This window comes from Paramormyrops kingsleyae, chromosome 1 (assembly GCF_048594095.1).
Source record: "Paramormyrops kingsleyae isolate MSU_618 chromosome 1, PKINGS_0.4, whole genome shotgun sequence".
In the NCBI taxonomy this organism is placed as follows: Eukaryota; Metazoa; Chordata; class Actinopteri; order Osteoglossiformes; family Mormyridae; genus Paramormyrops; species Paramormyrops kingsleyae.
The window spans coordinates 14,625,183-14,762,836 of record NC_132797.1 but is presented as its reverse complement, the minus strand read 5'-3'; the positions used below and the strand labels follow the sequence as shown (position 1 = coordinate 14,762,836).

At 42.1% G+C, this 137,654-nt stretch overlaps 6 protein-coding genes and 1 long non-coding RNA gene across 15 annotated transcripts; 4 read left to right on the top strand and 3 right to left on the bottom strand.

The window, feature by feature from the left end:
- Positions 1–7,285: 7,285 nt before the first annotated feature.
- On the bottom strand, positions 7,286–28,014 carry caps2 (calcyphosine 2). Of its 6 annotated transcripts, none has more exons than XM_023836800.2 (17): positions 27,634–27,890; positions 26,704–26,747; positions 25,055–25,094; positions 24,166–24,258; positions 23,797–23,967; positions 22,527–22,625; positions 18,278–18,345; positions 18,087–18,197; positions 17,902–17,976; positions 17,219–17,314; positions 17,053–17,146; positions 15,646–15,761; positions 15,119–15,183; positions 13,329–13,483; positions 12,444–12,563; positions 9,163–9,259; positions 7,286–7,893 (listed from the first exon to the last, which is right to left on the bottom strand). In XM_023836800.2, the coding sequence occupies exons 1-17, from the start codon at positions 27,691–27,693 to the stop codon at positions 7,718–7,720; spliced, it is 1,680 nt and encodes a 559-aa protein (XP_023692568.1). In that variant the 5' UTR covers positions 27,694–27,890; the 3' UTR covers positions 7,286–7,717. The 6 variants fall into 6 exon arrangements, with proteins under 6 accessions (XP_023692568.1, XP_023692569.1, XP_023692570.1 ...); XM_072710204.1 differs by having other exon boundaries at positions 7,801–7,935; positions 27,634–28,014; XM_023836801.2 differs by lacking the exon at positions 17,219–17,314 and having other exon boundaries at positions 27,634–27,891.
- Positions 28,015–39,006: 10,992 nt separating this feature from the next.
- On the bottom strand, positions 39,007–45,654 carry LOC111856661 (uncharacterized). Its single transcript, XM_023836798.2, has 6 exons — positions 45,311–45,654; positions 44,794–45,005; positions 42,823–42,895; positions 42,630–42,720; positions 41,099–41,208; positions 39,007–40,035 (listed from the first exon to the last, which is right to left on the bottom strand). Exons 1-6 carry the CDS (start codon positions 45,447–45,449, stop codon positions 39,749–39,751), a joined length of 912 nt encoding a protein of 303 aa, XP_023692566.1. The 5' UTR covers positions 45,450–45,654; the 3' UTR covers positions 39,007–39,748.
- On the top strand, positions 43,584–81,966 carry cmah (cytidine monophospho-N-acetylneuraminic acid hydroxylase). 3 transcript variants are annotated; one of them, XM_023836796.2, is made up of 15 exons: positions 43,584–43,657; positions 64,533–64,735; positions 65,081–65,172; positions 67,476–67,582; positions 67,665–67,855; positions 70,935–71,015; positions 71,108–71,174; positions 71,687–71,768; positions 73,746–73,883; positions 74,700–74,835; positions 76,765–76,908; positions 77,059–77,233; positions 78,676–78,792; positions 80,092–80,207; positions 80,431–81,966. In XM_023836796.2, exons 2-15 carry the CDS (start codon positions 64,533–64,535, stop codon positions 80,549–80,551), a joined length of 1,770 nt encoding a protein of 589 aa, XP_023692564.2. In that variant the 5' UTR covers positions 43,584–43,657; the 3' UTR covers positions 80,552–81,966. The 3 variants fall into 3 exon arrangements, with proteins under 3 accessions (XP_023692564.2, XP_023692562.2, XP_023692563.2); XM_023836794.2 differs by having other exon boundaries at positions 77,056–77,233; XM_023836795.2 differs by lacking the exon at positions 43,584–43,657 and adding an exon at positions 54,246–54,312 and having other exon boundaries at positions 77,056–77,233.
- Positions 81,967–85,336: 3,370 nt separating this feature from the next.
- On the top strand, positions 85,337–90,016 carry glipr1a (GLI pathogenesis-related 1a). The gene is made up of 5 exons (XM_072700294.1): positions 85,337–85,557; positions 85,647–85,759; positions 86,390–86,475; positions 88,146–88,172; positions 88,269–90,016. The coding sequence occupies exons 1-5, from the start codon at positions 85,435–85,437 to the stop codon at positions 88,379–88,381; spliced, it is 462 nt and encodes a 153-aa protein (XP_072556395.1). The 5' UTR covers positions 85,337–85,434; the 3' UTR covers positions 88,382–90,016.
- A 332-nt stretch (positions 90,017–90,348) lies between these two features.
- krr1 (KRR1 small subunit processome component homolog) lies at positions 90,349–96,974 on the bottom strand. The gene is made up of 10 exons (XM_023836762.2): positions 96,866–96,974; positions 96,420–96,616; positions 96,011–96,145; positions 95,695–95,820; positions 93,935–94,018; positions 93,679–93,735; positions 92,649–92,819; positions 92,164–92,241; positions 91,811–91,907; positions 90,349–91,561 (listed from the first exon to the last, which is right to left on the bottom strand). The coding sequence occupies exons 1-10, from the start codon at positions 96,939–96,941 to the stop codon at positions 91,419–91,421; spliced, it is 1,164 nt and encodes a 387-aa protein (XP_023692530.1). The 5' UTR covers positions 96,942–96,974; the 3' UTR covers positions 90,349–91,418.
- Positions 96,944–98,364, top strand: LOC111856647 (uncharacterized). Its single transcript, XR_002841183.2, has 2 exons — positions 96,944–97,056; positions 97,709–98,364. It is a non-coding gene; the product is annotated as an uncharacterized lncRNA (long non-coding RNA).
- Positions 98,365–104,787: 6,423 nt separating this feature from the next.
- LOC111856645 (crystal protein) lies at positions 104,788–123,891 on the top strand. Of its 2 annotated transcripts, none has more exons than XM_023836760.2 (9): positions 104,788–104,908; positions 110,064–110,736; positions 112,486–112,687; positions 112,984–113,117; positions 115,470–115,597; positions 116,146–116,264; positions 117,117–117,257; positions 118,981–119,153; positions 122,935–123,891. In XM_023836760.2, the coding sequence occupies exons 2-9, from the start codon at positions 110,293–110,295 to the stop codon at positions 123,385–123,387; spliced, it is 1,794 nt and encodes a 597-aa protein (XP_023692528.2). In that variant the 5' UTR covers positions 104,788–104,908; positions 110,064–110,292; the 3' UTR covers positions 123,388–123,891. The 2 variants fall into 2 exon arrangements, with proteins under 2 accessions (XP_023692528.2, XP_023692529.2); XM_023836761.2 differs by lacking the exon at positions 104,788–104,908 and adding an exon at positions 105,334–105,552.
- The last annotated feature ends 13,763 nt before the right edge of the window (positions 123,892–137,654 follow it).

Here is a 137,654-nt window from a genome sequence, read left to right as displayed (position 1 = left end):
TATGTACATACATAACGAGACTCAACGGCAGTCGCACTTTTACATAGGCTATTTAAACACTTTGCCGTCATTTACCCAGCGAAGAGATCATAAATCAGGCTAATTCTTAAGTACAAATTCCCAGGTGTAGCAAAACCATAGACCGCTGTAATCAAACGGTCTAATTATCCCGTGATCACCGTATGTAAAGGGATGACTTATTTAGGGCACGGTGCTTTCGTTTATGCTACTATGGGGTTATAAAGTTACATTGGAAATAAAAAGTTAAACGTAGGATACCGCCTCTGGAACAATTGTAATTAAACATGCTAAAATTCGTCATTATGTGCTATATGCCACAAGCCAGACAGCACATTAGTCTGGCTGCTCAATCTTATAGCAATAAAATGACTTAAAATTTGGACATATGTGTCGGGAGAATCGCACAGCTACTAAAAACTGAGATTACAACCCGCAGCCACCGCAAGTATCTTTGCCAAATATTAATGTCGTGATTCATCACGTCGAAGGTGGCAGTTTGCGCCACCCGAAGCTTCGCGGGTCTCTCCTGGAACAGGTAGGTGTGGACCGCTGACGGCACACCACCACCACCACCACGGTGAGCCAGTTGTCAGCCCACCCCAGACACACACACACACACACACACACACACACACACAGCTCCAGCACTAAAAATAGACCAACAGAGACACCGCGTCAGCCCTGTTGATCTTCACGGGGATCTGAAACAAACAATTACAAGAAAACACAGAGGGAAGCTTTCTTCCAAGGAATTCGCCAGCACTGATATGAAATACAATAAAAATTGCATCAGACGACCTGCTCATTTTCTGAATGCCCCCCGTGGTAATTTAGAATTTTAGATTAGCCCACGTGGAGATTCTATATTTGGATATGTCTGTTTGAGGTGTATTTGGTGAGTGTGAGACAGGTAGCAAGGATGCAGCATAGACATGCAATTTATTTCGGAACTAGGACTCTTACATATACCCGTGCCGATAAGGATACGTCACACATAGAAACCTATGATCCAGTGCGGGGTTTGCTTTAAAGAACAGGAATCTCTCAAAGACAAACAGTACAGGTTTGCATCCCAGTTAAAAGTTGCATATAAATAGAGTGGTGTTTTTAAATCGCCCTTGGTGTGTGATTGTGGGTGTCTGTGTGCTCTGCAATGGCCTGGCGCCAATGCCTGACCATGCCCTATATATTAGCCCCCCCCAGCAGCAACCCTGCCCAGCGTGTAGACATATTTATATTGTTTGGCTCTATTGCAGTTTTGATTTCACAGCAAAGCTTAAGCTGCAATTTGAAATCAGAGAATGCAAGTGGATGTCTGGGGTTATTAGTTTGTTTATTCTTAGGCTGAGATGCATATTACCTACAATGGACCTTCTGGCAAAGTTCAGCGCGATTTACGTGTTCCAGCAGTCTGCTCCTTGGAGCCGGTTCTAACAGAACTTCTTTCCACACGCTCTTCATCAGCGGATCTCCTCCAGCATCACCCTGACATTTAAGGCATTCCACGACAAAGCAATTTCACGTCCATTTTTGTTCTGCAGAGGTGCAGCCACATGGTCTTGTTATGTTGGGGTGATTCCATTGCTGACAGCCAATGAAATTTAGAGCAAACAAACACCAACAGCCAATGAGCTGTGAGCCAGTGTATGGGTAATACATTTAATGAAATTACAGAATGCTTAAAGGCTGAAATATCCCAATGAAAAGGTTAGTCATACCTGTAGTATTTTTTAAAATACTGTACTGTTTCTGGTATTGGTTCAGTTCCTTTTAATTACAAAATTACTAAATTAAAAATTTGCAGGGTCACAGAGAGTCTGCGTCAGGAAGCATAGGACAGCGGAGAATGCACTGGATGTGATGTCACACCATAGCGGGGGTCCTCACAAGCTGGCACCAATTTAGAGACACCAATCCACGCAAACCCACGGAGGAAAGCGGAGCAGCTCGAGGAAGCCCACACGACAGAGCTGGGGGCGGCAAATGGAGCCTGCCATCCTGGAAGCATGAGGCTGCCATGCTACCCGCTGGGCCGGCCACCGCCCCCCCCCCCCCCCCCAAATTATCGTGACAAAGAATTATAACATAGACAGGCGTGTACCTATACATTCCTTGCCCCCCCACCACCACCCAATTTTACATATTCAAGGGCCCCCCTGCACATAGATGCGATTAAGTGCACAAACACAGAGACCAACCTATAATTGTCCTTTGTGTAAATGTCATCGCTAATGCAGTCTGCACACAGGGTACCGCAGTGTATTTACCTAAGCTATTGCGTACTCACGCAACATATAAGAGCAATACCAGTAATTTAGGATACAGTCATTTTACCAAGACTTAACGTGGCTGAAAAAGAGGCATAGAAAGAATAATGCTACCAGTCTTCTTTCAGAAAGAGGTCTATTTATTGAAGGATGCATTAATGCCTGAGGCAGACCTGCATTCTAGTCATTTCTATTCATACATGTTCCATAGACTTTAGTGGGATAGTGAATGTGTCTGCCCTAACCCTACTGACCTCAGTGTTTTACTTTATAGTTACCTTACAATTTCAGCCATCTGCCTAGCTTACTCGTGAGCATGTTCTTGGCGAGGGGAGGGGGGTACGTGTCCCACCTTTTTTCCAATCCAATCCAATCCAGCTTTATTTATAAAGCACTTTAAACAACCTGTACAGGACCAAAGTGCTGTACAGTAAATAAATTAAGAAAAATAGATAAAACAAAACAGAAACATAAAAAATAAGAACAAAAATAAAACACATAATAAATAACAGATCTATAGTAAAAACAATATAAAAGAACATATAACTAACTAAAACAATCAAAAATAAAAGGCTAAAGCAAACATCTCATAAGGTGTCAAAGGCCAAGGTATAGAGATGGGTTTTCAGAAGTGATTTAAAAACAGACAGAGAAGAGGCCTGTCTGATCTCTAAAGGCAGATCGGTCCACAGTTTGGGAGCTGCTCCAGCAAAAGCAGGGTCTCCTGTAAGTTTACACTTAGTCCTGGGTACATTCAGGAGCAGCTGATCGGCTGACCTGAGAGAGCAGGTGGGTGTATAAGGCAGTAGCAGCTCAGAGAGGTAGGATGGGGCAAGGCCATGGAGGGCTTTAAAAGCAAACAAAAGAATTTTCAAATGAATCTTAAAAGAAATGGGCAGCCAGTGGAGTGAAGCTAAAATGGGGGAAATGTGCTCAAACGTCCGAGTGCCAGTTAAAAGACAAGCGGCAGCATTTTGCATCCTCTGGAGGTGAACGATAGATGAAGCACTGACCCCGATATAAAGTGCATTACAGTAATCCAGCCGGGTGATCACAAAGGCATGGATTACGGTCTCAAAATGTTGCCGAGACAGAATTGGCTTTATTTTAGCCAGCTGCCTCAGCTGGAAGAAGCTCGATTTTACAACTGCCTTAATTTAACTGTCAAACTTGAGCTCAGCGTCCACGTTAACCCCGAGGTTCCTGACAACTTGCTTTTTATACTGGTCCAAGGAATCTAAGTACACACTCGGGGTCCCAGTAGGGTTACCAAAAACCATCACCTCAGTCTTCTTATCATTAAATTTTAAAACGTTAAGAGCCATCCAGGCTTTAATGTCATCGAGACACTGAAGTAAGGGCTGCACAGAGTATGTGTCTTTTTTCTTTAGAGGAACATAGATCTGACAATCATCAGCATAAAAATGAAATGCAATGCCATGTTTTCTCAGTATAAAACCAAGAGGGAGTAGATACAACGGGAAGAGGAGGGGGCCTAGAGCTGAGCCCTGTGGGACCCCAAACAGTAGAGGAGCGGAGTGGGACACATGGTCACCGAGACTGACACAAAAGGTTCGCTCTGCCAAATAGGACCTGAACCAGTCCAGTGCTGTGCCTATGAGGCCCACCCACTGCTCCAAACGAGAAAGTAAAACGGCATGATCCACTGTATCAAACGCAGCTGTCAGATCTAATAACAAAAGAACAACACAGTCGCCAGAGTCAGTAGCTAAGAATATGTCATTTAAAACTTTTAAAAGGGCTGATTCAGTGCTGTGTAAGGATTTAAAACCAGATGGAAAACCTCAAAAACATTTTCCCTTTCCAAAAAGGTTATCAATTGACTGTGAACTATCTTTTCAATAATTTTAGAAAGAAAAGGCAGTTTGGAGATAGGCCTGTAATTTCGGAGATAGGCCTGTAATTTGCAAGAACTGTGGGATCAAGAGCAGGTTTTTTAATCAGCGGTTTGACTACTGCATGTTTAAAATCCACAGGGACCACACCTGACAACAAACTGTGATTGATCAGTTTAAGAACCAAAGGTCCAACTGTGGGCAAAGCCTGTTTAAAGAATTTAGGAGGGACAGCATCGTTTGGAGACCCAGCAGGCTTCAAACGACCAACAATCTCCTCTAAATAGGACAACGTCACAGGCTCAAACCTGTCAAACACGGCGGGGCAGGGAACAGAGACTGAGGGGTCAAAGGTAAAAGGAGAGATTTGAGCCCTAGTGAAGGAGACCTTCTCAAGAAAAAAGCGTAAAAAAATTCTCACATGCTACAGGGGAGGGCTCAATACAATCTGTCTGGGGTGCATTAAGAACAAAGTCAATGGTCTTAAATAAAACACGAGGATTGTGACAATATGACAGAATTAAGTCAGAGAAGTGTTTCCTTTTGGCATCTTTTACAATCGATTGATAATGGCGCCAACAGTCCTTTAACATCTGAATTTTTTGGATATTAATGTCCATAAATGGTTATAGATGCATATGTCCTCCCACCGCGACTCACCCTAATGCGTCCCGATGAGGCTTCTTTCTTGTTAAAGACGCAGAAGGTGTAGGGGCTTAGTTAGTGGGTTGATCTTTGGGTAATTATATGCAAATGCTTCAGTTTCCGTTTTATAGCTCCTTTGAAACTTCCTGAGTCCCCTAACACCAGTTTGATGCGAGCTCACCCCCCACAAAGAATATATAGGATTTATGTAGGATTTGTTTGAGACCAGGAATCAAAAAATAACAATGTATGCAATTTACCATGAATTAATGTTTGTGATCTGAAACAGACCAATAAATCTAAAGGTGAAATCCCAGCTCTGTCTTCTTACATGGAGGTATTGGTACATTTTCTGATTCGTAAGTCGTTTAAATTGCAAGATGTTGCTCGCTACAGACCAAGGAGTCATGATATATTGGTTTGTGAATCATTAATAAAATCAACATCCAGCTTATTATGGTCTTAATTAGTCGAGCAATTCTTCTGTACCTGGAACGAAGCCAAAACATATCCTTAAAAAAAGTCAAAGCTTGACTCTTATAATGCATTATACTCTTAATAAAGAACCAGCTGCTCCATTTGGATCCCATATTGCATCCTCAGCTAATCACAGCTGGTGCCAGCAGAGGGCACCAGAGAGCAACCACGATCAGTCACTTTCTGGAAAGTTCCAGCTTGGTGCTTCAGCCCACAGCATTGCCTGGGGAGAATTACTTGCTTATTAGGAAGGTGGCTGAGTTTGCTGGGTTTCTCTTTCTCTACTCTTTCATCAAGGTCCTTCGACTCCATGCTTTGCAGTATGAGGAGCTCCTGTACTGGCTGCCTCTTAGTAACCCGTGAAGTTTCTGAGTTCTCTATTAAAAGTCGGGAATTAATTTTGAGGTTTTGTGGTTTTCTGCATGTGTATTCTTGTGATACTCCATCCATTCATCCTTACATCCATCCAACAATCTTCCATGGCTTCTTATCCAATTCTGGGCTGCAGTGAACGGAAAGCCCCTTCCAGGAGGCACAGGGAATACCCTATTTGTGATGTCAGCTCCTATAGTATTAACATGGACTAATATGACAAGAAGAGATGAACTTTATTCATCCGAGAGGGGAATTCTGGAATAAGCACATACTACCAGTGAGGCATGAACCCACAACCACGGCATGGTTCCGCCAGACATGGCCAGTAAGTTGCAGTCCGCTGAACAACTGCACCACAGGAGTCTGACATACACACACAACCACATACTAATGGCAATTTGAAGCCATCAACTGATCGGAATGAACAAAATACATACAAGATACATAGATTATATTTCAATAGTCTAAAATCATCAGCAACAACTTATTATAGACTTATCTGGGTTCACATATGAAGCAGTTTTAAGAGATCAATTTAGCCACAACCCACTATTCATTCATTAACATTCTCAAGAGTATATTCTAATAGCCCAGTGTTTCCCAACCCAGTCCTCAGGGAACCCTGGACAGTCCACGTTTTTGTTTCCTCTCAGCCGCCAGCACACCTGTACCAGGTATTTGGTGTTCCTGATTGGCTGGGAGGGAGCAAAAACGTGGACTGGTTTGGGAAACACTGTAATAGCCACATATATTGTCTGTGGCTTTTTATTGCTTTTAAAATAGTCCCTAACCAGAGATGGGTAGTTCAGATCCAAGCAGTTGAATACTCTTGGTCTGGATTTATACTCTCTGTACCTGAATTACCCACCACTGTCTCTGTACCTGAATTACCCACCACTGTCACTGTACCTGAATTACCCACCACTGTCACTGTACCTGAATTACCCACCACTGTCTCTGTACCTGAATTACCCACCACTGTCACTGTACCTGAATTACCCACCACTGTCTCTGTACCTGAATTACCCACCACTGTCACTGTACCTGAATTACCCACCACTGTCACTGTACCTGAATTACCCACCACTGTCTCTGTACCTGAATTACCCACCACTCTCACTGTACCTGAATTACCCACCACTGTCACTGTACCTGAATTACCCACCACTGTCTCTGTACCTGAATTACCCACCACTGTCACTGTACCTGAATTACCCACCACTGTCACTGTACCTGAATTACCCACCACTGTCTCTGTACCTGAATTACCCACCACTGTCTCTGTACCTGAATTACCCACCACTGTCTCTGTACCTGAATTACCCACCACTGTCACTGTACCTGAATTACCCACCACTGTCACTGTACCTGAATTACCCACCACTGTCTCTGTACCTGAATTACCCACCACTGTCTCTGTACCTGAATTACCCACCACTGTCACTGTACCTGAATTACCCACCACTGTCACTGTACCTGAATTACCCACCACTGTCACTAACCTAAAAAGACCTTCAGCGCCAACCAGCTGATACTTGATTAACAAGCGCATATTCCGAACGACTCAAGCTGGGTTGTAAACGTAGCCAGCTGGTCATGAATTACTTTTCATTACATATGCAGAATAAGAACAAAACAAGAATGTTAACAACTGCTGCATGTATGAAGTTTGTATTAGATAATGGCAAATGTGCCACACAGAAGCAAAAAAAAAAAAAAAAAAAGATGGATGATGGTGAAAATATTTTGGTTTTGGCTCCATCTGCTGGCAATATTGAAAACATCTTTGTGAGACTAACTTTTTTTTTTTTATTAAAGATTTAATTTTATTCTGGCTACAGACAGAAAGAATCGAAAAACTATCATTTATGGCTATTCTTTAACAAAAATATCTTGCTCCTTATTCTTAAACTGCTTGTCTAGATCTTCAGTTTCATGAATGGCCACATGTTTGCATTCTGTATGGCTTAGTAATAATTTGAATTCATTTATTGTCCCATGTGTTCACTATCATTGTCCCTGGGATGCAGCCTGTCAGTTATTCAGAGAAGCTCTCACAGTGACAGCACACAGAGCTCAAATGCCCCATGAGCTCTTCAAAACACTGGCAAAGTCCAGGTCGTCAGCTATCTTGATGCTCAGGCCCTCGTAGTAGTCCTCAAACGTGCCGTACGAGAGCGTCTTCAGGTCAGTGCAAGCACACTGCAGGGTCTCCATGAAGCCAGCATGCAGCTCCTCCTCTGTGGCCTCCCCTGAGGACAGTAATCAGGGTACGGGCTGCTCAGTGGTGCCATCTTATGGATAAAGCAGACAGGACCAGCCAAAAGGAATTATAACCAACATTTAGGTGTGTATTAGAGCCTTGCGCGGGACTATTTTTTAAATCCAGCTCCCGTCAGTAGATCAAGAACAGAATAAATAAAAACAAATTCAACAAAAATTTGAGATTCACCGATCCCACTTTTACTGTCCCGATTCCAATACGATACCTCAGCTTTGGATATCGCTAAAGTTTGTTGTTGCGGTCTTTCTCTGCTAGCATTAGCAAATTCCGTGTACTCTGCACTATGGTGCGTCATTTGATCAAATTGCTCGTGTTAATTCAGTGGCGTGCTGTCCCTTCCTCCTCTTCACACTTTAGCAGAACAAGCCTTACAGTCTGAAAAAATACCGCAGCTTTGAGTTTTAGCGTAATGTTGCAATTAAGTGGTATCGGTCCTTGATATCGGACATTTTTTACGAGTACGAGTATCAGTGTATGAGTGCAGTATCGGCCCGATGCCGGTATCAGTATCGGTGCATCCCTAACAAAAATCTCTCAGCTTTGAATTACAAATACACATACAAACTGAGGCGAAAAACTAATCAGCTGTGCAAATATCCGCGCAGAAAACCCTGAGACACATTTCACAGAAATACATTCAAACTTGCTGAACATCACAACTTAATACTATGGTTCAGAACAAACGCGAACATACAGTATAACACAAAATAAATTTTAAAGCTTTTCCAAATATCTGATTTTCTACTATTTTCTTTAGTTTTATACTCTCCAGCCTTAATTTTGTTGCCAACATCCATCCTGCCAACAATCTTGGGACCCACTGTCTATTTTTAGCCGCCCGCTCCCGTCTGGGGCAACCTTAAAACCGCCCGCTCCCGTCTGGGGCAACCTTAAAACCGCCCGCTCCCGTCTGGGGCAACCTTAAAACCGCACGCTCCCGTCTGGGGCAACCTTAAAACCGCCCGCTCCTGCGAGATTTGCGTTGGGTCCCGCAGGACCCCAGTCCCAATGCGGGGCTCTAGTGTGTACTATAGGAACAATTCACAGGCGACTACATCGCCCGTCTAGTATAGAATTAATAAGAGTCATTCATTGTCATCCCATCACCATTGTATTCTGGGAAGTGGTAATTGTCCAACACCAGCATCCGCCAGTTCACCTAGCAGATATACGTATGAGGTGATCAAGGCATTGAACAATTCTTTTCGTGTATGGACTGATCACCCCATCTTCTTACCTGAGATGACCTTTGGGTGACCTTTAGTACAGTAGAACTTCTCAATATCAGTCATGAGTACGTGGCCAGACTTGGTGGGATCAAGCTTCATGTAAGCCTAAAGACCAGCAGAAATATTATTTCATTTTTATAAGAACCACAAGCACAACATACATACCTTTTTCATTAAATTTCCTTCCTTATCTGTCTTCCTTCCTACCTACTGCCATCAGGCACCCCAACACCTGCTCCCAATACTGCCTACAAATGAGTGTGATAGTATCGCATCACATGACCTGGCCACCTGACCTAAACACAGTAGAAATGCTTTGGGGGGAGTTTGGCCAGAGAGTGATGGAAAAGCTGCCGATTAGAGCTCAAGATATATGTGGGACCTCCGTCAGGACAGCTGGAAAAGCATCACAGGAGGCCACCTCACGAAAATGGTGTAGAGGAGAATGTAGGTCAGCCAGTCCCTGGAGCAATTGGGGTTAAGGGCCTTGCTCAGAGGCCCAATGGAGGGATCATTCGGCAGATCATGGGATTTGATCCGACAACCTTTTGAGTTCCCACTCACGGAGCTGCCGCCCCAAACCCCCACCACCACCAAATAAATTATCATTTTTTTGTTTAATACTTTCTTGGCCAGTGCATAATGGCATGTGTTTTATGGTTTTGGTGTCTCTATAATTATTCTAAAATGTATAGAATAATGCAAACCTTTCTATGGGTGTGTCCAAACCTTTGACTGGTACTGCATATCTATTTGTTTACTTTGTTTACGTTCTTTTTCAGGGTGTTATGTCTGTGTACTGTTTCATGTTATTTGCACTATGTTTATTTGTCTACATTACATGTAGGGTCTTGCATTTTGTCTTGTTTTGTATTTTATGTTTCTTTGCCTGTACTCACACACATTGCTGCTTTATGCAAAATAATTTCCCCCTAGCATCAACAAAACTCATCTTTCATTTCATTTTGTCAGCACGTTAGAGCCCTGTTATTTTACTTTTAGCTGAGCTCTGTTACTTTAGCTTTCCCTATTCTGTCATTCCCGCTACTCCTAATTACTCTGTTCCCAGCTGTGTTACCCTAACCCTGTCTTTCAGGTAAAACATTCCAAGGTTCTGATAAATCCAAGATGGTTGCAAAATTTGAACCTTCCGTATCACCTAGGGAACCAGTTAGATTTCTGTTTTAATCCCACAGGCTTGATTGTAAACAAGGTTATAATATCAGTATATTGAACGTTCACAATAAACTACTTTGAGAGATCACCCATGTTTCCATGCCGATAGTGAAACTGCAGGTTTGCAACCCGCTCTAATTAAGGCTAGGCAGTGCCCCACCCCCCCGGCCTGAGCGTTTAGCTGCCAGCCCTCCTGTTGGTGTTGCCCTCATTCTGACACCCCCAGTAACACCTTCATCTTTCCTATTAAATGAACAGTACATGTAATACACACTCAAAGCACGGGGAGTGGCAAATTCTCAGAAGAGTTCATTCTAAGAGAATGCTAATCCTTGCTCTAAGGATGTACTGTAGGGCTTCAGACATGCAAAGTAAAGTACCATATCTCCTTTGTCCTGCCAATCCTATTAGCAGACAAATAAATTCCTGGTACTTGCCCAATGTACCAAATAAGTTTTGAAGAAAAAAAACTGTAGGATTATCCATCCCCCAAATATATCAACCCAACCTGGATCATTAGTTAGATTCAATGACACTGTTTAGTTTTATGCATTTTAGTTTCAGTTCCAGTTAGTTATTCTTAGGGATAGACTGAAGGTTGCAAAGCTATTTTATACGTGTTTGATCTTCAGAGAATCCTGCCTGAATACACAGTGCACATTATGTGCTAATGTCCTCAGAGCGGGCAAAATGTGTACCAGGTGTTATTAAATGTCATTTAAGACAAAGAAATCTTACTTTAAAATAATATTAAAAATAATAGCAGAAAGTGTTTGACATTTGTTTTTATTTCAGTTAGTTTTAGCAGAAATATTTATAGTTTTCATGTAGTTTTAGCTTCGCATTTTATTTTCGTGTCTTATTTAAGTTTATGATAATGATAATGCTTTTTATAGTGTTAATGAAACTAACAACAATAACCCTATCACAAACACCAGAGGCTAAATGCACTGACATTTTTAAGAAGTGTTTTTGTGTTTTTATTTTGTAGTTATATATTCAGCCAAATGCAATGTAGAGTACATACCATACACACTCAAAGGACAGGGAGTGACAAATTCTCAGAATTGTTCATTCCAAAAGACTGCTGATCCCTGCTGAGACGGTGTAGCGCTTCAGACATGCAATGTTAGGTTAAGTCTCCCCAACCCCAACAGGCCTAGTAACACCTTCTTTCCTATATATAAACATAAGTTGAATTGAATTGTTAATCTACATGGTGCGTTCTTTTCTATATCTGTCATCACCAGCAGTCAGAATCTCTCCGAATGATTAACATCCATGACCTGGACAGTTAAACTCCTGTTTAGCCTGATCATCTTCTTTGACCTCATTTCCTGTTGAGGTGCTTGTTTTGCGAGTCTACCAGCGGAAATTCTGCATCAGCATGGTGATCTTTTATTGGGCATTGTCACACTTTCACACTAATATTCAGCCACCCTAAATATCACCAACTGTTGGGTTTGTCAACATATCCCTATCTCCTTCTCAGCTAGTCTTCTGATGATAGAGATGCCATCTATAAAGTTAGTGTACTGCTTTTTGAAGGGAACAGCTAATTTTGAGAAATGGTGCATCTCTGTAGACTTATCTGTCTCCCAAGCATATCGGATTATTCCTGATCTGGCTCATTAATTAGATTCATTGCGGTGAAAGTGATTATGAAACCATAACCAACTGAATCCATTGTGCAGAATATGCTAAAGTGCAATTTTCTCCTGAATTTTTTTAATACATTCAACTATCTTCCTGTCAGAAGTGACTCTCCTACACAAGATAAGTAAACAGGTGTGGGTAACATTAGGGTAAGGTTCAGCTTTAAGTAAATAGGTTGGAGTATTGGTTTAGGGTCAGGTATACAGATATGGGTGATGTTTTAGTGTTAGGTAAACAAGTTAGATTAGGTGGTTAGGATCTGGGTGAACAGATTAGGGTAGTGAAGTGTAATAGGCATTTAGGGTATACAAGTTAGTTTAATGGTTTAGGGTCGGGTATACAAGTCGTGGATGTGGATTAATAGTTTCGAACACAAGTTAGGGTAGTGGACTAAGAGTCATGAATACGGGGTTGGGTAGTGTTATAGGTTCACATACACCATGTCGAACTATTTTACCTTTCGGACAAAAGATTTCCGGAACTCATTCATTTCTCCAATGACACCTCGAATGAACTCACTGCAATCCACACAACCATCACCATCTTCATCCAGGATACGCCAGATATCATCGAGCTCCTTAAAAAGGTGGGGGATGGGAGACATACATATTGCAAAGACAACGTACTGAATCAAAAGTGAAATGATAAAAAACATCAGCGATGCGCACAAACCAGTGTTAAGTTTTCTTTTTTAAATTTAGTGTTTATTTTCATATTATTTTCAATTTTTAATTGAAATTCAGCTTAGTTGTAGTTTTCAGAGAGGTTTTACTAGTTTTCATTTTAAATATTTCTATTTGGTTTTTGTGTATTTTAGTTTCAGTTCAATTTTCAATTATTTTATTTCTAGGGATAGACTAGAAATACTATTAGTATTAAAAAACAGTAACAGAAAATGTTTGACTTTTGTGCTTATTTAACTTCTGCTAGTTTTGAAGTAACATTTATAGTTTTCCCCTTAGTTGCAGTTATTTTATTTTCATGTCTTATGAAAAATTACAAAAAATGTTTTCTTATAGTGTGAGTTTCATTAACGATAATAACCCTGTCCCAAACCAAACAAAACTGAGGCTAAACGTATTGACATTTTTAAGTAAGGAGTTTGTGATTGCTGGCATCTACTAAAGCTATCCATCCATCCATCCATCTTCCATACTTGCTTGTCCTATTCAGGGTCTGGAGCTAATCTGGGAGACTACAGACACATTTATTTATTACGAAATTCATTAATTAGGCCATAAGCAACGAACAACACGTATAACACGCACCCAAAGGTCAGGGAGTGATACATTCTCCTAATTGTTTAGTTTGTGAGAATGTTTAGCGCTGCCAAAAGGCTCACCTTGTCAGACAAGCTGAGCCGGTATTCCTCTAGAACCCTCCAGGCCTCATCCCTTGTCAGCAACCCGTCGCCGTTTCTCTCTTTCATCTGGAGGTGCTGCCCCAGACTCACGAGGGTGCGAATACCTCTCTCCTTCAGCTTCTCCCGCACCCTCCCTGAATGACATTAAAGCCAGAACTACCAGACTTAGGCACAGTTTTTACCCCAATGTGGTAACCACATACTATACACTGATCAGCCATAACATTAAAACCACCTGCTAAATATTGTGTAGGCCCCCCTTGTGCCGTCAAAAGCTCTGACCCATTGAGGCAGATAACCCATTTGTTATGGCTGATGACCTCGAAAGGTGTCCTGTGGTATCTGGCACCAAGACATTAGCAGCAGATCCTTTTAGTCCAGTAAGTTACAAGGTGTGGGTCTCCATGGATCGGATGTGATTGTCCTGAACATCCCGAGACTGAGATCTGAAAAATTTGGAGGCCAAGTCAACACCTTGAACTCTTGTTCATGTTCCTCAAACCATTTCTGAACAATTCATGGCGTACTGTCCTGTTGAAAGAGGCCACTACCATTGGGGCATACCATTACCATGAAGGGGTATACTTTGTCTGTAACAATGTTAGGTAGGTAGTACTTGTCAAAGTAACATGCCAGGACCCATGGTGTCCCAGAGCATCACATTGCCTCCGCCAGTTTGCCGCCTTCCCATAGTGCATCCTGGTGCCATCCCTTCTCCAGGTAAATGACACACATGTACATCCACATGATGTAACAAAAAACGTGACTCATCAGATAAGGCCACCTTCTCCCATTACTCCATGGTCCAGTTCTAACACTTACGTGGCCGTTGTAGGAACTCTCTGTGGTGGGCAGGGGTCAGCATGGGCATTCTAACCAGTCTACGGGCACACAGCCCCACCCATAGCAAGCTACGTTGCACTGTGTGTTCTGAACCTTGTTGGATTGGACCAACCTTGACCCCCCCACAAGCATCAATGAGCCTTGGGTGTCACCAGTTCACTGCTTGGTCTTCCTTGGACCACTTTTGGTAGGTACTGACCACTGCATACCAGGCAAACCCCACAAGAGACACTGTGACCCAGTCACATCACAATTTGGCCCTAGTCAAAGTCACTCAGATCCTTACACTTGCCCACTTCTCCACTTCCAACACATAAATTTCAGGAACTGACTGTTTACTTGCTTAATATATAAGTGCACCCTTAACAGAGGCTGTTGAAATAAGATCAGAATCATAATCGAGTTTATTGCCAAGTACGTTCACATATACAGGGAATTTGCTTTGGTGGTTGGTGCCAGACTTCGAGAGATGAGGTGGTTAATATATAAATATATATACATGGAGTATGTTCAGGTACTAATATAAATATAAATAGTTAGTGTATGTGAAATATGATACAGCAGTGGACAGTGCATGCTTGTGCTAGGATGGAGAAATAGAATTTGAGTGAGTGTTCCTGGCATTATTGATGAGGCGGGCCGCGGTGGGGAAGAAACTGGTCCTATGATAATCAATATCAATATGATAATAATAGATAATCAATGTTATTCACTCCACCTGTCAATGGTTTTGTTATGGCTCATCCGTATATATGAAATTTGTACTTGAGCATATTAATTGGGTATTTTGTACATATTTTTCACGTACTGCATGTCTTGTGACATTGCACTGCTTACAGAGTTGCTAAGCCAATCGCGCTGTGCTGACGTGTATGATGACACCAATGATTAAAGAATTTAAATAATAATATTAAATAAATATTTACCTTGAATGACTTTCAGGGTGTTCCTGTCTTCAAGTTCGTCCTGCTTACCGTCTCCAACTGAGCACCTGCAAGCAAATTATAAACCACATTCCTTCCAAACTGTAAATATCTACTCTGTTGTAATAGTTATGTAGTAGTCTTGTTGTATTTATGAAACATTGCTAATCGAAATATTCCACTAATTCTAAAATTGGTTTAAATGAATTGTATCATTAAATTAAGTATAATTAAAACCAAAATTCAGATTCATTCAAATTTGTCTCTTCCTGACATTTGCATCACATTTTTATTCGTTAATAAGCATCAATATATTTCATCAGCGTTCTTGGCATCATAGATTCATTTTAATTTTATTATCGTCTCATTTTTGTCAATGAAAAAATCTTCATCGTCTAATAATTTTAGTTTTAGTTTTCGATAAAATTAACATTGATATGAACTGAAGCCTATGAGGAACTGATATTGGGTAAGTTGTTACAATGCTAACTTTGTTAACAGTTTAACTAAACCGATGTGCGTGCACTCACAGCAGCTTGTTCTTAGTCAGCTCGTCCACGTCAGTGATTCGGACCCACAGCCAAGGTCTCTGCCTCACACACTCTGGCAGGTTCTGTCCGCTTGTGGAGAACAGCAAGCTGGCCCCCTTTTATGATTCAGAGACCGGTAGCGACAAATCCCAAAAATAAGAGAAAGTGTTGCCGCAGGAATGGCAGCCATGTTGATAGACTTCAGCCTTGAAATTATCAGTCATATCACCTGCAGTTCAGCCTAAGTACACCATCTGAAGCTAAGCAGGTGTTAGCATGGCTAGTACTTGCATGCGAGACCAACTATGAAAGCTAGGTTGCTGCTGGAAGAGGTGTGGGTGTGGCCAACAGGGAAGCCCATCCTGTGGGCAGTGTGGATCCCAGTGTCCCAGTGCAGTGATGGTGACACTGTGACCAACAGTGGAGCCCATCCTGTGATCTGTGTGGGTACTGATGCTTCAGTGCAGTGATGGGGACACTGAGTTGGCTGAAATGGCACCATCCTTTGGATGATATGTAAAACCAAGGTCCTGACTCTCTGAGGTCATAAAAGATCCCTGGGGATCTTTTGAAAGAGTAGGGGTGGTACCCTGATGTGCTAGCTAAAACTACCCAGTGACCCTATCAAATTTGGCCTCCTAATCATCCCCTATATCCAGTGTGCGAAATACGGGGGGTCCAGGGGGGTCTGACACCCCCTGAAAGCCTCAAAAGCAAAATTTTAAGTGGGTCTCAAGATCGGTAACAATAGGGAGATGGGGACCTCCCTCGAATATTGACGGGTATTTCGCACACTGCCTATATCTGGTGAATTCTCTCCTGTCCCATCACCACCTTAGCTACTGTGTGGTGAGTGCACTGGCATACAGTGCCTACTGCCTCATCGTCCAGTTTGGTGCTACACCGTGCTCGTGGTTATGTTGAGAGAATCCCAATCTCTCTGCTGCAAGTGCTATGAAGATCAGACAGCTGCAAATCCCAAGGGTAGAACCTTTTCTTACTACTACCCACGCAGTTAAATGTACCCTGACATGCATAGTATTTTTTATTTTTTTTGACTAGAAGGCGGGTTAGTGTTCACCATTTTGTACTTGGCCTTCTTCTAAACTGATTAGGTGAACTTAATTTCCAGCCCTGGCTGAGCACAGGGATCCAAAACGCTCCACACAGGGGGAATGTGAGCATTAGTAATACTGCCTACTGCTGAGGCTAATCTGAAATGCTAGGAAGCTAATCTGAAATGCTAGGAAGCTAATCTGAAATGCTAGGAAGCTAATCTGAAATGCTAGTCCAGGAGGCACACAGTTGGGGTTTGTCATGACAGACATTATGTACAGAATCTGCATACTTGACACCAGTCACAGATAGCTGGATGGTTGGACCATACCACCATGGCCCCGGGCTTACCACGCAGATGTCATGGATGCTGTACGGACTGCCCTTCCTCCTGCCACACTGATGCCGGTAGCTCCCCTTGGGAATGAACGGAAGCGCGTTGGTCCTGGGAGAAAAAACATGGTGAGGATGACGGCTCAAAATCACACAAGCCAAAAAAAAAGTGTTTTTTTTTTACCTGTTTTTTCCAAAGTGGCGGTACTCATATATGGTCAACGTATCGTCATAAGTGAAGAAAAATCCAACCAGCTCTCTGCTAGCGTCACGGCCGTTCCTCAGAACGAAATGCAAAAGAGTTTATCACAGTCCTGCTTGGGGATGGTTGCAGACTTATTATTCGGGGTAGATCCGGGCCATTTCATTACAACAGTTAGCTGCCTACCTTCCTCAACACTTATGATGATCTTTTTAGTGTCCTCAGACTAAAAACACATTTACCATAAAATAACCATATTACTTGTTACAAAATGTGAACAGAAGACATTCTTCTGAGTTTTTATTGTAATACTCTTAATTTGCATATGTTCATTTGTTAGTTTAAAAATGTTCATTTTAATGGTCATTTATGGGTGTTTTTTCTGAGCAAATGTAAACCCAGAAAAATAACTATAAATATTTTGTTTGACTGCCTAAAATATTTGCAGAGTAGGTCTACTGCATAATGTGAAGTGCTTCCACACGACTGTGGCTTTCACTCTTCTTGTGGACCCTCATCCGTTTTGCAAATTTTAGTTGCGTTTGAGGAAACTGGAGGACCTGAAGGAAACCCGTGTGAATGCTGGGTAAACACGCAAACTCCACAGTGCCCCTGCCCCCCCGACCCACATAGGCATTATTCCTGTTGACCACATACAACGCTACCTTGAAAGCAGACGAGCAACGAAACGCAGCTTGTTGGACAGTAAATGCTCCGTCATCGTCGAGCTGGTTTTCACTCTGAGGAAATCAAGGAACAGCTAATTAGCCACAAACCCGTGGTGCAACTTTACTTCTTTAACTCATTTTTAACTAGACATCAAACTCTCTCTCCCATAGCAAACACTCACTTTGTCTCATGCAGTGTTCTTTTCTTGAATCGCAAAGGCACATATCCAAATGCAGCAGACGGGATTCGCTCCAGAGCAGATGAGTTCTGATCAGGGTCACTTATGACGGCCCTAAGATGTCGAAACACGTCACCTAAGCACAGGCTCATAAAACTACTCCAGAAGCATAGGTGTCACTAACACCTGCTTACCGGGAGAGCTGGTCCACCATGACCTGCTCCACCACAGCTTGCGTTCTCTTTTCCATGGCAACATCCTCCTGCAAGACCAATATCCCTGCCGCTGTCATTCACGCAACTCTCATTGCGGCAAGACACCCCGTCATGATTTTAAAAAATGGAGCTTGGCTTATTAAACATGAATTAATTATGTATGAAATAATAAAATTATATCCATCCATCCATCCATAACCACTCAGTCCAGCACAGAGTTACAATGAGTCTGCTGCCTATGGCAGGAAGCACAGGGAACAAAGCAGAGGATACTGAAACAGAATGTAATTATCTAGGGTGACCAGATAATCCATGTCAGGGAGGACACTTTGAGCTACTTCGGGTTTTACAAACTACTTTTTAATTGAAAGGCTCCTGTGCTCGGCTAAATAGTTCAGCTCTTCTTGTGCTTTGACTGGTTTGTTTCCTTGACTGAAAGACTCATCCAGCTGTTTCACATTAGCATTAGTGACACATGCATGATTATAGGAGACTGACCAATCAGCACACAGCAAGAGCTCATTGCTCAAGTGAAATTCGGGTCCTTTTAATTGAAATGGTAATTTACAATTCCTGTCCTAGCTCAGAGTGTCCTCCCTGACATGGATTATCTGGTCACCCTAAATTATCAAATTATTAATTAAACTTAGTCATTCTCCTGACTGAACAGGAGTGAGACTAATTCAATTTCTTTAACCCACGACTAGAGGGAAGGAGGGGGGGGGGGCACACATTTCGTAAGAATTCCTAGCTTCACTAGTCCTGTTTATACAGCAGACATTCCTCTCCGGGATGCGCATCCCAAAAGTGATCGATCTTAGCGAATAACGGACAAGATAACGAACGATGTAGGAAAAGAACGAGTGAGATCCACAAGTGTTTCCCAAAACCCTTTGTTATTCCAGAATTAATTAACAAATTTTAAGTAGTACTTCGGTGGCTCCGCCCTAGCCTCTGCGTAAAAAAAGCACCGACGGTCAATAACAGGAACATCGATGCCACGTATTTCAATGGTGAAATATGTTATATGACTGTCACAGCAGCCATATGCAAACGTAAATAAAAATAAAAAGTAGAAAATCAATAAAAACAAACCAAGGCAACCAAGATTAAGACCAAAATATATAAGCCTATTTGTTGAAAAATTTTAAATGGCCTCAAAATGTGATGCTGCTGCCTTATTAAAAAGAGCAATGAAGAGTAGTGTTACGTGCGTGCAGGCAGGCGAGCGGGGAAGCAGGCGAGTAGAGCCGTTAATACGGACAAACGGGGTTTATTCACTGGACAGGAGGCACACCAGGCAAAACGAGCACTAAACATCACAAATGACAGATCTAGGCAAACTCACGCAGACGCGGACTAAATACACAAGACAGGTTGAACTGAACAAGCAACAGGTGATTACAATCGGGGTAGTACACGTAGGTAATGAGGGGCGTGGCACACACGAGGATCGTACGAGCCGGACGTGACAAGTAGCAGTAGGAAAAGGAAGTAACACTCAAAAAAAGCCTTTAAACAGCTTATTGAGAAGGTGGTTAAAAATATATATTTTAATAAAATAATTACTGCAATGTTACCAACGTACTGTAACACGTACAAGAATAACAGCACAGCAGCTTTCAGCAAGAAATCTTATCGCTCCCAGGAAGGTGTGCAGGCACCAGAATCACATCGTCCATATGCCCAAAGCACATGGATTCAACACTGGAGTTAACAGGTACTCGCTAAGAGGGGCCTGATGTCTCTCAATAACCAGCCACCAGCAAATGTACCATCCTTTGCCATCTGCATTGTAGGTGCAGGTGGGATTCAAGGGGCTGCAAATATAAATAGGGTTGATGGTTCCATCCGATGCACCTAAAATTCCAGGTATGGCTGCAATGGCATGGAAACCAATTTTAGTGTCATGCAAGGCATCCTCTCCTGTTGGAAAATGTATGTAGTTGTGTGCACAGTGCAGTGATGCAGTGATCCACACATGCAGGGATGCAGGACACAGCAGCCTTCCTGAGGCCATGTGCATCTAGGTCAGCAGGTATCCACCGGTGGTGTAGAAGCAGAGAGCTGTCAGAAGCTACACAATGAACTGAGAGCAAAATTCTGCTGTGTTCCTCTTTTCAATTTATCCTGCACCAGACCAGGAAGCTCATTATTTCACCCCATGCCAGCCTGTGTTTCTCAATGAATTGTTAATTACCAGAGGTGGAGATTTCTGGTCCAGAGAGTACAAATCCAGACCAAGATTTTGTTTCAACCAACCAGTTGAGTCACACTGTGACTGAGACTCTTTATACTCAACTGGTTGGTTGAAACAAAATGCTGGTCTGGATTTGTACTCTCTGGACCAGAAATCTCCACCTCTGTTCATTACTGAAATCGTCCAAGGTGCTAATGGCCACCCGCAGAACAGCATTTAGACAAACAACTTGGCTTCCTGGATACTGCTGTATCAAACGCCGTCTTCAGCTCACTTATACAATTCCCTGCCATTTCTGGTCGTGAGGGGTGATTCACCTTCCCAATTCAAAGGATGTGACTGAACACATAGCAAGTGTACCTGCTTATCTCATTATGTAGCCTACCAGGGTTGTTCAGTATTTATGAATTGTGCCCCATTCCATTCATGAATTGGAATTTGAACTGAATTGGACACACCATGTAAAATGTTGAATTCTTTTCATTCCAAAGCAATTCAATTTAATCATACAACACAACAATGCCACTTAATCTAGTGCAACATAAATAATTACATAATAGATTTACTTTCATGATAGTAAATGTAAATATTTAACTTATACATGTACTAATGAAAGTAGGGAACTTTATATTTGAGTGATTGTAAGATAAAAATCATGTAACTGTTTTAGCCTATTCTAACAATACGTATTTGGTTTATATCGGCCCTCAAAGTCCTCCTCTATGAGCATGTATTTATTGATATTTGCATATTAACCTATTCATGTGCATAAGTGGGTGGCACAGTGGCCTCACACCTCTGGGACCAGGGTTCCAGTCTCTGCCAGGGTTCCACATATGTGGATTTTGAATGTTCTCCCCGCATCCTTATGCGGTTTCCTCTGGGTACTCCAGTTTCCGCCCCCCCCCCCCCCCAAGCTGAGGTTAACTGGAGTTACCAAATTGCTCATAGGTATGCATGTGTGAGTGACTGGTGTATGAGTGTGCCCTGTGATTGGTTAGCGCCCCATGATGTATGAGTGTGCCCTGTGGTGGGTTGGTGCCCCATCCCGCGTTGTTCCCTGCATTGACCCCTGCAGCCTCTGGGATAGGCTCTGGACCCCCCACGGCCCTGAATAGGATAAGCGGTTACAGGAAATGGATGGATGTGTATTGCCAGGAGTCTGCAGTGTGAGGAGTCTGCAGTGTGAGGAGTCTGCAGTGTGAGGAGTCTGCAGCAGCTTTTCCTGTGAGTGTCCGTAGGTTGTCAGGTGAATGGGCTTATGATACGGCTGCATGTGTGACTGTATTAAGTGCTCTTCCACCATGGCACACAAAATGACAGCTAAATTATTTAATTAAGGAGTCAACTCAAGTGTGGTATTCTTTCATTCTGAATAACAGTGACATGCGCAGACTTTTCAGATGACCGTACTGCGGGGGTAGAGGAGGCTCTTGGGTGCTCGAACAGGAGGGCAAGACTGTATTGTTACAGCTGCATCTACACTATTTATATGAATTTATGTGAAATCAGTTCCATTTTAATTGTACTTCCTTATATTCAAAGTTGAATTGTGATTTTGCACCGTGTTTCAACCAATTTTATTAATTTTATTTGATCTTCAGGGTCATTTTCAAGTTAATTCTAAATGGTGCACAACCCTGTTATGTATTCAAATTGCATACAGGTGATACAACAACAAGCCTCATTTGCGCTAATTTATAGTCAACATTATAGTTTTATGTTGTAATATTGACCTTGAATTATTTCATCGGCATTATTTTGTTGTCCAAAAAGGAGCGTCGCTGTGTCAGAACAGCAGGCAAAAGTTCAAATAAAGAATGACATAGAAAATAACAAGTGAGACAGAGCACTCGTACATTTAAAAGCAAGATTACAAACTACTTTAGTTACGATGGGATTCGAGAAACACTCGTTAACTAACATTTGATCTTAAGTGGTAGATAATGAACTACTTAGCTTTACAAAACTTTCGGGAAACGCACCCCTGACAGGTGAGAGTTTCGGGGAGTCAGTCTCCACTCTCACCTCCTCCATCTTCCTCATGCTCGGCTGCATGGTGAAGTAGCACTGCTGCCCAAGAGCCTCTTCTTCCTCCACACCACGATCGTCTGCGCAGACAGCCAGCTGTGGGCACACAGGAGTACCGGTAACACAATCATACATTCGTGATCCTTCAAATACTAGAAGCTGTCGGAACAGGCCTGACTACTTCATCACCCACCCCCCATCTAACTCGTACTCCTTCCACACCCCTACACTAGGCTTAGGTGGTATTTCATTTTTCATACCATTATACTGTCCACACATTGTATTTTCACAGTATGTTGAAAAGTAACTCTAGTCCATAATGTGAAATCTTGCCAGAGGGATCCCCACTAGAAAATATGCTGAAAGACAATACCGCGGTATACTGAAACTATTACCAAACAACTCTCTTCACTTCTCCCAAAAAATCTTTATGAAAAGCCCAATACATGTACTTGCCCAATACTACAGTCACTGTCCTTTCATGTGTCACCACTGACCTGGACTAGGGCTAAGGTGACATGTTAAATTCCCCCATGATAAAATTTTCCAAATGGGGAGGGGGGTTTTCATGATAAATTTCACTGATCTGTTAGTTGGTACTTATAAATTTCACTAGACTGCATAAAAAAAAAATTACACGTTTTTTTAACACATTTAGAAAATCATCTTACGTTCCCCCGTGCTACAGTGTGGCATTGCTTTCATTTTAGTGCCATTTGTGAAAATTTGACCACTTCCAGATCATCACCCATACAATGTCGCTGCATAGTTTGGAAAAAATCCATCAAATACTTTTAGTGTTACTGTGTTCACAAGATCATGTATGTTCTACAGCTGCCCTTTCCTTCCTTTGCTGCCACTTAGCACTCCTGCTTCAGTTTCAGGGTGATTTGTCTCAAAATAAAATCAGGTGTAGACCAAGATCCATCAAATACACTTTGACTTATTAAATTCACAAGGTCAAATGTCATCTGCAGGCACCCTTCCCTTTGCTGCCACTAAGCGGTGTTGCTTCAATTTGGGGACATTTGGTATCCAAATCTGACTAGATCCAGTTCTTTACCCACTCAAATACTTTCTGAGTTATTGTGGTAGCGGGATCAAGTGTCAAAACTGCCCTTTTCTTTTCTAGCACTATGTGGCACTGCTTCAGTTTTGTCTCAAAATATATCGGTTACTATCTTCATCTTTATCATTTTCAGCAAAGTTTGAAAAAGATCCATTAAATGATTTTTGAGTTATTATATGGGATCCACAGGCACCGTACCCCCCATGGTGGTTCAGCGGTTGCCGTTCCCCGCCTGCTGATCTCCCTCTGGGAGTCAGGCTTCCAGCTCTCCTTCAGTTCCGCTTCATGCCGCTCATAGCGCATCCTGTATCTCTCAGAGGGTGGGGGGAGATCACTGGGCACCATCATCTCTTCACCCCATGGGCTGGACTGACAGATATTGACAGCTTATCACCAATGTTGTGCCTTCATAAAAGCACCAGATAGACCTCTGGATGTTTAGGATAAAAGCACATGATAACTGGAGAATTATACAACTGTAAACGAAAAATGCTAAACATGCTATGCTGATGGTGCATTTAACTGAAGGGGCATTCCAATGAGGAGGAAATTACATTATCAACTGACTTGGTAACGTGGAATGGAGGCGGGAGGACTCCAGCTCAGGGCAGACGAGGAGTCGGGAGGACTGATGTGACATGCGGGATTATATGTGACATCCTGTGCAACAGCAACATGAACAATGACAAAGCACAACAACAATGGCTGTCAAATGTATATACATGCAGACATGGGGTGAGGAGTGAAAAAGACAGATATACAACATAAACAGGGATTTGGAGATGAAATACATCCAACTTCCTCTGTCTGCTAGTGTTTAACATCCAACTGACCAAGGAAAAGATGTTTTATGATGTCATCAATTTAACTAATATTTATGTTTGTGCTAGCTAATATTTGTATTCATGATGACCGTTTGGATGGATTACTTTATATAACTAATTTAAACTATTTAACATTGATAGCTAGATAGCTAGCTAATAATCATTATTGTTAATTATGAATATAAAGTGAGATTAGTGTATATCTTGTTGACACTGACATATTTGCCTTGGTGACAACAATCCATGTAAGTGTATTTAAATATTAAATTGCTCGCTGACAGTTATGTAAAGTTAGGCTAATGTTTGTGGTGCTATGGGTGTCTCATTGCATTATTTAATTTCTGAGAAAGTGCATTTTTCATGCTCCTGAAACAATGGATTTTTGGAGATGTGTGCATTCAATTAGACAACAACAAAATGTAGCTATAAGTGGTGAGACAATTACAAAAACAGCTACAAAGGTGACACTGTTATAGATCACTGACAATCAGCAAATTACCAAGATCACCAAAATTCCAACAATGACAAATTTCTAAAGATGCCAGAGTCCATGTCCTAAACAGACTGCTGCAAATGCTTGCTTAGAGCCCTGAAAAGTGATTAACATAATAATGAATGATTAAATCATTTACCTCATCCTCAAACAGTTCATGTAGATTCAATGCAGGAACTCTGCAACAAGTAAGAGACATTAATAACATATTTCATACTTTCCAACAGCCTGTTCTGTCACCTTAAGCCCCCAATTTAAGGTTACCCAACTGAGGCTAGGGTTAGGATTACAAAGGTTATGGATTTTTCAGACATCGAAATATGTTTTTATGACAGGGCAACTGTATAATCAAAGTTTGGCTTGATTTAATATATATCCAGGTTTTCAGTAAAAATGTACTGGGCCTTTGCTTGCTTAATCTATTCAAAGTTGGAAAATTGTTTTGGACATACAGCTAGCTAGGAATACTGAGTACCAATCTGGGCTGAATTCATTTATTAGAAAAGTGTAATTCTCAGCTTCTTGGGAGCAAGATGAGCTACTTTAAACTGCTATGTGGATTTAAACAGTAATGAAGAAACCAACAAAATGGTATGAACAAAGTACTTTTCACATACTGTATATAGCATGATTATTAATATTGGCCACTAGCTATAAACCATGTACCCACCTCCCTGGCAAGGAAAACACAACAGCGCCTCCACTTTCTCCATCACCTGAGAAGAGTAAGCCTTCCTCCCCCAGTCCTAATGACATTCTATGGGGGCATAATAGGGTACATCCTGACCAGATACATCACTCTCTGGTATGGGAGCTACAAAACCTCAAAACTCAGTTCCCTGCAGAGAGTAGTGAGGACATCATCACAACCTCTCTACCATCCATCCATCCATCCATCCATCCAAGAAATCTACAAAAAGCTGCATCTGCAAGGCCACAAGCATTCTCCATGACCCCTTTCGCCCCTCCTATGTGCTCTTCAACCAGAACCCATCTGTAAGGAGACTCCAGAGTATTTGGAATAGCTTCTTTCCCAATGTCATCAGATTCCCCAACAAACTTCCCCCTCAGCACTCCTGCTTGGAATTCTATTCAACAACTTAAATTCACAACTGTTTAATAAACCATCTGCATTAGTCATTTTATGCATCACTTGCACATAACAAACAGAACTGCCCTACACTGTACTTTATACAGTATTTAAACCATTTTTCACTTTGCTATACATGTGTAAAGTCATTTTTAAAGTTTTGCTATTTGATTTCACCACATGCATGTATATATTGCAATACTGAAATGACGATAATGTTTGACTTGATTTACTTTTGTCCAAAGTGATGTACAAGTGAAGCAAAAAGCAAGTGGATCAGGCCTAAGTGCAGCTAGATTAGGCCTAAATGCATCTAAACTGAACATCCACTGAATGCCCAGGTGAAGGTGTAAGCAATACTGGAGCTTACTGGAGCTTGATCTTTCAAACAAAGCACGAAAAAAATGAGACTACTATTCAAATCAGCAAAGTGCAACACTAATAGCATTCGGTTAACACGGTGTAATGCAGGCTAATAAAGGTGTTCCTGGAACAAATGGTTCTTGAGGCACTTCTTCAACACCTCAGATAACAGGAAAGCGGACAATGTGACACTTGTGACATACTGTATATAACATACAATATAAGTTTTGCATTATAACTTGACAATGAAAGTACACACTGATGCCGCAATAAACCAGAATCGCATCGGCTTTCAACGTTTCTGCAGATTAAAATGCAACTTCGGGGAAGCTTACTCGTCCGGACGAGAACAAATGACGGCCGGTTTCCCATTACCACCCTGTGTAAACAAGAAGATCATTATCAGAACGACTGGCGTGCTTTCTCTGAAATACGATCCCTTACGAAAATTAACCATGGTTTTACTATGATTAAATAAACATGGTTTACAATGGTTTGCCGTTTTTCATGGTTTTTTGGGTAACTATGGAAACCATGACTATGGTTTTATCACGGTTTCGCTACAGATAAACCCTAGTATAATCTTGGTCATAAACCATGGTTTTTGTTTTACCATGGTCTTTCCAAACCATGGTAGTACTATGGATAGTACCAAAGTACTGTACCATGAAGTACCATAGTAAAAACTATGGTTACTGCATAAAAACCATAGGAAACCATAGTGAATTTTCATAAGGGATTGTTATGCATCCCTTAACGTCCTAACGTTCGACCGCATAAACCTTTAGGTCTCCCAGAAGGTTAAAATAGAGTTAATAAATCCTGATTAGATAACGGAACATAATGCACCATGTGTAGCCCGTGTAAACACAGCGACTGCTCTCACGGCGCTATACATATCTACCTTATAATACACATAATAATGGTCAGCGATTATAAACATCTGAGTTACTCATTTAAGTATTTACTGTTATTCTTATCATTATTTTTATGTATACTCTCCCTCTCTTATATTAAGTATCTTCCCTATTTAGGCAGCACAGGTACAGTATAGGTGCAGCCGTTTAGGTTTGTAAAGTCTACATGATGTTTGCATAACATCCAAATCGCGTAAGGACTTATTGGACAGAACGTAATCCGGACGCTAAGCGAAGCATACCTGTAATAACACAGTATTATAAAAATTTAATCACACAGAAAATACTTGATAGTTCATTAGCGCTTTAATGGTGTTTTAGGCCGCCGACCAGTTTGCGCTGGTTTACCGTTTTCCTCGGAGATATCGACTCTCGTCTTGAAGTGACTGATATTTTTTTTAAATCCATATCTGTTAGATTTCCCTGTGTCGTGAAATGAACTTGTTTCTCGATCGGAGTTGTCCTTGGCCCCGCCTCTGAAGCCTGTTGCTATAGTTTCACAAACACTGTACAATAGACTGGCTTCCATCAGCAGTACCATTGTTTCCGCTGGTAACATTTTCCCGTGGAGGTCCGCCAGGCCAAAAAAAAAACACGTAAATCCTGCAAATCAGTCCTGACGACCCCGCTGCTAGTGCACGCCTTATATTATATTGCCATTTTGAAAATGCTCTTAAGTTCTAATAAAAATAGCTTACTTAGGTATTGTCCAAGGAAAAGTAAAACAGACGAGGTAGGTATACAGGGCAGGCATTTAGTTGGGGGGTTGGGGGGGCGACGCATCTCTCTCTCCTCGTTCTCTTGTACCCCATTCACAAACACACTGAAATCCGCGTATTAATCGCTATTTTAACGTTATGGTTGTTAGAAGTGGCAGGCTCTGACACACGTGGTTTACTACTTGCCTTAGTTTAATAGAACTCTCGCTCACAGGCATTCAGCGGAAAGTTCTGCTTTTCAACAGTACTAGAACTTTCTGTAGGACCCCTCCAAGCCCACCAGTGCCATCAACTTGCCACTACTTTCAAGAGGTTTATTCGTCACATACACATGTAGTGAAATGTAACCCTGGTCACTCCGAGCAGCTGTTCATAACAGAGTAACAAAATATAGAAAAAATAAAGAAAAATAATAAGAAAAAAAATATATGAAATGTTTAGCTGTATATAATTTATACATGTGATAGGTAAAATGTATTGTGCTGTGCAATATAAGTGCAATGTCCAAGAGGCCCTTTGATATGTACAGTGAGGGAAATAATTATTTAACCTCCTGCTGAATTCTTAAGTTGACCCATTAATTAATTAATTAAGTTTGTAATTTCACAGGTAGGTTTATTTCAACAGTAAAAGATAGATTATTAACAAAACAAGCAAGTAAACATTATTCTTGGGTCACTAACCTGTCAACATCTTCAACCTTACCACCATGGGAAATACCAAAGAGCTGTCTAAGGAAATCAGAGACAAGATAGTTGACCTTCACAAAGGTGGAATGGGCTACATGACCATCAGCAAGCAGCTTGGTGAGAAAGTGACAACTGTTGGTGCAATTATTCACATATGGAAGGCACAGGCTCCATATATTTGATCATGTGATCTTAAGAATAAGCAATGCAATCATAATGAAATCTGGCAGGAAGTTTTGTTGCAGTTGTAGTTCTGGTGGATTTTATGGTTGCCGAAGCTAGGACAGGGTTTCCAATCCAAACAGGGCTTGGGTGATCCTCTTGATGGGTAGTGGTGGCCTAATGGCTAGGGAAGTGCACTTGTAATTGAAAGATTGTGGGTTCAAATCCCCAACCAGTAAGATACTACTGAAATAACCTGAGCAAAGTACTACCCCCAAGCAGTGCTCCCCAGCTGCTGCCCCTTGCTATGTCATGATATCACATATGGCTTAAATGCAGAGGACACATTTTGCTGTGGTGTGTCAACACTGATCGCCTAATTCTAGATCTTGAACAGGTACAGGAATTCCCAATAATGAACCTATTGTGAACGTGTGTTTATTTCTTTAATTTTTTCGCAAAAAGAGTCTTTTGTGTCTTGTGAAAGGACAGGAGGAAGTGTCATGCCCCGATCGTATGAGGGGCCGTTTGGGACTTCAGAAATACCATGCATATACATATATGAAACCAAGCATAAACATATATGAAACCAAAATCCTTCACATAGTACACTGAAAATTGCACACACTTATGGTAGAAAAATTATAAATCCTGTCATATAACAACCAATGAAGCCTCTTAGAATAAAACCCTGGACCTCTCAGTTTGTGAACAAAGTTATCTCTTTTATTCCAGCAATCAAACAACAACAACAAACAAATTTATTTTTGTATAGCGCATTATCACAACATTACATTGTCCCAAAGCGCTTTACAGCATCCCCACCCAAAGCCCCCAGTGAGTAAGCCATAGGCGACGTGGCAAGGAAAAACTCCCTAGAAGGAAGAAACCTTGGGAGGGACCAGACTCAAAGGGGGAGCCCATCCTCCAGGGGCCGGCAGGGAGAGTCAAATACAGTTAAATCTGAGACACAAACAGGGAGCAGGGGGGAGATGACAAGCCGGTGCCAACGCTCCCTCCAATCGCCAGGCAGCCAGAAGACAGGGAGCGTTTCATACAAGGAAGATGACACAGGCAGAACGGTGAGCTGGATGCACGGACCTCATTGGTAGTGGCGACATCACATGTTGCAGGGTGTGCTGGATATATTGATAGATTGAGGTCTCCAGGCAGCTCCCACCAGGAGAAGTAGGGGAAATAATTATAATAATCCAGCAAAGCGCTCCCATCACACTCTAGCACCAGGTACCCTGAGCACATGGATCACCCAGTTCACAAACCATAATTCTCAATTCCAGATAAGGACTTCTAAGTCCTGATTGGTCACAAAACAGTAACAAACCAGGCTAAAACATATTACAAACACAATTCTCTCGCTCTATTGATGCACCTTGGCAGCAAGGTAAAATCCACCCATTTTGCTCAATTTACCAGAACATGTCTCGACTGCCAGGCTCCTACTTGAGATATGAATATAGATATTGATTATATGACATTGAATCACTGTAAATATTTGGTTGTCCTTTGATTAATGATTGACATATTGCCGTTGAATCACTGCAAATACATGGTTAACATATGATTAACGTAACAATTACTTATACTTTTGCACTACCGCATAACACATTGTGTATGGCCTACTGTGACTACTTTATAACTACAACTCTTTATGCACCAGTTGGGGCAGCTTCGAGTGTCCCCCTGCAGGTGGTTTCTCCCCCCCCCCCCCCCATTGCTCCGCTGTTCATCTCTCCAAGGTCTGATCTCTCTTCAGTGTCTGTGGAAATAACCGCAGGCAGCTATCATGAGGTGAGGACACACAGTATTCAAAACAATCTCTTCTCACCTAAGGCCTAAGACATAACAGACCTACTATGCCTCCCCTCCCTGGCCTACCAATGTCCAATTTTCTTTCCACACGCTTACAAGTGAAAGCATTTACATATACTACTGAAAGACTCTTGTGGAAGTAAAATTGGACATTAGTAGGCCTGGGAGGGGAGGCATATTGGGTCTGTTATGTCTTAGGCCTTAGGCCAGAAGAGATTGTTTTGAATACTATGTGACCTCACTTTGTGATAGCTGCCTGCAGTTGGCTCCGCAGAAGCTCGGACCTTGGAGAGGCAGACAATGGAGCAAAGGGGGGAGAAACCACTTGCAGGAAGAGACTCGAAGCCACCCCAACTGGTGCACAAAGAGTTATAGCTTATTGAAGTAGTTGTAGTAGTCAATATATAATATGTTACACAATTGATCACATTATGTTAATCATACTAATCATGTGTTAGCCATGTATTTTCAATGATTCAGTAGAGCCTGATGGGACCAGATCCAAATGAGATTAAGAATTGACCCAGTCCCTCGTCGAGGAACAACGGAGATCACGCTGTCCCAGACCTGAACATTCCTGAGACTGATTTGGCCGGACCTGTTTTGGTGAGATGAAGACTTCTCTGTTTATTCATTCTTGCTGCTGCTTTGCTTGTTGCTGAAGGTTATGTGTTTGGTAGTGTCTGAGTGTGTTATGTGAAAGTCTGCCGTGACTGAGGGGATCCAAGCACGGGGAAGCGCTGACCACGGTTAGGAAGGCCGGTGGGAGAGCGCTCATCCACCTGTGATAGGGAAAGGGTGCTGTCCAAGTGGAGACCAGAGTGACCTATTACGTGGAAGAGGTGGATGCACGGACCTTGGGAAAGTCCGTAAATTTTTGTGGCGCCACTGTATATTGTGCGACGGGGCACAAGGAAGGCGGCAGGAAAGCCGTCACCCGCAGGGGGTCCAGACACGACGGTGATAAGGCTTGGTGCAGCAGGGGCGGAGGGCAGGGCGGTGTGTGCTCTGCCTGGTGCGGCATTGTTGGTAAAGGCTGGACAGTGAATGCATTGCATGCGGTAGCACAGCACTGCGTAACAGGCCAAGGACGGGTAAGATTCCTGTGTGAGGACAGGAACAACCTAAGACAGGCGCTGTCAGAGACCCCTGGCACTGGGCTGAGGCACTGTTCGGGGTTTGGCCCACTCTCGGTCCCACGGGAGTATAAAGGTGTATGTTGATAGGGTGTGTGGGTTTTGGAGAATGTGTATGTGGTAAAGGGTGTGGGGTCTCCCAGGTGCAGTATCCTTTTTGTTTATAGGACATTAAATGTTTGGAATAACACTTAGTTCTTTATGGTTCTTTCGTCACCCGGTAACAAGGTGTCTTGTTTAGTTTAGTGACCACTCAGCAGCTGCATGCTTTGTACAGACAGCAGCTGCCTTGAGAAGGGGAGTTTGTAGGATATCAGGGTCAGAACAGATATTGTATAGGTCCTGTGTTCAACACCATTTGTTAAAGCATAGACAATGAGGAAATGTAGTAAAGGGGATAAGGGAAAACCATCCCCAAGGCAGATAATGGAACGGGTGACTGGCCTGAGACTAAAGAAGGCTTGTAACACATCGTCAGACTGGGGGTAGATGGCCAAAGGAGGGCACTCTAAACATACTGGAAATAGAATGTTGTGAAACAATGCTGGAAAGCAGGGGAAATTGTTGTTGTGTAAGGGAATGTGCAGGCCAGAATATTACTATCAGCGGTAGTCTGTGGCCTTGAAGAGAGATAGGAAAGCTAGAGTGGAGCAGCAGAGAGGTAAAGTTAGCAGAGAGGAAAAGGGGGCTGATCTGACTGCTGCTGTTTCTCCGCCTGAAGCTGGTGCTGAGGAGAGGAAAAAGCCTAATTCAGATATCTGGTCCTGCCTGAAGTGTCTCCTCCACCACTGTCACCTGCACCTCGTCCTCCTGCCTATGTTCCTCCTCCTTTGGGGAGAGCTGAGCCTTCTGCCCCTGATGCTGAATAAGGGGGGCAGTGGGACTGATGCCACAGCCTTCTGTGAAACAGGAAGAGTTTCTCCACACCAAGGATGAAGGTGGAAATGGGGGAAGACGGTTTCACAGTGACCTCAGAGGCTTTGGGACTGTTTTGCTTATCCGAGAAAGATAACTTTGCCACTTGGTGGTTAGTGGATGACACAATCCTGAGAGACTGTATCCCTGAAGGACAAGAGCAGCCTGGCAGATTGCATTGCACTGCTCAGTTTTCTGGACAAGGAGGATTTTGAGACTGTTGTGCTTGATTACCTCTTTGTGGCAGAAGACAGGTCTGCTGCATCTGTCCGTTTGTCAGCTGACCAGGAGCAGTGGTATGTGGGAGGTTCGGCCCCCCGTGTATCATATGGGAAAAAGGGGTCACTAGAATGGAAGGATGTAGGACCCTGGTTTGCAGAGTCTGAGAAAGTGAGTGAGTGGTGTAGATACAGAGAAAGGGGGATGCAGTAGAAGATAAGGAGAAAGGTGTTGATCCTCTGCCAGACTGGTTAGGGGAGGTACCAGATTGCTTGTGGGCAAAAGGGAAAAATTATTTTGGACGAGTAGTGTCAGCTGAGCCTTTGGTGGTCCACCCCAAGTCTGACTTTCGGCCTCACAAGGTCCAGTATCCCTTATCTAGAGAAGCAGAGGGAGTGAGAGAAGTACATGCAGATCTGGTGAAAAGGGGGGCTATTAAGGAAATAGCCTATTCTCCAGTTAATTCTCCTATCTTACCTGTGAAAAAGGCAAATGGTACTTGGAGGTTTGTACCAGATTTGAGGGGTGTAAATGCAGCCATACACCCCAGAGCTCCTATTGAACCTAATACAAATACGATTATGGCTTCCATACCAGCGGAGGCTAAATGGTTTTCTGTCATTGACTTGGCTAATGCTTTCTTTTCTATCCCAGTAGATCCAGATTCCCTGTACTGGTTTGCCTTCACCTTTCAGGGGAAGAGGTGGACTTGGACAGTGATGCCCCAGGGCTACACAGAGTCACCTAGCATGTATGGACAGGAGCTGGCAAAAAATTTGGAGGGGTTTACTGCGCCTGGGGGTAGCACACTGGTACAGTATGTGGATGATTTGTTGCTTTGCTCTCACACTCGTGAGTCCTGTAAACAGGACACCATAGCTATGTTAGACTTCCTGGCAAAAAAAATGTGCACAAAGCCTACAAAGCATAACAGCAGCTGGTGTCACAAAGGGTTAAATACCTTGGACACGTGTTAACAAGCTAGGGAAGGTCATTAGGACCAGACCGAGTGGCATCCATACAGGAGATGCCCAAACCAGAGACTAAACAGCAATTGTTTTCAGTCCTAGGCATGACTGGCTATTGCAGGCCTTGGATTCAGGACTATGCACAGAGATCACAGCCCTTGGTTGATTTGACAATTGGGCTAGGATGGACAGACAGACTGACGTGGACGCCCGAAGCTGATTGATTTAAAACAGGCGTTAATGTCAGCCCCAGCTTTGGGGGTACCTGATTATAGAAAACTATTTGTGCAATATGTTCATGACCTGGATCATGTGTCTCGTGACAGGATGGTGGCAGCCGTGACTCGGGTGTGGCATGCCCCTGGGTTTGCCGCAGCTGCTGGCCAATTCTGCGGGAAGTGTATGATGTGCATGAAATTCAATGTGGGGAAGGGCATTCCAACCAACCCGGCAGTGACCCCGAATCCCCAAAGTCCGTTCGATCACCTGCAGATGGATTTCATTGAGCTAACGCCGTGCAGGGGATACAAGTATTGTTTGGTGATTGTAGATCTGTTTTCCAGATGGGTGGAGGCATTCCCTTGCCGTCGCCCTGATGCTCTGAGCGTGGCTAAATGTCTGCTAAAGGAGGTGATTCCTCGGTGGGGCATCACATCTAAAATCACCACAGACAATGGTCCCGCGTTTGTTGCAGAGACCCTGGCAAAATTGTCCCATTGGATGCAAATTGATTTGAAACATTATTGCGCCTATCACCCCTCGAGTGGGGGGATGGTGGAGAGCCTGCCCTGCCCTGGGTTGATGCCCCGCCCCTGGCTTTGTTATTCATGCGAGCCAGGACACACCACCAAACAGGGTTGGCTCCATTTGAAGAGTTGACTGGGAGGCCAATGCGTGTTTTGTCTCCCTCGCGATATGTCACACTGGAAACTGTGGATGGGGATTTGCTGACTTATCTTACAGGTTTGAGGCAAGCGATAGGTGCAGCCTGGGACCGGGTTCGTTCCAATTGGAGGACTCCTGAGGGAGAACCACTACGAGCTGTGACACCGCTTGACCCAGGGAGCTGGGTGTTGGTTCGTGACCTGAGGAGGAAGAGATGGAACACGCCGAGATGGAGGGGACCACACGAGGTGCTGATGGTGACCCCTCACGCAGTGAAAGTGGAGGGAATCGACCCTGGGTCCATCGGGTCCACTGCAGACGCGTGTCCGACCCTGGTGGTTCTTTCAAGAACCACCAGAGTCAAGCACTTATTTATTATTTTTCTATAACACTCTCAAATAAACAACTGAAAATGTATTAATGGATTTCATGGTTGCTGAATCTAGGACTAACCTCCCAGTTTTAGTTTTACTAATTAGAATGTTTTCATTAGTACAAATCAATAAACTAAAGTCTTATCCTGTTAAAAGACAACTTTGCTTGCCATAGGAGAAATGGCATTGCAAATATCTGAAATTTAGTTGTTACTAAAAGAAATTCAAATTCAAGATGTGTTATTTCTGTGACTAAAATATAATTCCAGATATATGTAATTACATTTTTACTAGTAAAAACTGAATTATGGATATGTGGACCTGGATTTTTGACCAGTTAAAATTAAAATGTAGATATCTGTAATATGAGTTTTACTGGCAAGCCAAATTGTTTATTAACAGTATAAGGCTTAGACATTATAACTTGATTTCTACTAGTAGAAATAACATTCTAACTAGTAAAAATTTAATCTAAACTAGTTATGAATTCCAGATGTCTTTAATTCAGTTTTGACTAGTACAAATCACCATTTCCACTAGTAAGAACTAGAACATAAGAACAGAAGAAATTTACAAAAGAGGAGGCCATTCAGCCCATCAAGCTTGTTTGGGGAGAACTCAACTAATAACTCAGAGGTGTTAATATCTTATCTAGCTCTGATTTAAGGGAACCCAGGGTTTAAGCTTGCACTACATTACCAGGAAGACTATTCCGTACTCTAACTCAGGGGTATCCAACTCATGTCCCAATGAGACATTGTGCATCTAATAACTACCCGCTGCTTCCTATCTGTGAAGTAGTTTTCAATCCAAACTGCTACATTTCCTAAAATCCCTGCTGCTTTGAGCTTAAGTACGAGCTGTTTGTGGGGGACAACATCAAAGGCCTTCTGGAAATCAAAGTAAATCACATTGTAGGCCTTTTTATTATCAATTTCCCTTGTAGCTTCTTCAAAGAAAAAAGCAGATTTGTTAAACAGGATCTACCTCTCCTAAAACAATGCTGGTTATCCTGCAGAATGTTATTCTTTGGTTCTCGTTTTGTACTTATTATATTATATATGTTATATTCTGTATTAGCCTTGTATTCCTATTGTTAGATTAGTGTTTCTAGTTTGTTAACCTTCCTAGTTAAGTCATTGTCCCTGTTCATTAGTTGCACCTCTTGCTTGTACTCAGTGTTCAATCTGATTGGTTGTCTGGTTAATGTTTCTCTCCTGCATCCGTATTAGCTCAGTTTGATTTGTGCATTTAAGTTCCTGCCTTAGGTCATTTCCCTAGTTAGCCATTGTATGCAGTTGTCAATGTATGGTGTGTTTGATGCTTTGCGCATTTCTCAAGTCTTGTTCCCAGTATTTTCTTGGTTCCCTAGTTGTGTTTAGTTCATAGTCATTAATTTGTTTCTTATTTATTTTAGGCCCGTTGTGGTCCTTTTATTTTGTGCCTTCCCTGTTGTGTGCAGTGTTAGTAATAAACCCCTGTGGTCGCGGAGCCGCACTACGGATCATCACCTTCTTTCTGCACTAGAGTTACCTGAGTAATTTCAATGGGTGTGTAGAGTGAAGCCATTACCTTTGGTTTTGCAGTTCTGCAGCTCCCATCATGAAGTACATGAGAAATATATCCCCTCACCGACTATTACATTTGCACTGACCCCAGCATGAAGCACGTTTTAATACAATTTGGAGTGTCATCTGAGCTACGTGGTGCAACACTATTTACAATATTTGAGCCATATATATACACACACACAAACAGACACACACACACACACTATTTTAGCCATGGGTTAGAATGAGACCCAGACATTTTATTAAGATTGACATTTTTTTTTTTTTTGTGAAAAGTAGTGTTACTGTGCATCTGATACACACTTGTAATGTAACAAGCGCTTTATTGCTGTGTTGATGTGAATCGATGTGAACAGGCGTTTGACAGCCTAAGTAACAAACCGTTTTCAGATCCGCGACTTATTTTATTAGTTTTATGTTGTATATCTGTACTTTAACAAAATACAATGTCGTATGATGTGTTACATACGTTTTATGAGTTTACATACACAGAAACGATCATTTACGCGAGTTACAAAAGAGAGCTCTCGCTGTTTTCAGTGGTGCGCGCTCCCGAGACAGGCCTGAATTCTACGGCAGGGATGCCTTTTTCGGAATGACACCTGTTAACACTGGGATCTCCCCCTTCCCTTATACTAAACTTAGCATTGCATGCGGGCAGGGGATGAGCTGGCCAGGCTCACCCCTTCCCTCAGGCAATATGTTCTCAAATTCCCACTTTTGTCCGAGTGATGGTGCATTCGAAATGTATTAGCAATAATAAGATAATTCCCCTAAGACACTGCACAATGCCTCCAAGCCCTCCTGAAGACTACGTAAGCATTCTGCATACCAACCCTCCACTTTCTCCCGAAAGCAAGATAAGCATTCCACATGCCGATCTAATGGACCAGATAAGCATCCTGCCTTCTTTTATGAAACACAAGTTATTTGTGAATCACCTGAATTGTGGCAAGTACTGTACAACATTCTTTTTACAAAGTGGGAGCATACAGTAAAATTTCTGTGACTATATATGACATAGTAAATCAATGCTTTTCCAACAGCATATACTTTCGCGCAATAGAGCAAAATCACTAAAGAGCAGTATGTAAGACCTACCTATTCTCCTCTCTAAAGGTTCGTGTTACAGAGACGACCGTGAAGTGGCTCAACTTTGGCTGTACTTGTTGCCCAGCTTCCCTCATTGACATCCCATGGACAAGGAGATGGTCGACAAAAGTGGCACTAATTTCATCTGACACTACTTGTCTCCTTGGCCATTCTCTTCTTTGTCCTCCTCCTCTTCCTCCCCTCTGTTGTCCGCATCTTCTTTCCTTCTTTCTAGATCCATTGTTATAAAACTAGGGGCGCTTTTTTACCACACCAAGTAAGGTACTTTTGGTACTTTCGCTTTTCCACTGACTTCCGTTCCAGCACCAGTACCAGAAGTCCCAGTACCGAAAGTGCCAAACCAGCTGGGGTACTACTTTGGGGTGGGACTTGAAACACTCTTTCTTTTGCCGCTGAAACACAATACAAACGCCGCCTTGAAAAGAGTTGCAAACTCAGAAAACAATGATAAGACAATCAATTGTAATTCATCTGATCACTTTGATAACATTCTGGAATATATGCAAATTGCCATCATAAAAACTGAGGCAGCAGACTTTGTGAAAATTAATATTTGTGTCATTCGCAAAACTTTTGCCCATGGCTGTACTGTCACACCCACACGGGCGGGACCAAGCGGGGATACGGCAGTATGCCTGATTAGGGGCTGTACAAAAGACACCGGCAGTCTAGGACTCGTCGCGAAGTATTGTGCCAAATGAGTTTGAGCTGTGCCGAGCGTTTTGCTGCCCTTTGTCTGCCCCATTTCCCTGTCCTATTCCGTCTGCCTGGTGTCACGCCTTCACCCCGCTTCCATTCCCTCTCCAGCCCAGCTCCAGTGCCTGACCCGCTTCCTTTGCCAAGTCCTGCTCGTCCCGTCTCCCTTTCCCAGTGTGACCGTGTCCTGTGCTTGCCTGTCGGATGGATTTCCTGGCTTCTGACCCACGCGCCTGTTTCCCGACCTCGTTTTCGGATCACCCCTGTCTGTACCTCTACGAAAGCACTGCTAATAACGCCATCAGTACCCCGCATCGCTGGGTCCGTGTCTCTCTGCCCGGGCAATCGCCACAGTACTAATACAGCACACAATAGGAGCCTTTTTTGCCCCATAAAACAGCCTGAGTCTGTCACTGATACAATTCACCACTTTTACATGCAGGATTCAAGATTGTTAAAATACCTTTCAGACATTTTAAAATTTATTATAAGGCATTGAGTATTCATTTCATCATTGCATAAAAGGATGCACACAAATCTTTATAACATTGAAACGGGCAATGCATAATAGACTATTTAAATAAAAACAAATAATTACACTTTATTCACTGTGCTGATCAAGACACCATTATTCCCCATTATCCTATCTAACATCTTTTCAGCAGCAGGATGAGAAAAACAAATCACCATGCTTCATGACCTATGCACTGATTTGGGATCAGTTTGTAGTTATGTCTTCTATTTAAGCCCAGGACCCAGCAAACAGACACAGATATGTCTCTGAATTTTAAGGCTTGCATTCTGTTCAAGTCACTTTGACTAACATTTGCAGGTAATATGTAGCCTAGCTAACCCTCCAAGACCTAATTTAACTGACCAGCGCATGCAAAACGTGCTGTGAAGCATACATGTAAAAACGGAAACCATTTCACAGATAAAGACAGTAGTGGCAAAAAGCAGAACTGTTTTGCACATATATTTCTTTATAAAGAACTGTAAAAGTGCTTTTTGATGGGCACTTGCCGTTTACTGCATCAAAGCCTCTGGGCTGCCATTTTTCAATTTTGCAAAACAGTAACATCTTTATTTCTTCATATGCAAAGCTGCTCCACGAGAAGCACCTGCAAGCAGCCAGTAGTCACAATACAGTTAAACAGTCTGAATGATATAATTCACAAAGCAGCCTTCATTCAGGTCTGTTACGTCTTCTCAGCCCGACCACTGAGTCTGCTTTTGGGTCTCTGCTGGTGGTGACTTCGTCCACTGCATTCGTTCCACAGGTAGCTTCCCAAGAGGACACTGTACTTTTATGTCCCTCTTCACCCTCAAACTCCGATCCATCCAGATGGCCATCTTCTGCTGTCCCCTCTTCCAGGAGCCTCTCCTGCCCTTCTGATAGAGATCCTGATAGATGGTCCTCCTCAGCTGCCAGGGAATCAATGACATCTTCCAAGTTCTTCTCACATGGGAACTCTGCAAGGTGTGCACAAAGTATTGAAGGTCACATACCTAAAAATGCCTCAGTTTGTTTACATATCCCAAATGAATAGTTCACCAAGTCACATTTGATTTACTTTTCTTCAGCAAGAACAGTAAATCATACACCGCTTCAGAAAACTCACTACCATCTGCTTTGGAAAATTTAAGACACCATAACACAACAGAATCTCTCACCCAGTATTTCATAAGGTTGGAGCTTATCTTTTCTGCAGTGGGCATGTGAGAATGAATTCCATCAACAGTTGCAATTCCCTAAAGTTGCATTTTTTTGGACAGTGGGAGGGAACTAGAGTACTCGGCATAAATCCACGCAGGCATGGGGTAAACATGCAAACTATGCAAACTCAAAATATGCATGAGCTGTGCATGCATTCTCTGAGCCAATCATGATCATTCTCATTCTTGCTTTTTGACTGGATAGTAGATAATGTGGTGCATTTGTGAGGAAACTTAACAAAAATGACTGATGAGGACAAAAGCAAAAAAGAACTGATTATGAAAAGATTCGTCTCCCTCTGTATGGAAACATTTTGGATTCCATAAGGATGATATTGAGCAAAAACAAGTGATTTGTCCGCACTGCTTTGTGTGTGAGATCTGCTGCCCCACATGCCGGCCAATAAAAATCAAAGTGATGCCAGAGACAAGCTAGGCTATTCTGAGAGGTTAAATGGCATGTATCTAGCAAACCTCGCGTTATTGGGTGAGTCCGTCAAATCCGGAAATCTCGTTTAAGATTAATTTGCATTGCTGTCGTGCAGTAGTGATATTTAAGATCTGCTTTGCAATGCTGACAAAAGACTGCATGTTCATTCACTTGCACAATGTAAAGTGCTTCCAAACAACTGAGGCTTTCACTCTTTATTTAGACCTTATTTGCACAATATTCCATCTGCCACACTACCAAGTAATCAAGAAAGCACATCTTAATCAATGCCATTTTTTTTCTAATCGTGTAATTGAGTTTAATCAGGTAATCGTGACAGCTCTATCCATCAATCACAGCAGCATTATACTTAGAAATGGAAGACAGTACCTTCAGCCATCATTAGTGGGCAGTCCATGCCTCTCTTCTTCATCAGATGTCGGATGGACTGAAGCTGGGACATGATTTCATTCTTCTGTTCGGATGCCACAGATTTAACGCTGATTTGGGAAATTGAAGGGGATGATACTCATTAAAAACTACAGCATTTGACAATGTCTTCTTTTCAACTGCCAACAAGTATATCCAATCATGCTTCAACCACTTATCCTGATCAGGGTCACAGGTAGCTTGCAGCCTCAAGGCAACACAGGCCACAAAAGGGGCTACGACCCTGGACAGGATGCTAGTCCATCACAGGCCACAAAAAGGGCTACGACCCTGGACAGGAAGCTAGTCCATCACAGGCCACAAAAAGGGCTACGACCCTGGACAGGATGCTAGTCCATCACAGGCCACAAAAAGGGCTACGACCCTGGACAGGATGCTAGTCCATCACAGGTCACAAAAAGGGCTACGACCCTGGACAGGACGCTAGTCCATCACAGGTCACAAAAAGGGCTACGACCCTGGACAGGACGCTAGTCCATCACAGGCCACAAAAAGGGCCACGACCCTGGACAGGACGCTAGTCCATCACAGGCCACAAAAAGGGCTACGACCCTGGACAGGACGCTAGTCCATCACAGGCCACAAAAAGGGCTACGATCCTCGACAGGGCGCTAGTCCATCACAGGCCACAAAAAGGGCTACGACCCTGGACAGGACGCTAGTCCATCACAGGCCACAAAAAGGTCTACGACCCTGGACAGGACGCTAGTCCATCACAGGCCACAAAAAGGGCTATGAGCCTGGACAGGATGCTAGTCCATCACAGGCCACAAAAAGGGCTACGACCCTGGACAGGATGCTAGTCCATCACAGGCCACAAAAAGGGCTACGACCCTGGACAGGATGCTAGTCCATCACAGGCCACAAAATGGGCCACGACCCTGGACAGGATGCTAGTCCATCACAGGCCACAAAAAGGGCTACGACCCTGGACAGGATGCTAGTCCATCACAGGCCACAAAAAGGGCCACGACCCTGGACAGGATGCTAGTCCATCACAGGCCACAAAAAGGGCTACGACCCTGGACAGGATGCTAGTCCATCACAGGCCACAAAAAGGGCTACGACCCTGGACAGGATGCTAGTCCATCACACGCCACATGCACAAGCACACACACAATCAGGCACCGCAGACAATTTAAAGACAGCATTTAACTTCACTGCATGACTTTAGACTACGAGAGAAAACCTGCATGATACAGTTCAGACTCAAATTAAATAAAAATGTAGAATATAGAGTGGAAATCATAAATCTGCACAGCCTTACTGAATTTCCAGTTTGTGTTTTAAAGTAAAAGCTTAAATGAAGGCAATATGCAAGCCCAGGGATGTCGCTAGAAATTCTGGGCCTCCCGCCTTACATCAACAAAAGTGGGCGGTTTCAGACAGCATGTGCAAACCTCCGATCCCATATGCGGCTGGCTCTACGGGGTGTGCCAAGTACTGTAGAAGGCTCAAAAGGCTCGCTCACCAGTTAGTCAGTGGGTCCAGCTGAGTGAGTATTGAATTCAGCATCTTCTCCGTTTGCGCTAAACGCTGCTCGAGTTCATTCAGCTGATTTTCTGTCAAAAGCCAAAATCGATGCCAATAACTAAACAGGAATGTGGAAGACAAGCAAATGAAAGCCCATCACAAAATGATAACGTGCATTATTAAGAAAGTACCCGTCTCTGCAGACTTCTTCACCCCGTTCACTGTCTTATCCTTCTCAATCTTGGCGTCATCTTTAGATTTGATCTGCAGACAAGGCAAGATCAAAAATGCATCTTCGCAAAAAAGGTATCCAGCATTTTTTTGTATAGCAATATAGCAAATTTTTTAAAAATTATAATATTCTGCAAATAGTTCTCCAGGAAAACTTAGCTTCTTAGGTCAATGGTATCAGTTTCATTTCTGTTTCATGTTTCATTTCTGCTTCTGTGACTTCTGGTGGCAAATCTGTACTATAAATATACAATAACTTGTGATTATCTAATATAAGTCATGTACATAAAGTGTGAATTACCAGATGTAAAATGGGGGCATCCTGTGTGATAACAATATAAAGTGCCTGTATGTATGCATGCCGTGAAGTGTCATCATTTAGTATAGAAGAATAAATTTGTTATAAGTTTCTCGATCTTTAGCTTGCACAAAATTTACATGGATAGAATACATCAAGCAATTTTTTTTTTTTAGCATAAATTGCCCTAAAATCTGTAGCTTTTTCCCACAGCATTTAAAATGTACTTCACCTCTGTTTAATCTAATTGATCAGCATTACAGAACTGTTTAAATGTCCGTATTGCAATATCAAGCGATTCAGGATGGCAAACCTGCTTCCTGAAGTCTAGGAATTTGGGTTTTACAATAGGGGTTGGTCCTGTATTCTGTTGTGGGATCTTAAACAGGAAATGATCATCTAAAAATCGCTTGCATGAGCACGCTCAGCTGTCATTTTTAAAACGAGGAGCACGCCGAACAGGATTCCATCTGCTCCCATTATTCACCATATAACTGGTAAGCTGATAATTATTCAATCATAAATAAACAAAATATACAAAATATACTGTTAAATATAAATATATTTACCAGCTAAACAATTTTCAAACATATTGAAATTGATGTTTTATGATGGATGAAGTGATGTTTCATTTAAAAAAATGTAAAATAAATAAATTGACAGCATAAAATATAACAAAATATAAAGGCACCAATGTGAGTTACAGAGTGTAAAATGATTAAGTCCTGACATAGTGTGGTAACACTATAAAGTGCTCGTATGTACACCGTTAAGCGTTATCATTTAACATGAAATAAGTTTCTCGATCTTTAGCTTGGACAAACTGTATATGGATAGGCTCCACTAAGCAATTCTTTCAGCATAAATTGCCCGAAAATCTGTAGGTTTTTTCCACAGCACTTAAAATGTGCTTTACCTCTGTTTAATCCTTTCAGAATAGACAAGACGCCGTTGTAAGATTTGACAATAAAAAAGGTGATTTTCTGAAATGCAAGCACACCGCTGTAGAGAAGCTCCGACTGCTCAGTCCAGTCATATTGTTGGGCCATCAGTGTTGTCATCATGCATTTAGGTCTCAAACAGTATAAAGGTTAGTTTTGCCCAGAAGCTCTTGCAAATTACGTAGGAATAATGTTAACGGCTGTTTTTATGGCGTTTACATGAGTTAATTTGTTTTGCCGTTTCATTACATTATCGGCTTTACATGCATCAGTTTCCACTAGCAGAAAAAACAACAGGAAGACTCATATACAGCACTAATTATATATTCTTGTTTTTCATCCTAGCTAATTTCAAACACTGCTGAACTTATGAAATTAAAGGGGAGGGGGGTGTGTGGAGACTGTTCCATATATTACGCGATCATCCCGTATAGAAAAGTAAATTGAAATATTTTCTTTGAACTTATACCGGACGCGACTTATCCTGTGGTCTAGTAAGGCAAATAAACGTGCTTCTATTTTCATTGCATGTGAGAATTTTGGGGTAAAAAGACACATAAATTATGAGTTTTAGAAATTATTTTGAATTCCCCCGGTATTTTGTTAAGCTGAATTAAAAACCATGCCCCCCTCATACACACAACAGAAAAAGCACAACTTTTCATATCAATAATAAAGAATTAAAAATCTACCTTTATAAACTTGTATACAGCAAAGACACCAACTCCGATAGCATACAGTGGCATCAAGGTGAACACGTAGCCCTTGCTATTTGATTTATATTTATCGCTCTTCAGCTCTTTCTCCATCATCTTTCTCACTTGCTGCATATTTTCAAATGTCTGCGCCTTTGAATCTGCTGAATTCAAGTTGAACTGGTGCGGTCTTGCTGTACCCGGACCCACTGAAACACACACAGGATAACATGCATGCGGTGAATATTAGTGAGCAATGTTTCTGTACTTGGGCATTAAAAAATACATTGTATGTGTGTGTGTCTACATATATTACATTAACAATTCGATACTAATTATGTTGCTGAAACTAAAGAAAAAAAGCAAACTTCACTCGTATCATTTTGCCATTTGATCACATTCACTTAGATAACACACCACAGAGCACAGTATACAATACAATAACCTAGCTAACAAGTAGACGAAGAGCTTGCTAAGTGTGGGGGAAATTGTTTAGCATCAAAACAACGGCTACCTTTCCTATTAACACGCGGATCAAACCCTTTTGATTCTTTCGAGCCGGATCCACTATTGAAGATTCTGGGTAAAACGACGAAAACAAGTAGCACAGCTGTCAGTGCTACCACCAGCTGCTGAGACGATGAAAGGACCATGTTTTATGTTTCACGGTAGTTACAAAAGCTTTCCTGCTATATCAGAGACAAAACGAAAACATTAGAGGACCTAGTTTTTTCGTTAATATTAAACTGTGAATTAATCGTCGCAACAAACTTATAGATGCTTTTCTAGTAGGATTTGCTGCATGATGCGCTTACTAGTACATTTTACTTCCTGGTTTACGAACCAATCGTCTACTACCATCCAAGAGGAGGAACTTACGTCATGTACGGAGCCGAACGTCCCGCCGAGAATAGCCGAAAGGAACCCAGTTCTGATCAGTGTTGCCAACTTAGCGACTTTGTCGCTATATTTAGCGAGTTATAGACCCCTCTATCGACTTTTTCTGGTGTTACTGGAGACTTTTGGAGACTCTGACGTGAAAACACGTATCGTCCTTACTCTTCTCACCGGGCAGCTATCTTAAGCACTCACAGGTGGCCAGTCCGAGTGCAGCAGCCCCGCCCAGCTGCAGTCAAAGCAGGAGATGTGCATCATTTTCTCACATTGCCATTGACAGTTTTTTTCAATTGTCCGTTTTTGATCCGTTTAGATTGTTAATGTAGATTTTATACAAAAAAATGTTATGGTTAAAAATATTAACGGTTCACTTGTTTACTGCAAACCTAAAAAAGTAACTGTGCCAGAGTGTTTCTTTGGGGTCACTTTTGCCGGTGATATAAACGTATCTATGGAAAAGCACTTTTTGTCTCTCCCACGACATTATTCCTCTCTCCTACAGCGTCCATTACAATTACATTCACATTATGCAAATGAGGCGATGGCGTCATTTAGCGACTTCTAGCGACGTTTGGGACAGCCAATAGCGAGTTTCCTTGCTGAGGAGTTGGCAACAGTGATTCTGATGAGCTATGGCCGAAACAATAGCAGTTGCCAATTAATTTGGATTTTGAAACTTAGAACTGGCTTTAACTCACCCTGCTACTAGAGATTTTAGGTCTCAAGTAGCAAAGTTATAGTTCTGCCCAGAAGCTCTTGCGAATTACGCAGGTATAAAGTTAAGGGCTACATTATCGACTTTACATGTATCAGGTTCTACTAGCGAAAAAGACAAGAATACTCATATACAGCACATTTCCTTGTTTTTCATCCTAGCTAATTTATAACACTACTGAACTTATTAAAGAAAAACATAGAAAAATAAAATGCTATATCCTCTTTCAACCCATACCGGACGCGTCTTATCCTGTGGTCTAATAAACGTGCTTCTATTTTCATTGCATGCGAGTCTTACTATTTTGGCGGAAAAAAAATAGAGTTCCACATAAATAATGAGTTATAGAAATTATTTTGAATTTCCGGATATCTTGTTAAACTGAATTAAACACCCTGCCCCCCCCTCAAATTTCTCTCCCTCTCTCTCTCGCGCTCTCTTTCACACCCAGACACACAACAGAAAAAAGCACAACTTTTCATATCAATAATAAAGAATAAAAAATCTACCTTTATAAACTTGTATACAGCAAAGACACCAACTCTGATAGCATACAGTGGCATCAAGGTGAACACGTAGCCCTTGCTGTTTGATTTATATTTATCGCTCTTCAGCTCTAACTTCATCATCTTTCTCACTTGCTGCATATTTTCAAATGTCTGCGCCTTTGAATCTGCTGAATTCAAGTTGAACTGGTGCGGTCTTGCTGTACCCGGACCCACTGAAACACACACAGGATAACATGCATGCTGTGAATTTTAGCAGTGAGCAAAGTTTCTGTACTTGGCCATTAAAAAATGCATTGTGTATCTGTGTTTGTGTGTATACATACACTATATTGCAAAAAGTATTGGGACACCTGCCTTTACACACACATGAACTTTTACATAGGCTTTAATATGGAGTTGGCCCATCCTTTGAAGCTATAACAGCTTCAACTCTTATGGGATGGCTGTCCACAAGGTTTAGGAGTGTGTTTATGGGAATTTTTCACCATTCTTATAATCTCAAGGCCAATGAGCTATAAGGCTGAGCAAACTTTCACTTCACTTAAAATCATTATGGATAAACTGTGAAATTTTGTATCTCCGAGTCATAAATGTATATCGACTGCTTCAGTTCTAATTAAAATTAAAAACAATCACGTAAGCAGACTTCAGTGCAGGGATGCCCAACCCTGCCCCTGGAGATGATCCACCCTGCAGAGCTTAGTTACAGCCCTAATTTAACACACCTGATACAAATAATCAGGCACTTCAGTTATATCTCAGTATTAGAGTCAGCTATGCTGACGTTAAGCTGGTTCTCCCTTGATCCACACCCATAGATAAGTTTGTCAATCATCTCTTTTACTGTTTGGTTCCCTCGGCTGAACATCATTGTGGCACGACAATCTCTGGTTGTTGTTTTTTTTTTTAAATACCCAGCCATGAACTTTTGATGAACTCAGGCAAATCCTTTCCTTCAGTATAGCAAACCTTGGCAACTTCAGCTTGTTGCACATTGTCTGGCTAGAGGGTTAATAATATACAGATAGGGAAATAATTATTTGACACCTTGTTGAATTACTAACTAGACCCATTTATAAAAAATTTTTTTAAATGAGTAGTCTGTAATTTCACTGGTAGGTTTATTTTAACACCAGAAGATAGATTTTAAGATAGATTTAGGAGGCAGAGTGTGGCTCAGTGGGCTGTGCCTGTAATCAGAAGATTGTTGGTTCAAACCCAGCCTCTGCAGGTCCTTGAGCAAGCTCACTGGGTGCCCCAACAGGTGGCTGTTCTTTGTGGACAGCTTGCTCTACAAAGAGCAAGTTTGAGGGAGGCATTAAAAAGAATTTCCCCAAAGGGACAATAAAGGCTCTATTATTATTATTAAGCCAGGAAGAATTTAGGTCAAGTACATTTGCACTAACACAACACAAGTAGTACTTATTAACAGATACCAAACCAGCATTGCCATTTAATGGCATTACTTTGTTAAACAGTATTCTTGGGTCACTAACCTGTCTACATCTTCAACTTTATCACCATGGGAAATAACAAGAGCTGTCTAAGGACATCAGAGACAAGATTGTTCACCTTCACAAAGGTGGAATGGGCTACATGACCACCAGCAAGCAGCTTGGTGAGAAAGTGACAACTGTTGGTGCAATTATTCACAAATGGAAGAAAGACAAAACAACTGTCAATTACCCTCGATCTGGGGCCCCAAGGAAGATCTCATCTCATGTGGCATCAATGATCTTAAGGACGGTGAGGGCTAACCACAGAACTACATGGGAGGAGCTTGTTAATGATCTCAAAGCAGCAGGGACCACAGTCAACAAGAAAACCATCAGTAACACATGGGCGAGAACCTCCTTCCTTCAGCCAGGGCACAGAAAATGCATTGTGGGTGGATCTTCCAGCAAGACAACGACCCTAAGCATACGGCTAAGGAAACAAAGGAGTGATTCAAGAAGAAGAACTTTAAGGTCACGGGGTGCCTTAGCCTGTCTCCGGACTTTAATCCCATAGAAAACCTATGGAGGGAACTCAAGCTTCGTCTATCCAAGCAACAGCCTAAAAACCTTAAAGATTTGAAGGAGGTCTGCAAAGAGGAGTGGATGAAAATTCCTGATGATCTGCATGCAATCCTGGCGACCAACTACAAGAAACGTCAGACAGTTCTGCTTCCAAACAATGGTTATTCCACCAAGTACTAAAGCATGTGTTCCAAGGGATTAAATACTTATTTCTTGAAATGAATGACAGATTGGTTTGTAACTGTTACATGATGATATTTTCTTGCTTGTTTTGTTGATAATCAATCTTTTGTTGTTAAAATAAACCTACCAGTGAAATTATAGATTTGTCATTTATTTATTAATGGGTCAACTTAAGAATTCAGCAGGGGGTCAAATAATTATTTCCCTCACTGTATTTGTCCTTTAACATAGTGATAAGCTGCAGCACTAATAAAGTACATATTCATACATCGAAATAGCTAACAGATACAGAAACTTCCAAGCCAACACAAGGTGCTAATTCATACTTGTTTTCATCACATTGTGCACAGCAGTAATTGGTCTGCATTCTCTGAAGGTTACAAAGTCACTTTCTACACAGTTTACATCAGCGTCTTATAGAGTCCTAATGATCACATTCTCTATGCGTTACGTAGTGCTAAATAATATCCCATAGTGGCTGTACCACACTATGGTGTATGAGCGTCTTAGTTATCTGTAGGTAAGTGATCGTGGTTCTAAGGTAGCCTGAAGTGGCCAAAATTAGCCTTGTGTTTCTATGCTCTTAAGCCAGAATGCTCTTCAACATATTCATTACACAATATACATTAACTATACTAAAAACGCAGTCGTAATTTTTCCAATGTATTGAACACATGAAGAAATGGAGGTGCAAAAAGGCACCAAAAGTCAAGACACCAGCTGAAATCTATCAGCAATCAGAAAGCAATCCTGCCCCTTTTCAGTGCAAATTAATATCAGCTGGTTCAGTCCCAACTGATGAAACATCTCATGATGGGTGAAAGCAAAGAAATCTGTCAAGACCTTCACAACCTTATTGTTGCAAAACATACTGATGTCATTGGTTACAGAAGGATTTCTAAACTTCTGAATGTTCCAGTGAGCACTGTTGGGGCCCGACATCTAGTGAAAATTCCATGTCAGTAGCACCTTTAGAAATATATTTACTGAGAAAAATGGTGACGTGTTCAATACTTATTTTACCCGCTGTATATCAAATCTATGGGAAGTACCACCTACAGGTTTTACAGAGCTGTTATTATCATAAAGCAGGGGTGGCCAATCTTATCCGCAAAGGGCCGCTGTGTATGCGGGTTTTCGCTGCAACTCCCTAATTAGATTACTAATTAGAGGACTGATTGGCTGAAGAGTCCTCACACCTGGGTTTGAACAGCTGACCTAAAGGCTATCCCAAAAACCTGCATACACACCGGCCCTTTGCGGATAAGATTGGGCACCCCTGTCATAAAGAGTTCTGATGGCTGCAGAAAAGTAACCTCCTAAATGTATCAAAAATGAATTGGTGTTCTACAGAGTGAAGCACCTTATAAATCAACAAAAAGAATAATAATAATAATTAGTAATAATTAATAAGTTCTTGGCAAAGTAAGAGGCCAAGACCAATCTTATATTATTTGGTATATGTCTGTTCTCTATGAAGCCAGATTATTGAATTCAGAGTTAATTTAAGCCTTCCAGCTAATATCAGTGTCAATATCTTCTAGTCAATATTTAATAAGGAAACTGGATGTCAGTTTGTCTTTCTTTTGTTTGTGAATCAGTGTAATCAGTCCTTGTGTTAAAGTTGTTGGAAGATGCAGTTCCTTAACGCTTTCTGTGAAAACCTTCAATAAAAAATGAACCCGTTATTTAGAGAACCAATTATAAAATTCTCCAGTTAAACCATCTATCCCAGGAGATTTTTTAGAGATGGCTGAATTACCTGCACCTCTTCAGAGGTAATATATCTTTCACATAGTTCCCAATCGCCTTTATCAATGGATTTAACACGAAGAGAGTTTAAAAAGACCTCAGCAGCTACGTTTGATTAATTGGAGGTGCATAGCTACTTATAAAAATCACAAGTGGCCGTTTACCTTTAATTTGTTAATAGAATTATTTTTGAGGCGATATCGTTCTAAATGAAATAAACAGCGTGAATTCATCTCCCCGTGTTCCCCAGGTCGCTGAAGGGGCTAAGTGTGCTGCTCAGCAACTGTGATACAGTACTCACAGAAAGTTTTGGGACACTTGCTTAATTCTGTAACAGTGTTGCAAATGTATTGGTTTCATAACAAATGTTCAGTGTTTAACATATCTGCAGATATTTTTCGCACAGGCATTTTTTAGTCATTTTTTACTGACAGTTTGTGTAATAAGACCTGTTCCAGTTGGCACAGCTGTTTGACTGCTGACACACAGAATGTAAGGTTTAAATTATTATAAGTCTAACCATAGAATTATGGCTTCGGGAGACATTGCTACTGACTTGTTCATTTGTTCATTTGTTGCCATTTTGCTATTAATTGCCATTGCAATTACTGCCTCCCAAAGTGGAACTAAATAATTTTTTCCGTTTTATATTATTGCAAATGTGCTATTAATTAAAAAGCACATAACGAGACTGATTGTCAATGATTTTTTTTACTCACAGTTGCTCTTTTATAACTATAATCTGGGTTTCAATTATTACTTCAAATAAATGCTGCACCTACTTAAAACTACTGATTGTAGCCGCATGTTTGTGTAATTGTGAATACTTACTGTATTCCCAAATGGCATGTATGCCTTTGACTGTGCATTAAGTGAATCCGACCAAATCCTCGCGTGTCTTTAGCCGTTGTATAAATTACCTATCGTACGTGCACCTTATTATCCGCCAATATGGAGCTAAATTAGGGCCAAAAGTTTCGTTAATTTGAAAAAAAAATCTGAAACTGAAAGTTCAAGTTTTGCTGTTGAACTTTAAAAAGTACAACGATGTATTCAAAATAAAAAGACGTGTTTGAAAGTTTTTTTTGGCTTAAAAATTATTTTGATTCAGTGCTGGATTTTTCTTAAATAAATGTTTTATTTTCATGTTTCACTTTAATATATATATATCAATATTTTAGGTCTTATGTTTTTCAGTTGCAGATTTTTTGTTTTCAGATTCAGGTTTTTTTTTTCAGTTTCATGTCTTTTTTTTCGGATTCGGATCTCCTTTTCAGTTTCGGACTTTTGGGACTGATTTGGCGTAGGGGCGTGGTGTCAGCTGAGAGGGGCGTAGAATGATGAGTGACAGCCTAACGTAGTAACGTAATGGACGGCCTCCGTGCCATCGGCATATATAGTACCCGCCTGCAGCGGCTATCCGTGGGGAAGTTGTTGAAGATGGCATCCGATTCACGTGGAGCACCTGTTGGCGCCAGCAAGACATGTTTCCTACCTTTTTAACAAATACTCGACTAAAAATTGTGCCCACGTTTTACTCCAGCGGTATACATAAATCGTGCTACGTAGGCTATTTACCGTACTTTTAATCGCCCCTCTCTATATAATAAAATATAAAATAAAACTCAATTTAACTGCCTCGATCTGTCCATACCAGCAGATACCTAAACGAAAGTGGTGCATTAGGCTGTGTAGTGAAACGTATACAGTGGGAAAATAATTAATAAAGCGTAATCACGAATTGGTAAAACGTGGCCACCATATATAAAATGCAATTTCATCGTCATCAGCGGGGCAGGGGGTGTCTGTAGGTGGGGAATTTGCCATAGCGGGAAATTAAGCATAGCATTAGCATTAACTACCTTTATGATATTACCGAGTGTTCTTGAAATTTTACACTTGCTGTGTTCAGCTCACGATTATGCCTTTAAATGTGTATTGTCTTCGTTAATATCTGTTTGCCAGAGTGTCGACTGTAATTCGACAGTGTCTGTGTTGTGTGACCAGCCTTGTGCGTCTTTGACGATAAGCATAGACATTTACTTTCACAGTGTCATTAATAGTCCAAGTTCAATGACGAACTATTTGAATTTACCTATAGGCTAACATTGCATGATACAGCATTTGAGCTTGGACTTGGGCAGAGGTGGGCACTGCCCTGCTACCTGCAGACTAATGCAGGCACACACTAGAATGCTTATTAAAGCCTTCAAAGGAAAGCTGCTTTATGAATCGGTGTTCTAATAGACACCACCTGAACAACACACCATCCTCAACTAGCATGATAGTCCTATCCTGACACGTCACCAATATGTGAGGTAAAATTGAGTTTTATTTTATATTTTATTATATAGAGAGGGGCGATTAAAAGTACGGTAAATAGCCTACGTAGCACGATTTATGTATACCGCTGTAGTAAAACGTGGGCACAATTTTTAGTTGAGTATTTGTTAAAAAGGTAGGAAACATGTCTTGCTGGCGCCAACAAGTGCTCCACGTGAATCGGATGCCATCTTCAACAACTTCCCCACGGATAGCCACTGCAGGCGGGTACTATATATGCCGATGGCACGGAGGCCGTCCATTACGTTACTACGTTAGGCTGTCACTCATCATTCCACGCCCCTCTCAGCTGACACCACGCCCCTACGCCAAATCAGTCCCAAAAGTCCGAAACTGAAAAGGAGATCCGAATCCGAAAAAAAAGACATGAAACTGAAAAAAAAAAACCTGAATCTGAAAACAAAAAATCTGCAACTGAAAAACATAAGACCTAAAATATTGATATATATATATTAAAGTGAAACATGAAAATAAAACATTTATTTAAGAAAAATCCAGCACTGAATCAAAATAATTTTTAAGCCAAAAAAAATTTTCAAACACGTCTTTTTATTTTGAATACATCGTTGTACTTTTTAAAGTTCAACAGCAAAACTTGAACTTTCAGTTTCAGATTTTTTTTTCAAATTAACGAAACTTTTGGCCCTAATTTAGCCCCATACTGCCAACCGCCCTCTCCGCTTTTTCTCGTTTCTAGTTTATAGCTCCGTTAGTCTTTTTATGGCTTAATAAAAGAGTATTCATTTTCTGTTTAAAAAAAACTTGCTGGTTTCTTTCACAGTATCTTCACCGAAAAGTATGTTTTATCATAAAACATGTGCTTAGTTATTTTTAAAGAAGATTGTCTGTCTTTTAATTAACGTGTCTGGATTGTCGGTTTCTTTGGATTGTAAAGAAAACAACGCTGTTCTGAAAGAGCGCGGCATCTCCCTGTAATATGACGTAGATCAGCTGTGCACATCTGTGCAAGCAGAGTTTTTTAGAGCGCGAAGAGCCTAGTCGACTCTTGCATTAATACTCCGACCGGTCAATGAAAGTTAGAGAAAATTATCCTGGTGCTGCCGTGTTGAGGACACTGCTGAAAACGTCCTAAGAGAAGGTAATGGGATTTTGGCATTTTCTGGCCCTTGATGAAGGGCTGATATAATGCAGTTAATTTCCCAAAACAGGGAAAGGTTACTAATTGATAACTTTTCACGCCCTCTTCCATACACCTGCTATACGACACAGCTCAACACAAAACAGGTCTTACTTTGAATTTTTTTATGAATTCAGTCATGCTGTTTTCGGTGTGTTCTTGTACTTTCAGTTATGTTCTCTCAGATCTTCCTTTGAATTAAGAAGAATATACAGGTCTAAGTTAAATTCAACCTGCGATGGTTCTTTTCTGTGTATTCTTTTTCCAAAAACGGAAAAGTAAATTTTAACAAGTCTTGTATTATAGGCCTATAGTTTTCACGGGTCATGAAAATAATCATAAAAACCTGAAAATAAAAATAGGTTTAAACTATAAATCAGGGGATTTTTTCCATAATTTCTGATTTGAGAAATTCAGTTTTGTACACTAACCGTTATAGGTTTCTAATATGCTTATTTCTTTCATTTGTTCTCTTTTATTTACTACATTTCCAGGTAATTCCGGAAAGTTTAGTTTTGCTTCCCTTTGTCGTCAAACGAGAATAGATTGAATTCTACCCCCCTCCCCCACAATTAACATAAAATATTAGTTCAGCCAGCGCTGCTTCTATTGCTTCGCGAAAGAATCCATTCCACTTGATCGATATGAGAATATACATACCACTGAAAGACCACTCCGGGTTTTGCAGGAAATGGCATCTAATTCATTAAAAAAATTCTGGTGAAGGGTCCCCAGACCCCTCGCCAGTGTGTCCCCCCCCACATTTAAAATGCTTCTGATGCCCCTGGGAATGAGAAATGCAATGAAACATAGGGGACTTCACGGTCGCTGATGCCGTATTAAATCTCTAATGATGCCGATAGATTATTGCAGATGTAAAGTTTTACTTTAACTGTTTTATTTTCTATTCCTGAAGGCTTCTCGTGTGCGTGGAACACACTGTGGATTTAAGGCTTTTAATTTTTTGAGGCGTTGTTTGTTCATTAAAAATCTGGATCTGGATATGTCCCAGCGAGCATTTAACTGTTAGTTCTCAATATTTCTTAGCCTCAGGATTTCTGTCGCTATACGCAAGTAACCAGTTCTGCGATGTGACAACATCAAACGTCCTTTTTTCTCGTGTTCATCAAAGTCTTAGCTGTTATATTAATTATCGATATGTTAATTTTCGATAATACAAATCCGAGTTTTTACTGTCTTTTCTTTTTATTCCAACTTACTTTTAATATATAAAATTATTTTAGGCCTACTTAAAGCTGGGCGACAACATTTGATTCTGATTTCTTTTTCATTTTAAGGTAATGAGAACGCAAAAATCGTGTTGCTAATTAACACATAATTGTAGTTTCACCCACACATCTGAAAAAAGATGAACAAATTAAGTTTCCGATACACGACAGCGGAAATCTTTTAAAATGAAGTTGACGTCTTTTAAAATGTAGTCGTGACCATGCATGGAAGCAGTGGTAAGCACAGAATCTTTTAGTGGTGCAAAAATAATGAACTTTTACAGCTGCGGAAAAAAATCATCATCATCATCATTTTATTTTATTTCAAACAACAAATAAAAACATTTCCACGTTCTCCATCATAATATCACACCTTTCGATTTCCTTGCTTGAAAAGGAGTAGGCAGAAGTATAAACTTATTTGGTCCTACCCCATTCATACCATATCACTTCAAGATTAACCTCCTTCAAATTACAACAACAACAACAACTGAATAAATGAACCTTGCAACAAAACCTGCAATTTTACCAAACACACAATCCCCCCCCCCCCCCCCAAAAAAAAAGAAGAGCAAATCGCAAATTTTTAATAACGAAACAAAAAAAATTAAAGAAAATTACAAATCTTTTCCATTCGTCACTTACCGCCCTGGTTTAACCCATGTTTCAGATCCCTATATTTGTTTAAAATTAGTTTTTTATAACTTATATTTTTACTTTTTTTTTAATTCTTCTGTTAGTCTATTCCATAATTTAACCCCGGCTCTTGAGATACACATACTTTTTAATGTTGGTCTAACACTATGCCTTTCTAAATTCAGACTTCCTCTTAAGCTATATTCCCCTTCTCTCTCTGTAAATATTTTCTGTATTCCTTTTGGAAGTAAGTTATTTCTTACTTTATATATTATTTGCTCTGTTTTAAATTCAACCAAGTCTGGGAATTTCATTATTTTCATTTTTATAAAGAGTTCATTAGTGTGGTCCCCACATTGTTTATCATTCCCACGGCCCTTTGCTGCATTACGGTTATTGTACTTATTCTGCTTTTATATGCATTTCCCCAGACCTCTACACAATAACTGAGATATGATTGTAATAAAGAGCAGTATAATGTATAAAGTGCTTTCTGGCTGAACTTATGCCTAGTTTTCCCCAGGATCGGCATGCCCCGTGTCAACTTCCCCCTCACATAATTTATGTGTGAATTCCAACTAATTTTATGGTCCAATATGACACCAAGAAATTTTATTTCATTTACTCTTTCTATATACACCTTATCAACACATATTTCTACTTTTATATTTCTTCTATGATTTCCAAATAACATACATTTAGTTTTATCTAAATTTAAAGACAATTTATTTATATCCAACCACTTTTTAACTTAATTTGTTTCCCTTTGTAATCACCTCCAGAACCAGTTGCAATTTTCCACCTGAACAGAAAATGTTTGTATCATCTGCATATAGTACATATTTTAATATCTGTGATACTTTATAAATATAATTTATATACATAATAAACAGTTTTGGCCCTAATATAGATCCTTAATATTCATTAATCTAGATGTATATTTATTTATTTGCACAAATTGTTGCCTGTTCCTTATATAACTCTTAATCCATTATAACCCCTGAAACCATACTTCTCCATTTTCTTTATCATTATTTCATGATTAACAGTATCAAAAGCTTTCTTTAAATCTAGAAATACTGCAATTGCATACTTCGTCTTATCCACACATTCTGTTATTTCTTCTATTAAATCAATCAGTGCTAATTCTGTTGATGTATTATTTCTAAATCCATACTGACAATCTATTAACAAATCCTGTTTATCAACAAAAACTTTCCAGTTGTTTTAAAAACAATTTTTCTAATATTTTAGAAAATTGAGAAAGTATTGACACTGGCCTATAATTTGTAAATTGATTCTTATCTCCTGGTTTGTAGATGGGAATTACTTTTGCAACTTTCATCATTTGTGGAAAAACCCCTGTTTGAAAAGACTAATTAAAATATACGTTAATGGTTTTACAATGCCACCAATAACACTCTTCAGTGTTATCATATCAATATCATTCCAGTCTCTACTAGGTTTATTTTTAAATCCACTAACAATATCGTAAATTTCTTTCTCATCCACTGGTCTTAAAAACATTGAGCTATTATTTATTTCCACATAATCTGCAGCATCCATTTCAATCTCCATCCATCCATCATCTGCCGCTTGTCCGGGGTTCGGGTCGCGGGGGTAGCAGCTTCAGTAGAGGCACCCAGACCTCCCTCTCCCCAGCTAACCCCACCAGCTCCTCGGGGGGGACACCGAGGCGTTCCCAGGCCAGCCGAGAGTTATAATCCCTTCAGCGAATCCTGGGCCTGCCTCGGGGCCTCCTCCCTGTAGGACAGGCACGGAAAACCTCTCCGGGTAGCCGCCCAGGAGGCATCCGCACCAGATGTCCAAACCACCTCAACTGGCTCCTTTCGACGTGAAGAAGCAGCGGTTCTACTCTGAGGCCCTCCCGGATATCCGAACTTCTCACCCTATCCCTAAGGGAGAGCCCAGACACCCTGCGGAGAAACCTCATTTCGGCCGCTTGTATTCGCGATCTCGTTCTTTCGGTCATTACCCATAGCTCATGACCATAGGTGAGGGTAGGGACAAAGATGGACCAATAGATCGAGAGCTTGGCTTTTTGGCTCAGTTCTTTCTTAGCCACGACAGACCGGTTAAGCGCCTGCAGAACTGCAGACGCCGCTCCGATCCGTCTATCCAGCTCCCGATCTCGCCTAGCCTCACTCGTGAACAAGACCCCGAGATACTTAAACTCCTCCACTTGAGGCAGTACGTCTTCCCCAACCCGAAGAGGGCAAACCACCCGTTTCCGGCTGAGAACCATGGTCTCGGACTTGGAGGTGCTAATCCTCATCCCTGCCGCTTCGCACTCGGCTGCGAACCGCCCCAGTGCCTGCTGAAGATCCCCAGCAGATGAAGCCAACAGGACGACATCGTCTGCAAACAGCAGCGAGGCAATCCTGAGGTCACCAAACTGGACACCCTCGACGCCTTGGCTGCGCCTAGAAATCCTGTCCATAAATATGATAAACAGGACCGATGACAAAGGGCAGCCCTGGCGGAGCCCAACACGCACCTGGAACACGTCCGACTTATTGCCGGCAATGCAGACCAAGCTTCTGCTCCGTTCGTACAGGGACCGGATCGCCCACAACAGTGGACCCCGGACCCCATACTCTCGAAGCACCCCCCACAGAGCACCTCGGGGAACCCGGTCGTAAGCCTTTTCCAAATCCACAAAACACATGTAGACTGGATAGGCAAACTCCCAGGCCCCCTCCAGTACCCCTGCAAGGGTATAAAGCTGGTCCAGTGTTCCACGACCAGGACGAAAACCGCATTGTTCCTCCTGAATCCGAGATTCGACTATCGATCTCACCCTCCTCTCCAGTACCCTGGAATAGACCTTCCCAGGGAGGCTGAGAAGTGTGATCCCCCTGTAGTTGGAACACACCCTCCGGTCCCCTTTCTTAAATAAGGGGACCACCACCCCGGTCTGCCAATCCAGCGGCACTGTCCCTGACCTCCACGCACTGTTGAGAAGGTGTGTCAGCCACGACAGCCCCACAACATCTAGAGCCTTCAGGTACTCCGGCGGATCTCGTCCACCCCCGGGGCCCGGCCACCACGGAGTTGTTTAACCGCCGCGGCCACCTCAGCCTCAGTGATGGGCAAGCCCCCCCCAGCACCCTCGGGCTCTGTGCCCTCAGATGTCTCAAAGGCAGTATGCGTAGATGTATCTGAGGCAGGGTTGAGGAGGTCCTCAAAGTATTCCTTCCACCTCCGGATGATGTCCCCAGGTGAGGTCAACAGCCCCCCCCCCCCCCCACTATAAATAGTAGGAACCAGGAGCTGCTTCCCCCTCCTGATACTCCGTATGGTTTGCCAGAACCTTTTTGAGGCCGACCGAAAGTCATTTTCCATGGCCTCACCGAACTCCTTCCACGCCCGGGTTTTTGCTTCTGCGACCGCCCGAGCCGCGTTCCGCCTGGCCCGCCGGTACCTGTCAGCTGCCTCCGGAGACCCCCGGGCTAATAATTCCCGGTAAGCCTCCTTCTTCAGCTTCACGGCCCCCCTCACCTCTGGTGTCCACCATCGGGTACGGGGGTTACCGCCACGACAGGCACCGACCACCCTGCAGCCACAGCTCCATACGGCCACTTCCACAATGGAGGTCCGGAACAGTGTCTATTCGGACTCAATGTCCCCTACCTCCCCCGGCATGCAGTCGGAATTCTGCCGGAGGCATGAGTTAAAGCTCCAGTGAACAGGAGCCTCTGCCAGACGTTCCCAGCAGACCCTCACTATGCGCTTGGGCCTACCAGGTCTGACCGGCTTCCTCCCCCGCCACCTGAGCCAACTCATCACCAGGTGGTGATCAGTTGACAGCTCTGCCCCTCTCTTTACCCGAGTGTCCAAGACAGAGGGCCGCAGATCAGTTGATACGATTATAAAATCGATCATCGACCTGTAGCCCCGGGCATGTTCGTACCATGTCCACTTATGGACACCCTTATGCTCGAACATGGTGTTCGTTATGGACAAACCATGCATTGCACAGAAGTCCAATAACAGAACACCACTCGGATTCAGATCAGGGAGGCCGTTCCTCCCAATCACCCCCTTCCAGGTCACACTGTCATTGCCCACGTGAGCGTTGAAGTCCCCCAGCAAAACGATGGAATCCCCCCGCGGCACGCCAAATAGCATACCGCTAAGGGAATCCAAGAAGGCCGGGTACTCCGAACTGACATTCGGCGCATAAGCGCAGATGACAGTCAGAGACCTATCCCCGACCCGAAGGCGCAGGGAAACAGCCCTCTCGTTCACCGGGGTAAACTCCGGTGTTAATGCACCGAGCTGTGGGGCCACCAATAGCCCTACCCCAGCCCGGCGTTGCTCACCCGCCGCAACTCCAGAGTAAAAGAGCGTCCAGCCCCTCTCCAGGAGATTGGTTCCAGAACCCAAGCTATGCGTTGAGGTGAGCCCGACTATATCTAGTCGATACCTCTCAACCTCACGCACAAGCTCAGGCTCCTTCCCCACCAGAGAGGTGACATTCCATGTCCTGAAAGCCAGTTTTGTCAGCCGGGGATCGGACCGCCAGGGCCTCCCTTGGCCGCCACCCGATCCACAATGCACCGAACCCCTGACATTCCCCTTGCGGGTGGTGGGCCCACCTGGGGACAGTCTCGCGTGCCTCTTTCGGGCTGTGCCCGGCCGGGCCCCACGGGCCAAGGCCCGGCCACCAGGCGCTCGCCAACGGGCCCCTCCCCCAGGCCTGGCTCCAAGGTGGGGCCCCGGTGACCCTAGTCCAGGCGAGGGAAACGGGACTTTGATTTTTAACTTTCATTTCAATCTCATCAACTTTTATTTCCTCTGCCAATTTTGGTTCAATATTTACAAAAAAGTCATTAAACCCATTTACTACATCATTCATGTCTTGAATACTACCATTATTTTGTTTACTTTCATTAGAAAACTAAGGATAATTATTGTTCCTCTTTCCATTTTTTATTATACTATTTAATACCTTCCACATTTTAGGAACGATCTCAGTGATGAGCAGGTACCAGGAGCAGACTGGTACAGACTAATAGATCCGCCTCCAATGGCAAGTCTCACATAAATTAAGAGACCAATCTATACTTTTAATTAAATCTACATTTTTAATCCTGGTTTAATCCTGGTTCTGGTAGCAGAAGGCTACGCTGAGCAGCAGGTTGCTTCCAGGCAAAATTTTTCTAAGACAGCAGTACACATGAATAAGGTGAGGCAGAAGATATTGGGAACGACCAGAAACCAGCCAGGTAAAGGGCGTAAACAACTTTCTAATGCGATAGATGACTTTCAACTTATCCGACAATGCCTCATAAATCGGTACATGCCCTCAAGTGACCTTCAAAAGGAATAGGAAGCACTGAGTGCAGCTGTGAATTGCAGTGCTATATATACGCTAATTTGCAAGCTAAAATTCATTAATGTTGAAATTGGTGGGGCTCTAGAGTTGGAAGTGAGGGGTCCCTCCTAAATAAGATAGTAATTATGTAATTTTCTGCAATTTGACATATGTATATGTAAAAAACATTTACTAACTACTGCAGACTTAGTAGGGGCTGTTTTTTTAACTTCAGCAAATCAATTTCTATAGCTAAGTAATCTCCCACGGTATCCCATGCTACAGTAAATACTGTATATTTATTTAGAGACGTTCATGTCAATTATTTGTGCTGTTATGGGTTTTGAAAATGACTCACATATTCACTTACTTCTATACTAACCCACAATTCAAATTAATTAAGGGAGGGTTTATATCGTTTTTTATGATAAAAATTTCCTCTGCATCTTAATATGGAGATACAAAAACGGAAGTTAGTTTTTTTTATTATTATTATTAGACTTGTATACGGTAGGTAAAAACTGACAGCTGACTGAAATGCTACTCACGTAGCCCTCATTAGCTGGTGAGCCCGAAGGCTAAACAAGCGAAGTGACATATGGCTAACTTTAGCTTATACTACAGCCAACTATCTTGCAAAGAAAAAATGCGGTTATATTTTACCTCATTCCATGTGTACTTGCTGTTACGAACTTGGAAGAAACCAAGAACACGGGAAAGGGGGTGTGCCTTTGTTAGGAACGATTTCAGTGATGAGCAGGTACCAGGAGCGGACTGGTACAGACTAATAGATCCGCCTCCAATGGCAAGTCTCACAAAAATGCGAAACATTCGGGATAATTAAGGCGCTGATGTCATGCATAGCAAATTGACTTGTGACGTGATACTTTTTTATCTCGAATTCTTATATAGAAAATCTCATTATTTTGGAAATCATAACACACAAAAATACAATACGAAAACAATTTTGAAATGTAATGGTTTGTACTGTTTTGCAGTCAAAGTATGCCGTTGTTATTTAACGAAAAAAACATTTACTAACTACTGCAGTGCATGATGGCTATGATATTTGGAGGTTACTTACATTTCATCACCAGCAACTGTGCTGCGACTAGTGTAGGCAGACCCCAGGAGTGAATTGGGAGGGGGGGCGGATGGCCCATTTTTACCCCAGGGCCCAGTGTACAGTTGTTCCGCCACGGGCACATGCAGAGGAGGGGGACTAGGGTATCTGAGCACCGGCCCCATTTGTCTGAACAATTGAATGTGCCCCTGCTTTAAGGTTCTAAGTGCCCCTTTTCTATCACTGAAGCAATTTAGTGAGGAGACCACCACCCCCCCTCCCCCAGCAAAATAAACATTGAAATGTCTCTGCATGGCACTGGTGATGAGGTTAGAAGAATACATTCGAATACATTTAGTGGTGTCTTTTTCCTCTAGCTTATCTGTTATATACAACTATTGTATACTATTTGATCCTCTGTCATGAGAAGGAAACTTGGTAAAATTTTGGGGAGGGGGGTGGACCTCTCATGATGGCCCTGGAGGCAGACACCTCTCCATTTCCCACCTTCCTCACTACTGCCTGTTACACTCTGCCAGTGGGTGGGCACCGGATCCTCCTCTTCCTCCTTTTCCTCTCCATCCTTCCTCTCCTTTTCCTGTCCCTCCCCCTGGATCTTTCCTCTTACTCTATGAGGTAAGACCAGTGCTCTCCCTGAAATATTCTATAAGATTATTTTATTGGAATAAATACATATTCAATGTTTCATTACAATACTGTGTAAATATATCATACAAATGAATATTTCATTATTTTTAATTAGTGTGCTGCTTTTTTCTGAGATATAATTATATAGTCTCATTCGCTTGCTCCATATATATTGCTCCAAGCTTATCCAGAAGCATTGCTTTCTTTTGGTTGCTTTGTGCCTTATAAGGAATCTCATTCATTTTGTTGAACAATAGTATTCATTGTCTTTCTTTGTACTAAACACCAAACAAAAAAGCACGTCTTGGAACGTTTGTAATCAACAAGTAGTCACAAATGCCTACTGCATCATATGTGTTTGAGTTAAAAAATATTGTAACAAAGGTTATATACAGTACTGTGCAAAAGTCTTAGGCAGGCAAAGAAAATTATGTTTAGATTATCCTAAAACTATGATATTATGCCTGTCAAAGTGTGTCAGCTTAGCCATTTCAGAACCTCTGCTAAAATCACCCCAGTATTTGCAGTGACCCTCCAGTGCAGCCATGTATTTTTTGACTTGGCCACTAGCACACCTCATACAGCTGGTCAATCTGTCACTGACTTTTTAAACCAATTCATTTAATTATTTAATTGAGCTGTTGGTGAAATTTAACAAAATCGTGGAACGGCTGAGGTGCCCCTGAGGAGAAGTTTGGGAACTGAAGCGGTGTTCATCTAGCCATCCAACTAGATATCAGTAACTTTTTAGAAAACAGAAGAAATTATTACTAGTTTTTATTGTGTTTGCCCATGTTCTAATGTTAAATTGTGTTTTTTGTTCTAAGCCAAAGTACACTTGCTACCCAGATAAACAGCTTTAAACATTTCTTTGAACTGCCTAAGACTTTTACACAGCACTGTATATGTGAGAACAAAATTGAAAGGCAGTGTTTATCTTTGCAGCAAACAGACAGATAGCTGGTAAGACTTGTAGGGGTAAAAAAACGGTATCAGTAGAAGTCCGGACGCTCCTTCTAGGGCATTGCTGTAAGGACACACCCTTCAGTAGCTTTCGTTACAATATATAATCCAAAAATAAAAATAAAAGTGTTGTTTAATGTGTCAGGCTTTACAGGGTTATTTAAGTGCTGCGGCAGTCGGCTCAAACTCACGTAGCGGCAAAATAAACAGCAGAATTTTGTTCCACAGCATGTTCCCCTAATGTCATTATTAAATCATAAGCTGTGTACTGATTATATCCTCTGTCTTGCTTCTATCCAAGATGGCTCAGTGCCCAAAAACCATCCTCTCCCTAACTGCAGAAGAAGTTCTTGCGCTGAAAAAGGGCATCAACTTCAAGAAGAACCAGGAGGAAGGGAAATGTTACATCATTTACAAGGATGACCGAGGCCTCAGGGCTTGCAGGAACCAGTGCAAACACCAAGGAGGACTCTTTATTAAAGACATAGAGGATATGGATGGCCAGTACGTAGTAACAGATGGGGGAAAGAATCAAAACATAAACATATAACTCCAAGTTATATGCATGTTTTAAATCCATGTAAAATTACACACTGTTCATATTTATATTAATATATAAGCTTTTGATAATTCAAATTTTACTACTTGCTAATTTACTACACACTTTTGGATTTGATTTTATATTTGATATATATTGATATTTCATTCAGTGGGCCAAATTCACACTGTAGTTCTCTGGAACAGATTAATTGAAATTTTGATTAATCAATACTAATAGCGTTGTTTCTACCTGAGTGTTACCTATTTGGTTTACCTGTGTGCTGGTTTGTACCCACTTCCCACAAACAGAACAGTGCGATGTACGAAACACTACTGGAAGCTGAATGTCTCCACAATGCGATATGTGAATCCCCCGGACAGCTTTGAGCAGGATGAGCTTGGTAACATACCTTCCCTTTGTAATACATCTTTCATTTTATCTGTGATCAACTGTTAATTGATTTTCATATTTAGGGGGATGATTTACAATACTTACGTTCAGAAGAAGAACAATAAGGCATCTGTCTTAGTGGGTCAGTCGTAAGAGTTTATAAGCCGGTGCAGTCTCTAACCATGGCGTGAATGTCAGTTGGGCTAAAGCCAAATATGTTAAATACACATCCTTGAGCTAGTATAAAGCAAAAGGAATTGCAGTCATTTAGTAAACATTAAAGGGTTAGCACAATCCAAGAACATATGCAGATAGGGGCAGGTAGTATTAGTGTTCCAGATGGTGTAGTGAGGCATGCGACTTTGGCCATTTTATACAGTGGTACCTCGGTTCTCGAACTTAATCCGTTCCGGACTCCGGATCGAATCCTAAAAAAGAGTTCTGATCGAATTTTTTCCATAAGAAATAATGGAAAACCAATTAATTGGTTCCCGGCCCCCCAAAATTATACCTAAATATGTTTTTTTTAGCATTTAAACACAAAATGAACAGGATAAAACAAGAAGAGCATTTTTTTCTTAATGGCTTCCAAAATGATAAAGATATTTTCCCAACATTACCCCTGTCCTGCCCCAATCGTCCGCTCTTTCCGTGTGCCACATCCCCTCGTTAACCTCGTGTGGGATCCCCATGTGATCAGCTGTTTCTGGTTGTTGTCATTAGTCCTCTGTATCTGCGTTTCAGTTTGTTTCCCCAGTCCGGTCATTGGGTGTGTTCGACTTGCTTACAGCGCTGGATCCTGACACAATGCATTACGGTTAGATGCATTGCGACCTCTCACCCGGCTGCACAAACTGGAACCGCCTCCGTGACGACACACCTTTGCCCTTATTGGCTGAAGAGTTTAGTTACACGCATGACGTTTGTATCCCAGGCAGTTCGGATGTGTAATCTGCTATTTCTCCAGAATATCACGTAAAGCAGTGAGAACTGGTTTTCAGTTAAGTTACCTGTAAAATAAAGTTTAAATAAATGACATAAATGCTCTAATAGTACACGTAAGTTAGTGGTTTATTTATTGCTAGTTACTGTAATGTTGCGCTGCTTTATTTGGTTAATCGTCCAGCCTGTGAAGAAGGCATTCAAGTAAGAATTGCATTGTAGTATGACTAATTTCCTGTTGCGTACAATTTATATTAGGTCAGAGTTCACGGTTCGACTTCTGATATTCAGATCGAGTTCTAAGTCAAACTGGTTTGTTCGACTTTCAAGAAATTCGAGTTCTAGGGAGTTCGAGAACCGAGGTACTACTGTACTTTAATATGGTGTAGAATATACCTCAGTGTACACATTTTAAGTTACTTGGCTAGATTTTTCGAAGTTACATTCAGGTTGGGCTATATCCTACCTAGTCAGGGTTAAATCAAATCCACCTCAATTCCCTGTCCCATTTAGAAGTTATTGCTAATGGATTCAATGAGCTTTACGGTGTAGGTCTACTGTACCTCATTTAGAAATAGGGCTGCCCAACCCGTTGGTCAGTCTCAGTGATTCCAGGTCAGTCACAGGAGATGATCAATGGATAATGCTTTATTTCAGTCCGCCTCTTTTTAATGTTCGTGGGCATCTACCTCTGGCACAATAATGTATAGGTGAGCCCATGGAACATCTAATATGGGTTGATCCTGCTCAAATTTTACACTCTAAAAAGACAGAGGCGCCAATCTGTCACAAAATAATTTATTTAGCAAACAGAAAAAGCATAAGAAAACACAGTACCAGCCGAAAAGATGAGAACACAAAAAACAAATTTCAGATCTGGGGGAGGCACACCAAAGGCAACATCTCACTTCACGCATGGATAAGTCAACATACCAGCCCAAATCCCACCCCAAACTGCCAGCACTAAGGGAGACTTCACCAGCTCTCTATAGTAAACACACTTAAAACAACAACTCAAGTCTGAATCAGGCAGTGTCAACCAGCCGTGTCCAACAGGTGCTGTCATACAAGCTGGGGATCTGGTCTGAGTCGGAGAAAGTACACTGCACGCTGGAGAGAAAAATGAGCATAAGCCAAAGTTAGTAAACAGTTTACCAAATGCATTTAAATGCATTTACCTCTACATGTAAGTGGTTGTCCTTCAGAAAGGCATTTTATCGAATTTGTATATGAGGATTATTTATCTTTCTGAGGAACTGCCTCATTATATACTTTGAAAGTGTGATTACTTGGTTAATTGTTATATTCTGTGTACAATATTTTGCTGCATGAATTTTAACATGTGATAGGTATTTGCTATCTAATACTCAGATATCATTTGGGTGGATGGAGGTATCGAGCTGGTCGAACTCAACCCCCCAGATCCTTGGCTTAGTGACCCCAAGATGACAGAGGAGCTCTTGCCTGGAGAAGTGACTGTAAATAATGCCTGCAGTGACCATATTGACCAGTTTGGGTTTGGTGTGGCTTGGGTCTTATGCTTTTTTTTTTCTCTTACAGATCACATACATGACCCACGCGTGCATGGAGCTAAAATTCGGGGGCAAAACGATGTTCTTTGACCCCTGGCTTATTGGCCCAGCATTTGCTAGGGGCTGGTGGCTGCTTCACAAACCTCCAGAAGACGCCTTTGAGAGGCTATGCCGAGCCGATGCCATCTACATCAGCCACATGCACTCTGACCATCTAAGGTGAGGAGCAGTTTCTCGAACTTGAACTTGAGTGATATGGGTTCACAGTTTGGCTGTGTAGGTGGTAGGTGGAGAGCATTGGTTATAACAGCCGCTAAGTGTTATATGAGCTCTTTACTTAGTCTTTACTTAGTCTTGCTGAAATAATCTTGCTGAAATAATCTCACATGAAATTATATGAGGAACTCTCAAACACACGGCGAAAACCTCACAATAAGTTTTGAAGTCAGTCTTTATTACTTTTCTCCAGAGATATTCATGAGTCTCAAAATCTGAGTCTGAAGTCTTTGAGTTAATGTCCAATTTAAGTCTAAAGTCTGTGAGGGATGAATCAGAGTAAAGTCTGTGAGGGATGAGTCAGAGTAAAGTCTGTGAGGGATGAGTCAGAGTAAAGTCTGAAGTCTTTGAATTAGAGTCTAAGTCAAGTCTCAGGTCTTTGCTTCCAATTTAATATGTTTTGCAAGAGAGTTTTCTTTTTATTTGATCAATTTAACATTATCAGCAAAAAATAACAGTGCCAGTGATCTATTAGGTTGTTACGGTACATGTTGGAATGTTACTTTGTGCGCATTGTGGCACATCCAGTCTTCTGCCGGCTATTCCCAGGTCACTGCGGGCGTTTTACAATACCAAGAATGCAAAAGATCATACTTGTAGTCTTGGCAAGATTGGTCTTGCTAACTTGCCTCCCAAGAATGAACCTGAGGTGCAATGAATCATGGGATTGGTCTTGTTTGTGTGGCGGAGGGACTAGTTAAATGATCTGAGAGGATGGGAAAAAAATGGTCCTACAGAAATTTATAGCTTCTTATTAAATTATGAAAGATTCTTTATGTTCATAAGTCTTTATACAGGAGTCTGAAGTCAATTAGGAACAAGTTGCGAGTCAAGTCAGTAGTTTATTTATGTGTGACTCTGTAACTCCAGTAGAAGTCAATAACTAGAGGGTGGTGGTGGGCAATAAAAAAAACAAAAAAAACAACTAGAGTACCTGTTTCTCAGAGAAGGTAGTATGGCGATCAATCTGAAGCCAGCATGTCTGGTGGCAGGAGTCCAGGGTTAAGGCTAAGCACTGCCCCAGACCTTGTGTTTCCTGCCGATTCAAACCAGCAACCTTTTGATCACAAGCACAGAGGTCCTACCCATTTGCTACACACAGCCCACACAGGCCTGCTCCTTCAATGCAATAGACCAGCATCCAGAATTCCCCCTGCCTGGGCTAAACTCCTCATGACCCTGCCAGGATAATTGGCTGGAAGAAGGGAGGATTTATAGCTACATCTGCAATGATATGTGATCGATTATGGAGATGTTAGATTTGTGTTGGCAGGTAGGTTCGGTTTTTTATGCATGCAGAACTAAACCACACCCTTAATTCATCGGTCCTAAGGCGTGATAACTGCTACCAGGCGGCCGAGTGGGTTTGCACTTTGTACCAAGTGGCCGAGTGGGTTTGCACTTTGTACCTGTGCTTGGTAAGGTCCCGATTTGAATGCGGTGGTTAGCAATGTGATTTTACCATTGGGCCCTTGAACAAGCAACTCACATAAAAAACAAATGTATGCTACATTAAGAGTATACAAAAAAAATTAATAATTTGTAGCAGCTGAATCAACGTAATGAAATACACAAAATCTTGTTTTATAAAGTGCAACCATGGTGCTTTAGATAATGTATTCAGTACTCCAGTTTTTTTAATGTAAAACCACAGACTACCGCTGCTGCTACTAAGAATATTATTAAATAATTGTCTAATGTTATTTAATGTTGATACACATATATGACAGGGGGAGAGAGCACGCCAGCGAGTCTGTCTGCATTTATTACGGACAAATAAAGTAAAAATTTATTGCGAAGAAAAAGCCTTTTCCGCATCTTACGCTAAAAATTACTGATCAACGCAAATAAGACGATTGGTGACGAAAAACCCGTGAAAGGCAGGCGGCAAATTTTGTTTTAAAACGTGTCCGGTTGTTTCAGAATACTACAGTGATGAACTGTAAATAAGATAAATAACATAAGGCTGTTTAGTTTGTTTAATAAAAGGACAAGATATAAACCTGTTCTATCGGAAAGGTAGCCTTAAATGACTTCTGTTGCGATCTGGAGCTATATAGAAAATGAAATTAAATAAAATTAACTTGGGGCGCCCACCTAATAGAATGGTAGGGTAAACACGTTGTGGTATATGTAGCCGCATTTCTATCCCCATAATAGCTGATTGTGTTGACAACCACGACTTCCCCTGCGTTCATTTAAACACATGTGCGTGTGTGAAGGGACGGGGCGGGTAACGCGGCCGGCAGTAACGCCATTGGTTGCAGTTATTAGTTATCCAATCCGACGGCTCATTAATAAGAATATTCTCAGAGTTATGGTCTCGAAATAAAAAATCCCGAGTCCATGACAAGACAAATACGAGTCCCGAGTACAAATACGACTGATTCAAAGACAAGATCGAGACCTTCAAAAACTGGTCTTGAGTACTACAACATTTGATATTACTATAAATTTCTATCGTGAAGAAATGAAGCAGTGGTGTAGTGGTAACAAGAAATTTAAGGTGGGTAAACTATATATGCACAGCAGTAAAAACGGTGGGTAACTATATCATTAACATTAGTGATCTTAAAAAAGGTGAGTAAAAGCTGTTTTGTAAATTTAAAAGATGCGTAAATGGCGTTTATGTGCATTTACTTTTTTCTTTTATGGCGGTCGGCATCCAGCTTAATGGTACTTTACTGCCACCGCGGCTTTGGTTAGCTTACTGCTCCCAAATTAGGAGGTTGCCACTGTACTTATGTGTATAATAACGTAGACCCAACTAATCGATTATTAAATTAGTTGGCAACTATTTTAATAATCGATTTTAATCGATTAAATCGATTAGTTGTTGCAGCCCTAATTTAGTGTAAGTCTGGTTTTAGTAAACCTGTGTGGGTATCACATTATCTGTGTGCTTCTGAGCTTGAGTGACAGTTTCAGACTTACTGGTATGATTATTCTAGCAGTAGAAGAGAGTATTTAGAATAGAGTATTTTGACCAAGGTATAGCATTGATCTGTTGTTTTGGTTTCAGCTACCCTACCTTAAAAATGCTGGCTGCCCATCAACCAGATGTGCCCATTTATGTTGGAGACACATCTCGGCCCGTCTTCTGGTGCGTATAGAAAGGAGTCTCCACACTCCAGTTATTTGCTGACTCTTAGTTTTTGTTGTGTGTGACATGCATTTGTTTGTCCTCATGAACAGGTACCTTGACAAGAGCGGCGTGCAGCTGACCAACATCAATGTCGTCCCCTTTGGTGTCTGGAGAAACGTAAATACCTGGGGCATTTCCACATTTTTCTGCTGCTTCAACACTAATTTTAAGCCAAAAGAAGTCCTTTAAGGTCAATCTCTTGATTTCAAAAGTCAAGACAAAAATAATACTTAAATTTCCAAAACTACCTTGCACCATTTTTTTTTTGTTGTTTTTGAGATGAGACGTCAACAGCATTTTCAATGTGGGGGGGACACACTGGCATAAAACTAATATTTTTATGTTAAATGTGGGGAGCTCCAAACGAATAGTTATGAATGGCGGCGACGCCCATGGCCAATGACCTAAAGTCAGGCATCCTCATCATGTTACAGTATAGGGAACCAAAACTCACTCCATCCTCAAAATCCAGCGGAGCAGTTTCCTTAAATTCCCAAAATTCACAGAAAAGGTCACATTTTCTCAAAACCATGTCCCAGGGACTGTGCTGGTTTTGAAATTTGCTCTTGAAGTGACAAGTGGACTATATCCTGTTTTGCTTTATATTTTTATTATTGTATTTTGTTTAGATTGACGAGCACTTGCGATTCATGATTATGATGGACGGTGTGCACCCTGAAATGGACACCTGCATTATTGTGCAATACAAAGGTACTTACATAATAATCATTATAATATTCAATTAAAAACACGTCATTGTTACATCCCGCCCACCATGTCTGCCTGACTCTCCTGTCTACTCCCGGGCATCATCCTGATGAGCCACGCCTGTAGCTTGTTGTCCCACGTTAATCTTAAGTAACTGTCTGTTTGGTATCGCCAGTCCTGTTTTTAACGTCACTCCTGCTGTCTGCCCATGTCCTTCCCTGTACCAGTCCTCCCATTTTGACCCCTTGCACTCATACTTGTTTTCCAGCCCCTGTCCAGTTCTGTTGAGTTTTGCTTTAAATAAACCTTCCCTTTGTTTGCCCAAACGCCAACCTTTTAGTCCTTCGTCCTGCACATCAAGACATCAAGAATTATTCTATTTTCCAGAAAACAGACTTGGTCCATTATTACCTGATTAACTAGTTATTATAGGATTATGGATTGAAAGTTTAATTAAAATTTTATGGTTAAGATAATGTGTAAAATAAGCAATTTTACATTTAACATATACTGTACAGTATATGAGCATATATTTTCTCATCATGACATCAACATTTCTCATCAGGTCCATTTAGTCGGTAATATTGGGGTAGTTTACAGTAATGTGAGTATATGGTAGATTTGGACAAGATATCTTTAGATTACTCATGTGAGTGTCCTTGTGTCCTGTAATGGACTGGTAGCTTGTCCAGGGCGATCCCTGCTTGGGTCCTTGGCATTGGAATTTGCATGTGTTCTCCTCTTCAAAGTCAGAAATGTAATGAGCCAGACCTGTCAGATGATATCATTTCTCTAGGCTCTTTGCAGAAGTACGACTTGTTTGGCTCAAGAAGGTCAGCGTGGCCACCTTATTGGTTCTTGTTATGGAGAAGCGAGGCTGAGGCAGCAGAGGCTGTGTGAAGCACCATAAAATAAACTTGGGAATATGAAGCTGGGCTTCACAGTCTTTTATTTAATGGCTGCAGAGATGGTGCTGTGGAAGACAAGATGGAATTCAGGTGGGGTAGGGCGAGTTGTGGGATTGTTATTCTGTCCTAGGTCTTATGCAAGAAGATACTGACCTTGTGGACTTGTGAACGTCCACGTGTGCACCTGGAATGGTTAGAGAGGGTCAGATTAGTAAGAGCAAGAAAGACAATGCATCTGGCAGCTATAAAGGAAAAACCCTGGATTTGGATCGGGGAGGTTGCCTTGGTGACAGTAAACAGTAAAGAGGTATGAGAAACTGGGAGGGGAGAATCTTGGTTGAAGCTTGAGTAATGTTACTACAATCAATGTGTAACAGTGGGTCATTAAATATTAGATTAGGTGGTTATATACATATAGAGTAAACAAATGTAAGGGCTTATGAGAAGGAATGAGAAGATCACACACTAGACATGTTGTCCGATAACCAATCCTGTTAAAAAGGATCATATAAGGGAGTGTTGAAAGATTATATTCTCCTTAGAGTATATTTTTTTTCTTCAACAATCTGGCACCTGATGTGAGACAACTGAGTTTTTTGGGGTTTTTTTTTTGGGGGGGGGGCGGGGTACAACTTACTCATGGCTCATCCTGATGATTATGGTTGAAATTCAATAAATGGTGCTTCTGGAAAACATTAACTGAGGAACACGTACAATTATCAAAGCCATATTACTTGTTCTTTTACTTTACATGAATTATCTTGTTCTATATCACTGTGCATTGTATTTATCATTTTTAAGAAATAAAGGTGGAAGAGCATTTCATTTTGTTTTTATAATGTGGGATCTTGGGCCAAAATATATTTCAAATTTATGTAGACTTTTCTCTTGCTCTGTATACTTCTCAAAAAAGCTGCAAAATTAATTAACAAGGACAGTACGGTAGTCTAGTGTCTCTGCTAAATTTCTTAGGTTAACAGCATTCTTCCGTATGATAGTTTCCCAAGCAAAAGTAGCTAAATCTGATTAATGCTTTCATTTATAGCCATTAATCCAGTTAATTTCACTTTAGGTCACATGATCCTGAACACAGTGGACTGCACACGGCCGAACGGGGGAAGGCTACCTGAGAATGTGGCTCTAATGATGAGTGACTTTGCCGGGGGGGCCTCAGGCTTCCCCATGAGCTTCACTGGAGGCAGATACACAGGTGGGGGCTGCTGTTATTTACCCAGGCCTCAAAACTTCACCAATATCCACCAATCCCTCTTATATATCCGCTTATCCCTCCGTTTCTCAGCCCAGTCCTTGGAGTCCCTCAGACAGTCCACATTTTTGCTCTCTCCCAGCTCCTAGCACAGCTGAACCAAACAATCAGGAATGCCGAATAGCTTTTACAGGAGTGTTGGGGGCTGGGAGGGAGCAAAAACTTGGATTGTCTGTGGGTTCCTCAGGACTGAACTGGGAAACACTGTCTTAGGCAATGCAGGGTCACAGTCAGCCTGAAGTCCATCCCAGGAAACACAGGGCACCAAGTAAGAAGCCTTGCACTAGGTGCCAGTCCAACACAGGGTACACACACAGTCACACACTAAAGGCAGCTTAAAGGCACCAATTCACCTAACTGCATGTTTTTGGGGATAAATCAGAGTTCTCAAAGGAAACCTGTGAAAACATGGGAAGAATTTGCAAACTCCACACGCAGAGCTGGGAGTGGAAGAAAGGTGCATTTAATAGTTCAGTGAACTATAGAGAGTAACCACAGAGTAATATACCTCCCCATATTTTGAAAAGTATCTATTCTTTACTAGTGAATGTGGAGTTTGCATGTTCTCCTGTGTTACGTGGCTGTCCTCTACACACCGTTAGGTGAATTGGTTTCTAAACTGACGGTGTGTCCCATTTTGGGTGTGACCTGTGCGTCTTGCCATGGGGTCTTGAATCCCAGCCCCCCGTGACCCTGACCTAGCTACACCTTTGGAAGATGAATCAATGTGACACGGTTTCTTTCTGGCCACAATTTCAGAATCATGGAAGGCCGAGTTCATCAGGAATGAAAGGAAGAAGCTCCTGAACTATAAGGCCCAGCTGGTGAAATCCTTGCAACCCAAGATCTACTGTCCTTTTGCAGGCTATTTTGTCGAAGCACATCCCTCAGACAGGTAACAACATACTGCTTGATGGTACCACTCGGGGCTAACAGTGGGCCACAGACATCAGGGGCTGGAAACGTCACATAAGAAAAAATCCAAAAGTCAACAAACTGAGCTGGATGCCCATGTGTGCATATGAATGAATCCCCCCATCTGCTGCCCATGTGTGCATATGAATGAATCCCCCCGTCTGCTGCCCATGTGTGCATATGAATGAATCCCCCCGTCTGCTGCCCATGTGTGCATATGAATGAATCCCCCCGTCTGCTGCCCATGTGTGCATATGAATGAATCCCCCCCGTCTGCTGCCCATGTGTGCATATGAATGAATCCCCCCGTCTGCTGCCCATGTGTGCATATGAATGAATCCCCCCGTCTGCTGCCCATGTGTGCATATGAATGAATCCCCCCGTCTGCTGCCCATGTGTGCATATGAATGAATCCCCCTGTCTGCTGCCCATGTGTGCATATGAATGAATCCCCCCGTCTGCTGCCCATGTGTGCATATGAATGAATCCCCCTGTCTGCTGCCCATGTGTGCATATGAATGAATCCCCCCGTCTGCTGCTCGTGTGCATATGAATGAATCCCCTCTGTCTCATACCCATGTGTGCATATGAATGAATCCCCCTGTCTGCTGCCCATGTGTGCATATGAATGAATCCCCCCGTCTGCTGCCCATGTGTGCATATGAATGAATCCCCCTGTCTGCTGCCCATGTGTGCATATGAATGAATCCCCCCGTCTGCTGCCCATGTGTGCATATGAATGAATCCCCCCGTCTGCTGCCCATGTGTGCATATGAATGAATCCCCCCCGTCTGCTGCTCGTGTGCATATGAATGAATCCCCTCTGTCTCATACCCATGTGTGCATATGAATGAATCCCCCCGTCTCATGCCCATGTGTGCATATGAATGAATCCCCCTGTCTGCTGCCCATGTGTGCATATGAATGAATCCCCCTGTCTCATTCCCATCTCCCTGAAGATCCTGGGGAACTCCATGTCAAGTTAAAGTAGACCAGGGTGCTAACTAAGCATTTAACAATAAATTTGTTTGAAAAGAATTTATGATGATTTTATTTATGGACATAAAAAATGAACAGCGAAATAGCTCAAATTATCATTAATTATTATCATTAATTGAACCGAATTGTAAATTGGGTGAATTGCTACATGCCTAGTGCTGACCGTATGCAGAAAATAGAACATGAATGCTACTCCAATATCCTGTAGAAAGGCAGTTCGTCCTGCAAGAACCTCTTCTTGTTTCATGTAAATCTACCCCCAGCACATCAACCCCAACCACATCAATGATGACAGTCTTGTTCCTTGACAATTTAGCATTATATTGGGTCAGGATAAACCTCACTGCAGTATTCCAACTCACACCGTTGAATGTGTTTTGAGAAAGGCAAAAAAGTTATCAATATTAAAATATATATTTTATATATTATATAAATGACATGATACTCTTTATGTTTTTGTAATTCGCATTATATGGTACTTATTTAGCTATACATCCATTTACCCATCTTCCAAATGCTATTTTTAATGTTTAAAAAATCCTCATGTATATAATTACAATAGTAATGGCACTTTGTTTGTGAACCTGACCAAGTTAAGAGGTTGAAGGATGAGTGGAAGGATGGATGCAGGGAAATATGTTGCCTAAAGTTCAGAAAGTCCATTTTAATGTAGCATATATCTTAGAATGCATATGTGGTATATTGTGTATTTTGCAATTTCTCATACGGATATTTTAATGCATGTCGAACAGAAGGCTGCGGCATACTCACTGAAATAATTTAAAAATGACTGTAGAACATGATACAATGCATCAAATTTGCATTTTGGTGATCTATTAAAGCATGTATAATGCTGTATATAAAGGGTATTCAGAAGATGTGTTAGCAGTCTGGTTCTGACCAAGCACAGGTACCTCAAGGAGACAAACATGAAAAATAACCCTGAAGAGCTCAATTCATTGATCAACAAGCTGTGTCCATCCACTCTTACCTGGACTCCAAAGCCAGGAGCAGTTCTGGACCTGGGCTTAGCACAGAAAAATCCCAGTGACAGGTGCGTGTTCTCTCTATGTTCTGAGGTTGACATCATGACTTACCATGTGACAAGCCTTGGAATCACAAGTCATCAGCAGTCATCTCATTTTGCATTTGTGTCATATCAACAAACACTGTTTGCTGTTGTTTTTTGTCATTATGACAGTAGCATGGCAATTACAGATCCTCCACCTGGTACGCAGCTCTATATGGACACATGGGACTTTGACCTGTATGTGAATAACCTCAATGCAGCCAACACTGAAGACATATTTAAGCATGACAGCTGGATCCAGTTTTACTACAGCTGGGCTGGGTTCCTGGACTACAATCTGGTTGCACGGGTGACTGCATTTGCATTGTCTGATCAGTTGATTTGCTTTGTTTGTTTTCCATGTTCATTATTTCCAGGATAGGCTCTGGACTCTATATAGTATAAAGCCGTATAGAACATAAATGAATGAATGAACAAATTATTTGATTAAGGATTATATGGTCATGTGGATTGTTTAGGATTTCAGGTTATGTGCTCTAAATATTAATAGACCTATTCAAGGATGGAGCAGTGACTTGCCGGTTAGCATTTTAGTCTCACAATTCCCAGCACACAGCTTCAATTCCTGCCCCCAGATCTGTTTGCGGAGTTTGCACCTGTTACTCTGTGCTTCATTAGATTATCCTTAGTGAGCGTTTGAGCATTGTGCCCTGTGAGGGATTGGCATTGTACCCTGTGCTTCACTAGATTGTCCTTAGTGAGCGTTTGAGCATTGTGCCCTGTGATGGACTGGCATTGTACTCTGTGCTTCACCAGGTTAGCTTTCAGGTTCACTGTGACCTGTTATCAGATAAACAGCATGATAGTATCAGGGTCTGTACCGTCCAACCCTACCCTTCGTGTCTCCTTCCCACCCTGTCTCATGTCCTTCAAGTCCCTAGTGTGTTTCCCCACCTCCCCAGACTGCTTCATAGTTCTATGGGCTGAGTGTGTGGCTGTAAATCCACTGGTCAGGAGTTCAAGGCCAGCCTTCTCACTTATTCGTATTTCTTGGGTTTTTTCCCCAGTGTTTCATTTCCATTTGTTTTTTTTCCATCTTAGTTTTCTTATTCTAGGTTTGCCCTGCTTCTATTCTGGTACGGCTTTGTCCCTGTGTTGTATCCCGAGTGTCTGGTGTATTTCATGGTTTTAGTGACCCCTGTGTTTCCTAGTTTCTGACTTAATTGCTCATTGTCCTGTGCTTTTATTGATTTTTTTATTCTCACCTCTTCTACATCATGTCTTATTAGCCTTGTGTCTGTACTTTAGTGCCAGCCCCTCTCCCCTCTTCAGTGAGTCATTGACTTTTGTGCTGTGTTACTGTGCTGTTGTCGAGCCTTGGCCCCGGTTCCCTTTATGTTAGCTTATTGATTTTCTTTTAATTTATGAGTTTAGTTCTGAACCCTCGTGGTCCCTTTTACTTTGTGGTTTCCGTTTGTGTTCCGTTCAATAAACCCCTTTAGTCTCTGAGCCGCAAATGGATTGTCACCCTCCTTTTCCCTGCCTGAACCGTCGCTGTTACAGGAAGATGGATAGAATAGCTAGATTCTCTCTGTTACCTAAATATATGCGAATCTGTTTTACATATGTGCACGTTGTTGGAAGTCAATGTAGCATTTTGTAATGTAGTTTGCAATTTATTTGTTGTACATCGAAATCCAGCAAAACAAAACCATTCTACTGTCATAATATTCAATTATACTGCTATAGTATAGCAGTGCAGTGTTTAAAAACGTATGTCGTCTGTTTCAGGTTATAGAAACGGACGAGGAATTTCAGCCATTTCCCGGTGGCTATGACTACCTCGTGGATTTCTTAGACCTTTCTTTCCCTAAGCAGAGACCAGAGAGAGAACATGCTTATCTGGAGGTGGGTTATGATGATGTTCACTACGAAAAAAAATCTGATTGTTTACTGCAGTGTTTCCCAACCTTTTTTCTGTCACGGCACACCTTTCATAAAGTAATTATTCCATGGCACACCATTGATTAACACATGCAGACAGTCCCCAGGTTACAAACAAGTTCCGTTCCCTAAATCTGTCTTTAAGTTGAATTTATAGGTGAGTCAGAATAATAATTTACAGCACATAATAATAATTATTATTAGCTACATACGTTACTGTACTGTACATTGAGCCGACGGACCGGTGAAGCCCTGCAATGCTTTCTCGAGTTGTGCGTGCCTTCATCATTATGAACCATTGTATTGTATTTAACCTGGATTTATAATATCATAATATCTGAAGTCCGTTAGTAAGTATGAGTAAGTCAGATGTTCTTAACCCAAGGACTGCCTGTACTATTAACTGGGTCTTACCAATAACACAAAGCACATTTGTCTTAACCTGTTAGTTAATTATAAAGTATGTTTTCTGGAAAAAAAAATTCCGCAATCTTGTCTTTTTATTACATGACAGTTTGCAAATATGTTGAAAATATGTAAACAAACGGGTGTCAATTGTAGGGTGGCCTTATTTTCAGCTACATTTGCATTGTGACGTGACAAGTGTGCTTAAAGCCTATTGGACAATTAAATTAATAAAAATTTGCTTATGTACAAAGCTTTTTCTTCCGCTTAAGGTACCATCAGAATTGAACTATTAATACATAAACTTACTTTATATTATTTCTGTTAGCATTCATCTGTTAGCATGATCCCAAATATTTTGTTTCGATATCGAAATCATTTTTCCTCAAATGTTTTATTTTTCAACCAAGGCCCCTCCTGGGCTCCAGGCATAAATAATATCCGGATCATATGCAGGCAGGTCACTTAAAATAAAATCTAAGCATATGCATCACAAAAGCAGGTTGGGAATCATTTTGTCTTTATTAATGGTAGCGGTCTGAGTCACAGTCAGGTTGAATTAATTACCGTCTTCAGGTGTTTGTTTCATTATTCATTCTGGTGATTCCACTTTTGCTCTATATATGATCATGAATCATGTCAGTTTACATTCCAGAAGTGGACTAGCCATGACACCTTTTTCAACTGATCATTGTGCCATAATGTACGTAGCTTGACATCCAACTATCCAGAAGTATTAAATACTAAATCACTTTGACTTTGAAAGGTGTATATCACCAAAGTTAGCGGATAAGATGGGGTGATTTCTACCTGAGCATATAAGAGCAAATTTCAAAAGGAGTATCTTATGGCCGTCAGGTGAGAAACCGGGTTGGAGTTATTCGCCATGTAGTGAGGAACGGCCTCCTCTGGGATGATCTTTACATCGGCTTCCAGAACAGGATCAGCAGAGAGCCAGACATATACCACCACCGGTGAGAACCACCCCCCCCCACACAATTTTCCATACTCACTCTACATTTCATCCGAGTTACCTGAGCACAAGATTAGCAAGAAGTGATTCATACATTCATTGATTCATGTAATTGAGTTTCATGACGATAAATAAATCACAATATTTCTTTACAAATTTCGGTTTCTAAAAAAAAAAAAAAAAAAAACTTTGTTGAGTCTTCATCAGCCCCTCCCTCCTCCCAGTTTCTGGAATCATTTTCAGACCCAGCTACCTACAGTTGGACCGGACTGGGACTCTTTTCTGCAGAAAGTGAAAATGGAAGAGTCAGAAGAGGCAGGAGTAAACAACTGCAAGTTGTTTTAGAGAACCATCATTGAGTCTTCATAGCGAGCAAGACAAAGATACTGTTAAGAGAAGGTTAATGTGCAGCTATATCTGTGTGTGAGGCTACATGTTAAAAATGAAGAACCATTTTGCTTCTATAATCATGCGGTAGTGAAGGAGGGTCCCTCTGCTTTCATTTGGGGGTCCCTAATTTAAGAATTAATGAAGAATTCACTAGAAGACCTACACTTTAGAATGAATGATTTTTTTTTACTAGTGCTTAGTGATTTACTTTGGACAAGATCATTTTAGTACAGTGGAAACCACTTATAGCGATCATGGTTATAGTGATCAGCTGCTTATATGGATCAAAAGCCTGAGACGGCATCAATGCTATTCAAATAATTTGCTTATAGTAATCAAGAAGTCTGCTTACAGTGTTCATTTTTTGTCTGAAAAAAATCTAAAATTATGATACAGTAATGCAGAACTCATGACAGGAAAAAAGTCTCTTTTTTTGTAGATGAAGTTCGATTTCAAATTCTGCTACCTCTTCGGCATTTATAGTCTATGGTTTATTTTCTGTTCTGTTTAAAAATTGAAAAATGTGCAGAAAGACATGGCCTGTATCTGCACTGCTGATGCACAGTGTTTCACAAACTCCTCAATACTTTTATGTTTTAGGCTATAAACTAATAATGATTTGAATTAAAGTAAGTTATATTTTGTAGACATTACTGTACTGTATTAATGTATTTGAATTATGCACAGTTCAGTAGTTTAATTTGAAGAGTACTGTAATTTGAAAAGCATTCAAAACAGCTGTACTATACTTTAAAAGAGTCAATAAAATTTGGTAACTAGTGACAGTGTCAGCTCCATTACTCTAAATTAATGTAATAAATATACAAATATCTATCAGATGGTAATCTGCCTGATACATAAAGAAATAGAAAAAATTGGTTATAATGATTATCCGCTTGTACTGATGAATTTCACCCGGACAGATGTGATCACTGTAAGCGGATTCCACTGTATTCATTTGATTTATTTCAGAGTCTGATTTATGTATAGCTAACAAGTGTTATAATCACTGGCAGTATCATTTTAGATAGAGGGACTTTTACCAATGCCCAAGAGCAGCTTCCACGTATCCCATCATGCTCTAGACTGGGAGACACATGCACGTATAAACAGTTGGTGTTGAGGGTCGTGCTGAAGGCTGATCAGATTACTCTCCCGAACACGGGCACATTTCCATAACCTGCTGAATGGTTTTGGGATTACAAGCGATCAATCTAGGGATTTTACTTTATCCCACTGTGATTTATTTGTGATTTATAAATGCTTCTCTGAATGAACAATTTGTCATGATGTATATAATTCATTGTAAACTTAATTATTCCTCAAAATGGAATTTTCTTGGTCCAATCAGAGATCTTAATTAAAATGTAACACTGACAAAAATGTCGATTTTAATTCTTGTTCTTGCTTGTTATTTTGTATCAGGATGAATGTAGCTATTCTGTTATAGCTATCCAGTCCCCTCCATGCCTTATACCTTGCTCTGCCTGGGACATGAACCAGGACCCCCAGACCTTACAACAAAAAACAGTAGAAAGATGAATGGAATTATCTATCCAAGTAAAAATTAGGGAAATCATGTTGGACAGTCATAAAGATATTTTTGAAATTATAGGTGTCCTAATTAACTGCAATTAACTGCTAATGACAAAAGGCACATACACTCACCTAAAGGATTATTAGGAACACCATACTAATACGGTGTTTGACCCCCTTTCACCTTCAGAACTGCCTTAATTCTACGTGGCATTGATTCAACAAGGTGCTGAAAGCATTCTTTAGAAATGTTGGCCCATATTGATAGGATAGCATCTTGCAGTTGATGGAGATTTGTGGGATGCACATCCAGGGCACGAAGCTCCCATTCCACCACATCCCAAAGATGCTCTATTGGGTTGAGATCTGGTGACCGTGGGGGCCATTGTAGTACAGTGAACTCATTGTCATGTTCAAGAAACCAATTTGAAATGATTCGAGCTTTGTGACATGGTGCATTATCCTGCTGGAAGTAGCCATCAGAGGATGGGTACATGGTGGTCATAAAGGGATGGACATGGTCAGAAACAATGCTCAGGTAGGCCGTGGCATTTAAACGATGCCCAATTGGCACTAAGGGGCCTAAAGTGTGCCAAGAAAACATCCCCCACACCATTACACCACCACCACCAGCCTGCACAGTGGTAAAAAGGCATGATGGATCCATGTTCTCATTCTGTTTACGCCAAATTCTGACTCTACCATTTGAATGTCTCAACAGAAATCGAGACTCATCAGACCAGGCAACATTTTTCCAGTCTTCAACTGTCCAATTTTGGTGAGCTCGTGCAAATTGTAGCCTCTTTTTCCTATTTGTAGTGGAGATGAGTGGTACCCGGTGGGGTCTTCTGCTGTTGTAGCCCATCTGCCTCAAGGTTATGCGTGTTGTGGCTTCACAAATGCTTTGCTGCATACCTCGGTTGTAACGAGTGGTTATTTCAGTCAAAGTTGCTCTTCTATCAGCTTGAATCAGTCGGCCCATTCTCCTCTGACCTCTAGCATCAACAAGGCATTTTCGCCCACAGGACTGCCGCATACTGGATGTTTTTCCCTTTGCACACCATTCTTTGTAAACCATAGAAATGGTTGTGCGTGAAAATCCCAGTAACTGAGCAGATTGTGAAATACTCAGACCGGCCCGTCTGGCACCAACAACCATGCCACGCTCAAAATTGTTTAAATCACCTTTCTTTCCCATTCTGACATTCAGTTTGGAGTTCAGGAGATTGTCTTGACCAGGACCACACCCCTAAATGCATTGAAGCAACTGCCATGTGATTGGTTGATTAGATAATTGCATTAATGAGAAATGGTAATAATAAATAAAAAATGAACAGGTGTAATAATCCTTTAGGTGAGTGTATATACAAAGAATGTGTTTCATCTGTATAGTTTTTCCAGAATTTGTCTTGCTGTACATTTAAAAATGAATTAACAGCATAAGTGACTTTGCTCAGCTGTGTGTTTTCACATGAACACACATTTCCCAGATGCTCCTTGTGGCAAATATTTTACTAAACAAACCATAAATAGGAGCAGAATGGCTGTCAACAAAGGAGAGACCCTAGTGACTTTACAACACTCATAAAGGATATGGACTGAACTGAGTGAACGACATTGAGGATAAATCTATGAATGATTAGCAAATCCATCCATTTTCTGAAACTGCTTAATCACAACTGTTGTTGCAGGGCACTGGAACCTTTCCCAGGAACAATGGGTGCAGGCAGGAACCAACCCTGGGCAGTTGCCAACACACACTCACAGGACCAAATATTGACTCACCAATCGACCTGTCCTGCATACTTTTAGACCAGGGTTATTCAACTCACGGTCCTCGAGGTCCGAGCACTGCTGGTTTTCCAGCCTTCCTTTACCTGTCAGTCAGGTGTGAAGCCTCTGACCAATCAGAATCAGTAATTATTAAACAACTACCTGGGAGAACTGAAAACAAGGCCTGGATTTGGAATCGAGGTCCAGAGTTGAAGAACCCTGTTTTAGACTGTGGGAGGAAACCAGAGCCCCTGGTAAAAATCCACACAAACACAGGGGGAGCATGTGAACTCCACACAGAAAGGACCTGGGACCAAACCCAGAACTTTCATGGTGGGAGACAGCAGCACTAACCACTGCACCACCACACCACCCCAATTAGCCAATGAATAAAAAGAATGTAGCTCTCTAATCTAGGCAAGACGCTGTTTATGGATTTTACCTGATTGACATTTCATTTTCAGTCTTTCTGAGAAAAAAAATGCATCCATAACTTTAATCCATAATTTATTGGTGTAGAGCCATCATTTGCCTGGAGCCTTGGAGAGGACACGGCAGACAGTGAACACATATAGTCATACTAAGGGAAATTCAGAGCTGCCATTTCACCAAACTCCCTGTTTTTTTCTGGATACCAGGGAGATACTTAATAAAGACAAGAAGTTCTAGACTCGCAGCAAGGAAGGGGGTTTGAGTCCACAGGCCCAGGATAAAAATAGACAGCGGGTCCCAAAATTGTTAGCTTAGCAGGATGGAGGATGCAGCTGATGTTGTTAATAAAATTGCAAAGGGAGAATATAAAACAAAACTAAAATTGGGGAAATCGGAGATATGGAAAAACTTTAAAATTGTAACAAACAAAGAGGGTAAAGAGCTGAACTTTGTGTGTTGTGTGAAGTGCGGCAAAGCGATAGTGTACAACGGGCACAAATCTGGCACTTCAGGATTGAGGCGACACACCTGCCCCGTTGCTGTACTCCCAGGTAGAGCCCTGCATTGGGAGCGGGATCCCGTGGGTCCCGCGGGACCCAATGCAAATCTTACGGGATTGGGCGGGTTTTAGATTGTCGTGGGCGGGAGCGGGCGGGAGTGACAGAGACAGCGGGCGGGATTGGGCGGGAATCGTCAGAAATTCAGCGGGAGTGGGCGGTAATGGTCAGAAATTCAGCGGGAGTGGGCGGGAGCGGGATTAAAAAAATAGTCCCGCGCAGGGCTCTACTCCAGACTGAAGCCAAGCATAATTACATTGCAGTACATTATAAATGAACATGGGCACTAACTGAAGCTTCCGTTGAGGTGACATAAAGTTGGGAATTTGTCCCACTGGACATCATTTCACAAAGCTACCACCACCCGTTCAAACCCTCTGTGAATACATTGTCGTTTTCCACCCCACCCCTGCACAGAAATGGGACGAGGCTTTAGCCAAGAGTGCCAGAGCCTGGACTCGGACCTGCCAGTTTTCCCATAATCCCCTGCGGCTCAGTCAAGGGAAGCTCCATCCTGAATTCTTCCCTGTGGGAGAAAATATGTGGGTGGGTAGCCCAGTCACCTTCTCCCCAAAAAAGACTATCCAACACTGGCACAGCGAGGCCGTCAACTACACCTACTCGACCATGAGCTGCCTTAGAATGTGCGGCCATTATACTCAGGTACAGTGTGGGTCCTGCTTTCCCACTACACCTGCTTACCCTAACCAGCCTTTCTGTGAGTTTGTAACATGAATGCTCACACGTGGCAGGTGGTGTGGGCAGAGAGCTATAAGGTGGGATGTGCTGTCCAGACGTGCTCTGCAGTGAAGGACTCGCCCACCACTGGCAGTGTCATCATCTTCGTGTGCAATTATGGAAAAGCGTAAGAGTCCTATTCGCCGCATCCGGAAGGTTCATAAACACAATATTGCTGCTAGTAAGTGAGTGGTGGCTTAATGGTTAGGAAAGTGCACATGTAATTGAAACATTGCAGGTTCGAATCCCCGACCAGCAAGGCCCCACTGAGGTACACTGAGCAAGGTATTGCCCCCAAGCACTGCTGAATTAGCTGCCCCCTGCTATGTTACATATGGGTTAAATGCAGAGGACATATTTTGTTGTTGTGGTGTGTCAGCAGTGACTGCTGATTTCTAAATTCTAATTGCTGATACCCTTCTATCTGCCCCTCCATCTTCCATACCATTTCTTTATGGTGAGTCTGGAGTCTATCCCAGGCAGCACAAGGCACAAGGCACAGTGCACCTCAAGCAGGACGCCAGTCCAGCACACACATATTCACAAACAATGGGCAATTTAGAGACTCCAGTGCACCTAACTGTGTGATTTTGGTCTGTGGGGAGGGGAACACATGAATTTCCATTGCTCATAATATCCTTATTTAACTTTTTGTAGAATTAAGATTATTTTAGAACCATCAAGTCTTCCAAAGTTCTTGAAGCCACCATATCACTGGATTGTGTTTCCATAGCAGATGTGTCCTCTCACTGCCTAGGGGCAACAGGAAGGGAGCCCCCCCCTACAAAGAAGGTGCAGCCTGCAGTGCCTGCCAGGGAGACGAGTGCCAGAGCAACCTGTGCAGTGAGTCTTTATCGCTTCACTCAGCCCACCTGAAAAGCTATTTGGTGACTTCTGTCAAACACCTGGTGTATATCTTGTGACGGTTTAGGTAGATGGCAAAGAGGACGCTGTCGCGGAATCAGGTGCAGGTGACTCTTTAATAAATGAGCGAAAAAAAGTCTGAAGACCAGAAGGTTTTTACTGGCAGATGTATCGCTCAGGATAAACAGAAGGAGCAGGCTGGATCGTAGTCGTGGGACAGGCTGGGGTCGGGCGATGTACGTAGTTGGTCTTGGGGGCTGGGCTGGTCTCGTAGTCGGGGTACAGGCGGAGGTCAGGCGATTATTATCAAAGGGGCTGGACAGAAACTCGGGGTCAAAACGGCAGAACAATGGTCACAGAACACGGAGAGACAAAAACCAGGAAAACGCTCGAACTCAGGAGTAAATCTTGAAGATCTCGCATCAGGGTGCAAGAACCGATAACTAAAATAGTCTCCCTAATCTAGAAATGATCTGTAACAGCTTGTGGTAGGTGGATGCACAGAGAAACGGAGAAACCGGACAACCCGGTATAGCGGCGTAGAGCTGACAGCTCGTAAAAACGGGGAAGGTAGAATCAAGGAATCCCCGGAGGCGTGATCTTCGTGACGTCAGTCGGGGATCCCCGGGGTCGATCCGTGACATATCTACCATTAATATAACAGGGAAGTCACTGAGGTCCACAGCTGCATGGGCGTCTGCGTTTCCCGGGACACGTCCTCTTTCTGGGCCCCTGTCCAGGTGGTTTTTCAAAAAAACAAACCCGGGTTTAGTACTGCAACTCGTATGACCCAGTGTTGCAAATTATAAGCACGAAATTTCAATATGCAGCGGCCACCTATATAATCACATGGCATTTGCAAGGCTCGTGCACATGTTTACTTTAAAAATGAGATGACATGCAAATCTCTACGTGTCACGCTACTCACGAGTGACGTCAACTTCCGAAAAGCATTTGTGTTTTCATGTGAGCAGTGAACCATGCTGTTTGCTTTACGTTTTACAAACTTCGTTGAAACAGACTTGTATACCTGTATATTGTGTCAATTGTGTGTAGATTGTAAAACGAGAGTTAACTGCAAGGTTACCATGTATCCGGGTTTCCTGGACGTGAATTTTGATTTTACAGGATGGTTAGGGAAAAATTCATTAATATTCATGAGTAAGGTGCTACCTGATTGGTCGATGAACGTGAAAATTCATTAATATTTGATCCCTGGACATCCTCTTTTTCCCTCCCCAAATATGGCAACCCTATGCATTGGCAGATTTGGAAAGTTCAGGTTCAGGAATACAAATCCAGACCAAGATTTTATTTCAGCCAAGCAGTTGGAAATACAGAGTCACATTCACAGAGTACTCGTTGGCTGAACAAACATATTTGTTGGCTGAAATATTTTTTTTGTCTGGGTTTGTACAATTTGAACCTGAACTGTCTACCACTGTGCATGGGCTTCAAAATACAACTAATTTTTCAGATAGGTTTCATGCAATCCAGTACCAAGAAGCATCAAAGGTGATGGCCATTCTGGATACCATGACGGCATCATGCAACAATGTGTATCTCATGGAACAGGGGGCACCGAAATAACAATGTATTTTTCTCCAATTTGGGGTTGAATACGTTCTAACATCAGTGATTTTCTACAGGAGACTCCAAGAGAGAGGAAATGAAAAGTAGGTACAATTCATCTTCATCTCATCAGGCAGCCAGTAACCCATTAGCAAGACGGTTCACATGGTGTACCAAACACGCTCAACTTTCACTCACAGGCTACAGCTGGACTCCAGACTGGGAGATCGACGTCAGCTCAAGCCCCTCCAGCCCTCGGACTGCATTTTGGCTTGGGGCACTATCAACATTATTCTTGCTGTGCCAGCTGTAGGCACATTGGTCTGTATTAAAATAATGGCCAATCATATTGTACTTTAGCCACACCCACCTGCCTGCTAGAGTCACCCATGCTCTCGTTCTAAAAAGGTGCCATAGAATGCATGTTTCTTCAGTATTTTAAATTGTTCTTTGGCAAATACATAGAAGATCTATGAACTTGATTTGGTCGAAAAATGCCCAGAATTGGTTTTACAAGCCTGTTTTCAACCCTGGTAATTGGTTTTAGAATAAAACAGGCTGATTTCCCTATTTTGGTGGGCTCATTAACATGAGCTCTGCTCTGATTGGCTGGTTTAGAGTGAGGCACTACAATGGCTCACAGGGAACCAACATCTCTACAATCATATGCCGCATAACAGCGTTTCGGTCAGCAATGACCTACACTTATGACGGTGGTCTACATAGCGCAATGCATTACTCATCAAGTGCCCTTGTGGAAACTGGGCACTCATGCCCCTCGAGAGAGAAAATATGTTGCAGGTTGTGCACGTAGATGTGTGTACATTAAGTTTGGGGGTGTAGTTAAGTCTCAGATTTTTGAATCAGTTCATTTTATCACATTCTTTGACATATATGGGATTTATATTTGAAAAATGTAACAACAATGTCAGATTCACAATTTGTCAGTTCCATGTATAAATCTCTTGAGCCACAACTACTCATTTACTAATAATGTTCAATCACACCATGGTTAATTTAGACACAGCCCACTGTGCAGCACTATACTATAAGTCAGTCATGATGCGTCAGCCTGAACAACAAGCTGCAAAATTATATCGGCCCACTTGTACCAAATAATCTACAACTGTGAAAAACATGAACTCCAAGATCTGAGTCTTCGTTGTTACATCCCAAAGACAAACAGCAGAGGGGAAGCCAGGCAGTGCCAGAGGTAAGTGTTACTGGTAAATACACCCAAAATTCAAAATTAAACTGGATACACCTAATCATCAGCACAACTGCTCTCATAAAGACATAGAAGAAAGAAAACGTTGTGGATACTTGACTGAAATGCTGTTAATCCTCCACGTTCTTCTGAGGCATGGACTCTACAAGGTGTCTGAAGGTGTTTCTGTGGTACCTGGCAAGTTAGCAGCAGATCCTTTAACCAGTCCTATTACCAGGCACATACGGGGAGCACTGGGGAGATCTGAGCAACTGCCCTTTTAGACCAAACGATTGAAAATGCCCTTTTTTGATAACTAACGATTACGTATTTACCAAGCTCGTCGTCATCGTCATCCCAGCCCCCAAAAAGTCTGTGCACAGCAGATACAGATGATGACAGAACCACAGATGCTTCTTTGGATTGGGATCTGGTGAATTCTAAGGCTAGGGCAACACCTTGAACTCCTCATTGTGTTACTCAAACGACTTCCAAACTACTCATGCAACATGGCAGGGCGCATTTTCCTCCTGGAGGTCACTGCTAATGGGGTGATAGAGTCACCATGAAGGGGTGTATTTCGTCTGCAGCAATGTTTAAGTAGGTGGCACATGTCAAATCGACGTCCATCTGAAAGTCTACACCAGGGCCTCCCAGTCGAATATTCACCAGATCATCACACTCCCTCCACAGGTTTGCCTTCATCCCCACACCGCATGATGGCAGCAATCACTTCCCCAGGCAAACAACTGTTCAGTTCTGAAGCTTGGAACCAGTTTCGAAGTTTGGAACAGAACAAATTTAGGTTTGATTTGATCAGTTCCAGTGTTCGCAGATCTATTGTAGGCACTTTCAATAGTGGACAGGGGGCAGCCTGGGCATTCTGAATATGTTCCAGACCTGGACACGCACTATTGTCACTAGATAGTCAATGTTATTCACTTCAATTGTCATAATGGTCATAATGGTTTTGCTCATCGGTGTATTTTATGACAAAGGGAAACATATTGTATTCCAAAAAAAAATAACAGAAAAATAAGAAGAAACAAGAGTATATGCTGGTTCAAACAGGATTTCAAAATACAAGGTGCATTTAATGAAGGAATCGTACGGAGCCCTGCTAATTACTTGCTAATAACATCGTGAGAACGTTCCACTAATTCATCCTCATTTTAGATAAATCGCCGCCACATTTTACCACATAATCTGCTTATTGTCTAAGGTGTCATGGGTATGAATTAGTACAACAAAATTGGAATTTGTAAAACCTGGCCACGTGGACACTGGAGGGGATGCTAATCTATCCCTCACACACACACAAGGAAAATTCAGAGGCACCACTTCCCATTCGTGCATGTTTTAGGATAGTGGACACGGCAAAAACGTGCAAACTGCAAATACACAGAAGCACCACGCTGGAGGCATTAGGTCACAGCGCAGTACCGCTGTTATGATGCCCAGTTTACAACATCTTTGAAGCGACGTGTGACATTGACCTCCTACAGGACTCACACAGCATGATACCAACAGAAAAATATACTATGGATATCAAGTCATTAAGAATATCAGTGAAGATAAGATACATATGCAGGGACATGCTGGATAAGATTCAGCTCTTCAGTAAACATTCAATGACTTTTATAGTAGATAGTTATGGTATTACAGTAAAGCACTTATGACTACATACTTGAAAATCTTGACATTGCAGTTCAATAAATGGGGTTATCAAAGCTGGATTATTGACGCACATTACTGCTTATGTCTGTGTGTAATGTATTTTATACACATCAGGGTTAAATCAACCACACTACACACCAGGTATTTGACAGAAGTTACCAATTTCTATCATCTTAAATGTTATACAAACAGAACTTTATTTAAAAAAAAAAAATCTCCATATTTTTAGTTTATCACAAAAACTCACTATGCAAGTACACAATAAAATAGAATGACAGTAGACTTTGACTTTTGTCACTTCACTTTTTCATGTTGACTTTTGCCTGATGACTTTCGTCCGTGCTCTTTACAGGTTGATGTTGACTTTTGCCTGATGACTTTTGTCACTCCTCTGTATGGGCGAGTAACACCTGCCCAAGTGAGGAGAGCTCCCACGATGGCCAGCCCCCTCGAAACAGCAGATACATCAGCCTCTCAGCTTCTTCTTCCTCCTGCCATCGGTGACCGTTTGGCCCATGGCGGCTGGCGGGGGAGCACCCAGCTTCTTGTTTTTTGCTTTCTTTACTTTTTCCTTAAGAGCTTCAATGTCTATTTTAGCCTCTGTTGGAGCTAAATGGGGGGGAAAAAAACAGTGATGCAACCAAATGATTAGACAAATAAGCAAAAACGTTGACCTCAAATTTACATGACATTATTTATGAAAATTAAATTGTGAAAATGTAAGCCATTGCGGTCCTGTAGAGCTGAGGTGGAGAAACAAAGGTTGACTGGGGTAAAACTGCACCACGAGATGACAAACTGATGTTGACTGTGAAAATTTGTGTGTGTGTGCAAACAAATGTTTTAAAGACACAGCACCTTTCTGGACCTTTGTCATCATGCGCTTCTCTTTAGGAGGGATGAAGGCCTTGTTTCTCTCTTCCTGCTTTTTAGTCAAAGCTTCTGCCTGTCTCACCTGTAGTAGAAAGAGACAACACCACCCCCCCCACCAAGACCCAGGTGAGGACTCAGACGACCCTTTACGGCAGTTTCCCAACCCGGTCCTCGGAGACCGACAGCCGGTCCATGTTTTTGCTCCCTGCCAGACAGTCCACATTTTTGCTCCATCCCAGCTCCCAGTAACATGGACTGTCTGTGGGTCCCCGAGGACTAGACTGGGAAACTACTTTAATTAAATGGGGATCCTACCGCGGGCCCAACGACAGGCTAACCTTGATCTCCGCCATCTTCTTCCGCTTCTTCTCTCTTTCTCTCAGGAAGAACTCGCCAGTCGCCAGCTCTTTGTCAACCTGACAATACAATTTGAATAAGTATCATTTTCCCCACATGCTGCTTTCCAGTAACTGGTTCTAGGCTGGCAGACATTCACGGACACACTGTCATGCCAATACTGTCTTATGTTTTACAAATCATTAATTTGCCGGCGTGAGAGAGGCGCCCGAAGCTGGGAAATGTGCTACGTGTCACAAAGCCTTTCTGGATCAAATCCAAGGACAGATCTCTTAACACCCCACCCCACCCCAGCCGAAAGGACAAAAAAGCTGGAAGATACATTGCCGTAATTAAATTCAGTTGTAAAAAAAAAAAAACACTGTTGGTCTGTATACATAGATGCCTGTACCATCTCATCCATTGACTGTCAGAAGTTGTCATGTTACTTGCGGGGGACCATTGCAATATGGGAGCTTGTACTGACCTGGCTCTCAGGCTGCGGAGGGGGGAAAGGCGTGTAGGCCTTCTTCTCCATCTTCTTCTTGGGCTCCTTGCGTTTGGTCAGGTTCTTGTGCCTGAACTTGGGCAGAAACCTCTCCCAACTCTGCATTCGGAGCTCAGGGTCCTTGGACAGCTCCCGCTTGATCATCAGTGTCTTGTAAACACCAGGGCGGGGGGGGGGGGGGGGGGGGGGGGGTTTACTTTGCTTTGCTTTTTTAAATAATATGCAAACCATTTAGTTTATACCCCAGAATGTACAAAGTTACTACTGTACTCACTGGGAGCACAATGTTTTGGATGGTTAGGTGCAGTAATATGAACATAAGCAAGTGACAAACGGGGGGCATTCAGCCCATCAAACTTGCGTAGAGGGAACTACACTAATAATTCGACCTTTCATGTGGATAATTTAACAGTCCTTGACCACCACCCCCCCACATTTAATTGCCAGACCATTTACAGTCCGGATTGTTCTTATTTCTTGTGCCAATGCACCAGGCTTGTGGTGGTTTCCAGGTAGCAAAGCAGATCTTAAAGTCACATTTATGAAGTATGGTTTGGAAGTTATATTAAGAATAAGAATTTTACAAAAATTAAAAATGCATTATACACTTACAGTATGCAAGGCATAGTCATAATCTTTAGTGAAAACATTTTTGTAAACTGAAATAAGATACAAAATTAGAATTAAAAAATTACCAATGAGAACAATATAAACTGCTTTGGGGACTAACTGAAATTAAATAATTTCAGAATGCTACAAACTGTGTTTCTACTATGGACAGATTTGCTGGTTAAGTGTTAAATGACTAATTAAAATTAGTACATTCAACCATTTATTTTGTAATAAAAAAATTGTGATCTATAGCGTGGATCATACTTCTAACCAAAAGTAATGTGATGTGGCATTTTGGCCACATAACCCACCCCTACCTGGGGCTTTATCACCAACAAATAGATGATATGAGACAAATACAATAATTCATACCACATTCTTTCAAAAATAAGCTTACCTTGATGTTGTATATTGGGTGGATGTTCTTCATTGTATCCAAAACCACTTTTCTGACCTGAAATGGGAAACTCTCCATTACTCATTTCACAGGAACCAATATCTAGCATAAATATACCAGGCACTTCAGAGGAAACAAAGTAACAGTTCCAGTGATGACCTAATAACGAGACACACGTGTTTGAGAAGTCCTCAGAAGAACTGACATGATACTTTGGGAATGCCAGTGGGATAGTTTCAAGAATCAAACGACCCACCTCTTTGAGGCCACTGTAAGGTCCTAGGGCACAAACGGTGTTCCCCTGCACCATGACGTAGCAGTTTGTGAGCAGCTCCAAAGCCTACAGAGAAGGTGGGGGCTTCTGTGTCAGTCATACTCATAGCCATACTGCTAAGTTACTGACATGCCACACTAAATAACAATACTTGCCTTTACACACGTCATTCAATGACAAGGGCTTCCTTTACACATCTATGCCATGGATAATATGTCAGTCCTCAGATGTGGGTAGTTCAGGTTCAGAGAGTAAAAGTGCAGACCAAGATTTGTTTCAACCATCCAGCTGAGTACAAGGAGTTACAGTCCCAGAGTACTCAACTGGTCGGTTGAAACAAAATCTTGATCTGGACTTTTACTCTCTGGACCTGGGCCCGTATTCACAAAGCATTTTATCTTACCACTAAGAGTACTCCTAAATCGTACTAAAAGTTTTTAACAAAGAATCTTTTCCTAAAACACATTCAAAAAGTGGCTGAGAGCAACTTTTAGTTAGGGAAAGAGCCAAAACCTAAGCTAAGAGTAAGACTCCGTCGCTGTGGCTGACGCCAGTTCTCATGCAGTTTGCCTGCAATAACCACAGAGATTGGTTGATGAGAGACCAGTATGTGCTGGTGAAAATGTATACGCAACATCCCACAAACACAAGTACAGTGGAAGCCACTTATAGTGATCATGGTTATGATGATCAACCGCTTATATGGATCAAAAAACTTGGGACAGAATCATTCTTGTACAAACTGTTTAAATAATTCGCTTATAGTAGTCCACTTACAGTGTTCATTCTTGGTCTTTTTAAAAATGACAACATATGGAAAAAATAAAACTACTTTATTTTTTTTAACTTTAATTTGATTGCCCTACTTTGCCTTGCAGTAACCTGTCTGCTTCTGGCTGGCTACCCGAGGCTAAAGCTGCGTGCAGAGAAAACGTGAGGGGAAAATGAAAGTCATTTTCTCTCAATGACAAATATAGACTCATCGAGGCTTATGATAAACTGCCACAACTAAGCCAATGAGACACAGCAGCGAAACTACATTAAGGTAAATTTTATGTACAATACTGTATTATAGCGTATTTGAATTATATACAGGTCAGTAATTTTCAAAGCGTTTGAAACAGCTGTACTGTGTGAATAAAATTCAGTACACAGCGACAGTGTCCATTTTATTGCTTTTTGCTACTTTTAGTGCTAAGGGGCTTTGTGAATTGATCTTGGTCAAAAAAATTAGGAGGCTTACATTTAGGACTGACACGCCCATTAATTTTAGGAGTTTCTCCTAAATCGGCAAGTTAGGAGGTACTTTTAGTCTTAAGATGTTTTGTGAATACGAGCCCTGAACTACCCACCTCTGTCAATCCTTCACACATACACAGGCATTTGAATTTATGGGCTCCAGTACTACAAAGACCTACACATAAACAAGATCAAGACCAATGGAAACACACACAAATATAAGGGCCACATACAAAATCCAAAGGGACAAAATAAAAATAAAAAAACTGTGAACCCACAACCCTGGAGGGCATCCTGACCCAGTGTCACCCAGTTATGGTTATAACTGGCTAAAAGTTGAAGTATGCTTTACAATGCTGCCCTCTACCTGTGGTCTGCTCAAAAAACAGCTACTCAAGAAAACAGTACAGAAAAGATGCAAGTTATATAAAAAAAAATAAGTAAAAACACAAAGTGAGATTTTGAAAGCAGATAACTGAATCATTTTGTGATTTACTACTTACCTTCAGTGTTGATCCTTTAGGGCCTATTAGCCTGTGTCTCCTTTTTACAAAACGTTCCCTGTTTCTTACAAGAGTGCCAACTTTAATGATGTCACAGGCCACGTCATCCTGGAGGATCCTCACAGCCTGAAATACACAAAACCAGTCCAAAGACCCTAGTGGGCACTCAGTACAAATTTTAAGGTTTTCTAATGGCATCATTCTGAGGTCCCCTTTACGAATTCAAGATCACAGACACAAAAGGGCAGCACCTCACGCTTTGGCATGAAGCTGCAACATGCAAAGTCAAGGTCCGACATAATCCACATTCACATACCTGTTCGAATGGCACGCTTCTAGCCAGCAGCTTAACCAGGTCTCTGGCCCTTATAATAGCATATGGGTCGAAGGTCTTTTTTGTCGTGGTAACTGTCATACTGCCCTCAATCAAGTCTAAAGTGGCTTTAACGTACTGAACAGGGGAGGGGGAGGGGGGTAGGAGAATACAGCATGATGTCGATCGTTAGCTTTGATATGAGTGAACTTACAATTAGCAATCCATACATCCATCTTCTATACCCGCAATTACCAATATTACTTTTGATTTATACATGAAGGATTACAATAAACCATAATACATCAAAAAGAAAACCTACATACAGACAAAGTTTACAGTAACAACTTTAACCTAATTTACAACTAAGTCAACTACCCCATCGAAAATAACATAACGGTGAGGTACTTACGCTGTCAGCCAGGGCCTTCTGCACCAGGGGCCAACATTCTTTTAGATACGCTTCTCTGTATTTTGGAAATAAAGTGGCGAAACTGCTCTCCTCTAAAAATCCTCTCGGATTATCGTCTTTGGTGAAAGGCGCTTCTTTCCAGCCATCGGGAACAGTGAGGAGTTCCGACTCATCCACTGCTCCCATGTTAGCATTACCTAAAACATTACATTACAGATTAAAGCTACATAGAAATATTACTACGTATATGACAACATATGCCACTGTACGTCAAATTTTTAAAAGCAAAACTAGGAAAGTGTTAATAACAGCAACCATGGAAAAACTTGAAAAGCATTCCTTGGACGAACGTGAATATATATCATCGCCTTTACTGATCAAACAAACCTACAGCTTAACGTAATATGCAATATAATCAGCGGAATGAATAATTAAACTTTAACTACCCTGATTCTTTTTCTTTTTTGTTTTCTTCCCGGCCAGCACCGCACTCATGCTTCCCGTGCCTATGGGAGACGCCATTATTGTGCTACCTTTCACCCCGGATGTAAAAATTGTAGCTGAACTGCAGAACGCGCACGCTCAGCCATTGACAACAGGAAGTTAAGGGGAATCAAGTTCTTGAGGCCAATGTGAAGTATGTTAAGTTTTATTATTTGTATTATTGAATTATATAGTTATACGTTTATTTATTTCATGCCATACACGCATTATTGCAATGTTTTTGTCTAGTGCGTTAGTAACTTTTTTCTCTCATGACTGGAGTGAATTTTTTCAGTTACTGCAACTACTAGCCAGTTAGCTCACGTATCTTACCTTAAAATAGACACATTTCTGCTTTTACTTTTTTCATGGAGTTATCTTGTGAGTGTCTTAGTTTCCAGCATATAGTTTTTAGTTGTTCGTGTGGTCTTGAGGAGAACATTTGTCGGTTTCCTTATGGCAAGACAAGTTTATTATCATGCACAGGGGTTATTTAATGTGCTTTATAAAAACAAGCTTTCAAAAGTTAAACCAAGACAAAAAAGCAAAATAGAAATGAATTAAAATTCCTTAGAAAATCTAAAAAATCGGATTAAATGTGCAGTAAATGTACAGCTAAAAATCAGACAGAGAGGTTTTATATTATATTTTATATTATATCACAACCCCTCCAACCTCGTGGTTTCCGTTCCTCACACGACCTTAAAATATCAGAAGAATATTTAAATTTATGTTTAAAGTGATGTAAAAATGTTTATTAAGCTTATTATTAAAACAAAGATGTATTGTTTCTTTGTGTTTTACAGATGCACCCCTCCATAACCCGTGAGGACATTGTACCACAGCAGTGCACAGCCTGTTGCACTTTTTATCACTGCCCACTATGCCCTGCCCTGCAGCCTATCAGGTTGGGAAGAATGCAACAACAGTTAGATGGGCATTTTAAAATTGCAATAACTTTTGAAGGTAATGCAAGGTGGAGTATTACAATGTAACTTGGGTGACTGGATAATTTATGTGCGACAAGGCACTGAACTATAGCACAAGAAAAACTGAGAAGTTTAGCCAGACATGGGAAAAAATATTCTTTAATATAGTGTGTAAAGTGTCCCCCAAGACAGAGTCTGTTTTCAGTCTACTTTTAAGGCATTGTACAGTTTTAGTCGTAGAAAAACCATTCATGGCTTATAATGTGTAATTATGTGGGGGGATTTTAAATTTGTACAAGCAATGAATGCTGATGAAGATTTCAGTGTGAATAAGGATGTTCTAGCTCCATTTTGTTTTGGCTTTAGCCGTGTGCAAGATATGCACAGATTTTTGGAAGAAATGATTGACTGCAGGAAGGTCACCATGTACTGTTCCCTCCTTAACTAAATTAGACGTTCTTATTGGTTTGTTTTGTTTAGTTTTTTTTAGGCTGTTATCTCTTATCTGAAAAAAATAAACATTTGATTCTTGATGTTGTGTCCAGTGTTCTTTGTTTTTTTTTTTCCATCCTGCTTTTATTAAGCAGTTTGGTACCTCATGACATATATAAAGTGTATTAGGTATTACAGTTCTGATATACAAGATTATTAACACAGAATTGTACTATTTTTTTTTTTTATTCCATTTTACTCTTTATTCACACACACACAAAAATACGGTGTGTGTGTGTGTGTGTGTGTGTGTGTATATATATATATATATATATATATATAATGTCATACATGTATGTATGTAACAGTGGCGTGTGCACGCAGGGTCTGAACATCAGTGCTCTCGCTACGCTACGGCCACGATGCTAATAATTACAAGAATAATAGGCAAGCATTCAGCTTGATTAACTTAATCTGGTATTTAAAATCTAGCATTTTAATAAACCAAAAAAGGCCAGCCAAACAACATAAATATTCACATGTTAACATGATTAAGAGTATTTCATATCGTTCATAATTGGCAAGACTATAACTCGAAAACGTACCTTTTGTACACTTTATTAGCATTAACTTAGCAATCAGGAAAGGATTCCCCGGCTGCACTTTCTGTGGTGACTGAGCGTGCGTGTGGGTCTGCAGCCAGAGGACACTGGAAAGGACTGGGGCTATTTCAGAAAGCAGGATTTCTTTCCTATAGTCGAATAACTTGTCGAATTTAAAATAGTCTGAGCTATCTGTAGATGAACGAAGATAAAGGCCATTTAAACTGGGTAAATTAAATCCGACAAGTTAGCCTTCTAAGCAAGAAATCTTGCTTTCTGACATATTGCTGTTGCTAAACAGCAGTCTGTCTGTAGTACGTGCACGCTCTGCCGCGGTGGGAAATGTATCCGTGTAATTGCTTCCTAATTGAAATAATAATTGAGAATATCATTTCATATCGCATTTAACTAGGGATGTCCATTTTGGATTTTTTCATCAACCACAGTCGACACTCGTTAATCGTCTATTAACCGTTAACGGCAGGAAAAAAATTTATTTTTTAGAATGGATACCTGTCCGTCACCAAATACCAAAATATTAGATGCTTTAGAAATGACAAGTGTTTCATTTTTTTCCAAGTGCAAACACTTCATGACTTGTGTAAATATAGTTATCTACTAGGCTCCTATACTTGAGATATGTATATACATATTGATTATATTGACATTGAATCACTGTAAATATTTGGTTGTCCTTTGATTATTGATTGACATATGATTAACGTAAGAATTACTTATACATTTGCACTACCGCATAACATATATTGTGTATGGCCTACTGTATAACTACAACTCTTTATGCACCGGTAGGGGTGTCCCCCTGCAGGTGGTTTCTCCCTTCCCCCCCCCCCCCCCCTTGCTCCGCTGTTCATCTCTCCAAGGTCTGATCTCTCTTCAGTGTCTGCGGAAATAACCGCAGGCAGCTATCATGAGGTGAGGACACACAGTATTCAAAACAATCTCTTCTTGCCTAAGGCCTAAGACATAACAGACCCACTATGCCTCCCCTTCCGGGCCTACTAATGTCAGATTTACTTACCACACATTAACAAGTTGTCATTCCTTGCATTGAACAATTCAGATTTACAAAATGAACCAAACATTTAATCCTCCTGCACCAAGCACGCTTAACTTGCAGGTCTGACGCAGTCTGCATCTCCCGTGTAGGAAAATATTGTAAAACTGTAATGAGCTGCAAGTAGCCTGTACACAGTTTAACGTATATCATGGAGAATGTTATAACAAAAACCAGTACCATTGTCAGATATATTTAATCTAACCTAATTAAGAACATAAGAACATAAGAAATTTACAAACGAGAGGAGGCCATTCGGCCCATCAAGCTCGTTTGGGGAGAACTTAGCTAATATCTCAGAGTTGTTAAAATCTTATCTAGCTCTGATTTAAAGGAACCCATGGTTTTAGCTTCCACTACAATAGCAGGAAGACTATTCCATACTCTGACTACACGCTGTGTAAAGAAGTGCTTCCTCAAATTTGTTTTAAAATGTTCTCCCGCTAATTTCCACTTATGGCCACGAGTTCTAGTATTTAGACTAATATTGAAATAGTCATTTGGCTGAACAGCATCCAGACCCGTTAGAATCTTATAGACCTGAATCATATCCCCCCTTAGTCTCCTTTGCTCAAGGCTGAACAGATTCAGTTCCGCTAACCTCTCCTCGTAAGACATTCCTCTAAGACCAGGAATCATTCTCGTAGCTCTTCGTTGCACCTTTTCTAAGGCAGCAATGTCCTTCTTGAGGTATGGTGACCAAACCTGCACACAGTATTCTAGGTGGGGTCTTACCAAGGAATTATATAAGTGTAACATCACCTCCCTTGACTTAAACTCCACACATCTAGAGATATAACCCAACATTCTGTTCGCCTTTTTTATTGCTTCCCCACATTGGCGAGAGTGGGACATGGAAGCATCAACATACATACCGAGATCTTTCTCGTAATCAGCTACCTTTATTTCAGTGGAACCCATAAAATATCTGTACTGTATATTTCTGCTCCCTGCATGGATTACCTTACATTTATCTGTGTTAAATTTCATCTGCCAAGTATCAGCCCATTCGCTAATTAAATCCAGATCCCGTTGAAGCCTCTCTGCTGCTTGATTAGTATCTGCTACCCCGCCCACCTTAGTGTCGTCTGCAAATTTAACCAGTTTACTGTATGTATTCGTGTCAATATCATTAATGTAAATTAGGAACAATAGTGGTCCTAAAATTGAACCCTGCGGTACCCCACTATAAACGGAGGCCCACTGTGACATAGTGCCTCTAATAACTACTCGCTGCTTCCTATCAGTTAGCCAGTTTTTGATCCAAGCTGCCACAGTTCCTAAAATTCCTGCAGCTTTAAGCTTTAACAAGAGCCGTTTGTGGGGGACAACATCAAAGGCTTTCTGGAAATCTAAGTAAATCACATCATAGGCCTTTTTGTGATCAATTTCACTTGTAGCTTCCTCAAAGAACTCAAGCAGATTCGTTAAGCAGGATCTACCTCTCCTAAATCCATGTTGGCTATCCTTTATAATGTTATTTGCATCTAGGTAATCTACCATTTTCACTTGAATTATAGCTTCCATTATTTTTCCAGTAATGCTAGTTAAACTGATTGGCCTATAGTTTGCTGGATTACTTCTATCCCCTTTTTTGAATATGGGTGTTATATTAGCATGCTTCCAATCTGATGGTACCACACCCGCAGATAACGATTTCTGGAATATTAAAGTCAAAGGTTGGCTAATAATATCCCTCATCTCTTTCAAGACTAAAGGTAAGATGCCATCAGGCCCCTGCGATTTATTTATTTTGAGTTTAGCTAGGCTTAGTATCACATCAACCTCAGTTATACATATATTGGTCATAGACGATGCTGTATTCGTATTAATTGGTGGTAAATTACTTGTGTTCTCTATTGTGAACACCCTTGAAAAATAATCATTAAACTCGTTTACCATATCAATTTCGTTATCAATTATAAGGCCCTTACTATCCTGCAAATTAGTGATTTCAGCTTTTAGTGCTCTCTTAGAGTTAAAATATTGGAAGAAACCTTTACTGTCATGCTTAGCCTCCAATGCAATTTTTCTTTCTACATCCCTCTTTGATAGCCTAATGTCATTTTTTAACTCTGCCTGTAGACTTAGATACTCCTGCTTGATTTTGAAATCATTAGTTATTTTCCAGTTGTGGAACAGAGCCCTTTTCCTCCTGACTTTATTCTTAATTTCCTTAGTAAACCACCTTGGTTGTCGTTTCCTAGATTTAGTTTTGCTGGAAACAGGTATGAAGTCCTCTTGCACTTGCAACAATGTGCTTTTGAAAAATTCCCATGCCTCTTCAACTGTTTTGCTATTTAACTCTGTCCAGTTTACAGTTTCTAATTTCCGTCTCATACCATTAAAGTTAGCCTTCCTAACATTGTATACTTTTAATTTAGACTTTGCTCTTCGGACACTAAAATTAACCTCGAATTTAACCATGTTATGATCACTACCGTACAATGGGTCTAAAACCTCTAATTTTCCAATCCTATCCTGGTTATTACAAAAAACGAGATCAAGAAGGGCTTCTCCCCTGGTAGGAGTATTAACAAACTGAGTAAAAAAACAATCCTGTACTAATTCCACCATCTCAAGTTCATTTACAGAAGAGCCAGAGACTGTGTCCCACTGTATCCCAGGTAAATTAAAATCACCCATAACCACCACATCATTTTTATTACTCATAATCCTGATATCATCATATAATATTCTGCTTTCCTCTACAGCTACATTAGGTGCCCTATAACAAACCCCAACAATTAGGCCATTTGAATCTTTAGCATCAAGTTTGATCCATACAGCTTCTGAATTTTTATTTTTATCAGTGAGTTCCCTTGCCTGCAAGTTTTCTTTTACGTATACTGCAACACCACCTCCCTTCTTGCCTATCCGGTCTCTACGGAACAACGTATAACCATCCATATTATATTCATCACCATCATTGTCACTCATCCATGTTTCAGTTATTCCTATAATGTCGTAATTGTCTGAAGAAATTAAAGCCTCTAAGTCATTAATTTTGTTTCTAATACTCCTAGCATTCAAATACAGACCACTAATGGTAGGCCTTTTACATTGTCTACTTTTAATATTTATTTGGGCTTTCCGTCTCTCCCCACATAAATTCATAACTGACCTCCCTGCCCCCCCAGTCCCTAGTTTAAACATTCCTCAACTATTCTGCACATACGCCTCCCCAATACACTGGTTCCCCTATGGTTCAGATGCAACCCGTCCGGCTTGAACAGGTCCCACCTGTTCCAGAAGGTCTTCCAGTGCCCCATAAACCTGAACCCCTCTTTCCTACACCACCATTTTAGCCACGCATTTAATCCCCTTATCTCAGCTAATTTTGCCTGACTTGCACGTGGCACGGGAAGTATTCCAGAGAATACCACCGTGGATGTTCTGCTTCTAAGCTTATCCGCGACTTCTATAAATTTTTCTTGCAGAACTGCCCTTCTGCCCTTTCCTATGTCATTGGTGCCAACATGCACCACGACCACTGGATCCACCCCGGCTGGGGCCAAAAGCCTGTCCACTCGATCTGGAAGGTCCCCTACCTGGGCACCAGGCAGGCAAGACACCGTACGGGACCCTCTATCACGGGTGCACACATAACTATCTACACCTCTTATAATTGAATCCCCTACTACCACAACCTCCCTCCTACTGGGGTTAGGTGGCTCCTTGGTGCCCAAGGGCCCACCTGCCTCCCCAGTCTCTTCCGGCTCTAAAGCTGGAAGCACCTGAAAGCGGTTAGAAACCGTTACTTCAGGTGATGCCGCCTCTGTGAACTGTGTACGCCCTTTTCTACGTCTACGACCTACGTTCACCCAGCTCTCTCGACCTACCTGTTCATCATTCTCCCCCCTCCCCGCTTGTGACGTACACATAGTCTCCCTAGAAGGCGTATTAACTCTCTCCTTTAACTCATTGCTATGCTGGATGAGAGCCAGTCGCTCCTCTAGGTCACGAACCTGGACCATGAGTGAGTCAACTAACCCACATCGCTCGCAGACGAAGTCCGACTGGACGCAAGCATCCAGAAGGGCAAACATCTTGCAAACACAACACTGAGTTGGCCCCATAATTACCTAACTCACTATGTCCCCGTCCTTTACTCCCAGCCCAGTGTATTAATAGAGATTATTTAAACTTTTAGTTGATCTAATTAACGTATAGTTAAAACAAAGTGCCGAGTACACTAAAGCACTAAATTAACACTTGCGTTAAATCGGTACTTTATTATAAATTATCCGGCAGCGTCAGCTATAACAACCTTTAAATTTTACTTTATTAATTAATGATCTCGCCTAATTAGTGCACGTGTAGACACGCCCTTATGGGTAGATAGGCTCTGCATCCAGGCCTGTATTATTTTTACCTTCTCTATGCGTTTACCACACTGCAAACTTTTAACATTCTCTTCCATTAACCGTTTAACTGATTGTATTAATCGGTTAAAATTCTTATCAGTTATCGGTTAAACGGTGCATTATGAACACCCATACGTTTAACTTTTACATTTGCCTCCCGGCATTCTATAAATCAATGCCCATCTTCTAAAGCAGTAGTTTATTCTGTAATTACGGTCTTCTTGGGGATGAGACATTTCTCATAACGGTACCAAAGTAATTTCCCTGTGATTTTATGTGAATACTGAACAGCAGAGCTGACTAACGTCAGGTCTATCTGTTTATTTGAAACGGTTATTAAATAGTACGGTATACATTTGTAATTTATTTGACCTCCTCTGTTGGTTGCAGCCTATTTAGCAGCATTTTTATTGTGCACACGTGTTAAAATTATTAAGACTATAATTTCATATCGCAAACAGGATACGTGCACGTGACGTCAAATGCAGAGCATACAAGTGGCACCGAGGCCACGCGCCGCAGCCAGAGCTTTCCCACTTGTACTGGAATGCGGTTAACTGGGGTGTGACGTCATTACCAGGTCCGACCTCCTAACTCCAAGGTAAATGGAACACAGCATTATTATATATGAAACGGATTTATAGCAAATATTATTTAACTTGTGTATGGATAGTACTGTGAAGGTAGCAAGAACCGAAAGTATTTCCGTAGTCATGGTTATAACAAATTATTGCAGCGCTATTGCGGACTGAGGCATCGCGAGCTTAGCGAAGGAAAAGGAGATTTGCTTATTGAGACAGAACACGCTCTTTATTCTAGACAAGTGTTATGCCGAAAAAGGCATCCCTGCTGTAGAATGTATGCCGGTGTTCTGACGAGTTGAGCTTTTAGGGGTTTTTTGGGGGTTAGGGTTTTAGGGGTGTTTTGGGGGTTAGGATTAGGGTTTTAGGGGTGTTTTGGGGTTAGGGTTTTAGGGTTGTTTTGGGGTTAGGGTTTTAGGGGTGTTTCGGGGGTTAGGGTTTTACGGGTTTTTTGGGGATTAGGGTTAGGGCTATCGATTACGGTAGCCTAACTCGACAAAGTAGCTCAACTCGTTTCAGATCAGCGACCAATCGGTCATTTAGAGACAGGCATGCATTCTACGGCAGGGATGCCTTTTTCGGCATAACACCAGAACAGGACTGTAATAGGCAGCCAACGAGCACCACGCCGCACGGAAACACAGGGAGGTCAGACGCCCGACCGGTAGGTACTCACGCGGTAGGTAATTTACACAATACTAATGACACGCGGACAGTGTGCACTGTCCTGTTAAGACACGAGCAAACACACGCGCAGCAATAGGGAAGTGTGCTACAGTAAAAGCCCGTTATAGCGGACTTGCCGATAACGGAATATTGTCTATTACGGACCAGGTCCGCTGGTCCAGGTGTTCCGGGCAATTCGGTTTCCCTATGTTTCCCCTGTCTATCAGGAAATAATGTTTCCCCTAATATTAAAGCAAAGAGGTATGTGAAATGTCTGAAAATCACTCAGGTACATTATTACATGTGAATACTGTATTGTTATTAGTACCGAGGCCCAAAGTTGCTGTATACCTGTTTTAACAGGGGGGAACCAATCAGTCAGGTACATTATTACATGTGAATACAGTAGATCGTCACGCATAATATAGTCTTATATAAGCAATGCTATACCGTTTTCATCAAGAAATATCTCTATTCAGCGAATTAAATACTTTCATTTATTAATTGTAAAAACAAAAAATATCGAAAAGGCATGTGATATTTTAAAATATATGGCTTGTTTACCTCAAGAGCTTCTTAAAAAGACATGAAAACAACAGCGAAACTGTGTACAAATCAGTGCGCGACAGGGGAAACATAGGGAAACTGAATTGCCCGGAACACCTGTTGTGCGCCTTGAAGAACATGCAGAAAAAGCATCAGTGTTGTTCAAAGTTCATTCACCGAGATTTTGCTGTATTAATTTCTGATAGCGAAAGTGAATCACTTTTAGCTTCGTTTGTAGATTGAAGATAAACATTCGTATATGCTTTTTCGCATTTATAACAGTAATAACATTTGTTTCGTCAAGATTAAGATTAAGATTGGTTTATTGTCAATACAACAATATACACGGTATACAGTGCATTGAAATGTCGTTCCACACAGGTGCCCCACAGTGCATTATAAAGATAAAAAATATAAAACAGACGTTTCACATAAATAAATCTTACTAAATTAGATGTGCTTCTGACCTCTTGAGTAAAGAAGCTTTTGCAGTGTCTGGCAGTTGCAGTTCTGATGCTGCGGAACCGTCTATACCAGACGGAAGGAGAGAGAACAGTTCATGTGAGGGGTGGGAAGTGTCCTTCACTGTGCCTGGAACTTCACACTGCTGACTGCGGAATCGTTGATGTGCAGTGGGGTGTGGGCTCTTCCTTTAGTTAACAACCATCTCTTTAGTCTTCTGAACATTAAGAGACAGGTTATTTTTTATTTTTTATTTATTTATTTATTTTGTCCTGTCCGGCAGCTTTAGCAAGCAGAATCATGGTCCGAATGCACTGCTGTGCCAAACATGTTTGCTTTACCATGAGGGGCTCTATAAACTCTGTATATGCCGCTCATGTCGATCGATTTCTTTTCATTTTATTTATTTATTTCATTTTTAGCACATGTAAAATATTGCGGTGGCTGAGCTGGCCGAAGAGGAGGGACAGATTAGGAGGGGGAAGAAAAAGAAAGAAAAGAAGGAGTAAGTGAGAAAGATAAGTCAAGAACGATAGGAGTAAAGTAGAAAACACATAAGGTTGTAATTTCGACACCAGTCCAGCAGGTGTTCTACTTCCTCTCTGTACGCAGACTCATCGTTATTGGTGATGAGACCTACTACTGTTGTGTCATCTGCAAACTTTATGATGTGATTAGAACTGTACTGAGCAGCACAGTCGTTTGTCAGCAGAGTGAACAGCAGTGGGCTAAGCACACAGCCCTGCAGGGAGCCGGCGCTCAGTCTGAGGACCTTGGAAGTGTTATATCCTATGGAGACAGACTGGGGCCTGTCAGTCAGGAAGTCCAGGATCCAGTTAGAGAGAGGGGTGTTTATCCCTAGTAGGTCCAACTTTTTTTTACCAGCTTCTGGGGAATGACTGTATTGAATGCTGAGCTGAAGTCAATAAACAGCATTCTGACATGTGTCCTTTCTGTCAAGGTGGGAGAGGGACAGGTGAAGAAAAGATCAAATGATATAATAGTTTTAATTAATGTAGCGCCAGACCCAAATACACAGTGTGGAAACACAAGGTGGTCAGACCCGAACTGTAAGGTGCACACACACCCGGTGGGGGATTTATGCGAGGCTCGCCGGGATGCTCTGATCTCACCGGCGCTTCATTAATAAATACTGCATATTTTATCTTTGTTTTTATAGAATTGTAAATCCAATTTTAAGTTAAATGTAATTTATTTTGTGCTAATTTATAAATTCTATGGTGATGGAAGACAAGTTAGTACAGTGGCCACAGTTTTCCATTAGTGGATTTTACCAGAACGTCTATTTCTGAAATTGCTGAAGCAAAGAAGGTGAGACGTCGTCTTCACTGTAAAAAACTGCAGCAGAAACCCTGTCAATGAGAAACTGTAGCATTTTTGTGTTATTAATTTCAGTATATTTATTTATTTTGGAGAAACTTGTGCTGGATTTGATAAAGTAAATTATGTGAACAGTATTCTCCTTATGCAAATAAATCCTGTCTGAGATACTTACAAAAATAGAATGAACATTTCCCCAAATAACAATAATTAAAAAAATCAGAAATTTTAATTAAGGATATATTTCACATAGCTACTAAAACACATACGTTAATAAAAGGCTAACATATTAAATCTCAAAATGATGGAAGCAAGGTGGATCTGAGGGAGGTTTTTGCTTTCTTTGAATATTATATGGGAATTTAGGCTGAATAGGCCATTTCTGTAATCTGTTTGTTTGTTGTCTTATAATGCCCTCCTTCCTGGTAAGCAATGCGTGAAGGTATTAGAGTTTATTATAAACGGCTGGGTGTCTCCAGAAAAATAATAAATGGGTGATTTTGATTTTACAAAGAGATACTAACATAAATTAGAAAAACATATTAAATATAGTTTATGATAAAAATTACAAGTCATTAGAAACATTGCTTTTTCAACATGGTTTTCAGTCAGAAATGCGCACAGAGAAGCTGTATCAGAGAAAATCAAGTATGACAATAAATGGTAAATGGACTGCATTTATATAGCGCTTTTCTGCTCCTACGAGCACTCAAAGCGCTTTACAATACATGCCTCACATTCACCATCCACACACCGGTGGCAGAGGCTGCCATTCAAGGCACCAACCTGCACACCGGGAGCAGTTTGGGGTTCAGTGTCTTGCTCAAGGACACTTCAACAGGAGGAAGCAGGGATCGAACCTTCAACCCTCCGGTTGCCGAATGATAGAATAGAAATAGAAACAATAGAAATAACTGTAACCAGACAGGCCTACCAGAGAAGCAGTTTTGGGAGATATGGATGGCTAGACATGCAATAGGCACGTCAAGCCTTCAGAACAAGAAACGCTTGGGGAAGTTATGGCTATTCTCAAGATAGGTGACGATGTAGAGTAGCATGTACTGTGCCTACAGTTTGGCAAGAGTATAGTATAAACCAGGGGTCACCAACATGGTGCCCCCAAGGACCACATGAGTGGCCCGCGGACCTGTTCTAAAAATAGCCCAACTCACCAGTGAGCAGTGTCTAAAATTTAATTTTATCCTGTTATTATTCTTCTTTAATCACATTTGCATTTATATAGATTTAAAAATGACAATATCTAAAAAAGCATTTAAAACATGTTTATTATACATGAAGTTTAGATAAGTTTAGGAGGGTGTTTCAAACTGGTAGCCCGTCTTATGGCTCAGTACCCGTGAAGTAGCTCTCAGTTTCAAAAAGTTTGGTGACCCCTGGTGTAAACTCTTCCTTTCTGGATCAGTTGAGGCTGAACAGCGCCCCCACATGCTTTTGGCCTGCCAGGTCGGCTTTATTCCCATCCGGCCTCCTCCAGGAATTACACCCAGGCTTTACCAAATTCTATTTTAACAGCAGCAGCTGGTTATTACATCTTTGCTAGGAAATGGCTCTTGCTCTATTGTATGACATGAATATTATTTTAACCAGACCACCTTCGCCTGTTCGGTGCTTCAAATCTCCACATATTCATCGCCACCCAGGTTGGAGGACAGTAGCACAGCTCTCCCTGGCTCATAGATGAATGTTCCACCTGTTTCTGGGGTGTATTTTATCTCATGTGTACCACCTGCACTGTATTATACACATACTATTTATTTTTTATATATGGTATTTCAAGTTACTATCTTGTACCACTATCCTTGTACTAGATTGAAATGTTTACCCACATTACCCAAATGTTTACCACATACCCACCATTGTATTCGATGCTGATTTCCCTCTTGGCACACAAAATTCCACAAAATATCACTAGAGAAAAACAGATGCTCTGAGCTGCCTTTGTATGGCCAAGAACATTTATATATATATATATATATATATGTGTGTGTGTGTGTGTGTGTGTGTGTGTGTGCCACCTATAGCCTGCTAATGAATGTGAACCTGTGATATCCTATTATATAAATGACAGGTCAGGTCTTTTTAATTACTGAGGTTACATTGCTGAAGTAGCCCATGAAACTGCAAGTGTCTCTGTTTCAGATTAAGAAGTTGGACAAAGGAGGCTTTTCTTGGGACTGACCTGCATTCCAACGAATCAAAGCTAATTGATGTCACAAGCCCCTACATTAAGAAAAGTGAAGCAGCTCATAGCATTTTCTCATGGCTTTGAGCACTGATGTGAAGTTCTCTGGAGCACGGATGGTGCTGGCGAAATAGAACTAAGACTTTTATTTTCTATCACTTCTGAACAGTATTTGGACTTGTGAAAATGAAGGTTTATGACCATATATTTTTGCCGATTTTTGTATTGGGCTTTATTTTATTTTGCGCGGGGACCACATTTAACGAAGAACTGAACAGGGAGAAACCATTCAGGCATATATCTACGGGTGGGGGGGTGATAGATGTTCCTGATGGAAGCAAGATGGATCTGAGGGAGAAGAGGGCTGCTTCAGTTGATGCCTGGGACTTTGAGTGCCATGCACATGCCCCCAAAACAGAGGGGCCCAAGGTCCAGACCAGCTATGGAGCCATGCAAGGTCTCATCACAGACATGGTGTACATATTCTACGGGATCCCCTACGCTGATCCTCCTGTTGGTGCGCTCCGTTGGAAGCCCCCGAGCACGGTGACCTCCTGGAAGGGAGTGTACGACGCCACCTTCCCCAGAGCTGCCTGCATGCAGTCTTGTGTTGATCCTTGTGCTACTAAGGTAACATAACTTTGCTCATTGTGCAATTTTTAGCCCATTCATGGAAATGGAGAAGTGCTCAATAAGATACGGCTATTAGCACTCAATCTTAATATTCCTCATTCAGATGTAGCATCTCCCTAAAGCTGTTGCGTAGAACATGAGACCCACCTACCCTCTTTCATTTCAGTGGTCTATTTTTAGGTTTAGATACCTATGTGTTATTTTAAAAATAGTGGCCATATTTGAAAGATTAAACATACAAGTAACTATCCATAAGATCGTAGGCTATATTATCATGTTTTTCATTAAAACCATAATATTGGAAACATATTTAGGATTTCTTATGTGATACCACCAGATCATGTGAGCGGAGCGGGCAGAATTTGGTCAGAGCGCGGAGCGGTTTTTTCATTAAGGCTGGAGCGGTCGCTCTGTCGCTCCAATTTTGCTCCGATACCGCTCACACTACGACTCTGAGGCGTGCCCAAATCTACATAGAATTCATCTGTACAATTATCAAGACTGTTACACAAATTGGCCGAGATGTAATTCGCAAAGTATTTCACAAAGGAAACTGATAAATAATACAAGTGTACTATTCTTATCAAACGTATAGATGACAATAATGTAGAGCAAGAACAATGTGGTGAAACTGTTTCAGTGAGTAAAGATTCACTTTGGAATCACTTTTCTCAGAAACATGACAGTGTGCTACGCGAACAGGCGGAAGCCAGAGCAAAACGTGAGCACGTTTTATATGGTTGTAGCATATCAAGTCTATAAAATAAATTAAAGTATAAAAGCCTATAAAGTAAATATTGGTAATCAAATAAATTCGTTTTGACATTCAAAGTAGGTCTAATAGGATTTTTTTATATTTTACGTAACGCTGTCAGTGAAATTTTATTTTATAGAGAGACGCAGCAGCATCAACAGAAAAAAATGAGGAATTTAAAACGTGGATGCTTAGCCTGTATATTCGTTAGGCTATTAAGCCCACTGATTCCTTTATTTTTAAGCCTATTTTTGTGTGGAATGCCATTGCCAAACCTGTCCGTTGTTGCCTATATGTTGCTAAAAAATAAATATTTTCTGAGTGGCAATCATGTTGCCGTTGCTCATATTTCTTTATGATATAAGGCTTCGGTTTAAGGTGACATTTGTTAGGCATGCAGATTATTTGTCCCTCTTTTAAACTGGAGCGAGCATGGAGCGATTTGACTGGAGCGGGAGGAAATTTTAGTGGAGCGAGGAGCGGTGTTGAGCGGAGCGGCTTAGTGCGAATTAGAGCGGAGGAGCGGGCGGAGCCAACAGCCTTGTGAGCGAGGAGCGGAAATACTCACCGCTCCACTCCGCTCACATGCTCTGGTCACCACTCACCCAGAGGAAGGCATATTTCTTCCTGGTAATCATGAATGCTATAGTTTTGTTTAAAGGCTAATAGTAATTAATAGAACATATAATTACTATATGATCAGGTCATTATACACGCAGTGGTGTCATCAGAAATTTTTTATTGGGGTGGTCATAAAGGACCATCTATATTTCTGGGGCTGTCCACACCGCACCGTTTCTATTCTATGGGTCTGGTTAGGAAATAAAATTATATATATTTTATATTTTCTTTTTATTATTTTGAACAGGGGTGGCCACATATTTACTTGGGGTCACTTTGGCCCCCGATTCCACCCCCGTATACAATGTACAGCTTCACAAGCATTTTTTAAAATGGACTGTCACATCCATCAATACTTCTGTTTTCCACAGGTAAGCGAGGACTGCCTGTACCTCAACATCTTTGTGCCTTTAAATGTTAACTTTTCGACGCCCCCGTCCGAACCCATGCCTGTCATGGTCTGGATCCACGGCGGGGATTTCGTTGCCGGAAGTGCCTCCAACACGCTGTACGATGGCAGGTTCATTAGCAACTTCACCCACACGGTGGTGGTGAGCGTGGAGTATCGCTTAGGTATGACGAGGTAGCTTGGTGACCTGAGAACCATTAATGTGATGCCTTCATGATTGAGAAGTTGCCTGAGTAAATAGTGCTCTAGCTTCCAAATTAAACACAGGAAGCATTATGAATGTGATATTGCAGCTTTACACTGAGAGTTTTATGAGTCTAATGGAGACCTATGATCTGTTTCTGATCAGGGCAGATTTAAAAGCTTAAAAGATTGAAATGGCTTAGTGGTATAGAGCTAAATGCAGAGAGCATGTCTGCACAGAAATAAAGACCTTTTGACATCCACTGACATATTTTAGGAGCTTTTGGATTCCTCGTTTCCGGCAAAGACCCCAAAACAGCAGCTGTGGGAAACTTTGGGATCTTGGATCAACAGGCAGCCCTGCTCTGGGTCCAGCAGAACATCGCTGTCTTTGGGGGTGACCCCAACAAGGTAAGCCTGGAAAGGGGGGGGGGGGGTTGTCTTGTTACGAATATTTGCAGGTGGTTAGTCAGAAAACCATTCAGCGAAGAAAACATGGCTGAACAAAGGTTTTAAAATAAAAATGCTGGCGCAGCATGTAACACTTTTGCCTCACTTTCAGGGTTGGGGTTTTGCCTGTGTGAGGTTTGCATGTTCTCTCTGTGTCATGTGGGTTTCATCCCACAGTCAAAAGACATACAGTTAAGCGAATTGCCTAATTCGTAAATTGCCCATAATGTATGAATGCCTGAGTGTGCGTGCCTTGGAATGGACACCCCAATGCACCCCAACCTCGTGCCCTGTGCTGCCTGGGATAGGTTCCCGGTTCCCTGTGACCATGGAGGATGCATGAATTGTAAATAAAAGGCTGAGACTGACGTCGCGCTGTACCTCCTACATGGAATATGCCGGCAGTGGCATTCATGAATGACGGAAGGCCAGACAAAGGCTTCAGCGAGCTCTCACGCTGTGTCTGTGGTGAGCCGTGTCCGTCACACAGCTGATCGAACACAAACACAGGCATATGCAGCCACTGTCACCCTGTCCGGCTGTTACCAGGCGCAGTGCCAGCCTTTGTCTGCATGCAGTGCAAATATAATACACTCAGGATGAATTCAAGGTGTCGGCCTGTTCAGGATGTGTTATTGTGAATGTGAAGCCATAACTAGCACTATGTTGTTTTAAGGGTTATTCAGACAGTTTTGCCTGTTAAGATGGGTCAGTGCTGCTCAGCCCATTAGGTGACATAGGCAGCCACCAAGGAGCCACCATCTGAGGGGGTGTCGACTTGTCAACCACCTTCGCTTTGTCTCAGATGGGGGGTGCCGGTGGTGATGCTGGCTTAGCCTCCCACCTGGGCTTCTACAGGCACTGAGATGGGTATCAAAATACTCCCTCTTAAGAGTGTGTGCGTGTGTCTGTCTGTCTGTTTGTCTGTGTGTGGGGGGTGAGAGGGTTATGTATATAATACATTGTGGGGACATTTGGTCCCCATAACTTGATGAAAAAAAAACCTGTTATTTTGATGTCGTGGAGAAGATTTTTTTTGGTTGCTGCAAGGAAAACGCAATTTTATAAAAATCTGTGACTGCAGTCCAAAAAATTTAAATGACAGATGTCTTAACATAAGAACACAAGAACATAAGAAATTTACAAACGAGACATTCGGCCCATCAAGCTCGTTTGGGGAGAACTTAACTAATAGCTCAGAGTTGTTAAAATCTTATCTAGCTCTGATTTAAAGGAACCCATGGTTTTAGCTTCCGCTACACTAGCAGGAAGACTATTCCATACTCTAACTACACGCTGTGTAAAGAAGTGCTTCCTCAAATTTGTTTTAAAATGTTCTCCCGCTAATTTCCACTTATGGCCACGAGTTCTAGTATTTAGACTAATATTGAAATAGTCATTTGGCTGAACAGCATCCAGACCCGTTAGAATCTTATAGACCTGAATCATATCCCCCCTTAGTCTCCTTTGCTCAAGGCTAAACAGATTCAATTCCGCTAACCTCTCCTCATAAGACATTCCTCTAAGACCAGGAATCATTCTCGTAGCTCTTCGTTGCACCTTTTCTAAGGCAGCAATGTCCTTCTTGAGGTATGGTGACCAAACCTGCACACAGTATTCTAGGTGGGGTCTTACCAAGGAATTATATAAGTGTAACATCACCTCCACACACCTAGAGATATAACCCAACATTCTGTTGGCCTTTTTTATTGCTTCCCCACACTGGCGAGAGTGGGACATGGAAGCATCAACATACATACCGAGATCTTTCTCGTAATCAGCTACCTTTATTTCAGTGGAACCCATAAAATATCTGTACTTTATATTTCTGCTCCCTGCATATTTCTGCTACCTTACATTTATCTGTATTTTCTTTGGTTATTTAGAGCTAAGGATAGGGCAGGGTAGGGGTTAAGGTTGTCATTATTGGTATTAGGGTTTTTCCCAGAGAAATGCATGGATGGTTCCCACAAAGACATGAATACAAATGTGTGTGCGTGTGTGTGTGTGTGTGTGTGTGTGTGTGTGGATTATGTTTATATTGCATTGTGGGGACCATTTTTCCACAAAGATCCGTGAATGCAATCAAAAAAGTAAAAATGCCAAAAGATTCATATTTTGTTTGGTTACTTATGGTTAAGGTTAGGGCTGGGTAGGGGTTAAGGAAATGAATGGAGAGTCCCGACAAACATATAATTACAAACCGCTGTGTCTGTGTCTGTGTGTCCACACCTCTGTGTGTGTGTCTGTGTGTGTATGTGTGTGTGTGCGTGTGTGTGTGTCTGTGTCTGTGTGGGTTCCCATGCAACCCAGGTGACCATCTTCGGGGAGAGTGCTGGAGCTCAGTCCGTTAGCCTGCACCTGATGTTGCAGAACAGCCAGCCCCTGTTCCAGCAGGCCGTGATACAGAGCCTCCCCTTCACCATGCCCTTGAAGAGCAGGTGAGAAGCCACCCATGGCCAGGCACACAGCTGCCCGTTAGTCACCCCACACAGGAAGCCATTTACACCTACAATGACGCTTACTGTAATTACATGCTGATGTCCCCACAATTAATTGCTGGGAATGGGGTTAGGGTTGGGGTTTCCATTTTCAGTGAGTGATGGACAGAGTGAATTTTTCATTACTTAAAAAATGTGAGCACGGTTGAAATTTTGAAATTTGTTGCCACAGTTGATGCCATTATTTGTCATTTTTTATAGCTTCCCTCACGTTTTTGATTAACGAAATGAATGTAATTTATATAAGGTGTCCGACATCTTTAGACATGAATCAACACAGAAGTTCAGACAGCATGGCAGCACCTGAGAATGACCGTCCCTTTCAGCGTCTCCACTGTGGCCGCGATCACTGTCTTTTTCATGCCTAGTAACTGAACACAGACCCATATGAGCCAATAAAGACCAAAGGCTTTGTTCCATGTAAGCGGCAGAGGTGATTGGCTGTCTTCTGGGTGGCTGTAACTCACTCAGTCTCTCTGGATTTCTAGACATGAGGCTTTGTGGCTGGGGAAGGAGTTTGCCAAGGTGGCAAACTGCTCCATCAATGACATTGCCTGCCTGCTGTGTCTCAGTCCCCAGGCGGTGTTAACAGCCCAGATGATAGCAGGTAGGGGCATTTTCGGTAACACTTTCTATGAAGCTGTCATTTATAATGCCTTATAGATACCGTCATAATGCATTATAAAGCATCTATAATGCATTATTATGGTGAGAATGAATGGATTGGGCAGTGCCAGAAAATGAGAATCTGGGCACAGAGATGCCAGGTACAAATCTGGAAGGTGTGATCTAGTCGCTCAAGATGCATTTTAAAAGCAGGTGTCAACAGGGCCTGTGTCACAATTAATCTTTGATGTCTTTATTGGAGTATAATATGATCATAGTACAGCAAAAGAGAATCGACAATAGTGGTTTTTTAACTTGAAGCAAATACAGTAACCCCCTCACATTCATGGCCATTAAACATTAACAATTATTTGGATATTTTTTGAATATTTTTGGATTCTGAAAGATCAAGAATCTCGAACACGATGTGTAAAGCAAAAACAATACTGAAAATGATTCCGATCACATAAAATCATAAAATATATAAATTACATTATATTTGTTAGTGTGAGTGCACGCTGTATCATTGACATCAAAAGTCTTGGCTTGAGTACACTGTGCACCTTTGTCTCGGTAACCTGCTCCACTCACTCATTAGCTGCCTAAGTGACTGTGGAATCTTGAATTCCTCGCAGTAACTTGTAAACAATCCAGTGTCGGTAACTGCATTTTAATAATGGATGCAGTAACTTTGTACATATATGGGTATAACTTCATTGGTTACAAGGCAATTTGACATGTGAAGTGTAGCATACAGTGCAATCTAGCAGACTGGTTTGGTTTGGGATCAGGGATACCCAAGTATTAAAGTCAGTGTTTCACTGAGATTTGCTGCCATCTTTTTCTCCCACAGGCTCTAATATGGTCAACCCATTCCACTTACTGGAGATGTTTCAGACATGGGGGCCCTTCATTGACGGCGTGCTGATCAAGGAGCAGCCCATCACGGCCTTCCAGAGGGGCGACTGGCAGAAAGAAAAGCCCCTGCTCCTCGGTCAGTCACATGACCCTCAGACCTATAGCGTCCTACGAAGGAAGGTGTACACTATCACATGAAGCGGCTCATCGCTACATGTCCAGCAGACCAGCTAACCTGCCTTTAGCAGCAAGCCATGACTGAAATAGAGCAATAGTCTTTTAGATGTCTCATTTTACGGTTATTACCGTATTTTCCGTACTATAACGCGCACTACATTATAAGGCGCACCTTCAATCAGTGGTCTATTTTCAAACTTTTTCCACATACAAGGCGCACCGGACTTTAAGGCGCTTTAAGCAAAACAAAAGAGTCAGATAAGCCAGTCAACGAAAATTTATTTTACATCACGTGTTCACAATGACTGTCAACATTGTTCAAACGTTTATGAGCGTCTTCATTACTTTTTAACACGTAAAAAAACAAGAGTCTTATACCCCTAAATCAAAAGTCAGCCTATTAACAATAACTCACAATTGAACACTTATAATACGGTCCTATACCGCTAAATCAAAAGTCAGCGTATTCAAAATAACTCTTGAAATTGTTAATTTATAACACGTGAAGCACTACACAATACACTCACTTTTCAATACTAAAACATTCAAATCGCTTCGAGTTCAGTATGCACAACAGAAATTAATCCACGTTTAAAGCGCACTGGATTATAAGGCGCACTGTTATTTTTAAAGAAAATCAAAGGCTTTTTAGTGCGCCTTATAGTGCGGAAAATACGGTATACAGTTATCATGTTAGACTTATTATTTTTGCATTCAACATCATATTTACAAATTTATGCACGTCAGATTCATGTTTTTGCATGAAGCATTGCTCCCATACAAAATTAATAATAGACACAGACTTTTCTAAAATTTATTAGCGGTGCTCCTGCCAGGAAAGCGATGAGGGAACTTTCTGTGAACTCATCACCCACCTACAAAGCACATGCTGCTGAGGTGGGGTCATGTGGCTGGCGTCCTCCTATAGGTCAATACCCTGCGCTGCGCTGGCGGCATCCACCAGTCAGCAGTCAGCTTGCATCCTGCCGCAGACCCCACATGGGTCCAAGGACAGCCACAGCTGGCTCTCTGGAAAGGTCTCATTGGTTCCCTATAATCTGGCGAATTTAACAGGCCCTCGCATGCAAGCAGAATCTGACTCAGGTGGAAGTGTGGACTAATTAGTCATCGCCAGGCTGTTCCACGGTGCTGCAATGAGCAAAATTCTCCAAAAGATGACAAACACAGTATACACACAAAATTTCTTACCACTTATCTGTTAGTGTTTTAAACTTGTTGTAAGAGCGTAAATATACGTATTTTATGTGCATTTGCACTACTGTTACAAGAAATGACTGCATTTTAACCTTTATGCCACAAATTAAGTTCGAATTTGTATATAAAGGTTCAAATGCACAGTAATTTCTTGTCACAGCAGCGAAAATGTACATACAATATGTATGCATTTGAGCTGTTACACCAGTCGATTGCTGCACTGTTGCTTCTAAAGTTGCTTCTAAAGGTGAAGACGTACTTGCATACCAGATATTTGCATCCCTGATTATAGCCAATCTTGTAAAGTATTATAAGGTTTGTATGATAAATAATGTTCTGATGACATTCCATGTAAAGCAAGTGCAAGGCAGCCCTTAGAATTTGTGTCTTCCGGATGTAAACTAAAGCCTGGATGTTTCTGGACACCACCGCAATGTGCCTGCGAATGACGCGTTGCTCCCCTGCAGGGACCACATCGGAGGAGGGGGTGGTATTCATATACGGGGTCTTCAACTACCCCGTGTCGCAGGTGGAGTCTGTCTTCTACACCACCGCCATCTTCAAGCAGCACACCCTGAAGATCCTGCAGAAGTACATGCCACTGTACAAGGACACGGACCTGAGGGTCATGATGTCGCAGGTGAGAGCCCGAGGAAGAGTGCTGCAGTAACGCTACCCGAAGAACCCTTCGGCGCTGCAGCTTAGCGCATGGGAATGATGTTAAATGCATTTCAGCAAGAAGCCATGCAATGGTCATGCAGGCACAGGGTCCAGACTCCGATTCATGGAGGACAAAGTAGGAAGGATAAGGGGCAGAGTCATTCCCAAGGACGCATTGCTTAAGAAGACACCAAAACCAAATCAGAGCCTGAGCCAACCAAGCTTATCCTGGCAGAGATCAGCTCAAGACTCAGCAATGGCGAATGGGGGCCCGGGACTTTAAAAGCCCCCCCCCCTCCCCAGGTGGGGATAATCCTTACTTAATTGATTGACGACACCACCCACGCAGCTCTGCAGCAGCGAGGCCACAGGCGCAGAACGGACGCAATAGCAGCGGAGTTGACCTGGAAAACATTTTAAAATGACACCTCATGTTGCTAGAAACTCAAAGCCCATCCACACATCCCAAACATATCTTTCACTTTTTGTTTTTATCTAGCATAAAATTATAGTAAAGCATATTTTAGTGTTTAAGGTAAGTACCAAAACAAACATGAGTAAATGATGTATAGAAAGTACTACCAAAACTTTCTCATGGGTTAATTAAACAAATAATATGTTGCCGTCCTCAAGGCTTTTATAATTGACCCAATTGCCCTTTGTTTTGTATTCCATGGCCAGACAATGATACCTTTGGGACTCCTTTATATATGTGATATACAACAAATACTGAGTTATGTTTGGTGGATAATTATAATGCTTACTTACTATGTTACATACATATATATATATACACATAATAAGAAAGCTGTAAAATGAAAAATAGGGCATTTCTGTTAATGCATCTGGGGTCACGAATCACTGGGGCTGCGTGTCTCAGTAGCAAAATGGCCACCGGGTGGCGCCATTGTTCCATCACCAATCGAAACTGTCTTTTTGGCTGCACCAGCCTGGCTGGCTTCAGGGTGCAGTCTGGCCCAGGAACCTGCAGGTGGCCTCAATGGTCTGGGTCTTCATTGTCCAGGAATCAGAAACAGACACCTGGCTCATGGTAATCAGTCAGAAGGCACACACCAGAATACACAAATGTACGCTTACTCACAGAAGGCTCGAGGCACATGCAAGAATACACAGATGCACATGGATTCACAGAAAGCTCAAGGCACAGACCAGAATACACACGTGCACGCGGACTCACAGAAAGCTCAAGGCACAGACCAGAATACACACATGCACGCGGACTCACAGAAAGCTCAAGGCACACACCAGAATACACACGTGCACGCGGACTCACAGAAAGCTCAAGGCACAGACCAGAATACACACCTGCATGCGGACTCACAGAAAGCTCAAGGCACACACCAGAATACACACGTGCACGCGGACTCACAGAAAGCTCAAGGCACAGACCAGAATACACACGTGCACTCGGACTCACAGAAAGCTCAAGGCACATACCAGAATACACACGTGCACGCGGACTCACAGAAAGCTCAAGGCACACACCAGAATACACACCTGCATGCGGACTCACAGAAAGCTCAAGGCACAGACCAGAATACACACGTGCACGCGGACTCACAGAAAGCTCAAGGCACACACCAGAATACACACACGCACGCGGACTCACAGAAAGCTCAAGGCACAGACCAGAATACACACGTGCACGCGGACTCACAGAAAGCTCAAGGCACAGACCAGAATACACACGTGCACGCGGACTCACAGAAAGCTCAAGGCACACACCACAATACACACGTGCACGCGGACTCACAGAAAGCTCAAGGCACACACCAGAATACACACCTGCATGCGGACTCACAGAAAGCTCAAGGCACAGACCAGAATACACACGTGCACGCGGACTCACAGAAAGCTCAAGGCACACATCAGAATACACACGTGCACGCGGACTCACAGAAAGCTCAAGGCACACACCAGAATACACACGTGCACGCGGACTCACAGAAAGCTCAAGGCACACACCAGAATACACACACGCACGCGGACTCACAGAAAGTTCAAGGCACACGTCAGAATACAAGCTTGAGGCTGGCACACAAACACTCACACGATCTCACACGCTGACCTTCCTATGCACTGAGCTCAGAAGACAGCATGAACCCCAGGCAAAGTTCTGCAGCTTCTACACTGCTACAGCTAGGAGGACATGTTTCATTGGAGATTAAACCTGAGCAAAGGCAGCAGGCAGAGTGTGGGGGAGCGGGGTGATTCTGGGTGTGTCTCTGAAATGGTTATCCTTCAGAGGGTGTGTGAGAGGGAAGTGAAGGACAGACAGAGGGGGGCGTCAAAGGTCAGGACCAAAAGCAGGAAGCTTATCTCCATCTGGCGCTTGGACCAAGCTGCCTGACAGGCTTTGAAACAGCGCCCCCCCCCCCCCCCCCCCCCCCCCCCCCCCCCCCGAAGGCCATGCCCGGGGGAGGGCAGCATGTCCCACACAGTGTGGGTGTGGAGGGAGGAGGAATGGAGGACGAAACGACCTGGTCAGTGGCGTCCATGGAAACCCGACAGGGAAGCGCTTAGGGTGGGTTAGAAGCGGCCCCAAGAATGTTGTGTGTGTCTGAGTTTAGATGATTCTATGCGTGGGTGTGTAGCAATAAATATATGTGTGTGTGCGCGTGTGTGCATTCATCTATGTGTGTGTGTGTGTGTTTCCATCTCGGTATCTCGGTATAAATGATTGGATGTAAAAAATGTGTAAAATGTGTAAAAAAAAAAACAATATGCAATATTTTAATTTTAGAATATCAGGATAAATGATAATAACCCCCCACATACACACATAAGCAACGTGTGAAAGCATGAAATGATATACAGATAATCCACTAAACAGCTGCCGTTTAAAATTGCTGGGGGGAGGGGCGGGGGGGGCTGATTAGTGGTGCTGATCATTGTTTTTTTAAGTCTCTGTGGAAAATGATTGATCGGCGGGCTGGATTTAATTACGATTTTCAACATGTCACAAACAGTCTACAATCATCTATAGCAGTGGTTCACAAATTTATGGCAAGCCCTTTGCACACACCAACATAATAACCAACATTTACATACACTAATACCTCCATGTGCCATACAAGGGCTAACAATATAATTCCAATGTGTTCTTTTCTAACTGCATCACAAATGTAGGTTAGAAGGCTGAACTGAAAGCCAAATCATAAATCTTGCTTTGTGTACAGCCTGAGCCTACTTCCTGGACAAAGGCAATATTCGCCGAACAGTCACTGTCAGATATCGACATCGGTTCACTTGTCTGATATCGTTGATTATCGATAATATCATCGTATCGCCAGGGACGACTGTAGGAGTTTTTTAGATGGGGTGACACAGGGGGAACCAAGCACCAGTCAGGGAAGGCCCATGGGAAATCAGAAAATTCGATCAGAAATATATACAGCGTTGAAAATTGGCTTACAAAACAATGAACATAATAGATTTTTTTTTGTTGACTTACGTTCCCATTGAAAATCATGAGAGGTCTTCTATTGTGCATTTTTTGATTCATGTAATTGTGAAAAAGACGGTACTGTGATTTTTGCATCGTAGATCAGGCAGCGATTGAAGGCGCTCTGATCCAATGGCGATGACGATTATCAAATTGTTATAGAATGAAATGCTTTTTTAAAAACAAAGTAGCATTCAAAATTCTGAGGATAAATTAGGTTGTTTTGTGCCCCACTTCACACGCTGGCCACTAGAGGTCACCTGTACATATTTCTCTTGTTGTCTGCACTCCCCAGATCGTGACCGATTATATGTTCCTGTGCCCTTCCCGCAAGTCGGCCCGCGACAGTGCCCAGATGGGCAGCGCTGTGTGGATGTACGTCTTCGACCACGTGATCAGCGACCACCGCGTCTGGGACGGCCTGGCCTTCTGCTTCGAGCACGTCTGCCACAGTGCTGAGGTGCCCTTCCTGTTTGACTCCGGGCCCGTGGCAAACTTCACTCTCTCGCCGGCTGAGGAGCTGCTCGCAGGCAGCATCCTGTGCTACTGGGGCACCTTCGCACATGGAGGCGATCCCACCTCCCCGGTCGCCCAAAGCGCCTTTTGCCAACGCCAGAGCCCACCCCCTTGGCCGCAGTACACGGATGCAAACAATTGGCTAGTGATGAACCTCACTTTGAGCAGTCACGCCCAGACAAGCTCCCGGGACCACATCTGTGACTTCTGGGACAAGCTTCACATTTACTAGGGCACGTGTCTGACCTCTCAACTGGTTAACTAATTCATCACACTACACATCTTAATGCATCATAATTTAATTTTAATGTGATGTCATCTCTATCTGAACGCAATGTGAAAGGCCTTCTCCTGAACGCTGTAACTGCCTTGTTAAGTACGGCTGCTTTGATTTAAATTTTTTTTAAATATTTGCATTAATGAATCCCCAACTCCTGCGTTCTGCGACCATGCCTGTGATGTGCTTGCATTACTTTCCTAATGACCGCTAGATTCATGCTATGCAGCAGCCAATCAGCTGGCTGTCTCAGCGCTCGAGTTTCCTTTTATGGCTGTGGGCTCACGGTCACATGGCCCTTTGCCCCACCAGAGCCCCTGTCTGTAAACATTTTGACCTTCACGCATGCAGCCAGTTGTGGAATGACTGATATGCATTTATGTGTTACTATCAGAAATGGCCTCCTTCTTGTCCCTGAAATCTACTTGGGTTAATAAAGCTGAGATGGATCTGACAGAACTCCAGTGTCAAAATGCCAGAACTTCATATACAGTGTCTTGTTTGGTAGAGGGACATGAAACTGATATGAGCTGACCCGGAAATGAAATGCTTAAGCAGTGGCATGACCCAGAAGTGGTATATGTAAGCACCGGAGTGACCCAAAAGAGTATACTTAAATGGACCAGGAGTGTGATACTCCTGGTAGAAACGGACCTGATACAAGCTATTAGAGTTACATCTTGTGCTGGCTGATAAAATTGTTTCAGGTTTTGTCTCCAAATTATATCACAAACATCCAAATATAAATCAAACACTCTTGCGATTTAGGGAATGCTAACGATCCAACAAAAGCTAACAATCCCACATGGACCAGATTCTCTCATTGTTCTCTGACTAGTCAGGCACTTCAATATTTATAAAAAATCTACGCACATTAGGGATTAGCAGAACTGCAGTAGCTCTTACCTTGCTGCAGGGAAGCAGAAACGTGTTTGCTGCCATCTAAGCTTTTGCTCTCTGTCACTTTAAGCATAACATCCCTTCCAAGAGATGACGTTAAAACTTCTGTGTCCTTAGGGCAGGCAGGTATATTGGTGTGATATTACCACACCTCTGCAAGTTTATTGCCTTGTGAAACAATACGCGGATATATGTGTTTTTGTGATATTCCTCTGTTCACAAGGGAGGCTGTGCACTGTAATGCGATTGTTTCAGATACAACCCCCCGGAAGCTCAGAGGGCTTACTCAACTTTTACTTCTGCTTTACCTAATTTATTACTCAACATTCATCCCTTAAGGTGTGTAATAAGAATGGAGAGAAACAGCATCACCTAATGGAATCGTGACAACCAAGAATAGCAAAACACATGACTTATAAATCATTTGAGTTCATGCATCATGGACAGGTAGTATGTACACAAATGTTACATCTGTGTTTTTTTTTAAAACACTCTTCTCCATATATGGGAGGAAGAAAGGGTATTGGATCTTATGTTAATTTTGGACATTAATGGAACTGTGTGCTCTGCTTAGTATCAGTATTGTTAGAGAGATGTTTCACATTCAGTGATGTTCTCAAAGTTATAAACATTCAACTGAATCAGTTCATAATTCATAATTAAAAGAACCACATGCACATTTAATAACAACAAAAATATTATTGTCCTCGGGGCACTCTGATTCCCCCCCCTCAAAGTCGAAAAGCATGTCGAGGTGAGTTTGAGTTCTCAAATCGTCCGTAGGTGTTACCATTCATGCATGGTGTGTGTGTTCTGCAGTGGGCTGGCAGCCCGTTCTGGGTTCAAAGCTTTCGGGATTAGCTCCAGGTCCCGGTGACCCTGCATAGGACCAGTGATATGTAAAATGGATGGATAGATGATAATAACTATTATTATTGTTGTTGTTGTTGTTGTTGTGATGCCTCCAGTGTCTATAACACTTCTCACTCCAAAATCTCAATAAAATCACAATAAAGACAAATTTACTAATTTAGGAGGGGTAACTGCAATTGAACCAAGAAACTGAGACTATTTTTTCCCTATTTGTGGTCATGCTGATCTGATTTTTGAAATGTGGGTGAGATATCCATCTATCCATCTTCCATGCTGCTTGTCCAGTACAGGGTTGTGGTCAGCAGATGAAATATTAGATTACATTTAACTTTTTTTGTCATTGCATAAAGTACAAGTATACAGACAACGAAATGCAGTGTCCACTTATGTGGATGTATTAAAGAAACTAAATTGTTCCCATTGTGTCACTTTCATTCTCTGACCGCTGCATGTGGGCACTCAGTGACACCAAAAACCAAGGCCAGGCAGTGATAAGCAGCCCTGTTCACACATTAAGACGCCGAGCAGGTATCCACATGACAGTTAGTGTATGTGTACATACTCAACGGATATGCAAACTTCTGAACAATAAGAAATTATATGTGTTAGCTGTAGGTTATGTACAGAGGCAGTACTTCTCTCCCCCAGTGAAATGTAAACTCTGCATCCAAAGCTTATCGCAGCCTTTTGCTAACTGGAATGGTAAGTTTTACTGCTGTGTTAGGTTTCAGGGAAGGTTGGGTCTTGTATTGGAAGCACCTGCTCGAAGGTGATTCGATTCCAAATGACGGTGCTGGTTACAGTGGAACTGGGGAGCACTGGGGCAGGCCAAATTACACCTTTATGCAAATTCGAGACAGGATCAGGGAGCCTTCAGAAATCCCTGTCACGCTGCTTCTCTCTCCTGGGCCTCGAACAGCTCACTGTACTCATCATCACCATTTCTGTGCTTCACAGTAAGACTTTCCCTGCACTCATCAGTAAGACCATCTCTGTGCTTCACAGTAAGACTTTCCCTGCACTCATCAGTAAGACCATCTCTGTGCTTCACAGTAAGACTTTCCCTACACTCATCAGTAAGACCATCTCTGTGTTTCACAGTAAGACTTTCCCTACACTCATCAGTAAGACCATCTCTGTGCTTCACAGTAAGACTTTCCCTACACTCATCAGTAAGTCCATCTCTGTGCTTCACCATAGGACTTTCCCTACACTCATCATCAGTAAGACCATCTCTGTGCTTCACCTTAGGACTTTCCCTACACTCATCAGTAAGACCATCTCTGTGTTTCACCATAGGACTTTCCCTACACTCATCATCAGTAAGACCATCTCTGTGCTTCACCTTAGGACTTTCCCTACACTCATCAGTAAGGCCATCTCTGTGCTTTTCAAGTCCCTCGACTCCCATCATTAAGACACCTTTATTCCTCAGACCGTTCTCCATGGTCTGGAAGTCTAGTAATACAGGTCATTGTTCACAAGGAAGCAATTAGTGAGACATTCAGATGCTCTGATAATGATATAAGAAAGTGATCGCTGTTTATTTTGGCCTAGATGCGTGTTGTATGACTGCAGTCTTAACGAGATTTTCATCTTGAGGAAAATGTGCTTATGCACGAAAAATATAACTTGCTGGTTTCTGTCTCTATTATTTAATCAAGAAGTTTCACAAACAAAAAGCTTGAGGCCAATCATTTTAAAGAGATTCAGCACACTATTGATGTGCTGAAAGAAAAATACAAGATTTAGCTTTTTACTATATGACAGCAGTTGTTAAGAGTGTATTCATTAATTCCTGGCTATTGTTTTAGCACATGTTTCTGCTAATAAACAAGATGTTTAAAAAATAGAAAATATGTCATCTAATGACCATCTGAAATGTTAAGCTGAAACGGGCTTTGTTTTGTTTTTTATCATTGCTTTTCATTAAAAAAAAAAAACAGCCTTCATGGTCACCTGCACATGTTTATCTAGAAGAGGTTAATAGCAAATACAGAAACTATAGTGTCTATTCCACAGTTCTGGGAACTGCGTGTGTACAATGTCTAGACTTATATTTATCTAGTATTTGGGCAGGTATTTACAACGCCGTAACGGGCAGCTTGGTGTACAGTGTCTGTTCTGTTACCTCATCGTGAGAAATGCTACACCCTCTAAATGGAGCACAAACACTGAAACTGCTGTGTTATTCAGGCAACTGTTTAACTTATAGCGTCACACCAGGCTTTCTAACCACATCCTTGGTCCTCCACATGGAAGTCCATCTCCCATGTGCAAACAGGCCCCGTTTCTCCAAACTGTTTGCCAGGTATCGCGGTTCATCTTCCACCCGCAGGGCAGCCGCCTCCCCAGAGACACCGACTAGCACCGTTTCCCTTGACAGCTTCTCCTAGCCCTACGTGGCCTTTGCAAACAGGGGCTAATACTAAGCTAGCTGGTGCACATGGGATTATCTGTTTGCTTGCTAGCAGTAGGTGGTAACCCATTGTCTATATCAGTTGTACCATTGGGAACAGGATTTGTGGAGGCACAAGCATTTCCTCCACAGGCGCTCAAAGTTCAGAAGACCCAAAAGTGTCCACCAGGCTTTGGGTTGGCCATTAACAGTGCTGACAGTTTCTGTATTTCAGTCTGATGCAACCATGATCACCGATGTTCTACGTGAGGCCTTTGGAGTCTAATTAAAATGCTGGAGTGGTATTAATGAGGCTCGTGGGCTACAGGCAGAGCGGGTTGAAGACATTCTCAATAACATCTCATTTTGTGGACCGTGGAATATCACCCCAACTTCAGCAAAAATGGATTGGGTGCATTAACTTTGTCGGTTGTAGCCTGTGCATATTGCATGATAAGGCCTAAAAGAGGGGGACACTTGCAGACCCTCATAGTCATAAAGGTTTTGAAGTTATGTGCAGCTATGGGGAGAATAATTATACTGCAAGCCTCTCAAAAGCACCAGGAGATTTAACGAGGACTGTAACACAGGCCCCTGTGACTTAAATGAGTCGATCACACTGATACACATCGCTTCCAGAATCATCTATGCATCTATGTGAGATCAGCTTCCCAAGGCTCAAAAGAGTATAGAATTCTGGCAAAAATCAAAAGACATTGCAGACATATGACCACGGATCTGATGGAATCTCTAAGTCATTGCATCATCGCTTTCATTGTGCGTATAAATCATTTTAACAGTTATTTGTGCAGCTGATCCCAGCTGCACCCAGAAGCACATGCCTGAAATCCGGTAAAATCTGTCAGTAAACATTATGACTTTCGCTGCCACCAGTCGCAGAAAAATTGTAGTGGAGACACATAATAACTGTCAAACTGCAAAAAAAGCATGAAATTTCAAAGCTCTGGCTTTTACTTTTGTTTTCATTTGACCCCAAAAAAGCATCGTCGCGTAGCGATCAGGACGTACAATCTTGTCACCTGTATCTAATGTCCCTGCCACCGGGGGTTGGAGCCTGCAGATGAGCCAAAGCTCCACTCCGTAAGCGATACCCGACACCACCCGCCTATAGACAGCGATGCCAAAGGTGACATGGGGGCGGTTGGGCGCCGGGGGGCATTCTGGAATCACGGCTTCCTCTCTCCTGCTTGGCGGAGACACTTATTGCGGTACAAAGGCAATGCTGTTCTGCAAACTGGGAAAATGCTACGTTACTGAAACAATGAAAAAAGGAAGCTGCTGGCAACGATTATGAGAGGAAGAAGTTGCAGCTCAGATGGTGTGTGGGGGTATGAGTTGACAAAGGCACTTCTGCTGGTTCTGCTAATAATTTGTGTGTCAATGTTTCCAGGGCAAACAATTAGCTGATGGCCCATCGCTTCACAATTTGTTCCAGCTGGACAGTAATGAGTCCGATAGAGAGCTGGTGTCAGGTTCTCCAGGACTCATTCGCGGCATCAGAGGAGCATCGATGTCAAGGCTGGACTGTCCATGGTCCGGAGGTTCACCCACAGCTGTGCTCATGCTCTGATCTCAGCTTCCACTCTTAGTGACGATAACGCTAGCCAGATGATTAATTGCGCCTTGATTTACTGTGCTAGCAATAAAGCTACGTTTTATTGTACGACTTCCCCGCTCGGTATGCAGCCGTCGTGCTAATTCAGAGCCGTTCTTCACAACGGTAATAACACCCTAGTAGATACTGAATCGATTCCCGCCGTCTTTCCCTGCCTGTAAACGTTAAGATCCTGCTGTTGCATAAATATAATTGTGTTTCCCTCCCTTCTCCGCATTGATGCTGTTATCTGTTGCAGCAGGGGCTGATGGGTGTTGGCGTGGGGAATTAGGAGGACAAGGAATGTCAGAAGATGGGTGGGGCAGGGGAGGGGCCGCTGTACGACTGTCACGCTCCCTTCATCTGCTCTGAATCGGGACACAAGCTGCAGTCACCCAGTTCTGGTGCCCAACACAAGCATCATATCCTGGTTAAATAAGTAGAGGCACCTTTAACGACACATTTGAACCTCATTAAGCAATCGGCAGCGGTGGCCGTTAGCAGAGACTATCAATGAGCCCCATATGACCAAACAGAGTACACAGATCTAGGCCAGACGCGGCACACCTGCCAACACCATTTATCCCACGCTCCATGCACTCCATAGCAAGCCACCGGCCATTTTTAAGGGCTGCTCTGCCAGCGTGGTGATTGGGCGGTTGCTGTTGTCACGCTCATGTGACGTATTGAGGCTGTTCTTGTTCAGGAAACATGGAGGGCCAAGGGCATGTACTAACCAGCGTCAGACAGTGACAGTTCATAAGCAGTTAGGATGAGATACGGGGTAAAACGCACTTCCAGATCATAAGGTAAATCCCCTGTTTCAGACCACTGAGGACTGGAAGCAAGCAAGGGCTTTATAGCGATTCATATTTTAAAGTTCTAATGCAAGCAGCCTAAACTCGTGTAACGGTCATTTGAGAAAATAAACAGATGCTGTTTAGTTTCAATAAGGTGGTGCTCGCACCTACCTACAGTGCCATAGTGGCCTCAGTAAATTAGGAAACAACATTATGCAGGTTACATATGCATAGACCTGTAAACCCAGTGGTGAAAGATGGGGCAACTAAGAACTTTTTTAATGTTCTTTTTTTAATGGGGCAACTAAGAACTAAAATTAACCATATTTGTACAGCTCATGCAATATGAATGTCTTACGGATTTTACGTATGCCGTGAACAGAGGGAGTGCATACTTGTGCCTTTCATATAGGGCATAAACGTTTCACATAATGACATACATATGTGTAATCCCAAGTACAAACAGGTGTTATGTTACAAGGTGACAGCTCTCTTACATTTTTATTTATGTAATAACAAGACCAAAGTTGTGATTTACTCAGGAGTTCTGGGGTAACCCTATAATTATAACGCATGCATGAAGATATCACCAGAAACAAACCGCAATAAACAGTTGAAGCATCCCCCATAAGATCAGTCCTTTGTTCTGGGTGTTTCACATCACTGGATTCTCCTTAACAGAGACACGTGTCATATTGGGCAGCCTCCCTGCATACCTTCTGCCAGATGTGCTCTCAGTGACTGGGTCTGCTCTCTGGGGGCTCCAGACAGTGACCGTTGACGGGGCCCCTTGGCAGAATTATCAACAGGCCGTGAAGGTGGCTCAGCTACATAGTCAGTCCAAGGTTTTGTACCACAGTGAGATAAACCAAAGACAGGCTAAGATCGATAGGTTCCAGACAGCTTTTCAAGCCTGTGTGAAGAAGCTGACAATGGCACATCACACTTCAAAAGCATAAACAAACCGGCAAAGGAAAGGACAGTACTGAAGGCCTGTGTTGATGGGCTTTCAGCGCTTCTCTGTAACCAATAACTGTATCATTTTGTTTTGTCGCATTTTTGTATCATAGGAACCACTCACATCCCTGTTACTGTGGTTCCATTTCTCTGGTGGAAATAACAAAATGTTCTCCAGGGTCCTGAGATTTGCTGAAGGTTTGAAATGGATAGCTAGCATCGTCCTTGAGAAATGACAGATTGGGTAGCAATGTATCAGAGCGACTGAATGAATTTCGCAATTCGATAAAGGGATTTCGGCGATTGCGAATATCTTTGCTGTGAGTCAGTAAGGGGAGCTCTGCTTGTTGTTATTTGCCTCTTAATAAATCCTTTGTTGTTAAATGGGATTTCTCCAACATGACGCATATTCCTAAAAATATAATAACCTCACTGAAAATAGCCTGTTTATTGGATTTTTTAATGCATGACCAACTGAAACACAAGCAATGTAAATATGGATGATGTCATCACACGCCGTTTGAGAAGATAGCAATCATATATAATTTGGTTTTACAAAGAATGGCATTACCTTTAGGGCAGAAGACGCGCCCGCTGCTTGTGCTGGGTATGCCGTCAGATGCACAGTGTGTAGACATTAGCGGAGCCAGGTCATTAGCCCGCATTCTGGAGGAACATTTTACCATGGGGGCTGCAGACGATGCCAAAGGATAATGGCGAAGACGGCCTGTGTCATTGTTATTGGCCCTGAGGGCATAGTCATGTCCCACACGGAAGAAGATGGAAAGTATCCAGTTTTTTTTCTTTCTTTTTCCAGTTGGGTGACTATAAAGAGCACACTTTCTCCTTAGACTATCCTACCTGACTTGTCTGGTCTTAACCAGGACAAAGGATCCAGGTCTTGACACATTTAATATTTTAGAAAAGCATTTGATGTCTTTTCCGATATGCACTCACTTTGTGAAATGGAATGAAATGAAATGACATGAGGGAAAAAAAATGAATTACATTAGACTTTAAAATGTTTTTCTTCAAAACGCAAACTTCGCTTACTACCAATTATACACACCATAAGCTTAACGGTGTAGCGAAAATCAGAAAATCACTTGGAAAAGGAGTAGAGACAATAACAGTCTTATTCAACTATGTTACAGTGCTGTGTTCCCTGGCTGTTCCAGCTCAGCTTAAGACGCTGCTGGTGTTGTTGTTCTGCTCGCAGCAGGATGGATGTTAGAGGCCTTTTCTGCCCCAGCTTTGTTGTTCCCTTCCACCGGGAGCAGTTGCACAGGTCTGGCCGGATGTGTTGGCACTGCAAACACGTCCTCTCAGACGGCCGTCTGCTCCGGAACAGCTCCGGACCACCACGCCCATCGCCGCGTGCTCTGAGGCCTGCTGCAGCGTCTGGAACATCAGGAAGCCTCCGATAGGAAGTAGGAAAGGAAGGAGGGGTGCGAGGCGGGGAGGGGGGCCACCCAGAACCAGCCTTGAAACTCCACCTTTCATGAGAGACACCCCCAAAGGACCTGAGGGTCCAGGGTGTGCCATTTTGTTTTTACTCCCACGGGTTCCTGTCAAAGAATAATGTGTAGGTAGGATCCTGTTCTTTATTACCTCGCAGCCCACTCCTTCACCTGAGACACCTGATCCCCCCCCCCTGATAGAAAAGGCTTGCCAGGAAGGGGAATCCCACCTTGTGGCAGCGATGTAAGATTTAGAGAAGCATCTGGTGACTCAGCCCTAGATCCGGGCCTCTACCGGCGAGCCTTTCTCTAGAACTCAGCTATTATTTACCCCGAGTGCCGCCAGCGTACCTCCCACAGCAACCGGATTGCATTCGGTGTCACCCCTTAGGGGAACCGTAGGAAACAGAAGGCGACCCGCCTCGTTGGAGAAAAAGTGGGTCGTGCCAAGATAGAGCCCAAATAGAGAGGGGAAACAAGATCTGGGCACCTCGCCTCCCACAGTGCCTTTCGCCTATAACGCCCTCGGGGCGCCTTATCCTCAAGTGTGTCACCGCTATCCTTGCGTGAGTTAACCAGCGTGGGGGAGCAGTACAATAGAACAACAGACAGGCCCGTCGTCAAGACGAGTCTCCTTGGCAACATCAGAGACGGCCAATTTCCCGCAAGTGCAAAAAAAAAAAACAATAACAGGAGTAGCGGCAAAACGTGGACAAATTATCCAACTATATAAATAGAGAAATTGATAAATAATGAATCAGTATAGAGTGAGTTATAGGTATTGATTTATCAAAGGTCTGGCTTCAGTTGGTCTTTAATTTTTTTCCAACTGAGCTGTTTTTCCCAGATTTCTGGAGGTTTTCTTCTGTTATTGCAACTTAAACAGGACAACACCCATCTTAGGGACAAAGACACTGCCTGTCATCACGCCAGAAACTACCACACTGCTCATTTCTTAAGATAACCTTTGATCCCTGAAAATGTTTGCGAGCATGTGAAGGTTACTGAGCAAACAGGATGGTGCCATGTAGTCGTGTTGACCGTTGACTATGCAAATCACCCGTCCCGAACGGCCAATGAGGATGGGAGGAATGTGGTTGGGTTCTATTTACCTTTTTCCATACGAGACATTCGCTAGCTGTCAGGTTTACCCTCATTTACTTCGATAAACCATAATATTAAAACCAATGACATCTGAAGTGAAAAATATTGAATATCTCGGTGCCATTATATATTATACAAGTGAACAGTCAGTTCTCGAAGTTGACATGTTGAAAACAGAAAAAATGGGCAAGCGTGCAAATCTGAGCAATTTTGACAATGACCAAATTGTGATGGCTAGACGACTGAAATGACTGAAATTCTCCAAAATAGCAGGTCTTGTGGGATGTTCCCAATATGCAATGGTCAGTACCTACCAAAATATGGTCCAAGGAAGACCAACCAGAGAATCGCCGATGGGGTCATGGGCGCCTAAAGCTCATTGATGCGAGTGGGGAGTGAAGGCTGGCCCATCTGGTCCTGTCTTATAGGAGAGTAATTGTAGCACAAATTGCTGAAAAGGGTTAATAATGGCTATGATAGAAAGGTGTCAGAACACACAGTACATTGCAGCTTGCTGTGTATGGGGCTGCATAGCTGCAGAGCGGTCAGACTGCCCATGCTGACCCCTGTCCACCACCAGAAACACCTACTGTACAATGGGTACATGAGTGTCGAAACTGGACAATGGAGCAATGGAAGAAGGTAGCCTGGTCTGATGAGTGATGTTTTCTGTTGCGCCATGTGAATGGCCAGGTGCGTGTGTGTCATTCACCTGGGGAAGAGATGGCACCAGGATGCACTATGGGAAGAAGGCAAGCCGGCGGAGGCAGTGTGATGCTCTGGGCAATGTTAAGCAAGGAGACCTTGAATCCTGGCATGTGGATGTTACTTTGACATGGACTACCAACCTAAGCATTGTTGCAAAGTACACCTCTTCACGGAGAGCGGTATTCCCCAATGGCCGTGGCCTCTTTCAGCAGGACAACGCACCCTGCCACACAGCATGGATTCTTCAGGAATGGCTTGAAGAACATGAAACAGAAGGCCTCCTAATTCTCAATCAGATCAAACATCTGTGGGATTATGCTGGACAAACAAGTTCGATCCATGGAGGCCCCACCTCGCAACTTACAGCACTGAAAGGATCTGCTGCTAACGTCTTGGTGTCAGATACCACAGGACACCTTCCGAGGTTTTGTGGAGTCTATGTCTCAACAGATCGGAGCTGTTTTAGTGACACGAGGGGGACATACACTATATTTATATTAGGCAGGTGGTTTTAATGCTGTGGCTGATGGGTATTTGTTTTTGAATCCCACACATATGCGATCCACTCCTTCACTTGCTAATCCTACCACTAACATCTCTTACTACCATCCATCAGCACTCCTTGACAAGACAGACGACTCACGTTGTGTCCGGGGGGGAGGGGGGGTGGTTAAAGTCCAGGGGCTTTTTTTGGCGAAGGCCCCTGGGCATCAATCTGGGTAAGCCTGTACATTAAAGTGCTCCCGAGCCTGGTGTTAGTATTAATAATTATAAATAATAATAAATTATATTAATAAATAATAATAATAAGAAGAAGAAGACGATTACTCAGAATTCAGAAGATCCAGAAGCAGCACCTCTATCAATAAACCTCTCAGCCGCAAACAGACATCAATAGTTGCCCTACATGTGTTAAGTACATTCCTGTGTGTTTACTGAAAATACCACCACAAGAAAAAAAAAACAGAGGTTTAAGCTTAATATCACAGCTGTTTGTCACTCTCATGCCCTTCCTGGCAAGGCACGCCAGAGGTTGAGGGACAAAATGTGATTTACCAGCTGCGCAGTCACTATATTTATTGGACTCATAAAACATCAGAAATACCATATTACAAGGCGCTGGGGGGAAATGACGTGGTTTTTGCCAAATCTTATCGACAGTGGCACCCTTGTGTGGGTGAGGACACGCCTGGGAGAGACCGGAGTCTATGCCTTTCATCCGTCAGCATCCTGGGCCTACTCATCCTGAAGAGGTGTCTATGAGCTCTTATTTGGAAGTTTCACGGCAGAGGAAGAGTTTTGCATTGCAATATCTTGGCCTTGTTGGTTTTAGCCAACAATATTTGCAGATTTGGAGGTATATTAATATTTTTGCCTTGCAATGATTCTTTGCTTATTTTGGTTAGCCAGAGATATGAGCATGGATCCTGTTATGACAGGAAGCTGAAAACGATCCAGATGTCCGAAGGACCTTATGGCCCTTACGATGGGGGTGTGGGCGTGGATATCGACGTTTGGCTCTCTGGCTGCATTTCTCAGAGTAGAATGTGGGGTTTTGGGACACAGTTCACATAACCATCAAGCTTGCTGCAGATGCAGATCTTTTACACTTAAAAATATGTTGATCCTCCCGTGTCTAGGACCCTACAGATCCAAGCACCCTTACCCCCTTACCCTAGATAACGAGAACTGTGAACCCCCCCAGAATGCTTTATTCATGTTCCCATATACTGATCAACATGCTGTTTTCCCACCTGGAGTGTATTCTTGAAATAAAGAATGGTTTTCTGGGACATAAGTGACACATAGTTTTAGAATTATGCTAAAATGACAAAGTGTTTGAATGAAAAATTTCAGTGTGGACTCTACAATTAAGAGGTAAAAATTTGCTTTTGCATATAATTCATTTGTCTGACACTTTCATCCAAAGAGACTTATAGAAGAGGGACTGGTCAGGATTGATCCAATCACCCTGAGATTCAAAACAATGACCCTTGCATTGCTAGTCAAAATCTGTACCTGTTGAGCTACAGGAGCTGCCCACAGACAGCCCTGATGTAGTTTATTTTCCAATATTTCCCATACATGCCACTTTGGATAAGTGTGTCCACCACAGTGAGCCTGTAAATATCACGGCCTCCAAGACCCATTCGTTGTCCTTTAACCGCAGAGTTTGTATGTGTGAGGGAAGTTTGCTGCAAATAAATGAATCACAAAAGCCGCATAATTACAACCATTTGTGCCTCCGCTCATGGCCCCATCAAGGCGTGCGCCTCGCGGCTCGTTCGAAAACAAACATGCCACGGCACAACAATCACCCTTTATTTGAGAAGCGCACATGGCAAACACCACTGGATTGTGCTGACATTTACCTCCACATCCTAGAATTATAACAGGCTATAACATCTCAGGTGATCAAGAGTATTTCTGGGAAGTATTGTCTCCTAAATATTACAGTTCTGAGATGAAACACAATATTTTGCACATAACTTTTCTCTAGCAGAGAGACAAACTTCTTTAATCTCTCACATCTGTCCAGTGGCAGGCTACAATAAACTGCTCCACGGTGGGAAATCTTTGTGAAACAATTCAGGGTGGATTAATCAGCCAGGGAAGACCTCTGGGTCAGGAGGTGAAGATCCCAGGCAGGACCAAGGAGACTGAAAGTTCAGGTCATAACCAAATGGAGCTCATTATCTTCAGTTCATGAAAAAGCAAAATGTTGGATCACTTTTCTAAAAAGCCCATAATGGATTGATTCTGTGGAAGTGCACTATTTCAAGAATAATCTCAAGCTATTTAACCTCATTGATTCTGTACCATAAAACCTTTTCTGTTTATTTTCTAAGAGTGATAGGAAAAATAAATTGACCTGAAGAAACTGGCTTAGTGTGTATGACATTTTCCTCGGCCCTTGTTTCTGTCTTTGTCAGTGAACACATCTGGATGGTTGATTCTGAGTCAGCACCGGATATTCTGCATGTAACTACACACCCGCAGGTGACACGGCTATCTGAGAAGATTCCTCCTTCACCTGACCATATGGCCTTGGTGGAAACATGTGCGGGCTTGATTATAGAGACCCACCCCCTTCCAAAGTCTGATCCAATATCTGTTTGAAATCAGAGCAATTTCTGAGTAACACTGGGGTGCCAAGGCACCAGTCAGGAAATGGTCCTAAAGAATTAGGGAAATGTCAAAATAAGGTCAAATCAAGAAGAATGTACCGTTCCATGTATGAGCAGTCAAATGGAGTGCATTCTGTCTATGAATTATTCTCGCTGTTGCTGTCTAAATTAAGTGACGAGAAATGTGCAGGATTTGTTAAGCCCTTTTTGTTCATTACAAAGGAGTGCTTCGCAACATCCACTGTGCATAAATTAAACAGCTCCATCCTCGGGCTTTCA

Bases quoted from the DNA above. Each gene is read 5' to 3' on its own strand.
- glipr1a (XM_072700294.1), top strand. From the start codon at position 85,435: ATGTGGGTGGGTAGCCCAGTCACCTTCTCCCCAAAAAAGACTATCCAA. The intron at 85,558-85,646 runs GTACAGTGTGGG...CACACGTGGCAG, and splicing joins TGTGCGGCCATTATACTCAG to GTGGTGTGGGCAGAGAGCTA. The intron at 85,760-86,389 runs GTAAGAGTCCTA...CTCACTGCCTAG, and splicing joins GTGTGCAATTATGGAAAAGC to GGGCAACAGGAAGGGAGCCC.
- krr1 (XM_023836762.2), bottom strand. From the start codon at position 96,941: ATGGCGTCTCCCATAGGCACGGGAAGCATGAGTGCGGTGCTGGCCGGG. The intron at 94,019-95,694 runs GTAAGTAGTAAA...CCTTCTCTGTAG, and splicing joins CTAAAGGATCAACACTGAAG to GCTTTGGAGCTGCTCACAAA. The intron at 91,562-91,810 runs GTGCTGTGTCTT...CCCCCCATTTAG, and splicing joins GATGACAAAGGTCCAGAAAG to CTCCAACAGAGGCTAAAATA.
- caps2 (XM_023836800.2), bottom strand. From the start codon at position 27,693: ATGGATTTAAAAAAAATATCAGTCACTTCAAGACGAGAGTCGATATCT. The intron at 17,147-17,218 runs GTAAAAAAAAAA...TTTTTCTCCCAG, and splicing joins CGCCACTTTGGAAAAAACAG to GACCAACGCGCTTCCGTTCA. The intron at 13,484-15,118 runs GTAAATATTTAT...AATGTCATTCAG, and splicing joins CACCCTGAAAGTCATTCAAG to GGAGGGTGCGGGAGAAGCTG.
- cmah (XM_023836794.2), top strand. From the start codon at position 64,533: ATGGCTCAGTGCCCAAAAACCATCCTCTCCCTAACTGCAGAAGAAGTT. The intron at 64,736-65,080 runs GTACGTAGTAAC...TCCCACAAACAG, and splicing joins ATAGAGGATATGGATGGCCA to AACAGTGCGATGTACGAAAC. The intron at 78,793-80,091 runs GTGGGTTATGAT...TATGGCCGTCAG, and splicing joins GAGAACATGCTTATCTGGAG to GTGAGAAACCGGGTTGGAGT.
- LOC111856645 (XM_023836760.2), top strand. From the start codon at position 110,293: ATGAAGGTTTATGACCATATATTTTTGCCGATTTTTGTATTGGGCTTT. The intron at 116,265-117,116 runs GTAGGGGCATTT...TTTCTCCCACAG, and splicing joins AACAGCCCAGATGATAGCAG to GCTCTAATATGGTCAACCCA. The intron at 119,154-122,934 runs GTGAGAGCCCGA...TGCACTCCCCAG, and splicing joins TGAGGGTCATGATGTCGCAG to ATCGTGACCGATTATATGTT.
- LOC111856661 (XM_023836798.2), bottom strand. From the start codon at position 45,449: ATGGTCCTTTCATCGTCTCAGCAGCTGGTGGTAGCACTGACAGCTGTG. The intron at 42,721-42,822 runs GTACTTTCTTAA...GGCTTTTGACAG, and splicing joins GAAGAAGTCTGCAGAGACGG to AAAATCAGCTGAATGAACTC. The intron at 41,209-42,629 runs GTGAGCGAGCCT...TTCCCAAATCAG, and splicing joins CTGGACCCACTGACTAACTG to CGTTAAATCTGTGGCATCCG.